This window comes from Labrus mixtus, chromosome 2, assembly GCF_963584025.1.
Source record: "Labrus mixtus chromosome 2, fLabMix1.1, whole genome shotgun sequence".
In the NCBI taxonomy this organism is placed as follows: domain Eukaryota; kingdom Metazoa; phylum Chordata; class Actinopteri; order Labriformes; family Labridae; genus Labrus; species Labrus mixtus.
In genome coordinates, this window is record NC_083613.1 from 24905026 (window position 1) to 25016594 (window position 111569).

General features: G+C 39.8%; 7 protein-coding genes across 9 annotated transcripts; 5 read left to right on the top strand and 2 right to left on the bottom strand.

Annotated features, from left to right (window-relative positions):
• The first annotated feature begins 219 nt into the window (after nt 1–219).
• psip1a (PC4 and SFRS1 interacting protein 1a) lies at nt 220–13791 on the top strand. Of its 2 annotated transcripts, XM_061058047.1 has the most exons (17): nt 220–367; nt 718–807; nt 962–1038; nt 2042–2180; nt 2300–2389; nt 2721–2834; nt 4057–4116; nt 4219–4279; nt 4559–4652; nt 5131–5311; nt 5442–5515; nt 5806–5861; nt 6687–6757; nt 7679–7780; nt 7894–8095; nt 11531–11627; nt 13109–13791. In XM_061058047.1, exons 2-17 carry the CDS (start codon nt 736–738, stop codon nt 13137–13139), a joined length of 1521 nt encoding a protein of 506 aa, XP_060914030.1. In that variant the 5' UTR covers nt 220–367; nt 718–735; the 3' UTR covers nt 13140–13791. The 2 variants fall into 2 exon arrangements, with proteins under 2 accessions (XP_060914030.1, XP_060914038.1); XM_061058055.1 differs by lacking the exon at nt 2721–2834.
• A 981-nt stretch (nt 13792–14772) lies between these two features.
• snapc3 (small nuclear RNA activating complex, polypeptide 3) lies at nt 14773–20596 on the bottom strand. Its single transcript, XM_061058066.1, has 9 exons — nt 20338–20596; nt 19418–19501; nt 19222–19300; nt 19036–19140; nt 18774–18923; nt 18563–18645; nt 16523–16681; nt 15209–15316; nt 14773–15125 (listed from the first exon to the last, which is right to left on the bottom strand). Exons 1-9 carry the CDS (start codon nt 20568–20570, stop codon nt 14978–14980), a joined length of 1149 nt encoding a protein of 382 aa, XP_060914049.1. The 5' UTR covers nt 20571–20596; the 3' UTR covers nt 14773–14977.
• Nucleotides 20597–24249: 3653 nt separating this feature from the next.
• Nucleotides 24250–30543, top strand: LOC132990047 (tetratricopeptide repeat protein 39B-like). The gene is made up of 18 exons (XM_061058080.1): nt 24250–24407; nt 25110–25141; nt 25634–25738; nt 25886–26017; nt 26181–26257; nt 26717–26846; nt 26943–27048; nt 27165–27230; nt 27354–27462; nt 27593–27660; nt 27762–27821; nt 27905–28066; nt 28158–28249; nt 28344–28464; nt 28540–28651; nt 28740–28857; nt 29412–29528; nt 29850–30543. Exons 1-18 carry the CDS (start codon nt 24378–24380, stop codon nt 29962–29964), a joined length of 1752 nt encoding a protein of 583 aa, XP_060914063.1. The 5' UTR covers nt 24250–24377; the 3' UTR covers nt 29965–30543.
• A 4773-nt stretch (nt 30544–35316) lies between these two features.
• dnajb14 (DnaJ heat shock protein family (Hsp40) member B14) lies at nt 35317–43448 on the top strand. The gene is made up of 8 exons (XM_061058092.1): nt 35317–35508; nt 38909–39083; nt 40799–40944; nt 41120–41308; nt 41681–41766; nt 41917–42026; nt 42290–42462; nt 42556–43448. Exons 1-8 carry the CDS (start codon nt 35376–35378, stop codon nt 42678–42680), a joined length of 1137 nt encoding a protein of 378 aa, XP_060914075.1. The 5' UTR covers nt 35317–35375; the 3' UTR covers nt 42681–43448.
• Nucleotides 43449–44984: 1536 nt separating this feature from the next.
• On the top strand, nt 44985–50065 carry pla2g12a (phospholipase A2, group XIIA). The gene is made up of 4 exons (XM_061058138.1): nt 44985–45306; nt 45630–45706; nt 48014–48179; nt 49106–50065. Exons 1-4 carry the CDS (start codon nt 45087–45089, stop codon nt 49222–49224), a joined length of 582 nt encoding a protein of 193 aa, XP_060914121.1. The 5' UTR covers nt 44985–45086; the 3' UTR covers nt 49225–50065.
• Nucleotides 50066–51731: 1666 nt separating this feature from the next.
• LOC132990076 (caspase-6-like) lies at nt 51732–56546 on the top strand. Its single transcript, XM_061058125.1, has 8 exons — nt 51732–51884; nt 52215–52256; nt 53102–53144; nt 53248–53397; nt 53541–53617; nt 53770–53945; nt 54045–54195; nt 54652–56546. Exons 1-8 carry the CDS (start codon nt 51779–51781, stop codon nt 54888–54890), a joined length of 984 nt encoding a protein of 327 aa, XP_060914108.1. The 5' UTR covers nt 51732–51778; the 3' UTR covers nt 54891–56546.
• A 429-nt stretch (nt 56547–56975) lies between these two features.
• LOC132990064 (calcium uniporter protein, mitochondrial-like) lies at nt 56976–72913 on the bottom strand. 2 transcript variants are annotated; one of them, XM_061058112.1, is made up of 8 exons: nt 72599–72913; nt 60755–60824; nt 60448–60615; nt 59325–59429; nt 59006–59166; nt 58703–58912; nt 57936–58046; nt 56976–57263 (listed from the first exon to the last, which is right to left on the bottom strand). In XM_061058112.1, exons 1-8 carry the CDS (start codon nt 72704–72706, stop codon nt 57186–57188), a joined length of 1011 nt encoding a protein of 336 aa, XP_060914095.1. In that variant the 5' UTR covers nt 72707–72913; the 3' UTR covers nt 56976–57185. The 2 variants fall into 2 exon arrangements, with proteins under 2 accessions (XP_060914095.1, XP_060914086.1); XM_061058103.1 differs by having other exon boundaries at nt 57936–58052; nt 58709–58912; nt 72599–72912.
• Between the last annotated feature and the right edge of the window lie 38656 nt (nt 72914–111569).

Below are 111569 nucleotides of genomic sequence, written 5' to 3' on the forward strand. Positions count from 1 at the left end.
ACGATCTTTGTAGCATTAAGTTACTCGGCAGGGACACTTTCCAAAAATAGCTCTATCGAAAAAAAATGATAAACCCACTTCAATTCCAAAAGCAACCCGCATTTAATTCAATTTTTTATGAAAGCTTTCCAATCTGTTCCTGATAATAATAATAAAAACAAAATCAACATATTTACCGACATGTAAGCAGGACCGACTCCCCCGTCCTGGCATGTAATGGTACAGTCCGTCGACGTCCTGCGCGGGAGCGGAAAACGTGCTTGTGACTGTGTTTTCCTGGTTAAAAAAAAAAATTGTTGTTCATCATCTCTTTACTGGGATACAACGAAAACATTGGCCTTTTAAAACACGTCTGAACTAATTAGAGGTCAGTAAAGCAAACGTAGTTGTAGTTTCGTTCGCGTTCAGCGGCTACACGGAAGCTAACATGAGTATTAGTTGAAGAGGCGTGCTGCTCTGCTTACATCTTGTGCACGCTTGTTAACTTCGCTTTGAGGGGGTGCCAAGTGTGTGTTAGATTTGCAAGAGTATAGTCTGTGTTTATGTGTTGCAAAGGATTATTTTTGTCGAATTGTAAGTAACTGTCATGTCAGAATAAACCGTAAACCTTAAAGCTTGTTGGTAGTGGGAGGGGCACTGAATGAACGTGTACAAAAAGTTGTACATTTCTCGTAGAAAACGTGCACGATACTTTATGTCATTGTGTTCTTTTTACAGCTTGGTTAAACATTCAGCATGGCTAGAGATTGGAAACCCGGTGATCTGATCTTTGCCAAGATGAAGGGATATCCACATTGGCCTGCGAGAGTAAGTTTAGGCCCATTTTTCACTACACTTAAATGTAGGCTGCTTCACATTGACATGCAAACACCAAAACCTCCCAAGTAGTTTCTCCTTTGTGGTGACATTTTCAACTCAAAGTTAATGTCTTTTTTTTCTTTTTTCTTTACTGGTCTACCAGATCGATGAAGTCCCTGATGGAGCTGTGAAACCATCCAATATCAAGTTGCCCATCTTCTTCTTTGGCACCCATGAAACGTGAGTAACCAACTGTGTTAATCTTGATTTGTAACACTTAGGAAGTATCTGCCTTTTAATGATTCTTTAATGAGTAGTTCAGGGGATGCAGGGAAACTTGTATCCATTGTTATACGGTATGGTAGAAATGATTAAGAGGTGATATGCTGAAGTTTAAAAAAAATGGTGTGAAAAACAACAACAACATTGCACTGAATTTAAGTTGTTCACACACACGTTATAAGACACCTGCCCTCCATAATAAAGGACCAATCTGTAAGATATCTACTGATATCAAATCTTAAAATGACCTTACTATATGATCAGACATTAAGGAAACATGCTATGTTGAAGTGCTGGCTTCTCTGTCAACAATGCAGCAGTCAGTATGTCCTCCTGAGTTTAGATTCAGGTCTGCATTTGATTTCACCGTAGAAGGTAGGCGGTTTGAAGGCACCCCCACACAGCTGTTTTGGACGGTCCTCGGTTTGCCAGGGTAATGGCAAATAAACATTTGTTGCAGTGATGGAAGCGGAAAAGCAAAATAATTCAGATATAACTGATTCTACCCGACCTAAAAAGCCTGGGCATTTTTCTAATAAGCTCCACGACCAGAAACGTGTTAAAGTCTAGAAGATGCTATTGAAAAATGGAGAGTGGTTAGTCGGCAGAAAGGTGCCAAGACGGATGCAGAGCTGGCTAAACACTGAAGCTTCTGTGAAGTTACATAGTGTTCCTTTAAAGTATAGCTAGTGATGTTAAATGTCTTCAGGGGAATTACTTTGAAGTGCTTCTTTACAGGTTTTAAGAGCTTATAAAGTAAAATACAAAATTCCATCTACCCCATTTAAATACTTTAGCTGGCCTTGTTTGCTATTTCAAGTGTTTCTTTCCACATGTGAATATTTGATGTTCAGATGTGTCAAGTTTCTTTTCTGTTTTGTCTGCATTTCTCACAGTGAAAACAAACTGCATTTTTAATGCTTCAGAAAGTATTCAGTGTTTATTTATTTTTTCCACACAGAGCATTTCTTGGCCCAAAAGATATCTTTCCATACCTGCCAAACAAAGAGAAGTATGCCAAGCCCAACAAGAGGAAAGGCTTCAATGAAGGATTGTGGGAGATTGAAAACAACCCAAAGGTTGAGCTCACTGCTCCCAAGGTACAGCTTCATCCCCTTTGCGTCCGCTGAAGACATTTTCACGGTATCATTGGAGCTTCCTGGATATTGTGTTTTTGGTACAGTCTGTTTCTTTTAATCAATGAATTGTTTATTTGAAGCCTGTCCCTCCTGAGTCTTTCACTGGAAAGGATTCGGACAGCAACCCGGAGGGAGAAGAGGAAGCAGACGAAAAGGGGATCAAATCCAAAGTAGGTTTCCAATCTAAATCTCTCTTTTACAAGTTACTGAGAGCCGCTTCACTGCATTGACGTGCTTCTGGTTTGTTGCTGTGTTGTCAGCTTTTTTCTCTTTTTTTTTTGCTACTCTTCCTCAAATTCTTCTCTAAATTGTGTCTCCTACATATACTTTTATATTGATGGTAGTTTACAGAATGTTTGTGTTATTGAGCTTTAATAGATTAGAAATCTTGTTTGCTAAGAGTAGAGTGTGACACAGAAGGATACTCGCTAACTTTTCTCCCTCATGAGACCCGTTGACAACACCCCACTGCGTCCTATGCTGTGTCTTGGGTGAATTCAGGTTCCAGGAAGTGAGGCTGAGCAGGAGAATGAGAATGATGATGATGATGAGGAGGAGGAGGAGGAGGAGGAGGAAGGGTCTCTGAAAACTGAGCAGGGTCCTCAGAACCAGGATGTACGTACTTTTGGTACTTTTGCATGTTGGGATTCCTTTAAGCAGCGGAGGTCACCTCAGCCTCTTCCCGTGGGAACGCATGTGACACTTGGTGTTTTTTGTTTTTTTATCCGGTGGTTTGTTTCTGTTTGACGCTTCTGTTGACGGCACAACCTTGTGATGTTGGTGCTTGTTGGGCCTAGTCTGGGTTTGCTGTGTTAAAGCCACTACGGGGATCCCTTCTTTACCAAACAGTCCCTGTGTTGCCATTTGAGGTGGATTTAATGATATTGTGGGTGCACAGCTTTCTCTAGTTTTGGAAATGAACTAAAATAAACTGGAAAGTGTGTTTTTTCTGTTTCGCGTTTTCACCTCTGACTACTTGTGTTTGTGATTTCTACTTCCTGCATTTTTCCTTTCCACATTTTCACAAAACTACTGTTTTCGGTCCGTTGATTACATGTTATTTTTGCATGGCTTTCTGTGTGCTTTGGAGAAAGGTAAGTCATGGTGACTCGGTGTAAGTATTTTTCTAATGTTGACATTTCCCCTGCTGCCTCTTGCTTTATTTAACAAGCGACGCAAATATAGGTATACTGTATACAATACTGTGGGCCAGTTCACACATATTTATTCTGCAGTGCAATGAATAAAACGGCTGCGAATAGCTGCTGCAGATTTAAAATGAATAAACAAAAAATAATCAATTTAAATTGCATTCAAAAATGAGTGTGATGACTAATCATGGCCAACATCATTTCTGTCCAATTAAAGCCATTTTAGAACAAAGTAATATAAACATTATAGGGTGTATACAGTGTGTATTTAGTAATGATTAAGTTAGGACTCAGCCTTTTTTCCTACACAAACTGTAATGTCACAATAATTCAATAGATGGTGCCTTCAAAAAGAAGGGTAAAAATGAACCAAAGTCGTCAAAGGGCTGCTTATATACTATTTAGTCCACGTCACATTCAATTCAAACCTTTATTTATTCTCGAAAGCACACTGAGATTTCCCTCATTTCCAAAGCCACAGTAAAACAAGCAAAAGCCACAACAGACACTTCAAATCAATTGCAAAAAGCACCGAGATCCATTCAAAACAATCTGAAACAAAGTGGCTAGAAATCAAATTCCTAAACTCTGCAATAGAGGGAAGAACTCTGATCCTTGAATAACTGTCTGAGCGTATTTTTTTCTGTTGTATGTTTGAAAATTAATAAAAGGTGTCACATTTTTAGGGCTCGGCACAGAAAGAATCCACAGATGTTCCTAAACCCAAGAGAGGAAGAAAGAAAAAGGTTGGTTCCATGTTGATGACTTTTTGTTTGACCGCCAGTGAGTCTATGATCCTAAATGAAATTAAAAAAGTTTATTTGAACATACTGAATGTTGTTTTTCAGAGTGAAGCTGACCAAGAGACGGAAAAAGAAGATGCTCCTGCAAGTCCTGGTAGTCCCTCAGGTAAGGCAGTGTTCCCTGTGAAGTAAGCCTTCAACATGATGTTAATGGCTTTATGTCTTTTAAGAAGTGAAATAGTAGAAAGCTCAACCCTATACCGAACAAGTTATATTTTATATGCAGGGCAACTGAAGACAAGCACAGATAAACCTGGATTGATATAAACATGCAGTGCATCATTTCTAAGTGTTTTTTTTTCAGCTTGTTCTCTTCCTGCACTTTGTGTTTTTATTGTGTTTTTTTTTTTTTTTGTATGGTGTGTTTTTGCGTCCATGTGAACAGGTGGAGAAGCCCCTAAAAAGAGAGGCAGGAAGCCCAAGAGCGAGAAGATGCTTTTACTCCAGCAGCAGGAGCAGCAAGGCTCAGGAAGTGAAATGTAACTTCAACAAACATGCAACAACATACACGCACAAAAAAAATCATCAATGCAGAAATCTCACAGAAGTCTCTTTCCTTTCCTAAGTGTTTGCCACAGACTCATTCAAAAGTTCATCAAAAGTTTACATTCTTCCAATCTGATCACAAGTTTGCCAAATTGCAACGCACAGAACGCAGACAGTAATTGAATTGCTGCGGGTCAAACAGATGTTGAAACCAAAGAAAAGTTGATCTAAATGTGGGATTGACTTGTGGGTGCTTGCAGCTATCGTTGCAACATTACATAAAGGAGCTGAATGTACTTAGTCTTTCAGAGTAACTTCATTTCATCTATTTAGTTTCACTTTTGTGTGGGGTTTTTATATTTCATGGTTTCCTGGTTTTGTTGATCCGTCACACCACTTTAAATATTTTTTGTTTTTGTTGCTATATAAATAAAGTTTATTTAATTAAAGCATTTGTTTCCTGCGATGAAGGGATACTGCTGAGTCCGACAGAAAGAGGAAGAGGGCGACAGAGGACAAGTCCAAGAGTGGAGAGGAGGAGAAGAAGAAGAAGGAGGAGAGCAAAGTAAAGGACGCAGAGGGGAAGGAGCCTGAAGCCAAGAAGAAGAAGCAGTCCAAGGATGAAGGCTCAACTGGCTCAGACGATGATGAGGCATGTTTCTATAACATTCAAATATCTCTACAGATAGGATCTATCTTTGTTAAACACCAACATTGGTTCTGTTAGTGACCTTAGCAGTCAGTTTGATGCTTTGATTAAATTTGGTTTCTTATGATTTCAGAAAAACAAAGGCAGAAAGAAAAACTCAGAAATGGACAAAGATGTGCGGCGGCGGAAAGCAGATGAACTGAGAGAGTATGTATTCAGACAAAGTCCAAAAGTAGTGACATGAACCCCAAATAATGTTTCCACAATGCTTATTATTCTGGGCTGACCACTAGGCTACAATCACAGGCTGTTTATTGTGAAGTGACTTGAAATAGAAGGCTAACATCTGACAGTGATAACCAGAACACGAAGTATCAAAGGTGTTTTAACTCAGTAAATGTCTTGAATATAAAATAAACAGACAGAATAAGCTCAGTTTCATCAAGTGGACAAATGAAAAGAAGTCTGAAGTGGTGCGTATTTTTCCTTTTTTGCAGGCCAAGTAAAGATGACGGAAAGAAAACGGACGACAAGACAGGAGTCAAGAAAAAGGGTCAGTGCTACAGTTCAAATATTAACATCGAACCGATTTTAAAGGTTTATTTTTGTACTTTTTAGTCCTTTATTTTGGAGACAGGACAGTGAATAGAGTCAGAAATCAGGGAGACAGAGAGAGAGAAAATAGCCACAGGTTGGATTCAAACCCGGGCCGTCAGCTTGGAGGACTATGCCTACGTACAAAATGATGGTCTTAAGACAAAATGTTTTTATCATTTTAATATTAAATAAATGCTTTTCCATTATAATTCATATAAAAGAAATGGCTAAGATGAAGTATGTGTTTTATTGTCCTTATATCACACTGGATTTCACAATGAAATCTGGATGAAAGAAATCGAGTCCGTCCGTTTGACATCTTCTAGAACTACTGTATGTTTGTAGTTCCAGGCAGATAGAAATTCTTCAGGTGACAATTAATCTGATCTCTGTGATTATTAAGAGATGTCATATGTGCAACCTCTCGACCTTGAGTGAACCAATTCAACTAGCTCCATCTCTTAACTGGAACTGATCTGTTTCATAGCAACCCAAATATTCTCCTGCACTCTTGCAGTTTTCTTTGTGTCCATGGTTACCACAGACAAGCTGCTTATTTTATGAACATTTGTTTGTATGTTTGCATTTAATGCATACAGTGAGTGAGTGAACTCAGAACGACTGGCTTAGGTTTAGTAAGGAAAAGTCCCTGTGATGTAATCTTTATCATCACTCGTGGAATGCCTCTCGTCCAATCAGAATACTCGGTCAGAACTACCTGTTGTATAATTAGTTAAACAGTATGAAGTTGTATATTGTATAACATATTTCTTTTCTACAGAGATATCGACTGACTCCAAACTCCAGAGACTGCACAGTGACATCAAGATTTCACTGAAAATTGACAACCCTGTAAGTTCTAAGTGCACCAATGTGTCATAACTTTTTCTGTTACACCATCATCAGGAAAGCTTGACGTAAGCCCAAACAGGGCACTGTAAGAATGTCACTTTCTTAGGAAAGCTTTGTTGTTCCTCAAAGAGTATGTGACCAGGTGCATGATTACCACATCACCTCCCAGAAGATGATCCTCAGTCCTCAGAATTTACCCTTCATTCATCACCTATCAGTTAAAGGAGGGATATGTTTTTAAATATGCTTTATTAAGTTAATTGATTGACCCTACTTAAGTCCTGCTGCCCTGCTTAATGTTTGTAGGTCAGAAAAGCTTTTACGAAAAGATCCATCTTAACAGCAGTTTGATTCAGCTGTTAGCCTCAGTGTGAATTATGTTTAGTCAATGTGGGTCAGGTTAAACCGCTTTATGAAAAACACAGCTAGGAGTACAGCATGTAAAGAAATGTTGTATTTATAATATTAACTTTTAGGAACAATCCATTAAGCAGTAATCAAGGCAAAGACAGTACAGCTTAGACCAGGAGAGAGCCGAACATTCATTGTGTGACATAATGATAAAGACACACGATGACAGGACTATCAGTCAAACCTGCTCCTGCAGTGCCTGGTTTAAGACCCCTTCTTACTCAGACTGCAGTCCTTCAATCCATATTGCCAACACTGTAACATACGCCCCAACAAAACTGACATCCTATTTTTTCGTTTCTTTTGGAGTAAACCCAACACGTTTCACACAGTCAATGTGAATGTTATCAGAGAATGTGTCTGGTACTGATCTTCCTCATTGAAATTCTAGTTAAAAGGGGCGGGACTTGACATGCATCAATTTATCTCATATCTAAGAATTGCTCTGCGATTATTGTTTTTTTTCCGCCTCATCTTTTACCCCCCCTCCCCCTTTCCTCCCACATTTAGGATGTGAAGAAGTGCATGGATGCTTTAGATGAGATCAGCGCACTTCAAGTCACAACCCAGCACCTGCAGAAACACAGTGAACTTATCGCCACGCTCAAGAAGGTGGACCCAATCACTCCAAATCCATTAAACCAAACTGTCTCTCAAAATGAACAGTGAAATGTGATGCTAAGCCTTTTGATGTGTGAAGCCTTTTTTTTTTCTTCTTCTGCTAGATCCGCAGGTTTAAGGCCAGCCAGGACATCATGGACAAGGCCACCATGCTGTATAACAAGTTTAAGACGATGTTCCTGGTCGGAGAGGGCGACTGTGTGCTCAGCCAGGTGCTCAACAAGTCTATAGCCGAACAACGGCAGCATGAGGAGGCCAAGAAAGGAGCACTGAAGAAAGTAGAACAAGCCAAGGAAAATAACCCAGGTACAAATACGATTTGTTCATATTATTTTTTTGATGAAGTGTCTGACACATCGGCTTTTGAATTTCATTTTTTTACAACAACATAGTTTTCATTTAAGTCTTTGCAATAAGAATGACAGTAGGTGCTTGTGATAAATAATTGTTATTATTATATGGCATTCCATGACTAAACTGTATCAACTTTCTAAGAGCTCTGACCATGGCACATATACATAAGGTGATTATATAATCGTCTGGAGCTCATCAATTATCGTCAGATGTTCCAGCAGTTATTCTCTAGCTGTTCAGCTCTTAGTATTTGGGTTTGATTTTCTGTCATTTAAGGTTGCCCTCTTTCTGTTTCACTGGAGCTACTTGTTTAAACTTTGATGTTTTGTACACATGGCTTCATGGTTCATCATAAGAGTTTATTTCACAGATTTGTTGAACCTTCATTCATCAACCTATTTCTATCAACTTTTGTTTAGTAATAGCAGCCGGCTTCTGTGAATAACAGACGGCTTCTCAGGAAACTGTTGTGATTTGAGAGTCAAAGGAGCAATTGTAATCATTTCAATCCACAGACAGAAGTTTTGAAACTGTAACGTCACTCCGTTCTTACAAAGAAGTCCGCCTGCGGAAACTGGCAGAAAAGGGGAGAGAGGTGAAGCTTAGATAAGGCCCAAAAAAATCCACGTTCTCTCTGAGCCCAGCATGTCTATAACTGTATTTATGGGCCCGAGCCCGACAGATTTTATAGTTTGTTTGAATGACAGAAATCAGCAAGGAAGCATTATTATATAATAAAACAGCATATTCATCAGGATAAACCATTTTTACACACTCTCCGCTCGTCTCCTGCACTGTTCTGCGTTTCTAAGCAGTTATCTGTCCGTGTGTGTGAGTGTACTTGTAACGCCTGCTCCAGAGGGTGTCTACCCACTGTCTGGCTTTCCCATCCTCCGCCTGGTTCCGACCTTTCCTCCGCCTTTTTCGGATCATTTGCTAACACAGACTGCTTCCCTGTTAGCGACTCTACGTCCGACTATATGTCCAAATAGCCTTGATCAAGTGGTAACTTTTGTAAACCCTCTCTCGCCTCATCATGGATATGAATGAAGTGATAATCTGAGTTGGAGTTTTTATAAGTAGTCTGCCGAGTTTACTGATAGATCAGAGCGGAATCTGACAGACTTTTTAAATAATAGGAAAATCCGCTGGCATTTTCAGTTTCTGGCTCGTTAACTTATTTTCACACGGCCTCATTCATGTCATAAGCAACACTGTATGGAGTCATGAAGTGGTGAGTCAAATTATTTAGAGCACCTTCATTTTTTATTTTAAAATATCAATATTTGGCAGCAGCATTATTGTATCAAACGGGTCAGGATGATGATATATCACCGTATTGATGTTTTGTCCCTGCCCAAATGATTAAGTTTAGAAATGCTTTCCAAATTAATATAATGTAACATTATTGAATTAATTCATGAAGTGGCCATGAAATAAACAGGATAATGTACAACAAGCAGGTTGTCATAGAAACAGATGAATGCAGAAATCTCTGACTCTTAAGTATTTCAGCATGATTGCTGTGTCAGTCGTCTTTCTGAGTTTTCAGTTGCATTCCTCTCCGCGTGTTTAAGAGTCACTGCATCATGTGTACTATAATAAGAGCCCATGATGTCACTGTAGAGCGAGTGGTTTTCTGCATGACGTGCATTGAAGGCTTGATTAGTCTTGGATGTTTCAGACTATTGAAGAATGTTTGAGGATCAAGTTCGAGGAGACTGACGTCAGTCTGTGCCCTTCAGCTCTTTGATCTGACGTCTTTAATAGACGTGTTTATTCATATGAAGATGACATTAGACACTGTCCTGCTGACATTACATGACATTCTGTCTGTTAAATTGTAGCATTATGGGGGCGCGCGCCCCATGTATGGAGGCTGAGTTCGCATCCCACCTGTGGCTTCTTTCCCGCATGTCGTTCCCCACTCTCTCTCCCTGATTTCCGACCCTATCCACTGTCCTATCTCTCCATTAAAGGCATAAAAAGCCCAAAAATAAATCTTAAAAGTAAATTATAGTATTATGAGGTTTGTTGTTTCCTCATTGGAGGAGTTACTGTGGCAGTGAAGTTGATTGACACACGTGTGAAGTGCAACATGGAGAAAAAAAACACAGCAACGAAATACATGCCATAAAGCTTAGCAGTTATTGGGAAGCTAGCAGTGCAAGTTGTGTTTATTTGCAGTAAAACCAAACAAGAAAAATACTTTACACCATACCTGTATTTGAAACATATCCCTCCTGAATCCTAAAAAAATCACATATTTTTCACCACTGAATTGGCACCGATTAGTCTGAGTGTAGCTGATAGCGAATTTTACATCTGACGGACTAAAGCACGGCCGTTATAGCCGTCGAAACAGCTAAATGTACTCGTGCTGTGTGACAAAAGCATGGCTTATTTACATCTATTTTTCCGTATTTATTGCAACAACAAAAAAAATCAGCCGTGTGTATTCCAAATGCTCACATTGCGAGATAACGATGAAATTGAGATGAATTGTGCAGCAGGACTAAGAAGTTCACCTTATGGACACAGCTGACATCTCGATAAATAGGTCTAATATTTTCTTAAATCATTTGCTCTAGATTCTCAAAGTAGTGCACAGTCCAAGTTATTACCCATAGAGATATTAAGTGGAGTGTGTCTTTATCTAACAGGGTTGGCTGTAGTGTAACACACTCTGTATACCTGTACACCTGTGTCATGGTCATGGAGAGATTTTTTACACATGCACTGGTCCAAGTGTCACTGTGAAGAAGAAAGGCCATGTTATCAAGTTGATCATTATAATTATTGATTCAACGTTCCAGATGTTTGCTGTATTTAGAGTAAGTGTTTAAATTAGGATTGTTACCTTCAAGGTGTTTGGGAGTTTGATTGTGTAACAGCAAAGTCTGAGCAATGAGAGTCTCCATGATCCAGCGACTATGTGACACCATAAAACCTGTCTGCTGATTATTTGTTAATCAATTTGAGCTCAGTCACGACTTGGAAAAAACGAACCTAAGAGTGGAGACTATGAAGCTTTGTGCTTTCACTCGGCTTCTTCGAGTCTTTCCTGGAGCACATCACAGGATCTGTGTGGTTAATATTCTCGGTACGAACACTAACCATAATCAGGTCTTGCATCCACATCCTCGTGCCATTCATTTACTTTATGATGTACATACAGTACTCCCACCCAAAGGAGTATCCCTGTGAAAAGGTCTCTTTCTACAGCAAGGCATGCCGAATGGATGGAAAATCGTGGTTTTTTTCACTTAGGTCTGGAGCTCGACATGTGCCATCACATGCTCCTGTGTGCTCTCCTCTCTGCGGTGCTTTTAGGTTGTGATGCTCCTTCTGACTGAGTCTGTGTGTTTCTTTGTGCACCGCCTAAAGACAAGATGACAAATGGTGATACCAGCCCTGCAGAGAGGAAGCAGGAGACCGAGAAGGAGAGGGAGCTTGAGGACATCCCAGTGGGAGAAAATCACAGGTATTATACCCAGCACATTTGGTTCTAACTATGAATAATTGTTTTTCTACTGATAGACTCAACAAACACTGAAGGACAGCACTGATGTTTATCTGCTTTGTTCTGTTCTTACTTTCTTTTAATGTTCCATCAAGTTGTACCTCACATGACCGCTAAATGTTGTCAGAGGCACTGATCTTCGCTCTTTGGCATTTAAAAAAAGCCCCATAAACTTTATAAACCATTTCCCCTTACTATTGTCTGGAATTCCCTCGAAGCAATATACGACAAAGGTGTTTCAAATACATTATTAAGGCTTCATGCAAGTAAACGCCCCAAGCCCATTGGTTCCTACTAAAGATCGAAATCTTTCTGATGACTCTTTAACTGGTTAGATAAAATCTTTATTTTTCTTTGTTCGTTTTGCCAAGTTCTTTCTCAATTTACATTTTGGAAAACGTCCAAAGAATCAGCTGAGGACTTTGTCTGGAGTTGCCTTTTCACCCATGAAGAACACAAGAGGACATTTTTGTGTTTAACACCTTTTCACCTTCTGGAAATAGTTTCAGTAGTTGAAGAGTGTAAAAGCTCTGTAAAAAGGGCAGGAGGTGGCATACGGAAAAACCAACTTTCTTTCTTTTTTTGCTGTAACACTAATCAATAATATTCTGCACAAATCGGTTAAAAATCGGAGGCTAATAAACATGCAAGCAGAAAAGGGCACAAAGCAGCTGAACTTCTTGCTCCGTCATAAACACACCCGTTCACTCTCATGGAAGTCTGCAGACAATGACCCTCTCTGTTCACACAAACGGACATCAAACACACTTTACAGTAGGGAGCTGACAGGGTCCGATCGGACATTTGCGTTCTCACATGCATCTCCTACAGCTAATGTCAGGATCATTTCATGGTCCCAGTTTATGTGTGAAAACGGTTACAGAACATGACAGCAAAAGAGAGATAGGAAGGGCATAAAAGAGAGGGGATGACATGGAGAAAAGGGCCTGGGGTCCACTGCGGTCACATCGGGTTACAGGCACTACAAGGCGAGCGTATTGAAAGCCCCTAAATCACAGCAAAGGTCAACTTTCTTTTTTCAGTACTGTTTGTTATATACTTAAACAGCTGGTCGTTGTAGTACTCAGCCGGAGCAAAAAATATATACTAGTTGTTTTTAAGGTTTATTTATGGGCTTTTTGTGCCTTTATTGGAGAGACAGGACAGTGGATAGAGTGTGAAATCAGGGAGAGAGAGAGTGGGGAATAATGTGAGGGAAAGAAGCCACAGGTCGATATAGCATCTATACAAGGGGCGCGTACACCAACCATTGCACCACCAGCGCCCTAAAATGAAAGTTGGGACTATTTATGCCATTGAGTAATCACATATAGATACAACATTTTCATAAAACTAAAAGTTCCTACCAGTAAATGAGCTCATTCATGTTTGTTTTTAGATTTGGGACTGTCTAAACGTTTCTCCTCCTCGTTGTGTGTTAGTGCTCCGAAGGCTCAGGAAGAGTCCACTTGAGTGTCCTTCATCCTTGAAGAAAAGAGAAGAAACTTGCTGCTCTACGTTTACAACTCGAGTCCAAACTGGGATCTCCTGCCTGGTTCCATCTGACGATTAATGATTGATCAATGGTTTCCAGTTTTACTGACTGACCGTCTGTACTGCTGCTCGAAGGTTTCAGTACATCAAACCCCTCCACTACCTAAGATTAAGAAAACTGACTGACATATTTTATTTTTTTTACTTTGTGTAATCTTTAACTTTCAGACACCTTATCTTACGTAATATTGTCTTCATTGTTCAGAGACAGAGTTAGCACCTTTTGGTCCTATTGTATAACTGGAGTAGATGGGTTTTGGTTGTAATCAATCATTCCCAATGTCTTTTAGGCCGTTTTTGACTTTGACAGAATCGTTAAACGTAGTTGTAGTTAGATGCACCATTACCGTGACAAGTAATAGTCGTTGCATCAACATATTTTTATTCACTTCAGATGCACAGACTGAAAATTCTGAAGTTTGCCAAAGTTTGTCTTTCCACGTTTCCTCGATCATGTTCACGTGTATTATTTCTTGAAGTTGTTTTTAACATAGATGTAAATAAGAGTATTTTTGTGTCTGTCTCAAGTCATTATCCTGGATCCTATAATAAAGTAGTACATGTAGTATTACATCTTTTGTCTTTCATCATTTTTGACGTTGTTTGCACAGAAATCATGATTGAAAAGAGAAACTCACATTGATATGAACACTTGTCTCTGCAAAGTTTAAAACGTAATCATCTTCTACATCAAGCTAAGTTTAGATTGGCCAAGTGCAGAAATGACTGAACTGTTTCCCAAACAAGACGTGCATCAAGAAGGACCAATCAGGTTCACTCAGTAATCGTACTCTGAAGGACAGGTCTGAAGTGACAACATTTCACATGATATACTTACAATCTTTTTTTGTGCATGCTCTTCCTGGTTGTGTGTATCTATTTGAAAAAGGAAATGCACCAATCCAGATTGCTCTCCTGATTGCTGAACATTGAAAAAAATCTTGGATGAAGATGAATTTGGTACTTATCCGTTGATCTCTATAAAAGACATCCATTGACACTGAAACTAAAATTTTAGTTCTTTTATTTATCAAAGGTGCACTGTGGAGTTTTGATGGTCAAATGTTAAAAGTTGGAGAAGTGTGAAACAATTCTATGCTATCATTTCTGAACTGAATACACAAACTTAACTCGAAGAAATTGGTCCCTTGAACTAAAAAGCTACCAGGAGAGTGACGGTTTCACTCTTGTGGACCCCCCACCATAACTTGGGGGCATTTCTCGTAGCATTTTATCTTCAAAGTGTTCCAGGGGCCACATTTTCCTCTGAGGACAGTTGGTGTATAGAGTTATGAACATATACCACAGAATCTGTACATTTCTCCACCAAAACTACATAGTGCGTCTATTTCATTTTAAAATTCAATCAGTAGAATGCAAATGATTTCAAATCCATAACCTAGAAGTATGAGGATACCATTTATTTAGAAACTAAATGATGAGATTTCTTTTTGTTAAGCTTTTATTTCCATCTTTAATACAAAATAATTACAAATGTATTAATACAAATAAAAGTTTACAAGAAAAAATTCAAAGCCCGGGTAAATAAGACCAGAGTTAATGAACTTTATTTTAAACAACAACAACAAAAAAAGCCTGGTCATATTTTTGTCCTCAAACGGTTTCTCTTTTTAAAAGAAAATACAGACTTCCTAAATGACGATCAACATTTCTTTCTGAAATATGAAACATTTCACTGTATTATACAGCATTACCGGTAAATCAATGATCTGAGCACTTCCCCAAAAAGACAAGCATTAGTTAAACGCGCCACGGTCCACATAAGGATAGGCCAGGAAATCTCCCAGCTTGTTGCCTTGAGCATCATAGTGCAACATCCGGAAGCACTTATCACAGTAGAGGCATGGGTCACTCGGAGAAAACTGGTCATTAGTAGTAAACCACCTGAAAATAAATCAGAATTTTTTAACATGAAGTCAGAGTTTTAAAGGGCCAAAGCTGTTTAAAACATTTTTTTTGTTACACACCTTCCAATAAAGACGTGGCAAACTGCGCACTTCTGGGTAATGAGCCTGTGCTTATGTGTGAGAAGTGGATACAGCTTCTTGTCCAGGCAGTCGTTCATATGTGCCAGTCTGTAAAAAGGGTAGAGAGAGAGAGAATACAGGAGTGTTTTCTGAGGAGTCTGCGGTGACCATAACACAGATTTGTCTCACATTTCTGATATTAAGAGAGGCTTTCATGAGTGGTTACAGTGCGTTAACAATAAGTCAGCTCATAGACGGATCCACTATTACGCATTTCCTGTGTCTCAGTCTTGTGAGAGCGCTCAAAGCCTGTCTGACAATGAGGAGCTTTATTTCAAATCTTGTAGTACTAATTCAACCATTTCGAAAGTGTACAGCATTTCTCATCTTGAGACGAATCCCACTACTAAATATAATAGCCCAAAAGTTGAGCTTGTGACGGTGGAGGATGAGAATCAGAATTAACTGGCTTAATACTCCAGGAACAATAAGTATTCTAAGAAATTCATCAAATTCTTCTGTTTCTTACTCAACTGGACTGAAATGGTGGGCTTAAACAGAGAGAAAGTGCGTCTTGCTTGTAAGATTGTGAGGGGGAAATTCTTCAACAATATTCTTTATGATTTGTAGCAGCTGCTGGAGCCAATAAAAGAAAGTTATTTTTAAAGACAAGTCGAGGTGCGATGGCCTGAGGTGCCTTGTGAAAGATGTTGAATACAAAAAATAAAAACTCAATGTATGGTAAATGGCAGGTGACACCTACCCATTCACACACTGATGGCAGAGGTGACTATGTCAAGTGAAAACCAGAAGTAACTCATCCCATTCACACACATTCATACGACACCGACGATGGAGTTAAGTGTCTTGCCCAAGGACACATCGGACATGTCGCTGCAGGAGCTTGGGATCTAACCCTCAACCGTCTGGTTGAGAGACGTCCGACTCTACCAACTGAGCCACAGCCGCGCCAATGTAAAAACATGACAGGCACCTGAGAATAACTGTAAAGAGTAAAATTCAGACTTAATGTGGACGACGTCAATGCCCCGCCCGCTCGCTCTTGGTTTCTGGTCTAGACTATAACCTGCTGCGTTCACACATCGGCTCACCTCGACCTCACACTGACATTTTACAAGGTCTGCTTAAGAGTCAGAGAACAGATTCGGCACCCTTTGCATTCAGGTGTGCAGTGCGTGTGTAAAAGAGTAACATTCATACTCGTTAGAGCATTAAGTCAGAGATTTGTGTTGTGTAAAAAGTAGCTAGGTGATCGAATCATCCCGCTGCTGATCAATAACACAGCATGCGTACCTGACATCCGTGATGATGACGAGGTGTTCGCAGTCTCCCTGATGACAGTACAGGTACGGGAAGCCCACTTTAACTTTCAGATCGGCAAATCTCGTGTCCTCCATTTTGGCCTGACTGTAAGGTGGGAAGTTGCGCGCCTTTGCCCATTCAATGGTAGTCCTGTATCGAAAACACAAAGTAAGCGCTTCATGAAAATATTATTTCAAAGAGAGTGTTTGTGGAAGTTACATTTTATCTCATCAAACTCATTTCCAGTAACTGGTTACATCCCCGGTTATAATCCAGAAGAACAACAGAATTATTTTTCTCCTGACACACTGAATCATCACATTTATGGATTTTTTTTTTTATTTCTTTGGAAGGGTGATAAACCTCTGAGAGCTGTTTATTGGTAATCTGTCACATAACCTTCACAAAAACACTTTCTCAGAACAAGGTTTTCAGAGTACGAGGGGTCAAGTGAAAATGTTCTTCCATTTTTGGTTTGCTTAATAGCGAGGTTATTACATTCAATGTATCCTGATCCTGTCCTGAACAGGGATCACAAGGAGTCAATTAAAGTCCTCTCAAACCAAGATGTCTTTGTTCACAATGATTAGATAAGGCCTGGTGTCAAAAGGTGTATTGAAAGAATCCTTTTTTATTTTGATATCAATTATGAAGTATTAAAAGATGTGTTCAGAGTAGGATTTAGGGTTAGTGAGGTAACTTAAGGTTTACTCTTGTTGCCTTCTATCCTGATAGTTACTGGAAAATGGCGTCAGCTCTTAAGCAGATCCCATGGAGGTTGGCGCACAGATACTGAGAGGATCCTTTGGGAACACCCGAGAAACCCTGTTTTCTGAGCTGAGATTAGTATATCAATATTCATGGGAAAGTTTTCATAAGAAATAATTCTGCTTCTGTTTTGATACATAAGTGACAATGTTATCTAAGAGTTCTGAGAAGAGTTTTTAACGGGGGAAATAAAAGGTCACTTTCACAGCCGGGACCAGCAGCGTCTTTTGACTCGACAAAGGAGACTTCACTGCGCCTGGGGACAGAAAGGACTTTAACGATGGTCCACTGTTCTTAGTTGGTGGTGTGATTTCCCATAATAGAGAATCTGGTCTTAAAACAAGTGCTGTGCTGCGACTTTGCGACCCTGCCCTGGAGCAGAAAGACAAGCTCAAGGTCTCTGGGAGATGCAACAGGAAAATAGATTATTATGTGAATTATTCATCACATTAGCCTTTTTTTGATAATAATCTTCTAAAGAGCAAAATTATTTAATGAAAACTTTGCCCAGAATTTGAGTTTCAGTTTTTCACCTGTTTGCACCACAATAAGTTGTCATCTCTTTGCCCCTCTGTTGTGGCAGAAACTTATGGTTTATGTATAATGTCTTCCAAAGCAGAAACATTCAATCATTTGGACACACAAAAGCATAGAAATGCTGAAGGAATACAGATGAAAATGTCATACACGTCTTAAAAAAAATGCATCCAAGAAACACATTTACTGAGAGAAATACAAAGATGGACACCCTAATGGCTGCATCTGGAAAACTTAACTCATCATGTGACTGTTAAGTGTGATTGCTGTTGTCAGGCCTGTGTACATTAAAATCATGGCCTACCCGACGGTGTAAGTGTAAACTAGTGTGTTATTTCACACTGGTTGTGTCGAGGGTTCATACTTTAAAGTCTCACTATGTAAAAGAGTTTCAACCTTGTTCTGCTAAAATAATAATAAAAAGTGACTATATTATTAATTCAGTTATTATTCTTTACAAACTCAGAATGTAGTGTAGGAATAGATACATGATAAATGTAGCTTTAGTTTAATTTAAAATAAACAGACAAACATGAGCGGTATGAACTGTTTCATTTGGGGTAAACCAGAAAAAAATGGGGTGGATCAGTGAATTTCTTAAAATAATTTGAACTCAAATTAGCAGGCAGGACTGTCTTTCAGCCAAATAATCTGGAAAGGAGGCTAACTATAAGAAGAGGAGTTTGTTTTAACCAATCATTGGACCAATTGGTGGCAAAGACTCACGTGCTGATGTCCTGACACTCTGGGAATCGCATGTCGTTATAGAAAACTCCTTCAAAGAAAAAGAAAGCCGACTTGAAATGATCCTGAAAACAGAAACCATGACAAAATGTTACCGCTCGCTTTTAGGATGTGTCTTATGCACAAACATGTATGGAATCTGACCTTACAAAAAGTGGTTTGTAATGTCAAAGTCAGCTGTGTGTGAGCTCACTTTGCTGATGAAATCTGGAGCCATGTCCGGCGTGTTACTGAACTCTCCGCACACTTGCAAGTCGCTGACACAGCAGATTGCATCCTTGAGCTCTGCCAGGCTGTGGGTGCCAGTCATCCGCAGAGTCATATGGGGTCGCACGGACCTAAACTGAGGCCGATTATAAAGAAAGAAATGTCAGAATAAGATCCACGGCAGATATGAAAAAGATTGTCAGATTTGGAGGGTTTTCGGAGGCACCCTTAGGAAGGTGACATCACACCTTCTCAAAAACAGCCGGGTAGTAGACATTGATGGTTAGAATGATTTCTCCTTCGGCGATCAGGTCAGTCATCGTTTTTGGTTTTCTTCCAACAGTAATACGCTCCTGGAAATGACAAAGACAAACAAAGCTTAATAATGAGATACCTGAATGATCAGATATGTCTGGTATTCTTAAAAGACCAACCAGTTCGTCTGCGTAGAGGTTGTGTCTGTTCTTGCTTGTTTTCAGAGTAGCTTTGTAATCTTGCCTCTTTTTTCTTTGCCTGTTAAAAAAATGTAAAAAAAAATCACAGCTCATTGAACTCTGTGTTTTCACACTGTTGCTTAATCCATGACACAATACAAGAGGAAATATGTGGGGGGGGAAAAAAGTGTCATACATTAACGTGTTCAGCGTTGCATCTTCAGGTACAATCGTGTCATCAGGCTGCTGATCCGGAGGATGGCAACGCAGCGAATCAAGGCTAGAAACAGGAAGTAAAAAAAAATGTTTGTAAGCAAGGTTCAAGTTGTTAGGCTGTTCATGAGAAGAATAGCTAGTATACAATGAATTATAGCAAAACAATATGAGATATAAAAGCTGTACTAGTCTCAAAGTTAAAGAAGCTTATAATTTAGAGTGTATAATATGAATTGTCTTTTTGAGTCATCTTAAAATTGAAATGTGTTTTATTTCCTGCCTGCATCTACATATGTAAGCTGGCTTAACTAACCAAGTGCTGTTAAGGTTGTATTTTCTTCGGGTCTCAAAGCTAGGGCATTTTCTAAAATGCTTGATAGACATCATGTATGCCTTGTCACATGTAAAGCACCTTGTATTTTACAGATCAATTATTATTGATCATTGATTATGTGATCCATGTTTCCCTGAGATCTTTAAGTGATGTGTTGGCCGTTTTTAAAATGCAACAGCGTAGAGTAAGAAGACATTTTTTAAGATGCACTTCGACACTGAAAACGTCACACCGTAAGTAAGCTGCAGGTGAAAGTGTTAACACACTGGTCCAGTGAAATACACTGAAATCACGAGGACATAAAACCTTCAAATGGTCACACTGAGCACACTGTGATGTCATTAGCCAAGGACTCTTAAGGCATAAAACCTCCTGCTCCCCATTTGCTTGTCAAACACACTTTCGTCAAATTCGTTGTACGTTCACACGTTGTCATTGAATTTTATTCCAATATAATATTGTATTTGTGCAGGCTGGAGAAACATTGAGTTAATTTTCATGAGACACACGTTAGGTTTTTATTTTTAAACTTGGCCTAAACGTAGAGTCCACGTCGGCGTTGATACCTGCAGATGGATTTGAGTTCAGCCATGGTCTCCGGGTCAACCCGCATCTCTCTGGCAAAGTTGGCGTCAAACGTGTCCCCGTCCTCCTCCTTGAAGGACACGTCGCTCGGCTTCAGCCTCTTGAGCCACTCGTTTCTGAAAGCTTCGATATGAAACGGTTTGGTGTTGACATCTGTGTACTCATAATCTGGGATGTCAGTGTTTGCTTCCGACGAGAGCTCGGCCGCCGCCATGTTTCCTGTAACTTCCTCGCAACGAAGGGAATTGTGGGTTATGTAGTTTTGTAAGACTAAGCGGCTCTTGAAAGATTAACGCTGGGGCGAGGAAGCAGAGATTACTTTTGGCCCTTTCTGCTCCCACTTCTACAAAATTATCTTCTGTGCTAGAAAATGTGAAAGAAGCAATTATATTTAAATATTTTTAAACGTAAAAAAAAAAATTGAGGAAGCTATAGTTTAGACTTTTATAGTTAACTTGACATAAATGAGCTTGATGGAACCGTAGAAGTTATGGTTACATACATATTGATTATTAGTGATGGTTACAGTCTGTGTTAGGTGGGGGTTGTTTCCGCTGTATAAATCCAATTTAGAAATCGTGAAACAGACTGTAGATTATAACACCATTTAATCGGCCGAGGTCACACAACTTCACCAAACACGCATGCTTACAAATTGCTGACTGACAAAGTAACAGTGTTCACAGTGCTGCTTATATTCTGTTAAAAGGTGCAACTTCCTTTCTATTTGGGTACATCACTATAAAACAATAAAGATGACCTGACACTGATTTGTATACGTAACAGATGTAGACTCTTTGTCTAGCAAACATTTGTTGACAACATATGGTTGGCTCTTACACAAATAAAGATCTTCTACAATTTAGGTGTTTCACCCATATAAGTTTACAGCTCCAGACACCCAAAAGTAGGAGTGCTAACAGGTGGTAGACAGACTTAAATAATACACTTCACAAAGTTGCCAAGATGAATGAATTTCATGAAATTCATACTAACAGTCTGCCACCTCCCTACTTAAGTACAGTCTTAAGTTAGGCCTACTTGTAGGCTACATGGCTATGATATTCTTCCATCCCAGGAGGACTTGGAAAAGTTGTATAGCCTATTGTACTCCCCTGGCAGCTAAAATTAAGTTATCAATCTTTGCCAAAAAATAAACTAATTCTAAAAAAAACACAATTAAAAGAATATAACAGCAGAACTTAGCTTTTGCTTCCTTTTTTGCTCTGTTACACGTGAATGTGTATCTATTTAAGCGAAACTGTACTTTACTGTGATGATAGGATATCAAAGCTGATTCTGATATTGACATTTCATACCGAATTTATAAAAATCAGAATTTCATGGGTTGAAAATGACTCAACACACCAGCTACTGTTTACAATCAGCCCTGAACTTTACAAGCCCGATGCTACAAGACCACACTGGTCGGGTTGTAGATGTCATGAAATGCAATTCATGTTCCAAAACTAAATGTAATAAAGTTCCATGAGAAACGTATGCCTCACACATTCACACACACAAAGTAAGCATTTATTCAACTAATGCAGTTGGTTTAGAGCTGATGAAGTAACACACACTTTCACCTTCTCTTACAAACTCAAATTAACCTGTTGCTTTGTTTAGGGTGTGCAAAACATACATTTCCAGTGTTGTACGCAGCTGTATGCTTTTGCAAGCGTGCATGTTTTTTGGGAGGTTCTAACCCACAATCCACTGCCTATAAAATGCTTCATCCCAACACTTTGGAGGATGTTTAAATATATTTTTTATGTTTTACTTAAATTAAAAAAAAAGTATATTCTTAATTCCACTCAGAAATCAATGATAAAAACGCAGTTATAAAACAAATACTGAAATGTCAGATGAGGAGAAGAAAAATGAGATAGGATTTCATAAGAAAGAAATAATTTTGAAAGTCTCAGTAAGCTTTAAGTTTTTGCTTATTATTAGTGTTTGTGTTCAGAGTTTTGTTTTGGGGGAAAAAGAAGAAGAGGAGGAAAAACACAAAACCTACTTTTATATTTATTGACATCTCTGTACTTAGTTAGCTTTCACCCTAGTCGATGAAAATGTTTATTTTCCTCCTCCTGTTGTCATTAATAGTTTTAAGCTCTTGCCTTTAGAGTATTGATGTCTAAGAGCATTAATGCATTGTGTGAAAGAAGTCCTCTCTGAATAGATATGAGTGCATTCTGTAGGTCTGGTTGAAGTCCTCTCTGAATAGATATGTGTGCATGCTGTAGGTCTGGTTGAAGTCCTCACTGAATAGATATGTGTGCATGCTGTAGGTCTGGTTGAAGTCCTCACTGAATAGATATGTGTGCATGCTGTAGGTCTGGTTGACGTCCTCACTGAATAGATATGTGTGCATGCTGTAGGTCTGGTTGACGTCCTCACTGAATAGATATGTGTGCATGCTGTAGGTCTGGTTGAAGTCCTCACTGAATAGATATGTGTGCATGCTGTAGGTCTGGTTGAAGTCCTCACTGAATAGATATGTGTGCATGCTGTAGGTCTGGTTGAAGTCCTCACTGAATAGATGTGTGTGCATGTTTTAGGTCTTGTTGAAGTCCTCACTGAATAGATGTGTGTGCATGTTTTAGGTCTGGTTGAAGTCCTCTCTGAATAGATATGTGTGCATGCTGTAGGTCTGGTTGAAGTCCTCTCTGAATAGATGTGTGTGCATTCTGTAGGTCTGGTTGAAGTCCTCTCTGAATAGATGTGTGTGCATGTTTTAGGTCTGGTTGAAGTCCTCTCTGAATAGATGTGTGTGCATGCTGTAGGTCTGGTTGAAGTCCTCTCTGAATAGATGTGTGTGCATGCTGTAGGTCTGGTTGAAGTCCTCACTGAATAGATATGTGTGCATGCTGTAGGTCTGGTTGAAGTCCTCACTGAATAGATATGTGAGCATGCTGTAGGTCTGGTTGAAGTCCTCTCTGAATAGATATGTGTGCATTCTGTATGTCTGGTTGAAGTCCTCACTGAATAGATGTGTGTGCATGCTGTAGGTCTGGTCGAAGTCATCTCTGAATAGATATTTGTGCATGCTGTGGGTCTGGTTGAAAGGAAAACTATTGAGTTGAGTTTTCTGTACTGCTCAGAGAAAATAATATATATATATATATATATAAAACATTATATCATAAAATGCAGATTGTTTCACAAATGCTCATCTTATCTCTCCAGATGCAATCAGAAACATTTAATTCCATCCCCTGCTGTCCCTGGGCCGCCTGTGACCACTTCTGCTCCCTAAACTGTTTGGTATTGTTTGTTCTTTTACACTAGTTATTTGTATTTATTTTATTTTGTATTTACTTATAAGAAATATTAGTGTTATTACCATTTTATAAATGTTTGTCTATAAGTATTTTTTATTTTTTTAAATAAAGACATTCTGTTAAATATAAAGCTGTAAGTGGTCAAACTGTCTGCAATATAAGGGGCAACTGCTGAATTCTTGCCTAGGGCACCAAAATGGCTAGGGCCGGCTCTGTAGTCTCATAATGACAACTTGAATCCGTCTCGTATTTGCAACTGTATTAAATAGACTTTCTAACAAGAAAATAACATTCAAGCTTTTCAGATTTTTTTTTTTTATATACACCTACTAAGTTTATCATCAGTAAATTAGCTACGTGCTTTTTCTAATTTGTTCCATTGGTTTGATGCGCCAATTTTTTAAGAATAATTTTAAAAGGGAAGTTTGTTTTAAAAAAACATGTTATCGCTCAAAGTCTGGACCTTAACGCTTGAGGGGGAAGAGTAGCCTATTTTTAAAAAAAAAAATCCAGGCATAATGCGTCAATGATGAGGAGACAAATCTGTGGGCTGGTCCTGCACTTCACGGCCCCTCCCGGACTCTCACCTTATAAATATCGCGGGAGGTGAAACTACCGTTGTGTCTGCGAGAGCACAGAAAGCTAACGCAACAAGGACTGCGTACATTTTTTTTGCCGAGAAAACCCTAATTTATCTTATTAACTTAATTGTGGTATTATCTCTTATCCAAGAAGAAATGGAGACGAAAGGCAACTCACTTCAATCTGTAAGTATTTTTTCTCCACTTCACTACAACTCTCTACAGGTGTTCAGTGACAAGAAGTTTTGTAACTTTTTGTTACATCAAATCAACCTTCTTTAAACCTCTTTTTGTCTTTATTTTCAGTGTTGTCATTGACGTGTAGTCTAAGATAAGACAGTGAACTAATCTGGCATTTGAAACTGATTCAGCATCACCTAATGTTTACCTGAAAGAAAATGTGTTGTTTTAATTGGACATGTTAGACCCTCGGTGATTTCACTTTATCTGCAGGCTAATTGTTGTGGCCTTAAACAAACGGCCTGATTTATCGGTAACTTTTTTTATTTTATTTTTTTATAGGCTAGTAGCAATGCAATATGTGATGTTTTAAGGCTTCATGAAACACCCCGTTAAATATAAACTAAGCTATGAGCGAGTAGGACACTTGGACAAATACTCATATAAATTAATCTATTAGGCAGCAACCTGTTTCTTTCCTTTTCAGAACTTTAAAGAATTTCTGGAAAGAAGAGAAACAAAAGAGAAACAAGCCAAACTTGTTGATTTCTCTTTAGACATAATTTCTGGTCAATTTCCGTATCTATAGCAAAAAAATGAAACTCAAATAAATTGTATTGAAATGATAATTTCATCCAAGAGGTGTGATGGGTGTCATTTTAAAAACTGACTTTCAAGTAACATTTATTTTCCCTCCTCCCTTTTCAGGTTGACTTAAACCTTCACGCTGAGGAAGTAATGTGAGTGACAAAATTCAAAGTCTTTTATATTTTACAAGTATTTATTTATATAACCTTGTGTACGTAAAACTGAGCATCTCACTGATATGTCCTCATAATCATATTCAAGCAAACGAGACTTCATCTGCTGTTTGTAATGCACTAAACACACACTAGAGGTCAGTAGATATATCTTACTGATGCGCCCTCTTATCCAGTCAGCAAAGTCAGTAAACTGTACAAACATACACATTTAAAAAAAAAGATTCACACACTCAGCTTTTTAATATTCATCTCTGATAAAAAAAACAATATTAGGCATGCAAAGGAAGAGATTTTAAGTGGTTTATTTTGTTGAACCCATTATTACAGTTTAAAAGTACATTAAAATGAAAGCCTGAAGTTTCTTCCTCTGCCACGAGGTTCTTGTGCATGACTTTATGGCAGGTTTGTGTTTGTGATTTTGTGCATATTGGTAAGTAGAAGCCTAGAAATGTGCAATCTCTTCTGCAGGTCATCTAAAATGGATTTAGAGACTTCATTGAAGGAATGCTCTGCTGCCCTTGAACTTTTCCTGGACAATAGGTTCTCTGATGCTTTGGCTCTCTTAAAACCCTGGTAAGTCACAGACGATCTTGATAATTCGTCACTCTTGCAGTGCACAGCCTCTAATTGTGCTTTAATTTGCCCCTATCGGTGTTTGATTACTATTTCTTAAATGACATGCTTGGAATAAGCATATTGTTTTGCGTTTGTCCCCTTCAGGAAGGCTCAAAGCATGTACCACGCAATGGGCTACAGCAGCATCTTGGTGATGCAGGCAGGCATGACCTTTGAACCAAAGGACATGGATGCTGCCATGACGTCGCTGAGAGAAGCCCTGCAGACATGCCAGAGGTATGATGCAATATGTGGAAAAAACGTAATGACAGTTTTATAACGCTAAAAGATTATTTGGTTCAAAATGTATCCATATACTTTAATGATGTAAATGTTCAAAAACAGTGGACTGAAAGTCTCTGTTAAATTGTGACCATATACTTTGTGCTCCTTAAATAAGTTTTAGGAAGAAAACTGGAATAGTGGAGACTCTGACCAGTCTGTGGTACAGACAAACAGCTGACAACCTTACAGAGGGTGAGTGCAGAGTTCTACTATCTCCACAGGATACAAATTAGTGAGAGTAATTACTTGATCACATCACAAATCACATGATGACAATAATGACATACAGGGGAATTACATTCATAGTTAAGTTGGTAGTTTAAGCAACAGTGTACCCATTTGAAATGACAAACAAATGACCAGAATGGACTTAAATCTTGATAAATGTCATTGATTGAGTTCGAGTCACAGCACAAAATGCCAGTGCGGTTACTGATAGGGCTGCACAGAAGTCTTCTGTCTGGTTCTATTTAAACATAAAAGAGTTTTCCAAAAAACGATCCTGTGAAATATCAGATTAATTATTTGTTTTCCTACAAATGTTAACATGTGTGACTGTTGTCCCATTGACACTGTGAGCAAGTGCCGATTACTGTAGCCCACGAATGAGAATGTCAATCCGAATTATTTTTGCTTATTTCTTGTAAACAGAAGAGATGCATGCAGAGCTGTGCTATGCTGAAGTTCTGCTGCAGAAGGCTGCCCTCACATTCCTGGATGAGAGTATCATCGGCTTTATCAAAGGAGGGATGAGAATCCGAAATAGTTATCAGATTTTCAAGTAAGAGTGCCGAAGAGGGTCTTTTTGTGGGGGCATAAAAACCAAAAAGTTAAAATTGAGGTATATTCTGAAGTAACTTGTTGATTCTCCTTTCAGGGAATGCCAAACTATGGCAAGCGTCACAAAAGACATGGACGAAAGGAAAAGCACACATGTTCACTTCAGGGGCGGCATCAGCATGGGCATTGGATCTTTTAATCTGGTAAATGTTGCTTTTCAGTCGTCCTGTAGGCCCATATTTATGGATGCATGTCAAATCTTTTAGTGGTAAATTGTATTATAATTGAACACCTTTTTTTAACGCCCATTTTCCCTCAGATGCTGTCTCTGCTCCCGTCCAGAGTCCTCCGAGTGATGGAGTTTTTGGGCTTTTCAGGAGACCGGGTAGGTCCCGTCACATAGAACCCATATATTTCTAATTTTGTAAAGTTCCCTGTCAATATAATCAAAGTGATTTGATAGTGGAGGTTTTTCTAATGTCAAACGACATCTATCATTATGTTACAGGAAGTAGGTTTGTCAGAGCTAAGACAGGGAGCAGGCAGCAACAGCCTGCGCTCCATCCTCAGCGCTCTGACTCTGCTGATGTATCACCTCTACATTACAGTCATTCTAGGTGAGACACTGTGTTACGGGACCACTGCATCATTTCTTACAGGCATTCAATTTCCTCATTCTTTCTTTAATTTGTAAATAAAAACAATATTTAGCTTACAATGAAATAATCTCTCATGTTCCTCCATCAGGAACTGGTGATGGAAACCTTACTGAGGCTGAAGCTCTGCTGGTGCCCTACACTCAAAAGTTTCCAAATGTGAGCAGTTTGAAAAAAAAAAAAAAAAAAACACTTGTTGCAGATGTCACTATTTCAAAATGTCAGCATATTGAATGCGATCATTTGTACCTTGTCCACAGGGAGCTCTCATCCTTTTTTATACTGCAAGAATCGCTTTGCTCAAGGGGAACTTCACATTTGTAAGTATTGCCCTCGTTTGTTTTAAAAATGCAATCTCAGCTCCATGTGGTTGTAGTTATGATACATCTGGGATTCTCTGCAGGCCCAGGAGAAGTTCCTGGCATGCATTGCAGCGCAGGAAGAGTGGCGTCAGATCCACCACTTGTGTTACTGGGAGCTGATGTGGGCCTACTCCTTTGAACAAAATTGGAAGGAGGCATATAAATATGCTGAACTGCTCTGCAAAGAAAGCAAGTGGTCACAGGTAATTAACGACGTCACATTTTCTACACTTTGCACTTGCAATACTTTTTTTCATCTCTCATGAGGAGCTGTTTTTTTTCCTTCTTTTGCAGGCTGTTTACGTCTTCCAGAAAGCTTCTATCTTGAGCATGCTACCTGAGGAGGAGGTGAAGAAGCTTGGAGAAAATGTGGAGGATTTATTCAGGTAGATAAAAACAGAACCATTATTCATGCACAAAGTGTGGATGCATGTTCAACATTTCAATTGTCCTACAGTAACTGTTATTTGTTGTTTGTAGGCAGGTGGATAGTCTCAGACTGAGGATTGCTGGTAAGTCGATTCCAACGGAGAAGTTTGCAGCAAAGAAGGCCCAGAGATACTCTTCTTCTTGCCCTGTGAAACTGGTCGTACCTGCTCTGGTGAGAAAACGACAACATATTGCCCAATCACTGCTATCAACCCAGTGCTTGTTTCTAAAACATTGTTTTCTGCAGGAGATGATGTACGTATGGAATGGTTTCACTGTCGTTGGGAAAAGACCTGAGCTGACAGAGAGCATCTTGAAAACGTTAGAGAAAGCGGAGGAGGAGCTCAGAGACGATCCCAGTGAGTAAAAAGGAAGAATAACAAAAGCACTGACTAATTTGTTGTACGACCACTCTGAAACAAAAAGCTGTTTTTCTTTCATTTCTAGACCCATCTGAGTATCACCTGGATGACCAGTGTGTTGTTCAGCTACTGAAGGGCCTGTGCTTGAGACAGCTAGGGCGTCTGGTCCAGGCTGAGCTCTGCTTCAATCACGTCATTTCCAGGTATGCTCGTCTTTACACCACTGCAACACAAACACAGCTTCAGCAATCATCTGGCATCAAAAATGACAATGGTGACACTTAATAGTACAGTTGATTTTTAAAGTCCTCTTTATATACAAAGGTTCAGTTTAAGCTAACTAGTTTGTGCTAAAGCATCAAGATGTGTCATCATCTCAAATCAGTGACTCCCTGCTCATAGTGGGTATGAGAATTATTGACATTGAGCCATGTAATTATGTAGTTAAATACTTCATTGATGAATATCTCTTTAAATAAATGTCTCCGTTGAATGACTCTAAGATATGATATTGGCTTTCATTTTTTTTTTCTTTTACCTACGTAATTGGCATTCCTCTTACTTGATGATCACTTGTGATATTTGCAAACTATAATGTACGGTAATTTAAGTTTTACATTTACCTTGTCCTCTGCCCAGATAAACGCACTGTGAAGGACATTTAGTGTGCTGACTCTCACCTCATGATGCATAACGTACATAGATTCTACCCCTTTGTGTGATGACGCTTTTTTTTCTTCCTTTTACTTTTTTACAGAGAAAATGATATCAAGCATGACAACTACCTGGTGCCTTTTACCATGTATGAGTTGGGCCTGTTGCACAAGCAGAAGGGTGACATCCCAACCGCCATTACAGTGATAGAAAACGCAATGTAAGTATTTTCAGCCCATCCATGCCAGGGACGGGTTTGGTTCCACTTTGTGTTTATAACAAACAAACAAACAAACAACCAAAAATCTAAAAGCAACTCTTCCAGGATTGCCTTGATGAAATACAGTCCAACAACAGAAAAGGCATTGAGTCTTATGATAGCATTTCTTTTATTGGTTGTGAGGGTCTTAAGATTGATCCTCATTTGATCACTTTGTTCTTGTAATGAACAAACTTTCTCTGAAAGGAGAGATGTGCAAACATGTTAGTTCATGTAACACCAGTGTATAAAACAAAGGTTTAATAAATGTTTTATTTGTAGGACGAACTACAAAGACTACAACATGGAGTCAAGGCTACACTTCCGCATCCATGCAGCACTCAACACCATGGGCTCTTTTGCAGCCAAACTTCCTCCTTCACGTACTCCGGCTTAGATGACCCCGTGGTAGGAAGGTTGACGCAACTCGCAACCCTGTTTACTTCCTTGAATTCTGTGGCTGTACTTGAAATGATCAGGATTGGCATCTTGTTGTCAGTCCCTTGATAATGGTGTGTACATCCAAACTTAACTTTGTAGGTTGTTGCAGAGCAGTGCTCTGAATTTCAGCCCAGTATGCTCCTTTAATGATTCAGAAATGTGTTTTATCTGTATGTTGGTGTGTATCTGAAAGTGCATCTTATGAAAGAAAAGTGTAATGTATGTGTTGGTGTATGAATATTTTTAAGATGTTGGGTTATTTTCCATTGAAATATATCACAGCTTTTGTTTTAGCTTGAAGCTCCTTTTATCACAAGTTCTGCTTTGAGATGTTCATGAGGTTAAACTAGGTTTAATATTTAAAAATGTTTGTCAAAAAAGAAATTGAATAATATAAACTCTTATGTATTTAACTACATGCTGGTACAGTTCAACATTGTTCTAAAGATCTTGTAAATAACTTTTTAATTCCCCCTGTGTTTTATGAGTCAATATGCTGTGTTTAGTATTCACTGAATAAATATTGTGAATATAATGACAATGTCTCTTAAATGGTTACACAATGAATGTATGAGGTCAGATGATTATTGAACTTTCTAAAAACTTCCCTTGACACCTTTTTTTTAAAAAGACGACTATGCATGATCAATTAATTTTGAATTAGTTTTACCCGAGGCTCGATTGAAAATCAATCCTGCATTCAAGGAGCACTTCCCTTTTTCTGTATAACTGGATTAAGGGAAAAGCCTGGAGCAAATCTTTTAACTCCAGTCCATCTTTTAGAGGGATCCAGATTTTTCTCTGCACAGCTTTTGAGATCATAAAAAATAATAAATGAATTTACGTATATAGCACCTTAAGAAAAGTGTTACAACAAAAGCAAGTCTAAACAAAATGGGTCTTAAGCTGCTTTTTAAAAGAGTCAATAGTGCCTGCCAATCTTAAACCCAAAGGCAAAGTTTTCCAAAGTGTCGGATCTACGAACTCAAACGCACAGTCTACCTTTGCCTTAAGTCTGGAGTGTAGAACAACTAAAATACACTGAACCGACGACCTAAGATCTGCTGGGAGTGGAAAAGTGTAAAAGTTCTGAGAGGTAGGCAAGTGCCTGTCCAAGCAGGGCTTTAAAAGTAAGAACAAGAATCTTGAATTGTATTCTAAAGATCATGGCATGCCAGTGTAGAGACAACAGAATTAATGTTATATGTGACATTTTGGAGGCTTTGGTTAATAGTCTGGCTGCAGCATTTTGTACTAATTGTAAACAGTTCTGGGATGTTTCTCTGAGAAAAGTGAAAAGTGAGTCACGATAATCCAAACGGGATGAAATGTATGTATGATCATATCCATCTGAGCTGTGGGAATAATGGGCCTTAGTTTGGCCATATTTCTCAGATGGGGAAAAAAATCTTAATGGGGACGCTCTGTGTTCAGCGGCTACAGTTCTCAAGGAGGGTGGCCTGGGTTCGAATCCAACCTCCGTTCTCCTTTCTCTCATGTCATTCCTCACTCTCCTTGATTTCTGACTCTATCCACTGTCGTACCTCTAAAGGCATAAAAATCCCACAAATAAACAAAAAAAATAAATCAGAGTGAACCAGACAGTGAACATGACAGCCAAGGCACAGAGACTGACCAAAAGAAACATCTAATAAACCTGGAACTGGCCCACGAGTCTGGTGACAGTCGTAAAGAAAACAACAGCTGTAGCATTAATTCAATGTGAGAGCTACAGTATGTGGGCCTAGCAAGCTGCCATGAGACTATAACTTTAAACCACTGAGACAGAATGACCTACATATTAGGGATACATATTATTGTTCATACAACACATTCATTTGACATCTTCAGTCCCAATTTACTTTAAGATTAAGATTATGACTTTTGACATTCCTGTTGTCGACAATGTTTAAAGTTCCTCAAAACAGAAATGTCTCCCTCTGAATGTTTCAAATGGTTAAAATAGAACAAGCTCTGACCTGAAAACTAGGAAAGGTTCCAGTCAGCTTAGGTGAGTGAAGCGAAACTTGCCTCGAGTTGAGATTGATAGTGGGTTGTTGTCAGGCTTTGTTTGGGCTGAGCACTTAAGGTTCATTCTCTGAGCATCAACAGGAGAGGTCAGCTCACATTCTGTTGATCGCAAGCTGAAAGTCAAGCAGGGGGTGGGTTAAGCCATGTGAAATTAAGAAAAGGAATTTCAGCTGCAGGTTATTTCTGGTATTTAAGCACACAAGGTCACTGAAGTGTCAGCCCCTTGAGTGTCAGGCCTCATTGAGACCGAATTTGGTAAAGAACAGCGAGTCTACCTGCGCGAGTCCACTGAGCCAGGACATCTGTGACTACTGCCTTTGCCTGTATTTCCTCTGGTTGCCTGCCTAATCCATCATGCTAGAGCCCCTTCTACCCACCCTTCATTTAGTTTTAGTTTTTGGACCCGCCAATCTGTTGTGAATAAAACAGAATGTATCCCAGCACTAGAAAAACTTGCAGACATTCATGCACTTGCTCTCTGAAACATGGATATGTCCAGAAAACATGATCACACCATCTGCTCTCTGTTGACACCGAGTTCTCACACATTTCCCTCGCTGTTGGACATTGAGGTGGAACAGGTAACCTCATTTCCATAACCTGGAAATTCAACAATTTCCTCCCAGTGAGCAACAGCTACTCATTTGAATGTTTTGCGATCATGGATACTGCTCGTAAAAACCATCCCCTAATCAAGGGCTCACTGAGGTCATCAGAGAGCAAAGGTAAGGGCTCAGAGCAGCAGAGAGAAAATGGCAAAAATCCAAAGAGTCCTCTGAACCCAGCGACTTTTAGCATAGATTTGCTTCATTCTCCTCCAGTCTAAAAGCAGGTGACTCATATTATCAGAACAAGATCTGCAATGTCAAAGATGCAGGAAAAATGTTTTCTGCTTTTAACTCACTGCTCCACCCATCTCCTCCTCCACTATCTGCTCACACCAGATATGTTTGCCTCATATTCTACTGAAAAGGTTTCTACCATCAGTAACCAGTTTTTTGAGCCTGACCACAGTTTTGACAGTTAACCATCAAATCCTCCTATCCACTCTCTCTGAACTTGACATCTCAGAATCTGCCCTTTGCTGTTTCTATCCTACCTCTCAGGGAGATCTTTTAGAGTGTCTTGGAAGGGAGAAGTGTCCGAAGCGCACAACCTATCCAAACGGCTGCCTTAAGGCTCAGTTCTCGGTCCCCTTCTCTTCTCCATATACATCACCTCACTTAGTGCAATAATCTGCTTTCATGGCTTCTCATACCACGACTATGCTGCAATACCTACTTCCTCCCGTCATTCCAGCTAGATGACATTACAGTCTCAGCAAGAATTTCATCATGCCTCGCTGACGGCTCTTAATGGATAAATGAACGCGACCTTCAGCTCAACTTGTCATCCCAGCCAGTCCCTCTATGCAACCACAGATCAAGCTTGGTAAAACCAAACTCATGCCCAAGTCTGCCCGGAACCTACCGGTAGGTGTCATGATTGATGACCAACTAACATTTAAGCTACAAGTGGCCTAAGAGTCTAGCTAGAGTCCTATCGTCTGTCGCCCCCTCTAGTCCAGGGGTTCACAAACTTTTCAGGTCGTGACAGACAAAATGAGGGTGACAGAAACTGGGGAACCCCCCACTGTTCTTTAAGGTGGTTAGTTAGGTATATAATGTAGCCACAGCCACGCACACACTAATAAACCTATCCAAAAACTAGGAACACAAAATAATACAACAGCCTAAAAACAATACAAAAATGTACACATTAATTTCACTTAATGATACTGTCTTATATGACATTGGACTACTTTCTGTATATTTACAAAAATGGGTAAAAATATATATTTATGCACTTTTAAATGATTTTTAATTTTTTATAGAAAGCATCTCGCGACCCCCGTCTTGGTGGCTGGCGACCCCCCTGGGGGTCCCGACCCCCACTTTGGGAACCACTGCTCTAGTCCATTCGATCTGCACAATACCTTTGCAACTTTAAGAAAAAGCTAAAGACCCAGCTCTTTCATGAACACCTACGCACTTAATAATATTGAGAGATGATGATGACGATGATGACGATATTAAGGATGGTTTTGAAGCTGGTAAGAACTGTCAAGAGCAGCTGTAAATGTTGTTGTTGATGACTATGTAATGACTTTAATTATCTAAAAAATAAAAAAAAGTGCTCTGCCTCTGTACACCGCCTGTCAGCACCTGTGTGTTTGATCGGACTCAAAGCTGTTTGCTTGCACAGTAGAAGACCACTTTGGCTGAACATGGAGGCATCAGGATAAGATAAGATAAGATATACATACAAACACACAACACAACACATATATACATACATATCCCACCCATACAAAAAACATGAGCCCACAATACATAGACAGGATAAAAAAGTGGTATGGATGGTCCATGTGCATAAGTAGCTGTTACTCATAGATAACAGTACAAAATACTAGCTCTGCCAGTGCATAGTATGATAGATAAATAAAGAATTATTATTAAAAAAAGCAGTCAAGTGTGCAGGTGCAAATGCAGTTTGATATATGCAGCTCAGGCTAAAGTTTAAATGGACATGAGCTTATATAGTGCTTTTCTAGTCTTCCAACTCAGAGTGCTTTTACACCACATGTTACACCCACCCACTCACACCCTTTCACACACTGATGGTAGTGATCACTATGTAGTATCATCCATCAGAAGTAACTAATCCCATTCATACACCACCACTGAAGCAGCGGGAGCCATTTGGGGTCAAGTGTCTTGTGTGGACATCGGACATTTGGCCAGCTGGGGAACGAACCCTCGACCTTCTGGTTGAGAGGCAACGACTCTACCAATTGAGCCAATGTCTTCTGTCCTTACTTAAAGGGGAGTCGTTATAAAGTGCAATTGCAGTAGGTAAATATAATATAATATAATTGAAATATATAATTAATTAATTAATTATAATATATAATATAATATAATTGAAATATATAATTATTATAAATAGAATTGAATTTTAGTCACAAGTGGAACAGAACTGTACTTTTGACACTTTATTATGTAAAGTATATTTGAAGATTTAAAATAAAGGTAATACTTTATTTTTCCCACTTGTTAATAAGAAAATAATCTGAGAATTTGCCATCAATATGCATCTCTTTCTATTTTAGATATTTAGTCTATGCATGTACATCAACAAGTAAATGAGACATAGTGCCAAGGATTTGAATGATGGTCCCACAGTAGGCTGGTTAGAGGGGGTTTTAATATGCACCAGTCAGTGAGCCGTCAGCACTGGTTACCACATGGTCTGTGGTGATCAGCTGACTCTGGCGGAGGAGGAAGAGGAGTAAAGATGGAGGGGAACAGGGACGAAGCAGAAAGATGTATAGATATAGCGACGAGGGCGCTCGAAGCCGGCGATAGAGAGAAAGCGTTGAGATACCTGAACAAAGCAGAGAAGCTGTATCCCACTGTCAGAGCCAAAGGTAAACCCGTTCATGATTGTCACGTTAAGCTAACCAAGCCAAGCAACATTAGTGATGTTTAGTGGTAGCTAGATGAACGCTGACGTTTGTTAACGTCACTCCACACAATGTCCCCCACTTGGTAATGGTGTGTTGCATTTAATTGTTGGAAGATGGTAATTTAAATGGCCAAAAAGACAGGAAATTAAGGAACGCATAACCAATTTAGTCAGCCTTAGCCAAGTTGTCGGCCTAGCCTTGTGTTAGCTCGCAGGCTAACGTACACATCGCCTCGCTGTGACGTTCATGGACCTTTTAGTAAATCGGGATTATGCAGGATGAAATACAGTGATCAAGCATAAGCCTCTAGTTGTGGCAGCTTTGTACTAGAATACCATATACGAACACAAGTTAGTTAGCCACTCCAGACACGTCCATCTATAACCAGCCTTCAATTCATGCTAACCAGGTTTCACTTATTGCAACAGCTTGAAAAAGCCTTTTTTGTCATCTGCAGTTTTACTAAAGTATACACGATGACGTCAACAATAAATGCTAATTTTTTTTTCTGACTTGCAAAACAAGCAAGCAGCATTGAGATGGGTGTAGTTTGTTGTCGCTAGGACTTGATGGTATCCAGCCACCTGCCAATCCTTTAATTGAATGACCCAGAGAGAGACTGGAAGTGTGGGCTAATCCGGCACACACATCTGCCTTAAAGATAACAGAATGTAGGATTGACTTGAGTCAGTAAATGGTTCCTCAATATACGGTGTAGTGAGCGACTGTGGGATAAATGAACTGAATTGAATTGATGATCTATAGATCCTCCAGGGTCTGAGATCAAGTGTATTCATAACCTGCAACTATGGCAGCTAACAAAATGTTTATCCCTTTTTTTTTTTGGTCTGCCTCTTCTCAAATGTGTGCAATAGAATATAATTACTTTATTGATCCCAAACTGGGAAATTGTGGCATTACAGCAGCAGGTTATCCAACACACAATATGAGTAAAAAACACAATATTAGCAAATCTAAACACAATATAATATTAACTACAAAGTAAATAAGTACTAAAAGATATCAAAAATAAGAATGTGAATATATACAACCAGGATATGGCAGGCAAAATGTGCAAAAACAGAGTCGTAGATGGCAAGTCTTAAAGGCTCAAAGGTGGACAACACTCAGTGACATCTGATAGTAGAAATATGGACTAATGTGTTGACTGTCTATTCTTAACAAAAAAAAATGTTTAAATGATATATATATATATATATATATATATATATATAATTTTAAAAGTCCATTTGCACGCACTACATTAAAACAAATGTGTATCTCAGTAAATGGAGTTAAATTATGGAATTCTCTCGATAATCATTTAAAATGCTGCCCAAGTATCATTCAATTTAAAATAATGTATAAAGAAAAGGTTCTGGGAAATTATGAATGTATTGAGTTGATCTAACTGATTGTATTTGATTGTTTCTATATTTTTTTTAATCTATTTTTTTGTTTTGTGAAAGAAAGAGAAAACAACAGGTTAGCCATCTTATTTTGTTAAACAGTATCTTGTGTTATTAGGAAAGGGGGCAGGTATTACACGTTTTCTTCTTCCTGCTCCTGTTTGCTCATGAACAGTGTTTCAGCATTATGAGAAAATATTTTTTGTTGTGTATTATGGCGTTGAAACCATACACTGAATTGAGCAAATAAATGAAATATGAAATGAAATATATCTATTAAGAGAAAAGGTGGCAGGAGACCTGAATTCTCTGCTTGCCATAACCCAACATGAACCTTGTATTTGACTGGTGCCAGTTTAATTCCTTCAGCTCCTCAGCTGTTAAACTGTAACTTGTTAGTTGAAATGTAATAGTTAGATGTCCATCCTTTGTCTGCATAATGATGTGCTTGCACCATCAGGTTAAGCTGTTCAGGCTGCTAACAGGAAGCAAGTACCCAACCGTCCCTCCAAGGAAGGGCCTTAAATACAGGGGAGGGGTAACTGCTCATACCTTGCTAACAGACTGGTGTAATTACTAAAAAACGTATCTCACCCATACTGATGTAGGAAAGAAAGTGAAAGCTTTCCATGGTCTGATATTTCCATCTTGTATTTAACAAACAAATAAGCAGAGAAAAAACAACATAAAACAATAACTGAATATTAATAGCAGGTTTTTCAGTACCTGATGTGAGGAGATGGTCATGTTGCAGTGAGTTTACATTTAATCAGGTCTCTCATTGACTGACTATAATGTGTATTAGTACTCAAAACCCTGGTGATACTGTCAAGAGCGTCATACACAAAAATGGTCGGCAAAAGATGGCAGGCAAGGCAGAACCTTTTACAACATCCTCTTTTTGGTAAATTGCAACACAATTCTATATTTTCCTGCTGTCATTGAGTTATCTGGTGTCAGTGCGCAGGTTATTATCATCTGGCTCAGCTTCCAGTCTGCTGTGAATGTGTTTTCAGTTGTCAGTATAATAATATAAAATATATATTATATAGGGGAAAAAAGAGATAATGGAAGAAAGTTTATGTTTCAAACTATTTTATCACTATGCAAACAAGGCTGCTGTTGCTGTAAATATCTATGGCTCTGTGTGTGAAAGCTGTAAAATACAAGTACAAACTGTACAGAACTAAAGGGGCATTCATGTTAAGTTCCCTTAAGTGCTATAGAAAAGATGGATTGTGGCAGTCCAAGACACAATAATTGTGTGCTTATGTTATATGAGAACAGGCCATATAACAATGAATAATACATTCAAATAAAACATGGACAACATAACAGTTGAAAGCATTTCTACTACAGAAGCAGAGATGATAAGCTAGCTCTATGCTGTTGCTTTGCCATCTTATCTTTCCCTAATGCACCTTACACCTGATCACTATTGTTAAGTTATTAATGTAACTGTACATCAGAGAGCTGCTCTTTTATCTGTGCTTGGGTAGTGACACAGTTTCTTCATTTTAGAGTTTTTGTTGGTGTGAGGGAAGCTTTTACCTTACTGGGTTATAGGCTGAATAAGATTATTATAATACTTTTATACTTTCTGAAAGTAGCTGTCTGCGTTCTCCGATGTGCGGACACGGACTTGACAGGGCGTCCCTTTTATTATTTTAAATTTTTTGTGTGCGCCTGTCTTGTTAGCACACTCCATAATAGCATTAAGCCATTCATGTATTATGTACAAGAGGTAACCATGCTCAGGCCCGGTTAGTCCTGGGGCAGTGTGAGTGCAGGCCAGCGAGGGAATGGGGAGCGGGAGCAATCATGCTTAAGCACGTTACGGGACAACTTTGCCTAGTGTGAGTGTGTCTTAAAAGCTTGGGCAGTTGTAGGATACTAAAGGCACTAAATGCCATTTTTAACTGTAATCTTTTTCTTCTTCCATACTTCCTCAGCTTTGTTGGATGCATTACAGAAGAATGGCAGCTCAGCGGGTAATGGTGCATATCGTCGGCGGCCAACAGAAAGCTCAGAAAGCACAGATTCCCAGTCAGAAAGGAAAAATCAAGAGTCTGGAGGAAGTGACTTGGCTAAAGGTTTCACCAAAGAGCAGGTCGAGGGAGTGCAAAGGTGAGGATTTTAAGATTCTCCAGGTCCTCCTGGTCATGCTGTATTTGTTGTTGTTTGCTTGTTGGTACTGTGATATGTCCCTCTCCATTTTGGTGCGTTCCAAAAAATTGTAACATCAGTACTGTTTCTATCAGACCTGATTAGTCCGTTCATCTGTGGCTGCAGTGTTGTGCAAACAGCTATTGCCATGGGAACCTCTTCAGCTTAGTGTCATGCCCATTAGGGGAGAAAGAGAGAGACATTTAGCAGCATGATCTAGATACCGGATAACCACTGCATGGTCTTATTTTAGACCACAAGATATGGAGGAAGATGTAGGCAGTCGAAGATTTCATCCAAAAATGTCCGCTTCAAGATGCCTCACAGAAAGACTGATGCTAATAGCCGCTGGAGTTTATTTATAGGATGAAAACACTGCTCGTTATTATGTAATCCTACAAGTCTATTGCACTTAAATGTGAGCTCTCTATTCCCTTGTGCTCTTTAACTAAAACCTCAGGGAACCTCCTGTGGGTTTAAAATTGCATCATATCTTCTGAGCGAAAGTAAGGCTTTTAATGCTACATGTTTACCCTTTCCCCTCTTCACAGACTCTAAGAATGTTTCAAGAATACCACAGTCAATTGATCATATTTTTAAAGGAACGGTGCATAGGATTTTGTAGTTTTTAGCTCTGTGGTTTTAGGATGCAAACAACTATTAACGCTCTTACTCTCCCCTATCAAGCATGTACGATGGCTTCAAAAGACCCTTTCTTTAGCCAGGTGTTGGTATTTCTTTTTGTGCAACTGTAGAAACATGGAGATGTTAAAATGGTGCGCTACATAGAAGAGGACCCACACCCTCTGTTAATACAGACATACACACAATAGTACTTTTTAGGTGATTATTTTCTTACAAAACAAACATTTAATCAGTATAATACTAATACTAGTACTAATACTCTGTATTAGATTAGTATATCTGGGAAATAGAATAATATATACAATATAATGATATCAGTAGAAATCAAACTATATCAGAAATAAATAGTTTAGATGCTTGTTTTCCTTCTTTCCTACTTCACCTTTTTTCTTTATATAAAACAAGAGCTGTCATTCCTCTGGAAGACACCCACATGGTATACAGATATACTGTGTATTTTGTTGAATAATATCAAGTGTTTGAAATTGAGTACAGTGAATACACTCTTAAAATCGCTGTAAAGGAAAACCACACCATTTATGGTGGTGGAAAAATCTTTAAATGTGTGAAAAGACTGAGAACTGTGTTTGACTGAGTTATGGATTTTTAGACTGTTTAAAAGGTTTTTCACAAGATGAAGTTTCAGGTTTGCAGGACCACATGGGGGGGGGGCTCAATGACACACTTGGGTTCCTTAGCATAATCCTGCACAAGTTGTATCTTGCTGATACTGTAAGTAGAACGTATACATGGCAAACTCCATTTCAAAATGATCTGAGGCATCTGTGTGAGTACAGAAAATCCAGATTCTTAAACCACTGGGGTAATGTAGAAAGAACAGTGCTTGAATATTAACTCAGTTGTGTGACTTGAGCTATGATCATCAGCAAGTAACTTATCAAATGCATGTGTCTGCTGCTGTTCTGAGGGTGACGGGGAAAGAGACTGTTACATTAAACCAAGAGTAGCATCTTCTGCTGAAATAAAACTGATCCACTTGATTGTTTACAACTGCTTTCCTGTCTTTTCAGAATAAAACGGTGTAAAGACTACTATGAAGTTCTGGGGGTCAATAAAGAGGTCAATGAGGAGGAGTTAAAGAAAGCCTACAGGAAACTAGCACTCAAGTTCCATCCAGACAAAAACCACGCACCAGGAGCAACAGAGGCCTTTAAAAGTAACTCCATTATGATTTCTATCTGATCTGTTCCGAGCTTTTAGAAGAGTAGCTCCCCCGTGACTGATGCATGTTTAATAATATGTAATTTAGGAGTATTTATGCATTGACTTTTAGCATGTAGAAAATGAAAGGATTTATGCCTCTTTTACACATGATGTGTGATCCACTTTAGAGATCGGTAATGCTTACGCAGTGCTGAGTAACCCAGACAAAAGGCGACAGTACGACCTGACGGGAGGGGATGAGCCGAGCAGCCCGGGTCACTCGCACGGAGGAGGCTTCGACTTCCACAGGGGCTTTGAGGCCGACATCACTCCTGAAGACCTCTTCAACATGTTCTTTGGAGGAGGCTTTCCCTCCTGTAAGTACCTGTACATTTTTCATGTCAGTGACTTTTATTTAATATATTCCTGTTATTTAGGTTTTATCTATTTAGAATACATAGTCTTGTCTTTGACTTTGGATGGATTGTTTAAGTACAAGACTGAACATTGTTATTTAGATCTTTTGGTGAAGCTTGAGAGCCTCAGATAGAAGTTTTAAACAGTGAATTTTACAAGTCATCTGGAAAGAAAAAGTGATAATAAGCACTCCAGAAGTAAAGATGGGTGGTTGCGTTCTCTTTTTAGACGTATATGCTATCTTATGTAGAAACAACTGAACATAAAGTTTTTTAAATTCTGACCATTGTCTTTGTATCTGTACACCTCTGACATATCCTTTTTATCTACAGCAACTGCACACACCTTCACCAACGGCAGAACTAGCTTCAGCCATCAGGCGGATTACAGACAAGAGAGAACAGAAGAAAGAGGAGATGTATGTAGACACGTTCAGATTTTTTACATTTCTTTTGTATTTGTGTGTGTGTGTGTTTGCAAAAGTTAAATGAGCAGTTTGGTGTGCACCTTTTGAAAAGACATGCTGTGATTGTACAAAATCTTCTCATTGCACTGTGTTTCCCTTTAGGGTGGCTTCTCAATGTTTATCCAGCTGATGCCCATCGTGGTTCTGATAGTAGTGTCAATACTGAGCCAGATGATGGTGTCCCCTCCACCCTACAGTCTCTACTCCAGACCGTACGTACTAAGTTTTAAAGTTTGCATTCATATTGTTTTTGTATTAATAAAACGTCGGCACAAACAGCTTTTCATGGTGTCAACTAAACCCTAGAGAAATGCATTTGAGGGCTTTAGTATTCCATCCTTAATTAATTTTTTTCTGTCTTCCTTTTTTTTTTTTTTTTGCACAGTTCTTTTTTTTAATGGGATCTACTATTTAAGGAACAATCGACTCTAGGGTCAGAATTTTTCAAAAGGCTTGTACTCCCTCTGTGTTTCAGATCCACGGGTCAGACAGTGAAACGGCAGACAGAAAACTTGCGCGTTGACTACTACGTCACAAGAGATTTTAAGTCGGAGTTCAAGGGCTCTGCGATGCAGCAAATTGAGAAAAATGTGGAGGAGGACTATGTATCTAATGTTAGAAATAACTGTTGGAAGGAGAGACAGCAAAGTGAGTAACAAACGTATTAATACACCTTTTAAAGCTTTTGCTTTACACTTTTTCCCCCTGCACTCACATTGTGTTTCTGCTCTTCTCATCCAGAAACAGACCTGCTGTATGCTGCTAAGGTATACAGGGATGACCGAATGCGCAAGAAGGCAGAACTTATGACCATGGATAACTGCAGGGAGCTGGACAGACTAAACAACCTATTCAGAGGAGGATGAGTTAGACCCTTTTAGATCAAGTTATTGTACAGAATAGATGTGTATGTTCATGTTTTTTTTAAAGAAAGAGTCTTAACTCTAGGAGCAAAAACTTAAAGAAATAAGTTCAAAGTTAAAAAATGTCCATTCTCTCATATCCCCCTTCCAACTCTCTTTCCTCACTCCAGCCTGACCCCAGGAATCGCCTTGTTACTTCACAATGAAACAATCTACTCACACTGTAGAACGCCCCAGGCTTTCTCGTTTTTTTTACTCTCCTTTTCTTGTGTTTTCCTAGAAACAAGGACACTTGATTGTAAAGGCATGTACTTTTGAGTAATAAGAACCCCAGAGACATTCTTCACAATTAATTCACTGTCAGCTTTCAGCATCATCTGCTTGAGGTAAATATAAGATGGGACACTTTGTAGGTTTGTCTGGTGGGGTTGACCTCCAGCCAAATCCATTTCTTGAAGGACACAGGAACAAATGAAGAAGAAAAAAAAAAGCATCTTTTATCCTTCCACTCTGTTCCAAATGTGAGCAAAGATCAGTAGATCATCAATAAATACCTGTGATTTTGCTACAAGAGAATATTTTATGATTACTTCAACATTTGAAGTTGGTTGGGGCTTAACATGGAAGGACGTTTAAGCTGTTCATAAATGGTTGTACATTTTAATTTTTGAATGTTTTGAAATTTATGCAGTTATTTAAGAAACTATAGAGGAAAGAAATTTTTCTTCAGTGCTCGCCTAATCATTTAAATAAAGTCAAATTATTACAATAGACTGATTTTTTTTCTTTTTTTTCTGTCAGTTTGGGTCCTTTGCCAAAATTACAGGTACAAAAAACATCACATTTTGCCTTCATTCGTTTTTGCTGCCACACCTACACACATTTACATTGGAGATGAAACGAAAGTGACCAGGGCTCGTTCATAGTTCTTTTCTTGAGACTTTCAGGCTTGTGGATAATCTTGAATAGCTAGCACACGGCACTGTGCTAAGAGATGGAATGTAACCAAGTAGGTCATTGTTGTTTTTCCATAGATTATAATCAGTCCAAGCAATTTCAGTTTAGGTCCAGCCAGTGTGGCTGTCATTCAGTCAACCTCTACATTTATAGTGCTTTTATCCAACAGTGAAAAAACAAGCAGCCTATAGGTGTTAATGCAACATCAGGTAATTTATATCTTTCATATGGCTCCGCCAAGCACAACTAGATCCAGGATTTTACAAGAACTGGACTGTAGCCAGCCAGGCTCTCTTACTTAGTGTGTCCACATGTTTCAGCAGAATTGCTACTTTTATTACGCACATTTATCAACATGTTTCCTTTTTTATGCCACCAATGAAATAGGGGTTTGTTGGCAGTTGTTTTGGTGCATGTGTGATTCTAAGGTACAAGCTGGATCCATCTAAACATTGACTGTCTGCTGTAAAAAAAAAAAAAAAAAAAAAAAAAAACTAAAAACATGTTTATTATTACATTTCCTTTAATATTTTATAATACAAAAATGTTTTTTGTATTATTTGGAACTGCTGAGGTCAAAACTATAGAAGTGTATGTATTCCTAAAACGTATATCATCGCTATTCTTCAAGAGATGTATGATGAGAAACATAGTGGCTGAAGCATCATGTCCAGGCAAGGAGGGATTCCTGATGGAACTTCAATAAAGAAACAGGAACTGCAGTGTCATCAGACTGCATCGTTTCATAAAACCTACCTACGACCATGTATATATATATTAACCTTTAAAATGATATGCCTCTATGTCTGCCTATACCTAATTCTTTTAATTGAGATATGCAGGCATACATTGTCTGCCCAATAAGTGGCTCTATTTGCAACCACCCTTTGACTTCATGCATATTAACTTAATTTGTTTTTTTTTCTAATTTATTTACCAATTGTTGATATATTCTTATTTACATATCTTATTTTATTTTTTTTGTATACGTTTTTATTATTTTCCCTCATACTAAGTTTACTTGTGTCAGGTAAAGTCGGGAGACTAACAGTTATATTTGTTTGTTTGTATATGTTGTGATATTTCCTGAAAAGAAATATAAAGTTTTAAAAAATAAAGAGAGGGTGATTTGCAAAGAGGGTAAAGACTTTAGACTTAAAACTAATATCTGGCATTTAAAGATTGTGAAAATGATTAATTACTTTCCGAATGAAGACGTTTACGACATCGGAGCATGATTGGTTTCCCAGTGGTCACATGACAGCGTCAAAAACCCGGAAATGAAATCCACTGCCGCGTCAGGTAGGCTAGCACCTCATTATTATGTCAGGTATCGTGAGTGAAATCAAAACAACCCTGAAGTGAAACTTGAGATGCCGTCAGGTGAACACATAAAGGAATAGAATCCGTGCCAGGAAACGCTGGTGTTTGGGCTTTGACGTGAACTGGACTATGCATTATCACAGCTTTGTTTGTGTCGTTCTGTTGGGTTTGTACTCTTGTGGATGTCTTCGAAGTGTGTCTGCCTGCAAAAATGAGCCAGAGACTCCAGACTGGAGGCTGACTCTGAAAACGATCCGTAACGGGATTCACAAGATCGACACGTACCTGAACGCAGCACTGGACTTGTTTGGTGGAGATGACGGACTGTGTCATTACAGGTGCGGTGATGGTGAGCTAGTGTTTGATCTTCTTTCAAAAACATTTGTCTATTAACATGTGTCTTTGTTGTGCTTCACTTAGCCATAGAGCCGTGTGTCATTCTGGTTTAACATCAATATTATTATTCATAACTGAGCTTTACACTGTTATGTCAAGAATAAAAGCAGCAGAGTTGATGCAACACTTTACAAACCAGAACATATACATCATGTTCCCTTTAGTGGCAAGGTAAGCCATTACGTGGATACTGATGTGTTTATCTCTTACAGAAAGATAGCTGGCTGTGACTGAACAAGAAACCTTTTCACCTTTGCTCCTCTCTCTCTCTCACAGGCTACACGCCGGTACCTCGTCCTGGATACAAACAGCCACCGCCCAACGGATGTGGATCCCCGCTGTTTGGATTTCAGGTTAGTTTGACACAGGTTGGATGTTTCCTCCATCTCTGGAACAAGCAGGGGAAGAAGTCATTTAAGGATACCTTTTTTTTCCGATAGAAAAAGGACATCTGTCATTAAAAGTAACACATGAACACCAAGATTCCTTCAAGTGTTTGTGTCGTCGTGTCGCCGTGTCGGCTTGCCCCCCCCCCCCCCACGCTGTAAACCTAGGGGAAACACTGCACACATGTTCTTGAGCATTTACAATAGAATAGAAGTTTATTTATGAAGCACATTTCATTACAGGTAAGCTCAATGTGCTTTACATTGAAGATTAAAATAAAAACATAGGAATAGAAGAGACAAAAAAGCTGTCTCAACAATCATGAATATGATACAAAAAATCAGATTAGGGACAAAACAGTAATAAAAACAAAACAAAAAAAAAAACACTTACACATATACACACAGAGTAATTATTTGTATGCTTGAGGGAATAGATAGGTTTTGAGTTTGGCTTTGAAGGTAGAGACAGTTGTGATGGATCTCAGGTCAGCAGGGAGTTTGTTCCAGAGAGAAGGGCCACAGTAACTAAAGGCCCCTCTCCGAACTTTGATTTGATTCTTGGAATGACTAACCAATGGAGTGTTTTTAGGACCGGGGTGATATGATCAAATTTTCTTGTGTGTGTCAGGACTCTGGCTGCTGAATTTTGAATAAGTTGGAGTCGTCTGATAGATTGTTTGGGTAACCCGGCATACAGGGCATTACAGTGATCTAACCTGGTGGAGATGAATGCATGGACTCATTTTTCTGCATCTGTTTGGGATATGAAGAATCAGAGTTTTTATATGTTCTTTAAATGGTAAAATGCTGTTCTGGTAATGTTGGAGATATGATTTTCAAAGCTAAAGGGGTCTAAAATAATTCCATGATTTCTGGCCTGCTCACTGTATTTAATGGAATTTGATGTGAGGTGTATATGGATGTGTTGTCTCTGAGTTTTTGGACCAAAAATGAGTAATTCAGTCTTGTCTGTGTTGAGTTTTAAAAAGTTTCTGAACATCCAGGAGTTGATATCTTTTATACAGTCTGTAAGTTTATCAATAGGGCAATGACCCAAGGACTGATCCTTGTGGAACCCCAGAGAGGACCTTTCTTTCTTTAGATTTAAAATTTCCTAGAGAGATGTGAAATTTCCTGTCTTTTAAAAAGGTCGAGAACAGGGCCTGATAGGCCAACTAAATAGTGAAGTCTTTGAATCAATATATCATGATCAACAGTATCAAATGCAGCTGACAGATGAAGTAACACTAAAATTGTAGCTTTTTGACAGTCACTATTTATCCTGATGTCATTAAAAACTTTAACAAGGGCAGTTTCGGTACTTTGATTTGCCCTAAAGCGAGATTGTTATGTATCGTATATGTTGTGTGAGTTGAAAGGTATTTGTCCAGTTGAATGTAAACAACTTTTTCCAGTATTTTGCTAATGAAAGGAAGATTTGAGATTGGTCTGTAGTTATTGATTACTGATGAGTCAAATTCCTCACATTTGGCCTGAGAGAGGGGCTCAGAAGGGATAGATTTTCAAGGGTTAATCAATTTGTCAACTGAGGAGAATAAATATGACGGATCATTTTGATTACTGTTCATCAAATGAGAGATGCTTCCTTTATGTCCTTTTTTTTTGTACTGATAAAGCATGTGCCCAAGCTCTCTACAAAATGTTCTGTCCATATCTCAGCAAGTCATGTCTAATCTTGCAACTGGAAATGTCACTACTCACATACTAAATAAAACATTTTTTGAGGTAGTTCAGTAACACTAACACATTTAATTAATTGTACATTCAAGTTCTTTGGAATTTCTTTTTTCAAAAATAGGATATAGAAGAAAAAAATGAATCCTTAACAAAAATGCTTAATTTTAACTTGTGGAAAAATGTGGAACAGGTAAATATATCTTATCCTTTCTAACTCTTATACATTGTTATTGGTCTGGTGTCATTCTTAATTCCTTGGAATAAAACAACAAATCAGTGTGAAATACAGCTGAAATGGCTTTTTGTGCATTACAGAATGTTCCCTTTAGAATATTTTTGCAGTGGACCATTATCATATGTGTGTGGACAGATTTTGAGAACTAGTATACATGCTAAAACACTTAAACATACATGTGGTTCGTCCAATGTAACTGTGATGTCCATGTCAAATAAAGTCAGTCTATATCTCCTGCTTTCATGCTGTCTACAGGCAGCTTTATTCATCATTTAGTTTAATTTAGATTCATTTTAATTCAACAATAGTTCTAAAGAGTGACTATGTGTTTTTCCCAGTTTGATATAGGTATACCATCCATGACCAAATGTTGTAACCAACACGACCGCTGCTATGATACCTGTGGCCAAGAGAAGCACGACTGCGATGAACAGTTCCAGGACTGTCTCGAGACCATCTGCAGGAATGTTCAAAGGACTCTTGGATTGGCCAAGAGTGTCCAAGGTAATTGGCCAAAACCTTGTGTTTAAATAAAAGCCAGTAGGAGATGTGGTAACACCCTGCAGGAGATGATTGTAGATTGCCCTGCTCAGTGTCACACATCTGATTAAACACACAAAAAACTTTAGAGAAACCCCAGTGTAATTAATAATAATGGCTGAATTCCAACAATCTGCTTCTGTTTCAGCTCCAAAAACTGTTGGATAGCAGCCATGTTTCAGTTTTATGAAATATTTTAGTTTTGATTTTTAACACTTATAAAAAAGAAATCTCTGCCGTAGCTCAGATATCACAAGAAAGTTAAATGGGGCGTCAGTTCAGCTCAGTTGTTAAGGCTTGCACCCCATGTGCTGAAGCTCTAGTCCTGGTTGTAGCTGCCATGGGTTTGAATCTGACCATGGCCTCTTCCTGCATGTCATCCCCAGCTCTCTCCTCCCAACATGTTCTGCCATTTTTGGGGTTTTCTTTCCAACGAAAGGCAAAAATGGCCCAACAATAACTTGAAAGTCACACACTGTACTTGTGCAAGAAAGTCCATGTAAAACACAGTGTCCAGAAGGGGGTGACATAGAGCTAATTTTTAAAAACAGAAATCCTTCATGTGGATCAGGATGACTGACATACAGTGTGATCCTTCTTAAAGAGATCGATAAAAAAAAACAGTATTTCTGATCACAACCACAACATCAAACTCATTGTCCCTGTCATATTTGAAATTAAATGCTGTGATTGTGAATAGTAACTTTATAAAGTGTTATTCTTAAAACAAACACAACAAATAGATGGGATTTTTTTATGCAGAAGAAAAACAGTATTTGTACACTATTGTAATGTCTTTATTTTACTCACAGTTCTTAACTGGCATGTTCCAGTTTTAAACCATTTTGCACTGCTCAGTTTTTACTTGTTCTTTCTTTCCTTCCTTGCAGCCTGTGAGTCTGCAGTGACTCTGCTGTTTGACGCTGTTATGCACATGGGATGTAAGCCGTATCTGGACAGCCAGAGAGATTCTTGCGTGTGTCAGTATGAAATGAACAGGGAACTGTGATACTGACACAGGACGCACAAGACTGATCGAGATGCGAAACACGGAGAGAAGGATGCCAGCATTAAACTCTTCTTTCAGACTCGTAGATTTTTCTCAGGGATCGAGTGTCATTTGCCTGCACTGACTTGCATCTATTGCCTCCCATGAGTCATAAAAATCTTAACATTTGCTGTGTCAAAATACCTAGCTGAGAGTGGTACATTAGTAATGCAGTTTATAATTTATTTGTGTCAGGTTGCACTATTGTCTTCCTCCTCTGGCTGCCATACACTACAATTTACTTTTGTCTTACTAATTCCTAGAAATCACTGAATAAGCGTTTCAGACGTGTAATGTTCCTCTGCTTGTCAGTAAGAGAGACTGTGAAACATGTCCAGATGTTTTATTCCAGTTACATGCTTTACTACCAACAGCAGGATTGTTATCTCTTATTTATTTAGTACACTGCCGGTTTAATGAAGATTTAAAAAAATGGTTTTCCAATGGCAGGCTAAACAACTCACAAGACAAAAGGAAGATGAGGGTAAAACAACTGTCTTACTGCAGAACATTTCTTTATGTTCCATGTTATTATAATAAGTTGTAAGAAAATAAACCTTACTGCACAGCACACCCTCCTATTAGCCTATAGGAACATTTTTTAAGTGAGTCAACAATGTCTATGTCTACAGCATATAATGCGTTTGTGTGTTTACCTTTATGAAATCTATATAAATGTCCAATTTGAGGGGAAAGCACATGCTAATCAAAATGTATAGATAATTAAAATAGAATAATTATATTTTGGAGAAAATGTGTCATAAACTGCAATAAAAAATAAAAGAAATGCTGTTATTGATTATTACATGTAGCCATGTTGTCATTGTACACATGTAGAATTATTTTACATAACTTTCAAGAGCGGTGTCTGGAAACTGAGGTCTCCCATATATTGATATTGTAGGAAGAGGACAATCAAAAAGGTCTGAGTAAGAAGGTAAGCTTTCCCCATAACGGCTTATCCAAACCCTAATCTAACATGCCCGTTAATGATGTATTTTATTCTTGTCATTGAATGTTTTTATGAGTCATTTTTGCCCCCTGGGGAGGGGCTAGACCGCAAGTGATTCTCACATCCTATTAATTGGTGAAAATGAGATTCACCACTTTGCTTAGAACACTTTTCCGGCTGACTGGTTGATCAGACAAGTGTTAAATGGTCTGCATAATTTTTCTCACTCTTGCTAGTTTTAGCGTAATATGGTAGGTAAAACCATAGACTTACCATTTTTAGTGTTTGATGAAGAGCCATCTTGCTGAGTACCCATAGCTTATTAACCAATGACCATGAACATTTGCTAAAAGAAAACCCCATTGAGGATTGAGTATACACTTGTTTCTGAGCTCTTGTTCGACTGAATCAATTCAAAGAGAAAAGTGACGTTTTAACCTTTACGAAGGTGGGATTTATTGAATAACTGAGTTAAGTGTAACCAGCAAACTGATGTTTTAACAGAAATGTGTCACATAAGCAAACTGGACCTACCAATTATCCCATAGCCTGAACTGCTGCCTTTTCATAAAACCTAAACATCTTTAGGTTGGGTGTCACTTTAGTCCTTTGTTCTGTCAGCAGCCTTTACGATCTTTCTCCACCTGTCAACCAGCCATTGAAGTCCATTGGGACTCTAAGCTGATGTAACAATGGCTGCTTGACCCCAAACCAGCTGCAGTGGGTCACGTACCTGAAGCTGGGCTGCTTAACAAAGATGCCAAAAACCTAAAAACAGTCAATTCTCCTAATTTTGTTTAAATCTTTTTTTTTGGAGTATTAAGCACATGCACAATCATAAATAACATTTAGATGACTGTGTATTCTGTAGTTATAATCCTTGTCTTTTAACTTTTTTTTTTCCTGAAAAGTATTCAACATTAATTATGTCATAATATAGTAACTTCTGGTGAATTTAACAAACAGCTGATTCATCTCAAAAGTAATATTTACAGTCTATGGTCTCAGCAGCTGCAGAGGCGGACTATTCAGACTTTAGAAGTTCTAATTAAATCAGCTACACAAACTTGTTAAATTACAATCTCACAGCTGTGTGTGTCTTTTCCCTGTAATTAGTAAACACTATAGGCTATATAATCCTTTACATAAAATGTTTAAGAAATCATTTGTGAATAATGAGCATTAGATAGGCCTACAAGATAGAAGAAAAGAACTGCCCATTTCTTCCTTTTACTCCTGAGCATCTTTCATTGGGATCCCACTGACCCCTCATACAAAGATAAAATATAGTTCTCCCTTTATCATATAGTCATCATCTTGATATTTTAATTGGAAAAAAAAAGTCTGGATTTAACTTTCCTAATCGTCGACTGTATCAATCTCACTTTTACTAACTATATGCAATTAAACCTCTGTAGGCTACTTCATCGTTTTATGGGTGGCTCTTCCAATGCGACACATACGGAAGTCCTGGTTGAGGATCTGACTGACAACCATGAGAGCCAATCTTTTCCGCCGGTTGCCACACTCAGCCATTGAGGGGGAGGGGCTTAATCATCTTTTATGTGTGTTGTTGGCTTGACGAAGCAAAGTCATTTGTTCCAGTGGTATCAGTCGGAGAGAAGACAGTCTGTGAACTCATCTAACATGGCAGAAGACAGAGTCAGAGGTAAAACACAACATATATCTTTTCAGCTAAGAGTAGGCACGAGTTAAGAATTCCTGCGTAGCCTGTGGTGTTTTAAAAGTGGGTAAATCTACATTCAGTATCTGTTGACTTCCGATCTAACTCAAGCTAAGTGTACTCATTCAGCTGTGTACTATCACAAACTATTACATAAGTTTACGTAGATGCTTTCACGCCTCTTCTGTTTTTAAATTCTTGTTTGTCTTCATTCAGTTTTGAAGTTTCTCAGTCAAACAAAGCAGGTTTTTAAATGTCATTTTACCTTTTATTTTCAATGTCAAGACTTAATTGCTCTTGTTCTCACCTTTCTAGAACGTGTTGCTAAGGACAGCAGAACAGCAACCGACAGACCCGGTAAGTGCTTTTACCTTAGGAAACACATTCTTATTAAAGCTTTGTGTAGTAGTACACAAGGTGCTGTGAAAGGAAAGGTGTGCATTTATCGAATCAAAAGTGAAACAAACAAGTTAAACATTTAAAGGTAGGCTAGGGGAGCCAAAGTCCCTCTAAAGGCCAACATTAAATATCAACCAGATCTGCCTGTATTATAACTTTGTTCAGAACCACCCTGCCATTAATGATACGGTGAAAAGCCAAGACACCACTTATTGTAAAATGATGTCATGGTCCTGTTCAGTCTAAGTCTGAAAGAGTTCAATCTTCAAGTATATTTCATTATAGTTGGACTGTTGAATATAAGAAATAGCTCAGTTTACAGGGTCCAAATGACCATCGCAATGAACTAAACTTTTGCCTTGATTACATTTGGATGAAGACCAGACTGCCGAATAAGCCCAATAAACTTAGAGTATAAAAGTACAGCACCCAACAATCAAACATAATTATTTACTTATCAAACAGCCCTGAGTTGCCGCTTCAGCACTAGATATCTAACCTAAATATCAGTAGGGTGTGGTATGGAGGTGTTACCTCTGTTCTTTTAGCAGCCTTTGCAATCTTTCTCCACCTGTCAACCTGCCATTGAAGCCCCTGAGGACTCTAAGCTGATGTAACAATAGCTGCTTGACCCCAAACCAGCTGCAGCGGAGCAATTCATGCACCTTCATTCATGGACAAAGAAACCTGAAAAACCAAATTCTCCCATGTTTGTGGCAACTTGAATCCTTTCAAAGCTGTAAATCCAGACCTGCGTGATTGTCAAGTAGTGGGATAATTCATGCGTGTGTTGTTTTCCACAGCGTGCACTGAAAACCTGACAGAGACGGATGCTTTCATCAATAGGTAAACTGTTTCTTATTTGTGTGTCAGCTGGAAATTCAAATTTCCCTCTGGCCCAGTACTCATGTTTCTCTGTGCTCTTCTTAATAAAAACAATGCAAAACAGCTCCTTAGGTTTGGATCCCACGGAGGAGTACAAGATGAACAACAAAAGAAGAGGTCTTGCACTCATCTTTAACCAGGAGCGCTTCTTTTGGCGCCTGGGCTTAAGTGACAGGCATGGAACAAACGCTGACCGCTACATCTTAGAGAAAAGGTACAACTTCTGAGCGAGAGGGAACAGTATACTTTATGAGTGTGCTCAAGAACTTGTCTGTACTTGTTTACATACGACTTTGTAAAATACCTCTGGTAATACATGCCCTGTGCACTTAAGCAAATGTTGACTTCTCTCTTTAGGCTGCAGGATCTAAACTTTGAAGTGAAAACTTATGAAAACTACAAACAGGAAGAAGTGTTGGAAAGAATCAATGAAGGTAAGCGCATTCATTACCAGCGTCACATCATTATTACTGAATTCTGCAAGTGTCCTTTTTGCCATCTATATTTTAAACACACACAGAATGTGGCTGTATTGCTCCTGTTTTTTTTTACTTGCACATTCAACAAATAGCTGATGTCTCAACAGCTGCAGAGGCCGACCACTCAGACGTCGACTGTTTTTTACTTGTTTTCCTGAGCCATGGTGAAAACGATCATGTGTACACCTACGATGGCAAGATCAGCATTCAGGACATCACATCCCTTTTCAAAGGAGACAGGTGCAGGAGCCTCGTAGGAAAGCCAAAGATCTTTATCTTACAGGTACGAGCAACATAAAGCTAAAACCTGTTGACATTCAACTGCCTCTTACAGTTGAACCTGTTTTAAGGCAGCATATGGGACTCTGTCTTTCTTCACTAGGCATGCCGCGGGGACAAGCATGATGATCCAGTGACTGCCTGTGACGCAGTGGACAGCGAGTTAAAGACAAACGAGGTGGTAGTGGACGCCAGCGCTGTGCACACCCTCCCTGCTGGGGCTGATTTCATCATGTGCTACTCTGTGGCTGAAGGTGAGCATGGCAGGATTGATTGACCTTGCAACTTCAATTTATTCATTCATTTCGGCTCTCTGGGCTTCTGCCTGTTAGAAAATCAATTAAGATCCATGCAGGCAAGCTCAGTTACAGCTAGCAGGTTAACTTTACCTGGCTTGCTCACTAATACTATTGCTAGAAAAATACTCCCTAGGTAGGTGTGTTCGTTGTCTAACTTGCCGAGTTACTACACCAACCTACAGCATCTATTATATTTATGGGTAGAAAAAAATGCTTGGCGATGTAAGATGGTGCTACTAATTTGGCCCAGGAGTGTTGTGGGTGTGAGAAACAGACCGCCAAAAAGATTTACAAATACAGATAAAAAAAAAAACCAAGATCAAATGATTTGAAACATGCAAGTCTCTCTAAACGTTTGCTGTTTGTAGGAAACAACTTCCCAATTCAGTTTTGCTGTGTTTTTCTTTTTAGGTTACTATTCCCACAGGGAGACCATCAACGGCTCCTGGTATGTCCAGGATCTGTGTGAGCTGCTTCAGAAGTACGGGGAGTCTCTTGAATTCACAGAGTTGCTCACGCTGGTCAACAGGAAAGTATCAATGAGGAGCGTTGGGAGTAGTAGTGACAAAACTTCCATCGGGAAGAAACAAGTGCCTTGCTTTGCGTCAATGCTGACCAAGAAACTCTACTTTCGGCCAAAAAAGGAGTAGTTAAACCTTTGAAAGGAAAAATAATATCCTAAAACGAGCTGTTTTATGATCATTATTGGTAAATTTTAAGAAATGATGATTTTTCTATCTAGTCCTTTCATGTGTTTTTGCTTATGAACAATACTATTCACATATGCATTGAACAATCAGGTAACTGGTAGCCGTAGTAATTACAGAGGTTATAAAATAACAGGAACAACTTAATACCCATGCACCCAAGAAATATGAATAATCCCACTCTTACACTATTAATTTAATCCTGAAACTTCAAGTCTTGTGAAATCATGGTTTCAGTTCTTAAGTAAAGCTTCTTATGGAGATAACCAGATTCCCTGGCTGTGATCAAAAACTGGACCATGGCATGACCTGGCTGATGCATCTGCTTTTTGCATTGTCAGCACAGAGAATGAACACAGGGAACGTTTCTGTGGCTGATATAAGGTGGAGGGTAGAGGTAGAGGAAAAACTAGAAAAACTAGTAAAACATCATACATGATCAGATTTACTGGTTTGACACGCTTATGTAGTTTCTTGTGATAATGCAAATATCAAGTAGCCCTAATATAATCCAGTACATTAACAGCTGTGTAGTACAGGCGGGCTAAGAACAAAACTAAAACACCTACCTTACCAAACAAAACCCTAACTCTTTAAGGGAGAGGGTTAGAAAACAGTTGCCCGTATGTACTATCATTCTTTTATTCCTCTAATAACCAATTGGCACCAGAAGTCAAAGTGTGTCTGGATGACTTTGTATTCAAACTGGAAAAGGCTTAAATGTGAATTCTGCTAATTTGTGTTGACTCAAATCAAGACTAATTATTGAGCCCATCATTTATATATTTTTTTGTATCAGATTGCATTATGATTTAAGAAGTTCCTCTTATTTTATTACTGTTTTCAGATCCTGTAGAGCCATACACATTTAGCGTTCTTAAAAACTCTACACTGCGCGATAATTAGGGATCACACTCTGAAATTCTCTCATCTGTTTTTTTTTCACATTTTTGCTTGCTTCCACTTTAAACTACTTTGATGCCAAACCTGCCCGATACTGTTGCTGACTTGTTTCTTAAGAAGCCAAGTAAACTGTAGAAATGGACATCTCCAGCTTTCCACATGATGTTCATTATCTCTGAGGTTTGTGGAATTATCAAGTACTGTAAATCTAGTTTTTTGGAATGTAATGTAATTTGCAGGAACATCTGAAATCCAGACATTTACATTCCTACTAAATGTTTCTTGTGAGGCAGAAGGCAACTACATAGAAGGGTCCAATATCTCTTTAAGTGTTCATGATCAAGTCATCATTAAAGATTATCCAGGCACTAAAGACATGCTGTTTGTCTTAAAGCTAACTCCACCAAAAGGGAATTCATGTTTGTGCTGTTCTTTGTGTCTCAGCCACAACACATGAATATGATAAATGCATATTTGCACCAAAAATGGCAACAAAAACCCGAGTGTGGAAAGTACCTCAGGGAGGAGGCGGGGTGTTTGTGAGCTGTACTCTGGACCTAAAACACTTCTAGCTTCGTCACGTGATCTATGACTCAGGAAAAACCAAGATACCAGCATACATTGATGATCCTGTATTTGTGTGGTCTATGCTGTTGTGACTTTTCAAAATAAAAAGTGTCCTTTTATATACTGTAATCATGTGATGTCTTTATTTCACCTGCAAAGGTGCACTATGTAGATTTGGTAGTGAAATTTGAAAGTTGGAGAAGTGAAACAATTCTATGCTCTATCTTCTGAACTAAATACACAAACTTTATTCAAAGGAAAAAACGGGTCCCTGGAGCACTGTTTGGAGCTAAAAAGCTACCAGGAGAGTGACGGTTTCACTGTAGTGGACCCACCACCATAACTTCTAGTGTAGCATTTTATCTTCAAACAGTGTTCCAGAGACCAAATGTTCCTCTGAGGACAGTTTATGTATAGAGTTAAGAACATAGACCACAGAATTTGTAACATTTCTCCAACTTTCACATTTCTCTACCAAAACTCCATAGTGCACTTTTAAGGGTGTTTACAAATATCCGTCACATAAAATAACGAAATAATAAGACATCAGGCAGGCGATTCTCTCCATGTATGGGGAATACTTTTAATTCAATAATCCTCTGTGACATAATTAGCATCATTATCAAGACTGTAAAATAAACAAAAGAATGATATGGATTCCTGGTAAAAAGGTGTCTATCAAAATAAAGAAGGAAATTACCCCCCCCCCCCCACCCCCCACCCGGAGTGTATAAGTTTTAGTGATCAGTAATCATGGCTTGGCTTTGTTTATGGCTTTGGCTGGATCAGTTCAAGTGGTAGCTGGAGTTGAGTTGGTTCCCTCAGACGTTTCAGGTCCTCCTCCACCTGACACAGAAAACACAGAGCATTCATTATTAAACATTTATTCTGGATGTTTCCTAGAATGAACTGAATCACAAGTATTTAAGGGTCTTGAAACAAGACTCTTTGTATGCCACCCTCTGGATACTTCACCATTGCCACTATGATGTCAAAATGTGTATTTGTCCAGTGATGTGGTTCATGACTAAATAAATAATGACAATCCAATCATTCTCAGCTGTAATTAGTGTTAGCGCTATCAGCAAATGCTTACACTCTTAACTATGATGATAACCATGTCAAAAAGAATCCCCACTGAGCACAAGGTGGCACACTGAAAATTAGAATCTCACTGAAATCACTGCTGTTGTAAGTGAAGTTAAATCCTAAAAGAGCTGTTAGCCCTTCTGTAAAATCGTACTCCATTACATAGCTTGTATCTTGAAACATCAAAACCGTAAAAATAATATCTTTGTGTGATTTGACTTTGATGCAGGAAAGTGAGTGACTGAGATTTTGAGACATTCCATCTTTCACTTTTGCTCAGACGCTTAGAATACAGAAACATTTTTGTGTGTGCGGTTTAGTTTAGCTTTCAGGATAAGAAATGCAGTAGATTGTGACTTTTAAGTGTCTCCCCCTGAGGCAAAGGAAGAAGCTAATTTAAGAAAGTAAAAGGTGAATCAATCAACCAACCTGAGCCAGTTCATCCTTCAGTTCGTTGTATTTGTTCACGTTGAATTTGTTCTTGCTAGCCCCCTTATAAAAGTATTGCAGGAACTTTCTGTCTTTAACCTCTGGGTAGATGTAATCCTGAGGGAAAGAGAAAAAGGGATTGCTATTAATGTGGTACGCAAAAATTTAAAAAAACTGCACACACGTGAATGACTTTGTACAACTGAGCACCAGGTTCATATTACTGTTACAGGAATAGTTTGAAATGTTTGTAAATACAATAGTTTTGTCATAAGAGTTGGACACACAGATTTAAAACTGCTGTCACATCTGTCTGTTAAATATGCAAAAAAAAAGATCCAGCAGCTACCTAGCTGATAGCTGAGTAATAAACCTGGAAACAGAAGTTATCTGTGCCTGACGGTTACATAATCCACCTACCAAGAACTCCTTATTAACAACTAATGTCTAATTTGTTCAATCCACACAAAACCAAAAACTTCAACTTGTCGTTGTATGTTCGGCACGTTTATGTCTCGGCCTAATGCACTGACTTTCTTATGTATTGTTTTATCAGGCTAGCGCTTTCAAGTGTTTATGCTAAGGTTACTTCTGCAGGCTGCCGTTCTCTATTTAGTAAGAGTAGTATTGATCGTCTCATCCTACTATCTGCAAAAAGCTAATGAGTGTGTTTGACCAACATATCACACTGTTTAGTGTATATTTAATCAGTTAGGGTACACATCTGGAAACCAACAGCTCAGAAGTGTCTGTGCTTTGTCCCTTAGACTTGCCTGTTTGGTGAGGACATAATAGGCAAAGGCTCCCATGCTGGTGCCGTATGTGATGAAGTACGTCACAGGCTCCATGACATCCCATGAATAGACCCACCATGTGAGCCACGCCAGAGCACCACCCTGCACAGACAACACGGCCAGGCCGGTCCAGACGACCCTGGAGCTGTGGAACTCTGCCGAACGGGACAGCTGTGCCTTCATCTGTCAGGAAACCAATACAAGGAGGGACGGGTTAAGAGCCAACTTGTAGGCGCCTGTTCATAAAACCACCTGCATTTAAACGTTATAAAATACCTTCTCCATCGGGGACAGCTCCTGTTTTAGGTTGTCGAGTCTCTCCAGCAGCTGCCTCTCTTTCAGCAGGTGGTGTTCAGGCAGGTGGAGAGCCGTGTGCAGTAGATGCACAACGTGCTTCATGTCCTCCAGTCCCATGCTGTGCTCACTGGACGTACACACTGCAGCTGTGAGTAACAACAAGGTGGAGGAGGAAAAAACTGAGATGAGTCATGGCTGGAGAAACAACTTGTTCTTTTACTCAAGCAGGGCTTAGTTATCAGTTAGCTCAGTAGACAAAATGAGAACCATTGATGACTGAAAAGAAATGCGTTCGTACCCTTTTCAGGACAGCAGACATTAAAAACAGTATCATTGATGACCAGCTTGAAGTCTTTGTCCAGCAAGGCGTCTATCAGAGTTGTGTTGGCTACATGCTCTTCATCTGTTGGAATAGGAAAGATGTCCAACTCAGTCCTTTTACTGCAATCACATAACTCAAGAATGTTTCTGACAGAATGCCCAAATAAACACGAGGTAGTCAATCATTTGCAGCCTAAACAAAGTTTCTCACGAGACACATCAGGAAATTACGAAGGGATTCAAAATTGTATAATAAAACATGTGTGTATCTCAGTGCTGATATGGAGTTCTATTTCCTGAAATGATAGAAATCTACCTGACAACCTGCTTGTTTGTGCAGCTCTGGCTGATGTAGATGGACTGAGCGATTTCTACAGAAGCAGATTTTTCCGGTGGGGGTGATGTGAGTCACATATTAATTACATTGCACTGCAGGGCTGTTGCATTATGGGTCATTGGGGAGATCGCGAATGCCTTGGAGGTAACAACAACATCACGTTATGTGATTTACAATTGGACCGTAAATGACATGAAGGAAACAATCTCAGAGAGAAGAGTTTGTTCCATTTTCAAACTGGTGGTCGTCAGCCCTAGATGACAATCATTCAAGCTGTGAGGCAATTTTCCAAACTGCACACGGCTCCCTCCAGAGCCACAAAAAGCTTTACAGAACTTTTCTTCCAGCTATGAGGCATTACAGACTCTGATGTACAATAATGGAGTTCCCTTTAGAGCCATAACCTGTGTGAAAGTTCACACTGCGCTGTACGTTACTGGGTAGCAGATCACAATGACTCATAAACATTGACCTTTGTATTACAGAAGAAATATTTGGAGATTCCAACCCGACTTTAATGAATTACAACTCTCTCTCTCTCTATTCCAAGCTAACAAATCTTTGAAACTTTAGGGGGAATGTTATAATAATACAGCTGGTGATAATGAGTTAACCATTTGTTTTCCTTTTTTTCCAGCTTTCAGTAGCAGCAAACAACCTGCCATACCAGGTGGAGACAAAAAACGGTTAAACCTGAAAAACCGAAGCTGAAGAATGTTGACAAGCTGGTGCCTGCATATTTGGCACGTGTGTCATGTCCCACCCTTGGATAAGACGGCGGCAGTGACTCCGGGGTCCTCTCTCTGCAGATCTGTGATCAGGTCTCCTACACTCATCAGCATGGGCCGCAGGTAGAACAGACAATTCTCATTCCTGGAGGGCAGCGGGACCTCCAGAACCAAGCGGCCATATTTATAACTCAAGGAAACATCTGCAACACAGAAAGTTGGAAATCGATTTTTGTATGGTTGAGATTGTGTGCATGTGTTAAGAGCTTTGTGTACATCATGTCAGGCTTATTATTATTATTATTATTTTGATATATTGTGGCTGTAGTGCATGTAAATTACCACAGGAGGGCGGGAGTGTACTGTAGAAAAGAGCTCGGCAACTTCCAAGGGAAGGCAGCCTCTGCTGAACCTTAAAAAGGAAAATATGAAAGAAAATAGAAAGACCAAAAGGAGGAGAGAGAGAGAGAGAGAGAGAGAGAGAAAGAAAGAGAATAAAGAAGATGAGTACTGGCAGAGTAATGCGTTTGTAATCCATTCTTCAAAGTTCATCCTGCCCTTTGTAAACTGTCATGTCAGCTGACACTGGACTGTAAACAGATCAGAAGCATCCTGAAAAGAAAAAAAAAACCCACACAGACACACACACAGACTGTCAACAAGCTACATAACTTGAATCTGGCCATTGGCTCTGCTCCGAGATTGCTTTCACCCTATAATAAATCTCTGTGGCATTTTTGGCATTTGAACCCTTATTTCATTTCATTTGTAAGTGCTGTTGTGTAGAAACCCAACCAGCTGTTAGTACAGATTGTTCTGATGAAACCATCTCTCCTTTCACCAGAGGTTAGGTTAATTACATTTTGGTCTGCAGCCATTTCTTAACGCCTAATGAAACGTCAATGAGTCTCTCAATAAAATGTATGATCACTCTGCAAGTCTTCCCAACACTGTTCTGATAATAGAGCGGACAACTTAAGGGATAGCACATTATTGTTCTAGTCAATCGGAAAACTCAATTTTCTCTGAACTAGATTTAATCTTTGGTAATTTAGTTAACATGCAAACTCACATTTCTTATTCATTTTTATGCCACATGAACGTGCAAACAAAACAGCAATTCTAGCACAAAGTCACAACCAGAACAAGGTTTTCTGTCAGCTTAGGGTTAGGGTTGTAACCGCTGTAACCTCAATAACCACATGGTGATATCTAAATGTCCAGTGATCTTTAATGAAGTCATATCAACACACGAGCTAAAACAGATTCCTTGATAGAATTCCCTGTTAATCTGACATTCAGAAGGGTCCCGCCCCACTTGAATACATTTTCCTCTGACCGACATCTAGGGGATGTGGCAGCAACTCTCAGCCTCCCCCCTGTTGGTCACCTGGGAGTTTGCTCAATCAATATCACATTAAAGAGCAGGACCAAAGGAGCTGTCAAGATTCATGGGCTGGGAAAGCAAGCGAACCTCGAGGCATGGTGATGGAGCTGAGGTCCATCACACTCACACACCGGTCAGGAGGCAGAGCTTTAACAGGAAAACCAAAATTCGCATGGAGCGTCCCCCATGACCTGCAGCTTTTGTGTGAGGCACTGTAAACCACAAAGACAACAGCGCAGAACAGATAACAGCTGCTAGAGCCAGGAGGTGAAGCAGATGCATCACAAGGGCAGCTTGTTTTCATACAAGTTTGAACTAAAAGTGTTTGTCATATTGCTGATGAAGTAGAGCACCTTACTGCAAAGGAAAATGAGCTTTTAGAAATACTCTTGGCTTAAAGCAAAATGTAATCCCAATGAGTCAACCTTTAGCTGTTCAGCCTCTGTGAGATCTCAAGTGATATTAAATGGTTAAAAATGTTTTGAAAGCACTGTATGTGGTGATACGTATAGAGCAGTAAGGAGTGGGCGGTATGGATGGGAGCCTCTACAGCTGTGGATGCTTTGCTTTAAATTTCGATTAGGGAAATCTTCCGGGAAAACCAATTTTAAAAAGCTGTTGGATGGATTCTGTATAAATACCTGACAGTCAAGTTACCCCATCATCACAATAATTCACAAAATCGCCAAACAAACAAACAAAGATGCTGCAGAAAAGCTTTTATGATTTGCAGAATATAGGCTACAATAATGTCAAACAGTAGTTCCTAACATGAGGGTTGGAACTACAGGAAGTACTATTAACTTAAAACCCCTTCATCTATTTCACCACCTTCAGCCGCAGCGAAAAGTTCGCAAGCACTCTGCTTCATTTTCTGTTCTTTTCTGTATTAAGATGATCTACTTTTTTTGTTTTTTATTGTAGATGATGGCAAAAGAGAGACAGTTAATATGGGGAGGGAATTGTTGGGATGTCTCTGTTATTGGGCACGTAAATCTATTGACTGATCTATACCTAGACCCTAAAATAGATTCATTCTAAGGGTTCACAAGGCCAACAAAGGTACAACCTGATAAATAAAGGAACATCTTTCGTCAATTGTTGTATCTTACAGTCTTCATATTACACATCCATAGAAAAGCTGCAAATGCGTATGATGCTGTTTCTGAGACCTGATAAGAAGAGTAATAATTCTCACAGTTAACCTCAGACAGCAAACACATTACCATTCTGCTAAACAGCCTGGAGCAGCATTTATAGGCCACCCACTGCTCTAACTATAGTGGGTCATTAAGCTGAGTGCCATCACATACAGCAGGTGCATGGGAATAAAATGAAAATGTACACAATGCCGCTCCTTAGCACACCCTTAAAGTCACAACAGTTTAAAAAGGATTGAGTGGAGAAACATCTGAGCTCTCACTGCACTTTGGGGCTATACGCTAATGTCAAAATGCTGAACCTCAAGGGTGAGGCTGGACTATTTGTCTCCTCTGTGTGAGGTTATTGACCGGAGTCAATTCAACAGCTGAGTGACCCCCGGACCGTTTCTGTGCCGTGTGCACACAAACCATTCCCTCTCTCAATCAACCGAATGTGGCCGCTGTGGCATGTAATGCCTCTCGAGAACTGTGTGATGAGTGACCGGCCCATTTCCAAAGCCATGCTCCTCGCCCCTACGCCCTTCGATATTACTGTCTGCAGCACACTGGACTACAACAGCTGAACGTTTTGGCTCTGCTGCCTACAGTGACAGTTACAAATGCACAGACAAAAACACACAATTACAAAGCAGAACATTCGCATTACAGAAAAAATGTGATGATCTATACCTGAAGCGAATACAATCCATACACATTTTAGAATGTAAGTGTCAGATGACCACTCAACAACACGACTACAAGCTGTGAAAGAGCCCTCTGGTTTCATCACACTTAATGGCCAACACATGAGTTAAAGGTGCAATAATGTTTTTTTATGTGCCTTCTGGGACTCATGCTGCCCTAATTGCATTAGATGCGACAGAGTCATTCGCTATTAACAAGAGTGTACACAGCCATGCTAGCAGCTTTGCAAAGTTGTATTCACAAATTAAAAAGGAGAAAAACAAATTCAGACCTAAAGATGGTGCTAATTTTCAAAGCAAGATGATCACCAAAGTCAGTCATCCTCTGGGAACATGAATAACGTTTTTGTCGTACATGTTATAGTATGTTGAGATATTTCATACAACAACAGAAATATCAAACACACAGGGATACAAATGGAAAAGTCAGGGGATCACAAAACTTATTTGGCCTAACCCTCTGGGGACCATGAATGCCTCTTCAAAATGTCATGTTAATCCAATCAATGTTTATGGAACTATGTCAGCTGGACTACAGTAATGGACAGACCAAGAGCACTGTGGCTAACATGAAAGGAAGTATGATAAAACAGAAACGTTGTTTGTTATCTATCTCTTTCTATAAGTGATTTATTTTGCATTGGTGAATGGAACAAGTGGAACAGGGGCTAACAAAGATAAGCGTCAATGAAATTTACTAAAATAATTTAAAGATTAGGGGGTTGAGGAACTTTGCAATATGGAAGAGTCTGAAAAGGAAATATTAAGTCAGTTGTTAAGCACTGTAACAGGACTCAAGTCAATTGTCTTTAAGATAAATTCATGTCAATATACTGGATGAAATGTCATACAATCTGAGCAGTGTCTGTATTGCAAATCAAATGGTCTAACCTCAGCACTTTATATGATCCTTTCATTGGGGAAACACCCATGAAGAGAGGACACACCCATAGATTATTAAAACACAACAAAGGATTGTAAAGAAGAAAAAAAACTCAAGGTTAAAGACGACATGCCTGAACGGGCCCACACACAGCACACAGTAATCACACCCATACAGCCTGCAGAAAAGAGTGGGGTGTATTTCTCAACGTGATCACAAACTAAACCATTGGCTCCTCTATTGCTAATTGTGCTCTTATCAAAAAAAAAGAAAGTAAAATAAGACACTGCACAGCTGCTCGTCTACATTGAATTATTTTGCCCTGTTCTTCCTCAAAACAATCAGCTGAGGGTATATTTACGCCTTCAGCTATGTGCCTCTTTTATTTATGCCATGGAGCGATGGACGACGTGGCATGAAAAAAAAAAAAACAGCAATGCGATGACTAACTGCTATGTCCCTCCTCTGCAATGAAGCATACTGGGGCTTCCTGCTCAAGCAGAAGCAATGAACAGGGTTATCATGGTGACAGACAGCCTCGTTTCCCCTGTAGGCTCTCAGCTGGGCGTTCAATTATGAATCCTGTCAAAACTGAGCTATGGCCTGTTGAATCCCTGCTTCCTAAAGGTATGTGCTCCCACTCTTCTCAAGGGTTGGATACCACTAAACGGGGGGGCAAGGGATGTTTCCACAGACACACACACTTTGATAATGTGGTGACTTACGCTATCTCGCAGGCATGACTTGAGGAAGAAGGAAAGGAATATGTGTGAGCGGTGAACAGCCTTAAAGCCAGGGTGACAAATGCAGGCTGCCAAGAGGAGAAATTGAAATGACTCCCCTTTGCCATTGTGACATAGAACAGCAAGCACTGTACCATAAAACATGATTTGCATTGAAGCATTTGTCTTACTTTCATCAGTTAGTGATCCATCAAATTAGGAGAGAAAAAAATACAGTGACAGCAAAGGGAAAGACAAGGTCTCCGTTTGCATGGCACCAACCTTACCTAAAGACAGTTTGTGAAAAAGCCACAACATGTAATCCAAAAGATTGCTTTCTTACATTGGTATGAATTATTTCATAACGTTAACGCTGCCTTCAGTGCTATCTTCTGCCAAGCTCTTTCTCTGTTGACACAGCTGTTTTTGTTTCTTGTTCATAGTCAATGACTAAATCATTTAACCAAAACAAAATGATCCCCGTCCCAGACCTTGTTAAGTAGTTTTGCTGCCTGAACTTAATCGGAAATGCTTCAACTTCTTGGTAAAGTTTAGACCATGCCTTTTGGTCTCATATGTTCCCTGGTCTGTTGGGTTCAAGTCATGTGTTGTTTGTTTAACCCGCCCAATGGAGCCGGCAGGAAACAATTTCATAGAGCTCGAGAACCATTCTTTATCTTCTAGGTTCCCAGGCACAAATATGTGATAACAGTGACCGAGCAAGAGAGAGAGAGAAATCAAGCGCACTAATGTCACTGTACAACACTGAAACTTGGATTAACCCAGGTAGCCAGACAACTTGTCAACAATGGCCAGCTTAATATTAGGAGCAATGTACTGTATAGCAATAAAGCTATTCCAGAGAAACGTGAAGCACAAGTCGGTATTAAGCTTGACACGAGCCTGCTACGTGTTTAATTTGAGTCAGACGCCCTTTAGCTCATCAACTGTAACGCTGGTGTCACCTGGAGAAGCTGAGGAAACACATACTGTGGATGTTTGATGCTGTGTGGGGACCATATCAGAATCTTCATGGGCTTGAAAAACAGTTACTGATGGGGATATCTGTGATCTTAGATTGCTACCTGACTTTAACATGGACTAGCTGCGATCTAGAGAGTAAATTAAAACTGCAGACAGTGCTTCACCCTGCACTCTAGCACCGCACGACAGCGGAATACTTAAAAGACAGAAGACAAAAAGGCGAGATTTAGAAATTCCTGATTAAGGAATTCCTGTGGTATCTGTAAAGGTCCGGATTTAAAGGGACAATTTTAAACGGAGCAAAAACACATTTTTTCTGAAGTAAAAACTGAACTTCCCCTTCTAAAGAAATGCAAAAACTGCCACAAAACCTTTGCCAACTTGAGTGACTCATGTTTTCCCTGTGGTCACTCACAGCCCAGCAGTGCATCATCACACCAGCAGTACTAAAACCACACTTTATAAATAGTTTGTTGGAATAAAAAGTATTTTTAATTTACTTGCAAAAATTCTGGAGAAAGCACAATATCAGGTCTAACGCAGTGAAAAGCTCCACTGTGTTATTTCACTGTCAAAGAAACACTTTGCATTCTGTACATTTTAAAATGCATTGTGCAGCTATGAATTTTATCATGTTTGTTTATGGACTTCACCACCAATAAGTGGTCACCGCCCATTCTTTCCAAGTGTTTGCAAAAAGGCTTCAGTCCTTATGCAAATATCATAAACTCACATTGTTGTAACTGATACGGTTACATTTGAAGGTTTCAATGACGTCTTCTTCCAACAAGTGCTGTTGGCAAGGCACTGTAACTCAACAAACAACGTGAAGTGACTTATTTCAAGCATCTATTTTTTTTTTACCTCAAGGGTAATAATACACTCAGTTTTCTGCAAGTAAACGTAAATCAATAATGACTTGGCACAGGCATAGTGCAAGTGTAAACTTTAGTGACTGTGCCAGGACATTCATGATTTTGAAAAAAATGTAATTGTATATTAAAAAACATAATAGTTTAAAGGCTTAATATGCGATTTTTCACACTTAAATGTAATAGAAATCAAGTATATCCTCTGAAAATAACTCTGTGAGTCATGACTGTCTACAATGGGTGTAACACCGAGTCCCACTGTCTGTGATGCGTTCCGAGTTTCCCGAGTCCTATCTTCACTTTGTTTACATCGCCCGGACAACCGGCCGGCTCATAAAAGTTGTTTAATTGAGGGACTAGAGAAAAGAAGAATAACATACCGTAGTCACTGCTTAATTGAATGTCACGTAAGCGTTTCTAGATCACGCTCATTTCGGATAAATTTACATGCAGTGTGAAGATACGAGCATAATAAAGGTCGCTAGCATTAGCATGCTAACACAACAATGCAGCGCGAGTTGTTTTGGTTTCATGCTGGTGCTCAAGGGCGACACATGCTGGATCAAAAAATCGCATATAAATCCTTTAAGGAAAAAGTATTTAGAATCAATAGCTAATAAATACCACATGTGCTGTTATCTGTTTGGTCCTAAATGACTTTAAAGACAGAAAATGTAACTATTGTATCCAATGTTTTCATCATGCTCTAATCAACAGTGTATCTTTGGTTCTAGTTTCCATACTGTAATTAGAAACAGCATTTACATCTCTGTCCTGATTGTGATTTTTACTTTTACTTTAATTTGACCTCTAAAAGAAAGTTGTGTTTTGGTGATGTTTGCAGGTCCGTAGGTTGTAGTTTAGCATAGAGAGCATGCTATTCAACCCTGGACCACCACCATGGATCAAGAGACAGGCAATTGAAGCCCTTACGAACAAGCAATAGTGGACACTGTAAGTCTCACAAACAAGCAACCAGACAAAGCACAACTGAAGATAAACACTCCACTAAAGGGAAAGGACTGTTGGCCTCTGCAGGTGTGTGTGCTCTCTGAGTGCCCTTCTATTTTCAAAAGGCAATTTGCAGGTTGACTTGCGGATCGAAATATGCAAACTAGAGAGGTGGGCGGGTTGATGGGATCCTAGGTCAAGAGAAGCATTGTTAGTGTACCGACGTGTTTTCATTGGCCGGGGTAGAGTATGCCTTCAGTGCTTTTCCAGCGCTGCTTGACAGGAGAGCCATGCTGAGTTAGATTAAGAATGTGGTTTATTGATTGAACTACCTGGCTGGTATCTGATTACATTGCAGACCCCTCCAGACCTGTTCTGTCTGATAGTTCTCAAACTGCACTGAGTTCTGCATGCACAAAGACAGTGTATCGTCGCACATTTTCTTTAATCCAGCAGAGACATAAAGATCACACATTTGTTCTCATCTTTGCTGAACAGCTGATAGAAGAGAGGCCGAAGGGAAACAAGGGAGTAAAAAAATGTCGGTATAGTGCATGCAGGATGCCTTTTATCCACTAGTCCATCAGATGTCCCAGATAACATGTTAAACAAGGTGTAAATGGAGTCTACAACCCTGCTATAGCATTCTCTCACTACAGCTCTTTCGAGGTTTTTTCCATTCAGAGTACTGGTATCAAGTGAAAGACCTAGATATCAATTAACAGGAGCTGTCAAACAAATATTATTTTTTATCATGATAAATTGCTGAATTTCAACATTCAATCGCGATTCATCCCATTTAATTGTCCGTAAAAGTGCTTCTTCTGTGAAATATAGTCTGATTCATTTAATTTTTTGAAATGTTAACACTGATACACATTGAGAAATATGCAGGAGTGCATGTCTGACTCACTGACGTCCAATGATCTCCGGAGTTCCAGTTAAGTTGCATGTGTAAGTAACTCAGTTAAGGTTAAGAATTAAGCTTTTCTTTGTTCTGCTTTTAAAGGAAGAATGCTCGACTTTTTGATCCAGTTAGATGTGACCATTGAGCACCAGCATGAAACCAAAACAAACTGCTGTTTCAAGGTCAAGGTCAAGGTAAACTTTATTATCTCCGAGGGGAAGCCCTACTAATACTACTAATAAGTAAAGCGTAGGTCTGACAGAGCGACTATACAGGTGATGTCCACATCCTTTTTTTTCCAGGAGTTCAGTCTTGTTCTATTTCTGTTGATGCTGTGCTAATATGGAACATCCCATACGCCTGGCATGAAACAGGCAGTCTGGCTTGCTGAAGTAAAATTGCTCTCCAGGTAAGAGAATAATGCCAGTCCAGATGTTGAAATGTGTCAACAGACAGGGCCAGCTGTCAGACAAAAATGTCAACCCTTTCGATAACGACCTCATGTCTGTTTCAGCTGCCTTGACATTTTGGGAGTTTATGGATCGTATGAAATAGCAGAAACATATCTCACAGACACAAATGTCCTCATCATTTTCAGCACTTATAAAGTACAACCTATAAATATGACTGTATGGTGATAACAACAGCACTGTTGCCTCTGGATTTGTCCCTGCATGCTGTGGAAACCTTGTGCACGATTTGTTTTCACAATGTGCAGTGTTGATGTCACACAGTGCTGAAATGAGCAGAGTCAAAATGAGGGGGGAAAGCTGGGTTGCATTCTCTAAATGGTCTATATCAATCATCGTTGAGCATTCAGTGTTGAATAGAGATGAGATACAGTGCCAAAAAAAAAACTTATGACTATGCTAGGAGCCCTGTTTTTTTTTTTTCCACACTTCTGATGGACATATGCTTATTGTTTCCTATTCTTCTTCCTGTTTAGCATAGAGATGGTTCTGATATGAGCTCTTTTATGACTCAGGAAAACATTCGCAAACGAGTGTGTTTCTGCCAAAATGTCATCTTCATTTGTCATCCTGTGGATAAATGTAACTAACTACTGCTGCGGAAAACAAACTTGCTTATTTGCAGTAAGCAGAATGTGTATTCTATACTATACTGTAATTTAAAATGTTCTCAGCACTCATGCCCTCTTAGCAGTATTTCAAACTGCATCATATTCTGTGTCCCTTCATATCGTTCAGTGTTGACGGAGGAAGAGAAACAAATGATCTCAAATCAAATCACTTGGTGGCATAAAAGCGAAACACCTTGCAGCTTTGCATAAAAGGGAAAGTGCCAGCCTTCATAAGGCTTTTCTCTGCAGCAAACTTTTGCTGAAGGGCAGAACAAAAGTAACAGCAGATGTTTAGTGTTGTTAGGGGGTTTATCTCCTGGGGGCTCTAGGGAATGAAGTGCTTATTTTTTTTTACAATGATTAAAATGAAATGTGACAAAAAAAAATAATACTCTTCCTGACTACCCACTGAAGAACATACCTCAGGTTATGAACAGTGCACGCTGTTGCTTGCTGACACAGCTTTATATTCGGTTCACATCTGCGCGCATACTCAATGCTACGCAGGGGAACAGAACAAGTTGGTTAAGAAAGATTTGCTAAATCGAAGTGTGAGGTACTCCATTTTTCTTTTCCAATTAAAAACCTCCGAAGTGATCCCTGTCTATTACCTCTGTCAACACTGCGTTCCTGGTGATCTGAATTACTTCTCTGTGCCATTCATCGGACTTGTATAACAGCTTACAACTTGTTTTCTTAATTCCTGAAACTGGTTTAGTATGCAGCACGATTCTCTGTCTTGTCAAAGTCTCTTATTGTACCCGCCTATTTATAACAAGCTGTATTTAAGCCACACCTTTTAAAACAACACTTCATCACATCATATTGTCCAAAATATAGGGCCTGTGGAAAAACAATACAAAACTTGTGCTGTTTAGGACTATTCAGGACTCAAAGACACAAGATGTGTAGTAACTTTGTCAAACATGTGTAACAAAAGGAACACAGAACTCAAGTTATTGCTTAGAATCTAAGCAATAACTTGATATTGAAATGAGCATCTAAGCCTTAGATGCTCATTTCAATATCACACAACATGTCATCACAATGTAGAAAAATGGTTTCACACATTACAGATATTCCTCAAATAGTCCAGATCTACTGTTTATAGAAAGCTGACCATGTTATTTCGGGGACCCACGTTGAGAGTACATTAGAACAGACAACACATGGCATCTGCCGGATCCTCAAAGCTTCGAAGAGGGCCACAGACCAACATTAAGTAGTGAGACTGTCCACATTAACATGCTAAGCATACTGAAAGGTAAGATGTGATCTGGTTTAGAGGCAGTCGGTGAAGCATGAGCCGGCTGGGCACGGGTCTGCCCGAGAGGCCTGAAGCTCCTCCAAGACAATTATGGATTATGGCATGGCTGAATGCAGTATGTCTCTGCCCTCAGAGGTCTCAATGCTGATTGCTGGAGGGCATTTTTCATACAGTTTGTCCTCTGAGATGAGGAAAACTTCAGCTCCGATATTATATATGATCCTGGCTAAAAATAGAACCCATCTTAGTCATTCTTGCATGCAGGAGTGACTCATGACAGCTTGCCCATTTTACAGACATAATGGCTTTCTCCTCAACCCCACAAAGTGTCAATATTCACTAAGTATGGAGATGGCATTCAGCAGTTTCCCTGTTCTTCCTGTTGCTGGCCAAGATTGTCCACTTGGGATAGGCTACCTCACCATTTAGCTGACCTGTGCATATTCTAGCATCAGAGTATAAAATAGAAAATGAAAGATAAGTGATTCAACTGTGAACTGTTGTCAACTATTGTTGTGAGTTCAGTTCCACCATCAAATTCTCTTGGTGGTGCTCTTGTGTTATTTACATGTGTGCAGCATTACCCAGCTGAACTACAACCAAAAATTGCATCCATTCAAAGCCTTGTGCAGAAATACATTTACCCTTTGTCTGAAAATCAGACATGGTAATTAGCGTTGGCAACGTCAAATGTCTCTTGGGATTTTCCAGGGAAAGTCAAGTCCATGCTTACAGAGTTAAGAAGTACAGTATGTTTTAGCAGTCTGATCACGGACCCTTGCTTCGGATGAGTGCCCGAATGGTTTTCTCAGAGGAGTAATTGAATGAGCCTTGCTTTAGAGATGAGATAATGGACGGTAATGTGCAAAAAGGTCACAGTTTTCAAGGCTTTATCTGTTATACACACACAGTTATGGACTATCTAAACCCCCCGAAGAGCAATGTAATGTAGCCTACTTGAATTATGTATGCTGTTCTGTCAGTAGTGATTACAAAAGGACACATACCAAGGGTGATCACAGACAATCTTATTCAAGCACCTCTGTAGCGGATATGTTGTCTTTTTCCATGTTATATGTGATGGGAAAATCCCAATTTCAAGTAAGTGAAGTTAGCGTTTCAATACCTGCACAGGAGCCTACGTGAATGTTAATGGTTGGGTTCAAAAAAACAGGAAACCAGTTCAACTTTACTTTGTTAAATGTCGGTAGACGTAGTTGGTCGGCAGCGTAGCAAACCGACACCGAATTGAATTATTAAAAAAAAAAGCTTAAAGACGTATTTACCTGTTGGAGAAATGTAACTGGACGTGCAGCGTTGACACCGTAATAAACAGGCGGAATACTTCCGAAAATTCTCGCCGTAACTTTGCTGACAATCCGAACCGAAGCCATGTCCAGCTGTTTACCGTGTTACTAGCTGTTCCTTTGGGGCATACTTAGCGGGGAAAACACTCCCCTAAAATGTGTCTTAGCAGCCGGTTAGTCAGATGAAAACAGGATGTCCTCGGTGTAAATAACAGCGGATGATCTGTATGCTACGGGACAGAGGGAGGAACAGCCCACATCGAGCTGCATACCATTTCCTCTGACAACATGCGCCGCGGTCTGTGACAGACTCCACTCCCTGCCCCCTCACCCCCCCCCCCCTCCCCCCCCCCGCTTGTCGGTCAGCCAGCAGGGAAGCTTGGGCTCCTGCTCCCCCAACCAAAGTGAAGGTAAGTTAACCATGCATCCCAAACATCAAAATCCAACCTCAAGTGGCTAAAGGAGGGATGGTCACAGCAAGGAGCCACATTCATTTCATTCTCACTGCCAGAGGGGCCAAATTGTAGTTTACAAAAAAAAACGGTTACAGTCAATTTTGTCTCCAATTTAACTCAACATACGCCAGTGATCAAATATTATTATGGACATACTTCTGGTTTTCATGATTTCATGGCAGATTTAGTCATGTTTTCTTCATGTTCAAGATTAATTGAGGTGTAAAAATTGACCCGAGGGCCACGTTGAGGGTTGATGGGGGCCGCATGTGGCCCCCGGGCCGCCAGTTGCCCACCACTGGGCTAAAGCAAGGTGAGTAGTTTTCAAAATAGCAAGTGTGTGGGTTTTTTCCCCCTCTGGTATCCAAATTAACTTGCTTATTAGCTTGTGAATAAAAGTAGCTGATGATCGCTATCAGATATCACCAACCTGTTGTTATTGTCACCCTCTATCTGCTGGCTAGCTTTTAAATGTGGCAGGTTTTCTATCTTATGTATGAAATCTAAAAGAATAAATGTCCCATCACCTCAGCGCCTGCACAGGAATAATAGCCAAACACCCAAATATTGTTATCGGTTAGCATAAATCTTTAGACTATAATAGGCTTTGAAGCACCAGCCATAGCATGGAGCTGCACTCCAATTAGCCGGGTAACAGTTGTCGACCATCTTTAACTTTCATCACTTCATCAACATCAAGGTAAGTAGCCGAGCACTTCTTTGACCTTCTAGCATCTACTTGAATTTTTTATCAAATTTGCTGAGAAGTTAACCTGTCTCATTTAGCACTTTCAGTATTGGTTACCAAACTTTATTGGAATGTAAGCATTACTTGAAAAATGTAACTACCAGTATTTACTATTAAATCATTTATAACAATGACTAGCTATTAATTGACAGCTTCGGTGTTGGGCTCAGTGTAACAGTTAATTTGGCTATTAGTTAGTTTTATTTTTTATCTTCAATACTTTATTGACGAGAGGGACTGAGGAAGACAAGGAAGCTTATTGTTCAGATGGGAACGTGACTTAGCAGCCAGAGAGTAACATTGAAGTTCCAGTAGCTGTGAGATTTAAAGCCAGTCTAGGATGAGAGAGCTGAGCTGGGGGGTTCTGTTGGGGTATTCAAACATCATGTAATTGAAGCTGTCAATCCAGGTTCAAAGAATCGTGCTGCCGTAATGGTGTTGACAGTGACCAATCATGGATGGTCCACTTCCACTCAAGGTCTCCGTCCCCAAAGTGTCAGAAATCGGGTTGATTTGCGCAACCAGATTTCAACTTTCGAGAGTCGAGCTACTCTGCGCAAGTGTTTTTACCCACATGTTGAGGGGCTGCTTTGTGTGCCTGAGGTTGCCTGGAATACCTCTCAGGTGGGTTACTGTGTCGGCAAGAACATATTATTTTTGTTAATATTTGTCTGCCTTCAATAATATAATACGCTTGTTATCATGGTTTCTCTCTCTCTTAAGATTTGATGTTCAAATGACAACTACAACAGCCTTCATTTTCTCCTACTTCAAACCACAAGATATAACTACACACCCCTAGAAGACCTTTGCTGCTTTCTGGACCATGTTGAGAACAAGACTAACATTGACAGTTAATATAACTGTGTATATAACTAGGATTAAAGAAGTTGAAAATGAAGTTCTATTGGAAAGGAAAACATTTGTTAAATAGGATACAGGATTTTTGCATGTTTAATTATTTGCAAAAAAGTCATGGTCTTGACATGACTAACATTGATTCGGCTTCTCCGTATGGACTTATTGGTTCTTTGCCTCCAAACTAATTAGTTAACAGCTGTGTGATCGATACAGAAGTAATTTCCCCATAGCTCTTATATCAAAAGCCATGCTGAACAGAATGCCAGTCCAGTAAAAAACTAACCCAAAAAAACAATAACATTGATTCTGGTCACTGCAGCATTTTATTGACCTATTCACTCTTGAAGCTGAACCTGGTCAATAAGATCTGTAAAAACCCCCAAATAAATCTTATTTTCTTATAATAGTGACACCCAAGCCCAGCCAAACTATACCATGCTCTGAGCTTCCTTTTGAATTTTCCCTTTCAGGGCTGCAACTAACCATCATTTCAGATTACATTGTGTTTTCCATCGTTCAATATTTTTGTCTATAAAACTTCAGAAAATTGTGATTCCAGAGGTCCAAAGTACTGTTTACTTGTCAGTTAGTCGTGTAATGTTTGCAGCTCTATACTCATTGTCATAACATCGTTGAATAAACAGAGAACATTTGAGTAGCTTGTCATCTTAAATCCTACAATATTTGATGTTGTTTGTGTAAATGAGTTTTAACAAAAAAAAATGGAAACAAGAGACTTATAGCCAAGATAAAACAATTCTCTATACAAAGGATATAGATTTAAAGGAGAGAACATTTTTTCACAAAATAAGTATTTCAAACCTTCCTTCCTGATGGTATACCACACAGACCAGTGAACTGAATGGCACTAGTCATTACTCTCTTATAGAAGATGGAGAGGGATGACAGAAAATCTGCAATCAATATGCTTTTGGCAATGAGGTTTGTTTTTCATCTTTAGAGTAACCTTTCATCATTCTTTTCAGATAAACTGCCAAAGAAATGAACTTAACATCAGCATATTAACGGTTTTATTGAGTCAGTCATCATGTCCAGTCTTTCAGACACTAATGAAATTGTGTATGTAACTGTTTGCCCAGTTACTGTTCTTTTTTCAGTGAAGTCATTACCTATCAGCCAGCTGATAGATTTATCCTTTTATTTTGCCGACAAGTTGACTGAGTAAGACTGCATTCAGCACTCCTGCTGAATAGAGCGTTTTATGGGAAGTGTGCCAAGTCATTTTTTCTAATAAGATGGCTGGCTTCTTCTAGGCCATTAAGAGATGCTGCTCTTAAATAACAAAACCTGCATAGTCAGCATTTTGGTTGCAAGGTATTATTGAATCGCAAAGTGACGCATGCAGTAATTTGATATTTTTCAAGCTAAAATATGTCACCACACTTTGTGTCTTGTAGAAAAAAGCTGTTTTTTAAGGCCTTATGTAGATTGTAAATAGTACATCACACCACTGTATTGAATTGTTTACACTTTAATATGGCTTTTACAGTATATTATTTGTTTCTCTGGTCAGTATTGCAGGTTTGATGGCTCTTTACAGAAGCATTTTTTTCTCTGAAAACCTGCACACCTACATTTTTGATGGAACTGAGGGAAATAAAAGCAGAATTACTAAGTACAAGTTTTTTTTTTTTTTTTACAATAGCTTAGGAATGGTCTTATAGACAGAGACTGCCACCTTGTGTACTTGGGGTAGAATTGCAACTTTACACAGTAATTCAACTGTACAGCTACTACTTATGAACTCTTTTGAGGTGTGTTCAAATTAGTGGAAAGGTTAAAGACTACAGTTCTCTTTATAATGACAAACATTCTCTCAGGTGGTATCAAACAGTCCTACTATTTAAATATGTTGTATGTTTGTTTGAACTGTGAATCAAATCAAAAATATATTTTTATTTCAAACTGATAAAATTTACTGTTGAAAAATGTATTCCTGCCGTACTTTCTGCATTTCTCATTAAATCCAAACTTCTTTGATCAGAGAAAAGTGCACACAGAGGCTAAGAGAAAAGATGAACAGAGAGTGGCACAGTTAATCAAAACTTTCACTCCGTTAACTGTTAATCCGTTAACAAACAGCTTGACTATTGACTATTTTGTTAATATTTAACAGAAGTTTAAGCTACCGTTAATGTTAACACAACAAAAACACCAGCTTTTTGCAATGTCAATAGATTGTAGTTCTTAGTACACCATGATGACTTAGAAAATTCTTAATTACATGTGTGTGTTGAAAATACTCTTGTCATATACCACCTCCACTGACGGCCCAACCGCTAGCAGACTGTAAGGTGTGTTAAGCAGGTCAAAAAAGCATGCAGGACGCTTAGGAACAACTCGCAGGGCCTCAAAAATGGAGACCAGAAACAGGCATCGTCCATACCCAGGACGGGGGACCGGAAACAGGCCAACGCAGGACCTCTAATAGGGAACCAGGAGATCATCGAGGGGGAACCAGGAGTGGACAGGACAGCCGAGGGGGGAAGTAGGAGTTGTCCGGACCATGGAGTGAGAACCAGGAGTTGGCCAGACTGCCGAGGGGGAACCAGGGTGGACCCCCAATACTGGATCTTTACCCAGCATGGCTCAGCCAGGACAGGAGGCAGATGGCGCTCTGCTGGGAGAGGATGCAAAAGACAATCTGCTGTGACAGGGGGCAGATGTAACTGCCAGGATAGGGGGTAGATGGCGCTGCTGGGACATGGGGCAGATGGTGCTCTGCCAGATCTGGGGTACTGGGAGGCTGAGGCTCTGGCACTGTGAACATAAGGCTCTGGGGCACTGAGGACTGAGTCACAGGGAAGCACCAAGGCTGGGTCACTTGGAGGTAAAAACGTACCTTGTTTCCACTGAGAGTAAGCTGGCCTGGTCGTTCGTAAGACATATTTAAATCCAATTCCCTCATCTTGTAATGATGCTGGCAAGTGTCATACCCCTTGGTGGGGCAGTTGGTGGTGGTGGGTGCAGAGTATGGTGGTCACAGTCAACCCCCTGTTGGTCTGGGAAACCCCTATCCATTAACCAAGTGGAGTGACCTTTCACAAGTTTCTAGGGAACTTCGACGACTCATGTTCTGACGAAGAGACCTTTCAGTTTGGTTGTCCATCTGTCTCAGACATAATAGTATATATAAGTGTAGTCGGTCAGGATTACACCTAATTTCCGCTTGTTGCTGGATATTTTGGTGTGCAGTTGGTGATGGAATGACATAGCTTATCCAGCATCTTTGTCTATAGATGAGACATTAGTTTTGATACCTTTGATCGACTCCTTCATGGCCTTGCTTGACCTCGTTTGAGCTTGCGTTAGCATGCAGGCTTTTTGCCGGCAATGTCTTTCAGTATAATATATCTGATCTGTATTATTATGTGTGTGTGTGTGTGTGTGTGTGTGTGTGTGTGTGTGTGAAAGCTGGCTGAACATAAGCATTAGAAAATGTAGCTTGTCAAAGGCAGAGGGACCGGCTGTTGTTTGAAGTGCCATGGAACGCGTAGTTGAGATAATTGTGTTTGATGGGCAGTGATAATGATGAGGCACGGATCAGATCAGCTGCAGGTCCCACTCCTCCAACCTCCCGCTGCTCTTCATTTCCCCCTTCTTTCCTAATTGACCCGACTGCGCCTCCCTGAAGCCCCTTTGTTATTATTTATTAATAATTAATTGCTAAATAATTCACACCCCTGGACCCACAGTGTTAATTGATTCGGGTGGGTTGGCAGTTGTGATGCTTTTGTTCATATGTTTGTGCTGGGAGGGGTGACACTGAATGTGGGCCTTCCACAAGTTGTAGGGAAACGTAAACGGGAAGGTTTGTTTTGGTGTCTGTAGAGATGGGGGTGGGGGATGTGGATGTACTGTATGTGTATGTCTGGGAGTGAAAGAGGGAAACATTTAAACTATTTATAGTAAGGTCTGGAAAGTACTTGCATCTTCAATCTTCATAGCTCATCAATAACACTAGGATCCTTCGTCTTTGCCATCTGTGTAAATGAAGGAAAGAGAGGTAAATTAAACATTTTTAATATTTAACTGACATACATTTCAGTGTAAAGCTCAAGTGCCTGAGTTTTCATCACCTCATACATAAATACTTACTACGATAATACTATAATTTTGGCTTTACTGGAAAGTCAGACTGAAAGAATTAGCCATTTTTGAACATTTTACATGGAAAAAAGCAACTGTTGGTCATTTTTTAAATCATTGAAGTAATCTTGGGCTATCAAAATATTAGGTAATTTAAGTTTTGTCAGACTTGAAGAGCTGTAATTGTTATCAGAATTATTTCTGGGTGATTATGTGACTGTTGAAAGAAGCTCGTCAATTGGACAGGAGAAACTGGTGGATATTAGATATTTGGTTCTGTCTTTATCAGACAAAATGATAACCTGATTATCAGGGAAAATAACCTGTATGTAAATCAGTAATGAAAAGAGTTGTTTGTTGCAGCCCTACTCAAAACCTATGATGAGTTATTAGAGACTTTTAAGACAAGTTAAAAATGTGATTATTAAGCAGAGCCACATGCAAGTACTCTTTGCAGATTTATCTTGTAGGTGTGGTCTTGAAAATAATCAGAACAACATGTTAGAGGTTATGTGCTGTAAAATGTGGACACATCTTGGTAAGACTTATGTGATAAAAAGTTATCATCATTTGATCACACAAACTATCTCAAACTAAGATGGTAATGACTTCAAATGTACAGGATTTGTTTTGTAGCGGTGCCTGGAATAATATGTAGTCAGCCTGCTAACACTCATTCAGCTCTCCAGTAGAGGTCAGCATCATATCACCAGACTATCTCCCCCACACTACACCGGAACAGATTCATGTGTTTGCAGAGCTGCAGTCAATTTGGAATCACATTCTTTGTTTATGTTAAATTATTCATGCAACCTTTCATTAACACCATAAACAAATACAAATTGCACGGCATAGAGGGAATCATAGCAGTCACACTGTGCCAAGGAATGTTTTCTTAAGAAAATGCCTGCTTGCTGATTTGAAAATCCACTCCCTGTATATTATTTCAGTGAATCGCACATCCTCTTAAAAAACACCGACCAGTTCTCTTTTGCTCTTTCTGCTTGCTAGCTAGTTTGTGATTAAAATACATAAAATTGTTCGACTTGAGAATTTGTGTTGCCTCCGGCTGAATAGCTCATCACACTGAATCCAGTGTTTAAAATGTAAGATTAATTGAAATTTGAAAATGTCTTTCATACCAACCTTTAAAATCATGCGCTATCTTTCTTCCTCCTTTCTCTTTCACTCAGTCAGTTCCTCACACTCACTGTCACTGTGTTGAGTCTCATGGGCAATGTTGCTCTTCAGGGCTTTGCCTAGTTGATAAATCTCTTTAAGAAGAGCAGTACGTAATAAAAATCAAAGCAACTGGGAACCTAGTCTTTTAAAAGTTTTTTAAAAGATTGTTGGGGGAAATCTCTGGGTTGGGGGGGGGGGGGGGGGGGGGGGGGGGGGGGGGGGGGGGGGGGGGGGGGGGGGGGGGGACAAGCTTGTGAGAAAAATAAAATCTCCCCAGTTTGTGTTTCTTTGGGGAATGCTTCATCTGAAGCTGTCGACAAGGTCCACACAAGTCTCCTGCTACCACAGAGCACACATACCGTCTTTCATGCTGCAGCGGTTTGGGACCAGAGAGGAAGGGCCAGCGTCTAGCTGAGCTCAGTGCACACTGTGCATGTATTTTTGTAGAAATCTGCGTAGACTTCACTTAATCTAAGAGTACATCAAAGCATCCTCTGCTACTCTTCTTCAGCTAAATCCTTCTCTGGTCCTTATTACCAAAGTGCTCATAAATGCCTTTGGGGAGTTGAGAAGGGAAAAAAACAAAAACAAAAAACAAACATGTTTGCTTTTATCTTTCAAATAACTATTTATGCTCTTACAAATGAGCATTCGGAGAAAGGTTCATACCGTATCATTGTGGGTAATGATGTAAAGATTCATGCTGACTAGAAAGAACAAAAGGAAGATGTAGTACAGAGTAATTTGTTTTTGTGACGTTGGCCAGAATGTCATCACTGCTGGTTGATGTAAGCAAGCTGCCAATCTCGAAATGAAGCTCTTTTGATTATGCGAGTGGTTTCCAAAAGTGCCAGTGAACATGAGATTAACAAATGGCTTGGACCAGTCTGTTTTTGATTTCTTTTCGATGGCTCTGATGTGAGCATGGAAGTGAAGGGACTGGTTGTACACTACAGCAGCGGAGGAATGGGGCTGGGTGTCCGGGAGTAAACAGGCTCTCAGCGGCGCAGAAGTCTTTCCGTCAGGATAGAGTGTAACCCCATGGAGATACTAGAGAGTTCTGAAGCCAGAGATGGTGAATAATAGAACAAAGTGAGGATGAGTCTTCTGAGGTTCCACTGCTCTTCAACATTTCTACATCGCAGGGAGAAGGGTTGTGTGAGTATCTGTGTTGGTGTGTGAGAGCAGCACTGATAGTTGCAACTTTTCCGTCCATCCTCACTAAACTATGTAGAAAACTTAAGGAACCTGACATGTTTTTCCGCACTTTATAGCCAGAACTTTGTCCAGAAAACAGCTCTTATTGTAATGTGTGACAATGCCAACTAATGACATATGACAGCATTCAAGCCTAATCTCATGGGACTCTAGGCCTCTTCTTTTTTTTCTTTTTTTTTCACTAATGAAAAATTCACCACAGCCACCCCCCCTATGTCTCTCTTCTGCGCCTCTCCAACACACAGAACTGACATGCGGTAAACGGAGCGATATTCAAAGGCAGGCCCGACTGCCTGCCTCCCACAGGGTCTCCTTTTTTACCCCCCTCGCCACTGCTGAGAAATCAAAACTCTTTGGACGTCACACAGGCCGATTGAAGTTCACTGCCTGCTCTGGAGCGGTCCCTTGCCCGATGATGGCAGGCTTCATTAGAGCTGTCAGTCAGGCCCTGGCGATGGGGCAGCGCCGCAGGGCACCCTCAGGGCCCAATCAATGTTGGGGTCCCCAGGAAAGGGCCATCAAACGACCCTGTAAGACGATGCTGTAACCCTGCATCATCGAGCTTTGCGCTCATCCCCCGTTGATCACATGATTAATAGCACAGCGCCACACTTTCAGCCCTTTGTTTTTGAACTCTGATGCAAAGCTGTGGTCTTGTATTTTTAATCATTGACTTCCCATCGGCCCGGGTATGGAAATGTGCACCCTGGAAGTCTATACAGGAACAGGCTAATGATGAAGGAGAATGAAACTTCTCCCACAAACACCACCCCAGTAGCAGCAGTGGGAAACAGGAGTCAGTTGTTATTTTTTTTTGCATCATTTCAGACTTGCTTTTTTCCTAGTGTGTTGCAATTACAATGAGTCACATGATGAAATGAAAATAAATGAGCCAGTGGGTGCTTCTCTGTCCAACAATCTCAAATCCTGGAACAATGAGATATCCACGAAATCACGGTACACAATTCAAATACAGGAGCAAACAAAACCCAAACAAAACAAAGCAAGTATCTTTGAAGAGCCAAAAACTCAGACTGCCGAGGTTCCTTTCAACAATATACAGAGCGCAATATTCTCAGTACCAGTATGTTATTCATAGCGTTCCTCCAAATATTTGGAGAGAAGGAGGGGAGATGAAACAGGGGTTGAACAATGGGACTTTGGCTGTGTTATGGCGTTCGTGCACCTCGCCCCGCCAGCCCTTTGTAGTGTTTGCTGTGTGGTGTCCCCAGTTGGACCCCCGCTTGTTCTGAGTCCAGGTGGGGTCTCTGCACCCCCCCCCCCCCCATTCACTTATCTACCCATCTCACACACACCTGCTCCATCACACACATACACACACACACACACACACACACACACACACACACACACACACACACACACACACACACACACACACACGACAAATACCAAACACTACAGGGTCAGTATTGACTGCTCTGCTGCGTTATTTAATCGATTAAGCATTTTTTTAATTTTGAATTTGATCTGAAATATTTCCTGGATCAGGATTGGCGACTGTAATCCGAATCTGACTTTGCCCATAAAATAATTTACCCCTCCAATGTTAATGACACTGCAAGACATTCTGTTTGATCTGTTCAGTTTAATTCAGAAAGCTGTGAGAAGGTATTTTGAGGATAAAAAGTATCTTTACAAAGAAAAATTAATAAATAACAGAATATATAAAAATAGAGCTGTATTTAATATATACATACTCTACACACATATTAAAGTACATCATGTATTATTGATTAAGGAAAGATCACTGCTGTCAAGAGCTGTGGATAGATGAAGAAGGATAAAGGATGTTTCTAACTAATTCAGGCCCTCTCCTTTAATAGAAATGGGTAAAACAATTCTCACTGGACTACAACAGTGAACTACTCTACAAAGTTGGGCAGAATCTTTTCTTCATCTCCAACGCATTTTATACAAAGTTCGCCTTCAACTGCCCATAAGCAAGACATTTGAAAGTGGTGAGATGTCAGTTTCATTTTATCTCGCATCAAATTTACAAGATAAACCCTTCGCTGCTAGTTTGACCCTCTTTCCCCCCTACAGGATTGCAGTTCCAAAACAGGCCGCTGGGTGATGCTGCGGTTTGTGCTTCAAGAAAATTTAGTGTCAAATAAAGAAAAAAAGTAACGATTTCTCTGACAGATATTTGGCTTTGGCTACAGAGATTAGCTTGTATTCTTAGTAAAGAGAGATCATTAGTGAACAACCGGGACTAGAAACCTTTTATACAGGAACCAAAGGGAAATAACAAAAATTAGGTCTGACCTATATTCACTCTGCAGCAACATCCCAAAGGAGCAACAGGTACCCTGGCATCATGGGCCCTTATATTCATACAATAACTTCCTAACAGAGTGTGAAGAGTGCATGTAAATATAACACATACATTAAAATAGAATCATTTCTGCTTCTTCAAAAATGATGTATAAAGAGGAATCGCTTCCTAAATATGATCAATTTATCTAATCATTCAATATAAAATAAAAACCTGGCTCCCTCCCTTTCTCTCTGTTCCAATGGGGGTGTTGAGGGGGTTTCTATGGTCAAGGTGTAGAGGCTGTGTCTGGCGAAGGTAATCCTTGGTGATCTGCCCTAATCTGTCACAGATACACAGCTGAAGTGCGGAGAAGCTGTGAGAAAAGAGCAGAGAGGGGGGGTAGATGAGAGTCAGAAGGGGGGGGGGGGGGGGGGGGGGGGGGGCTGGATTATAGCAATACGTCTGCATTAACTCACTGGCCTTATCTCTTAAATGCTCTGCAAAAACAGCTTTACCTTGTACACAGGGAATGGTGCACAGTACGAGCCCAGATTTATATGTGTGTGTGAGTGTGTGTGTGTCATGTGAGCTGAGCTTATTTCATGCCAGCCATACAGGCCTGAGAAGTGTCCCTATTGTAGAGTGGAGCACATCCAGTGCCACCTTATGTTACTTTATATAAAAGCCTCGCCTGCTCCCTGCAAGTTTGACAGCCATTCCTAAGTATCCATATAATGAAACCATTATCATATTCAACATTGGATACTGTGTAAAACGTGGAATTGGTATCTGTATATTGGTCAATGCACTGATTTGATCCATAACTACGGAATCCCCAAAGGCTCAGTCAAGAAGAAAAATAAAAGGCTTTAGTACATCCGCTCCCACTGATTACAATTCTGTGTGCACTGTTCCATCCTTAATGATTTGCAATCTCAAGATCTCTATTGGTTTCCATTCTGAATGTGTGCGATAACCTTTTGGCTTCTTAGAATACGGATTCTTGATGGCTACTGTAGTTATTAAAAGACATGAAGACTAAGTCCCCACACAAGAAGTTGCTCCAAATAACATTTAATGAAAATGATCACCACATGTGACATTTCTGGCTATTGTCCTTCATGAGACACATACTGTAGACTTATTAAATTTATTTTTGCCACCATATCTGAGAAATGTGCACTTTCCACATTTTTTCCTTATGTTTTTTTTTTTTTTTCTTATGTTTTTTCCCAATGATGGCATATAAGGGTATTTTGGAAAAATAACTTATTGTAGTTTGTTGCGAATAAAATGATCTTTCACGAAAAATCAGGCCCAGCAGCACAGGAACACACACATCCTTTATACAAATACACTCCCCACCTACCCACAAGAAAAAAATTCTAAAATCACCCTCACAAACAACTGTAATAAAACTAATGAGATGATTGATGCAGTTGGTGCAATTCTCACCAACACAAACAGACAAGACATCCGCGAGCACGCACAGTCCTGCACTCGTGCGGTCTCTCATCTCCTGTCATGGGAGGGTCACCCGCCTTGGCCCTGATAGAGACAGTGTGGATGCTCCCATGTTTATGTTTGGAAGATTAGCAATGATGAAAGAATGCCTTTTCAAGTCTGGGCTAGAGGGGCCTCTGTTCAATGCCCCACCCTTTCACCATTGCACACACACACACACTCCCTTTCACCAAACGCACATCTGCACACATGTTTTCTTACATACATTGGCATATAGACTCAAAGAGACATGTGTAATTTCGTCATCGATCCCCACACATTGTTCTCTTTAGCCGCCATGTGTTCACCACATCCAAAGATTTGCAAGATTGCAGAAACATTGCCTCCAAATCCACACCTGACATTGATTCAGTCATGTCTCTAGGGACACGAATCTTAGACACACTGTACATGGAAGCTGCACTGAAACAGTTCTCTCATTTATTGCCCCTCTCATTTCACTATTAAAAAAGAACAATCTAGACAAGTCAATAATGAACAATTATAGGCCTATATCAAATCTTGCTTTTTTAAGTAAAATAATTGAAAAAGCTGTTTTTCAAAAGTTAAATGACTTCTTGACATTGAGTGACTGTTTCGATGTCTTCCAGTCAGGTTTTAGACAAAATCATAGCACTGAGACAGCCCTGGTTAAGGTGTTTGATGACATCCGTTTAAACACAGACAGTGGCAGAATCTCAGTCTTAGTTTTACTTGATCTCAGTGCTGCGTTCGACACAGTTGACCACAATATATTACTCGACCGACTGGAAAACTTGGTGGGAGTTTCTGGCACAGCACTAAACTGGTTTGAATCCTACTTAAAGGACAGGGACTTCTTCGTGTCTATAGGTAACTTCAAATCTGAGCAAACAAAATTTACTTGTGGAGTTCCCCAAGGTTCCATCCTGGGGCCTCTTCTGTTTAACGTCTACATGCTCCCACTAGCTCAGATTATAAAAAACAATAAAATAGGTTATCATAACTACGCAGACGACACACAAATATATATTACAATGTCGCCAGGCAACCATGGTCCCATAAAAGCACTGGGTAAATGCATAGAACAAATCAATGAGTGGATGTGCAAAAATTTTCTCCAGCTAAACAAAGACAAAACTGAGGTTGTTATTTTTGGAGCAAAGGAGGAGCGACTAAGAGTCAGCACGCAGCTTCAGTCAGTAAGACTGAAAACCACAGACCAGGCAAGAAATCTGGGCGTAGTGATGGACTCAGACCTCAATTTTAAAAGCCACATTAAGACAGTTACAAAATCAACCTACTATCACCTGAAGAACATATCAAGAATTAGAGGACTTATGTCCCAGCAGGAGCTGGAAAAACTTGTCCATGCTTTTATCTTCAGTCGTCTTGATTACTTTAACAGTGTCTTTACAGGTCTGCCTAAATCAGTCAGACAACTGCAGCTGATCCAGAACGCTGCTGCTAGAGTCCTCACCAAAACCAAGAAAATGGATCACATCAGTCCAGTTCTGAGGTCTATACACTGGCTCCCAGTCTGTCAGAGAATAGATTTTAAAATCCTGCTGCTGGTTTATAAAGTGCTTAATGATTTAGGGCCAAAATACATTAGTGACCTCCTGATTAATTATAAACCATCCAGACCACTCAGGTCATCTGGAACAGGTCTGCTCTCTGTCCCCAGAGTCAGAACCAAACACGAAGAAGCAGCGTTCAGTTTCTATGCTCCCTATATCTGGAACAAACTCCCAGAAAACTGCAGGTCTGCTGAAACTCTCAGCTCTTTTAAATCGAGCTTGAAGACACACCTGTTTACAGCTGCCTTTGATTAAACAATTTTAATAAGATTTTAAACTTTAACTCTGCACTGTAACTTTTAACTTTTTTTTATATTTTTACTTTATTTATTTAAATTAATTTCATTTGAATTATTTTTATTTGAACATATTTTCAGATTTAATAATTTCAGTGATTTTTTAATTTTCTATTTTAATGTTTCTTTTCTTTCCTTTGTCATGATGCTTTTGATGTCTTGTGTGAAGCACTTTGAATTGCCTTGTTGTTGAAATGTGCTATATAAATAAACTTGCCTTGCCTTGCCTTTACCCTCTTGATTCTCATCTTCCATTCATCATCAAACCTCTATGAAATAACTTCATTCTTCTCTGTCTGTGGTTTCTTATTATTTTTGCTCAGATTTTTTAATTGTAGCCCTTGCTTTTCTCTTGCAGCCATTGTTCTGGTCCCTGTTTCTTCTCCTCATCCTCCTATGGTGTCATGGATAATATGGTGAAAAATTACTTTTATTGTGGGTACACATGCTCATGCCAGGATAATATATATATTGTACTACCTGCCTGCCAAACCAAACAGTAGACGTTAGGAGCTGTCTGTCGCTGTCCTGTTGTATTGGTTAGGGAATTCCTCAGTTTGAGGGGACAACCTGCTCATACAATTTGTTTTACATTAGAGATAATATAAAGCAGAGTTTTCCAAACAAAACCTGGTTACCACTGGGCGAAGCACTTACCGCATCCAGGCCTCTCCCAGAGAGCGATCTAAAGACTATCTGGTTGCAGTCCCATGATTCTATTCACTCCTGAACTGTTTCATTGTCTGAAAGACATCAATTACAGGTTTGTTTGACCAGGTATTACAAGCTCTATTGTGTAACTTTTCCACTCTTATGAAAAGCAGATTCTGTTTTCCTTGGCTTGTTGACAAGGCCCCACATGACAGTTTCACTCACTGTAGAGATTCGTGCTTGGGGAACAGCTCATACTTTTACACCAGAGTTCATGCTTGTCTTTAAACTGACTAAACACTTTGATATTCTCTGGGTTTATTACCCTGCTTGGTGACTGTATCCAGCTACCGCCTTTGTTGTCTCAGCAAGTAAACCATTCATTCATCAAAAGGTTGGAGCCACAGATGTAATTGAAGTTTTTTTAGTGCTATCCCTGATTCTGGGGGGCCCTGGTTGTCAAGAGGCAAAGTCCCTCAGGTCTTACCTACCAAACAGTGGAAAGCACCTTTTCAGGTGAAGTCATCAGAGGGATGTTTCGTGGTGGAAGATTGAGCTTTAGGGAAACAGAGGTGTGCTTTTAAAACACACTGGAAACTACTTAACTAAGCATGGATCTGGATGATAGTCATTATCTTCTGATTGGTTTGATGCTGTGTTAGCACCAGGAGCCAACTTCCTGTTGAGAGAGCAATAGAGAATAAGAGAAAAAGAAAGATAGACAAATCAAGGAGGTATTTTAAAAAGAAAAGTTGTTGTGAAAAAGCCACCTTAGAGAGCATTAAACCTGGAGGCAATGGCCTGTATGCCTGTGTGCAACATGATACAGCCTCCATGACAGCTGCTGACTCTGCTTGATGTGTTGAGGTTGTTGAACCAGTTGAGGACTATGAGAGTGTCAAATAGTGCATCTCTGTTTTCTAAGTGTGGGGTCCGGGTTGGCATGCTTAGTCAAAAAAAAAAGCCGCGAGGCTAATGATACACCATCCTTCATTTTTAGAATTGTTACTTGCAGATTGGGTTGCATTCCCTCATGCCAGTCGCTCAAAGAATGAGCGGTCTTGTGTGTTGTGCCGGCTGTCAATCACTGTTGCGGCATTCGCAGTTTAGCAACACACAAGAATGTGATGTCACATGGAGCTGACCTATATCAGCACATTGTTAACACTGAATACACCAGGAAGCCTGCTGGCAGCTGCCTATTGCAAAATAACAGTCCTCCATGATTTGTCACAGGCACAAAGAAGGGAACAAACATATTGTCTCAATCAACAGTGTCCTCAAACGAAAATGAGCAGTAACGTAAACATCCTGGATGTATTTCACAGTATATGACCCAATATAAAGCCTATAGAGCGATCAAATCTGCAGTCTGAGAAGCTGGTCCATATACAAGATTGGACATGTGTTTGGACAGCAAGGTTGTTTGTTGATTTGGATGTACAGTATTTGTTGTACATGGGGAGCAGATGGCACTACCATTGACCCCTCTGTGTGTCTTCCTGTCCTCTAGCTGAACCACAGGGTGAGGGGGCCCTTATCTGGTCAAACTGGGCGGTGGGGAGGGGAAGGCTTTGAAGGCACGCTTGTGTGGCGATGCAATCAGGCAGACTGCTGTAGGGCCACAACCCCCCACCCATCCCTCCTGTCCAATATCCCCTATTGCCCTTCCTTTGGTGCTCCAAACTGTAGAAAGAGTGCGTGGAGTCTCCGTAGGTGTTGTTTGGGCAGCAGAAGCTCCTGCCCAAGGGAATTATTCTGGTGGTATCATGTAGAGTCCTTCCCATTGCAAAATCACAAGTACCATCAAGTGATAACAAACTCGTTGAAACCCGGGAGATTTGTTGCAAATTTTCCACCCTGGACAGAAAAATAAATAAAGATAATCTATAGAGACAATATGATCCCAGTGGTCCCACAGTGCTCAAGCCCCAGCTTCGAGGAAAGAGATAAAGACTTTTGGATATTGACCACCTCATCATGTGCGCAACCCAAGTCCCTTTCTTGTTATTTAAACTATGAATCCTCTTAAGTGTGTGAGGTAGAATACAACATCAGAAGGTGTTGTTACTGTATGTATTTTTGCTGTGAAGCAGAGAGCTGTGTTGCACCCCAGAACACTCTGTCAAGATCCACTGTATTTCTGGATCTTTCTAATCCATCCTTGAGCTACAGCGTTTTTGAAACACTTCAACATTCAAAATCACTCCTTCGCTAGCAAGAATAAAAATGTCGGACCTGCGCAAAGGTTTTGCTCTAGGATGAGGGTTGGAGTCCGTGGGTGGAGATACCAGGGGTGGGGAGGGTTTTTTTTTTTTTTTTGCCAGAATCCCACAAGGAGAGCAAATTTGAAACAGAGCATTTTGTTGTGTTGTAAGACTTATGCAGACCACAAACAAAGGACTGGATGGGTTTATTTCACATGTTGTGGGTCGGTAGACACTCAGCTTAGCCAAATATATGTTCAAAAACAGTCAAAGTGGATTTGTCATAATATGTCCCCTTTAATGCAAGTATTCAAGTCGAGCAATTAAAATGCAAATAAACTAAATTCAAAATCAGTTTCTGTTGACATAAATTTCTGCCCATGGTAATCCCCCATATTTATCAATTGCTTTATAGATCAGTTCTTGAGAAAAGTAGAATAGAGTTAATGTATTAAATAATTACACTAAACTTTTATTATTTAGCACTTAATTCTTTTGACTGACTTGGAGCAAAAATGATAGACTCCTTTATCCGTAATGCCTCCTTCAGACTTAGCAATGTTCGCATTCTTATTAGTTAATTGCAAGTCACACTGTGCATACGTTATTGTTAGCACACTTTGGACAGCTCTGATGCCTGTGTGGTCACGCTGATTAGTGTGTCATTTTATGCTGCAATTCTATTGGTTGGGAGTTGACCTAGATCATAGAAGCAGTCACATTGTGAGATGATCTCCCTAAATATCTGACTGTCAGATATTTATTGCAGCTTTTCTTTGGTCGCACGATCATGAGATAGGTCATTTGTGCGACGTAGGACCGCCCTTTTTGAGCCACGACGACAGATATTGCCACGATTGATCGTCTTTTTTCGTCTGGGACGGCCACAAATCTTACAGTCTGTGCCCGACATGTTTGCATGTTTATCTAGAGTCTTTAAAGAGAAGACTTGCAATTATTTTTGCCATCTTCATACGCTCCAGCAATTTCTTTAGGGAAAAAAAGTCCTCTGTGGTCTACCAAAAGAGTTATATCATTGTAATAGAGTTGCAGCTTCCTAACAATAAATGTGAAAATGAGTGTTTGTTTACAACGTCAAGTGATGTCACTGATGTAATCGCTTATAATGTCCGTTTCGATATGGCCGACTAAGTGGCAAGTCAGTCTACTCTCAGCTGTCTGTCAGTTCTCATTGAAACTGTGCTTGTCACAACTGTCACCCAAGCCAAAAAAAACCATAATGCTTCCACTTAACATGTGGACAGTGGTATAAAAATGTTTTTGCATGTAAACAAAAATGTTTTGCATCTCTCTCAGGTTTTCCCAATTATTTTTAGTGATATAAAAGACATAATTTAATCTAGCTAACCACTTTGATGCTGTCATCTTCTAATATACTGCACACTAGCATTGTAACACAACACTCCCCCACTCAGATTTCGATTTGGGTAAGGCTCTGTCATGTTCAGGGATTGCGTAAATGAGGCTTCTTCTTCTTTTTTTTCCCCTTTCTCCCCTTACTCATTTTCGTTCCCCCTCTCACTGTCACATCTCCATGCTGCCTCCTCACAGGCCCTTTGATGTGCCTGCTCTAATTTGGAGCTTAATGGAATCTGTGGCACTGCTGTGCCTATCGGTGGCAGGATCACAGATCCCAGGGTTCATTGCTCCATGCCTTCATTCTGGTGAGTGGGTGTCAAGATAGCCGTGAAGCAATGGAGGAGGGCCTTTAGCCCTAGGAGAAGAACTGCATTTCCCATGCAGATCCCAGAGTATCGGAAGCCCGTGTAAAGTCATTGCCAATGTGCTTTTCTGGAGGAAATACAATCTGTAGCTCTGTACAACAAACAGCTGTTGAGTTAACAAAGACAAACAAAAAATACAGCCATTTCATTGATAGAACATGATGTATTGGAGTCCCATGTAAGAAGAAACTGGGCAGAATGAGAATTGCAATTTGAATTAATTGTTAATGAAAAGAGAATGAAAACATTAGGGCAGGGATCGGCAACCCTCATCAAAAGAGCCATTTTCTGCCAGGAGCTTCCCCCCAAAAATCTGTCTGAGCCGCAAAACATATTGAACCTTGCAAAGAAGTTTATGCCTCTCTGAGCCCATTCACATTACTACAAGATCTAAATGAACAGTCCTTGCTATCTTTTTCCACATTACATGCAAATACTGTGGGTGATTTTCCTACATCACATGTCTGTCTGTATAGGCCACAGGAATGCAGAGGGATCAGATGCGTATTGGCCAGCTTATTAAACGACAGGGTCAACAATCTCAAAGAGAAATGAACACCATATTATTAAACCATCTTTAATGAGAAGTCGCTGCAGAGGCTAACTTGGAGGCTAACTGTTGTTTTTATCTTAGAGCTCCTCCTGTACCTGTCGGCTCACCTGTTGTTATGAGGGTCGGGCGGAGCAAAGTGCATCATTGGTCGGGTGACTGAGAGAGAGGGTAATGGGATCGTAGCAGAATAAAGATGTTGACTATCTGACAGTAGACCTATGCTTATATTTAACATCATTTACTGTAAGTGGCTACAATCCAAACTTTCAGGGTTCAAGGCAGCACCATCCAGATCTGTGCACTCACTCTCAGCGTATCTCAGTTTTGTCTTTTAGGTCTGAGTTCCGATGCTCTAATATTTTATTAAACGTTCTCGCAGCCTGTGAACAGATTCCTTTGCCTTAAGATTTACTGAGCTGCCACAAAAATTGCAGCAGTAGTGGAGTTTAATGGAGAATGAATCAGTTTCTGAAAATAAACCTTGCTCTTCTTATAGCGGTGCAGAAATCCCTCTTTTTCTCTTTCTAAGACAGATCATTTTCACAAAATGCAGTGTACTTGTTGAAACGCCTGCAAACATTGCTTTATGTTGTTTTCACATTTCTGGCAACAATTTGCCTACCGGTAAAACTGGAAAGGAGCATTGCAAACAGCGCCGCTGAGGCAGGATATGACACACACTTCCAATTAAGAAATATTGAAAAAAAATAGTAGCCTAATAATATAATGAAGGGCCACCTAGTTTTACAGTTAGAGAATGTAAAACGCTTGGAAACATCAACAATGAATATGCTGAAGACTGAAAACATTCTGAATAGATAGGGTTATTTAATTTCAATTCACTGTCAGTAGAAATGTAAAATATCTTATTTCTTTCAGAATTAATATATTTAAAACTTTTACATTTTTAGGATGTATAATAACAAAGAAAAAAATAAATGCTTATTTGTACTTTTATTTATACAAATGAAACTTTTGTTGGTAACAAAATGATTTTAAGAAAACTCCTAAAAAACAAAAACATTTATAACACAAATGGGAATGGGTCACAGACACGGTAAGAAGTCTTAACCTACTACTTGTCTTAAAGTTTATATTTAAAGGAGTCTTGACAGTTGGACTGCGTCTGTTTGAACAACTCAGCAGTGGTTGTCTCAGGGATATATGCTCTGGATGTATAATATAATACATGTATGCTTATATGTAAGCCTCTATGGCTGATACAGATACATTATGTTCCCTCAGATGGTGAATTGATATCCCTGGGTGGTACTCTTCATATTTCTCTTTTTTTTAAGGAAAAACGCTAACACCATTCTTTACATTATGTGGATCAAATATTATATTCAATTCTCACTACTTTTCTCCATTGTCTATTTTGTCTTTTCTTTTTAGTTTTCCATATTCAAGTATAAATCCTAATTCAGACCATCAGGCTCACAATTTGGACTTGCCAGATCCCAGAAGTGTGACTGAACCTAGAGGAGATGTCAGGGACTTCACACACCACAGTCCAGACTATACCTTTGAATCCATAGGGGTTATAAATCAAAGCAGGTGGTTTCCTCCCCAAAAGTCCTCTCCACAGGATACAGTGCTTGGGGGCAGCGGGTTATGAGTGAGCGATGATAAAAGTATGGCCATAAATCAATTCTACATCCTTATCAAAGGCATATTTCAATCTCTGTATGTAGCGTTTAACTAGCATGCTAGTAAAAAAAAAAAAAAAAAAAAGACAGCAAAGGAACTCCCATCTGTGTGGAAAGAAGACAGGATCTGGGATCTGAGGCCCGATGAGAATCCGCCCTCAGCCATGCATTTGTACAATATTCAAAGACACTGGCAGTCATGTTCAGACAGTATGCTAGAAGGGGGAAATCCCCCATCGTAGGGGTCTTTATCTCTCCTCACATACTCAGCCTAATGAACTCTGCTGCATGTAACAGCACATACAGGAGCTGTGTTGGAGGTGCTTTGCCTTCTTCTTTCATCAATGTTTGCATTTGATGTGTGGCTGCCAGATCATTATATTGCAGGGAGAGTTGTTTATGGATTTGATGGATGTGTTGCGCCCTTCTTTTATGTAGTATAATTACAGTAAATATACATCACTGTGGGGTCAGATTTTGCAGTAACACTCCATAAAGAATATTTGAACTATGTTGAGGCCTATACAGAAATCAATAGAATCATATAAAGCCTGCAACTAGTAATAAAGCTTTGTTGTTTTCTACTTAAAAAAGAGTGTCCATTCAGGATTTGAGAGTGTGTGGAAAAACAGCTTTGATCAACAAGACATTTGAAATTCAGCACCACAGCTTACTCGGAAGAAAAAAAGAAAAAGACATGAATGCACACAATTTGTAAGATGTTAATGCAATCTCATTTTGGGTGCATCGACAAATTGAAATTGTAAATAAATGCACCAAAGTGAAATTAACCGGTCTTTCTCTAAATGAGTTTTCTTGTGCACAGAAATGAGATCGTGCCAAACAGTTGAGATACCGCACCCGTGCACATTTCAAATTTCAAACGAGCGTTGGTCAAGAAATTAAATATTTTTATATCAGTCAAAGCAATTAATTCTGTGAAACTGACTCCAATCCTGTGGGGTTCAGATTCAAACTTTCTACTGAAGCTGATTCGAAAAAAAAAAAAAATGTATTATTACTAGCTCCTGCATTTATTTGATGTCTGACAACTCCTCATACAAAGACATATATTACACTTGACTTCAATGCAGTTCAAAGTAAACCATGTTTTTTTTCTTTCTCGCTTACAGTGGTTTGAATACTCCTCATGCAGATCAAAGAAGAAAAGTTAAATCTTAACTTTGGTCAAACTGAAATTCCAATACGGCTGCAGGCATGTAAACATTTGCTTTGTTTGTGTAATGTACCTTGTGCTACATCGAGTTAGAAACCTGCTACTCTCTGGACAAACCGCTGTTGCTATAGTGATCTGTAGCTTCCTGTCATCCCTCTCATGTCTCTGTGAATGAACTCAGGCATATTTGAGAACCTTGAAGATAAAGGAACATGGGAAAATTGCTAATACCATAGAGCAGTTTACTAGCTGTTGGAGCATGCTCTCTCAGGGCTTTGATGTACCGACATACAAACCTTTATTGCTGCTGGTGGACACACCATCTCTGCCAACCCATGCTTCGGGACTCCACGCTGAACTGTTTGCGCTCCTGCTCGTAAATCGATGTGTGTAACTAACCCGACAATGAAGCAGCTTTAGCCGGGATGTCCAAGCTGTCTGTTCCATTCAAATTTGACAGATGAGGAGGTTGTGGAGCTCTGGCCCTGTTTCTCTTGGCCCTACCTGTGCAGGAGAACCCTCTCTCTGATGTCTGTCTGTAAATTGACTTGCCTTTTCAGGCTTTGACCCTGATGTCTGATGTAAGACCCAGACACCCACACATCAAAGGGAACTGGAGGGGTGGGAGAATGGATTTCTATTTTGGAAGAAATATTGACTTAAGGCACTAAAGTGATGAGGCATCCAGCTTTTCTGTCCTATGTGATATTACAGAATCTTAAAATTGATTTTTTTCCCCCCATTTAAAACATTCATTATTGGTAAGGTTCTATTGTGTTTGTTGCCAAAATTTGATTCGTATCTGCTTTGCATTGTTTGGCGATTTCTTTATAGATGTCTTTTAGACTGAGTCAAATAGGCTTATCTCGGTTTTTACATGTTTTATGTGAAACAAATGATCACGTTGAAAGATGCAATCTATTTTGTCCGGCCAATGGTCTAAACCCAATCTTTTTATTCCAAATGTTTGAAAACCAAGAAAGGTCAAAATATCAAAAAAAAATAAAAAAAAGAAGTTGAAAAAGTCTTACATCCTTTACCGTTATAATAGAAGCAACCATGTAAGATAACTATGGAGCTACTCCAAAGCACTTCACAATGGACAAGGTATCAAACTCACTGCCAACCCAGGTGAAATGTGCCCTGTCTCCTTGGCAGCAGTTACAGGACAGCATTAAAAATGAATATACAGGACTAGTAAGTCTTTTCGCTGATGGTGTCTTTTGTCTTTGTTGGTAATCATCATTATTCATTTTAATCTATTTCTCTAACCAGTTAGGAAAAACCTGACGAGGGCTTAAAATGTAGGGATTTTTTTTTTTTTTTGAGCAGCTGGAATGAATGTGGACAATTACTGAGCAGGCCTTTCCTCCTCCTTCAGTCCCAGCATCAACAAGCGGGTCCCAGCTGTTGTAACTAAAGACAGAGGAGCCACCTGCTGCTTTATCCTGCAGGCCCATTCTGCCGCAGCATAAACATACCTGCACGCCTTTGGGAGAAGCTGGAAACAGACACATAGACAGACACACACACAGGATCGGTTCTATAGGTGTTCATTTCAATGAAAGCTTATAGGTCAGAACAGGGATTGGCTTTGCTGGATTCCAGTAAAGAGTTGGGTGAGAGGCACTGTGATGAGTCACACATTCTGCCAGGAAGGGCTGAACTGGCAACCCAGCAAGTTTACTCCTTTTCATATGTAGTTAGGGAAAACATTATTGAAGTCATGGTCAGAAAATGTACTTATGCATTTTTTTTGTATATGGACATTTTAATGACAATAAGCAGGCGATGTTTGAAGTAATAATTTACAAAAAAAACAACAGCTATTTACATTGCAGTAAAGTGTTTTTTATTTTTTCTGAAAGTCTGGTGAATCACCTCAACAAGTTTATGGAGCAATTAAAAGTGGAGGTGGGACTGCACAGACGCACACACAGTGAACAAGCACAGCTCGATTTGTAGACGACTTAAAAAAAAAAAGCTCTTGATGACAAGCCTTTACTCTCTCTCACACACACACACAGAGAAAAACACGCTCACACATCACACGCAAATATCTAATGGCTCTGGGAAATCTCCACATGATCTTTCTTTGTGAAAAGTTAGCGGAGACTCTAGAGCCATCTTCAAGGTTCAGTCAGCCGCCATGCTCAGAGAGGAGTTTGCAGGCTGGAAAAAGCATTTAAGCTGGATTCACAGTGGGGATCTCCAGAAAGCACGCTCAGAAGACGGCAAAACCAAGAATTATGCAGCTTACTTTGAAGAGTGGGAAATACCAGTTGTTATGTTTCCCCAAAATAAGCAGAGCAGCACACTGTGGGTTTGTACCTTCAATTTTTCTCCTTGTTCAAATAAAACTAAACATGAGGGGAAACGCAAACACACACCGCCATGCATGAGCACACAGGAAAACTCTTAAAGAATCAGGGCCATGCTGTATATACAAAAAAGCCTAAGTGATTTACTATACTTGTACACACAGCACACACACATGGCAAACCACTTCCTAACCCTTTACCACTAACTAGAGAGCAGTGAGTCTGAGAGTTATGTCCCTCCTCTTGCTGCTCTTCTCGTAATCGACGGCCGACTGCAGCCTCAGCCGCCGCTCTGCCTTGCTCAGGAGCCTCAGGGACAACAGGGCCAGCCAGCCAAGCCACCTGTGAGGTAGGCTGGCTGGCGTGCTGCCAGAACAGAAAACAGATATGAAAGATAGTACCTGTGAAGGCGTCACACTCTACTGCAAACCGTACACACCACAGCTCGCACACACACACAAAAGGAAGGATAATTCCCTCGGCCACATGAAAGCGAGAGGCGGTGGGCAGAATGCCAGGCAGCGCTACCTGGAGACAAAGGAGCAGCACCTCTGGGGGGGGGGGGGGGGGGTCTGGTTTGATGTTCATCTGGGATTCAACATGCTGATGGATCCTGCCTGTGAGGGGGTAGAGAGAGACTTGGTTTGTGTGTGTGTGTGTGTGTGTGTGTGTGTGTGTATACGCAGATGAATCTATTCAAGCCTGCAAGCGGTGTGCGCTCCCAGCATGTTGCAGCTCCGTAGTCTGCAATTAATCTCTCCGACATCATGCCTTACCCCAGAGGGAGGGGGGAAGGGGTGGGGGGGGGGGGGGTGGGGTGGGGTGGATTTCTCCTGCTGTTACTGATCTACGCCGCACAGCGGGCCCGGGGGGCTTGTGGGCGGTCAGAGAGCTCACCCAGTCTACTCAGGCAGGAGGGGATCCACCTAAGATATGAGCAGTGGCACGTTTCACCTGGGTTGGCTGTGGACATGGTGTGACGTAAGATTAATTGTGATAGACAGATTACTAAGTGTAAGAAAGCACTTTAATTAATGCCATGACATACGTATTATTTCTCCACTCATATGGCCTCTGTCATTTTAACTGTCTTGCTTTTTATTGACCTCCTTTTGAAAATAAGTCTTAAATAAATTGTCATGTGAAAACTCCATATAATGACCTTCTTTTGGAATCTAATTCAAACAGTGTAGTCTTTACTTTGATGACAATGCAGTTTGACATTATCTGATGAAATTTAAAAAGTCTTTTATGAGCCCCATCAGAGTATGATGGCATCTTAACTCTGAGCTTTGTGAATTATCTGACAACCTCGGGATCACCAGGACGGGAGGCACAAAGTTTTCAAACACAAGGAAGGAAATATATAAGTGAGCATGAATAGACGGGTGTTCATTTCATTGATGAATAATACGACGATAAATGGTTATCAACTCTCTTTTTTTTTTCCACAACAAGACTACGACTAGCTAAAAAAATATCTTGATAAAAAAAAAAAAAAAAAAGCTCTGATGACACATGGGTTTTGTTTTAGTTATCGAGACAAGATGGGACTCAAATCTTAGTGGTGGTATGTCAAACTCAAATCCATGATATATCCCCACTGTGCATCTAATCCGTCCGTCAAAATACAAGCAGGAGAGAGGATAGTATGTGGCAATGCCAGGCAGAGAGTGTGTGTGTGTGAGCAAAGCAACAGAAAGAGCTCAAGCTGACACGATGACAAGAGTCAATGAGCTTACAATAGCCGGCCCAAGCAGTGAGTGATTTAAGATCTGTATGGTATCACAATGTAAGTCATCTTATACCGCTAAGGCTTCCTCTTATGTATAAAAAGGCTGTTTAGAAGGTGAAATCTGAAGCTCCTCTGTGCTATGTCAGACAGGGTTAGTGCAGTAGAAAAAATACACTTACCACACTTTGAAAGTTCTCCACTCCAAGTCAAAGTCCTGCTTTCCATATCACTGTTGGTGTGATGTTTAAGTACTAAAAGTATTGATAGTGCCGTAACATGTTCCCTGTGAGTGTTTTATTATTAAAGGCTTTTCATGTTACAGCAGCATTAATATGTATGTGTAATTCTATTGCTTTAGGGGTTTAAGGTTTTTCATGTTTTTTATGAGCTACCAGTAGTAGGCTAATTGAATCAAAAGTTACGACGTTACTTTTTATGGACAAAAATGTTTTAAATTGCCATCAATTAAAATTAATAAACTACAAGCGGTAAAAATGACTTAAATGTGACTAACACTAAAGACACCCAATTAAAGAAAACTCAGGAATATAGTGATGATGCATTGATTTGTCCTGTACAAGCTGTGTATTCAATTTTGAGCATAACACACGCGTGTGTATTTGACATCGCTTTAGAATCAAATGAATCACAGTTAATCTTATATCAGGGCTGCAACCAACATTTAATATCAGTGTTGATAATCTGTTGTCTGAGTTGTGAGATTCATGAAATCTGGGAAGTAGAGAAAAAGTTTAACGATATTTCATAGAGCACACTGTCCTGTCCACTACTCAAAGAGGTCTAGTTTAGTGTCATAGAGGTGTACAGACATGAGAAAATATTCACATTTAAGGAGCTGCAATCCGAGAATTCTGACTATTTCTGTAAAAGTACGACTCAAGCTAATTAATTGATTTGAGTAGTTTCTCAGTATTTGATTAATTGTTACCGTTCTAATACATTAAGTTTATGCGGAAATATTTGTTCCTTAAATTAACTTAACAAAAAATAGATACATTTTTCCCTCATTAAGAGCTGCAAAAAAAATTATTATCCTTTACTTTTATAGAAGACGAAAAAAAGCTGAAAATGTTCACATTCAGAAAGTGACAAATGGATTGATTTGAATTGATGTTTTTTATTGAAAACTTTTTGGCTGTGGTCTCGTTTATATTGAATTATACAGCGAGCAGCTAGACCTAAATAAGAGCACACACACACACACACACACACACACACACACACACACACACACACACACACACACACACACACACACACACACCAGTCTAAATTCAAGCAATCTGACAATCTCATCCCCTCTTTATGTGACATGCATTGTAGCATTGATGAGCTTTAACCTCTGCAGAGTTACATAATATGTGTGAATGTGAATCTTTTTTTAAAGGTATGTTTTGGGTAAATGATTGCATCTTTCTGCTTCCAAACGGTTTGGTTCTGTTGTACTGTAACGCACAGCTGACTGCTATAGATGACGTGATGCGTCTGTTCTGCTGGTGCTGGATTATCCTGTGTGTATGTTTGCATGTTTGTTCTGAAACATGCACAGTGTTGCTCCCCATCAGCACAAATGACATGTGATGGGAGGATTAGCACTTTGAAGCCACGCCGTGCTTTTGGTTTCATGCGGTGGGACGAAGGTTGGCTGCGGCGCTCCACCAGCCCCTGCACCGTCCTAATGATGTTGTCTGAGCACCGAGGGGTGGGGATGTAAGGAGGGTGGGGGGGAGGGGGGGAGGGGAGGGGGATGTTACTTATCTCCACAGCTCGGCAGCATTTCTCTTAATTAAAACTCCTATCTGTGTCTTTGAAGTTCGTAATGAGTCAGTTTGGTTACGCGGAGTAACAGGGAGAAAATAAGGCCAGGGCTGATATTTATGCTGTTATTTCTCCACCTCTGATTTCTCCTGCTATTATGTGACACCATACTGAACGTATGTTTCTGCGTGTTCTGCAGGGGAATGAGTATTGTTGCAACAGGGAGTCTCCTGCTTAGTTATTTACAGGAAAATATCCTAGAGGAGTGACGATGTAAGAAAAACGAGGTCGATAAAAAAAGGAGTGAGTGCAGCTGATTTTTTTTTTATTATAGGATATGAATGGATTTAATCTTATCACTGGCTGCTCCTCACAGCTTGTGCTGATCTCTCTCTCTCTCTCTCTCTCTCTCTCTCTCTGTCTCTCTCATTGCTTTCACAGGCCTTTCAGATTACAGTCAAATATTACAGCCCGTGACCAATCTCCAATTAACCAAATGTTGTAGGGGTATAGTATCACCCTTGGCTCCCTTCATGCTCCTTTAACGCCTTTTCAACGGGCTTGAATATTTTTTTTTCACTTCTGCACTATGAAGTATCGTTCTGTTAAAGCCTTCTTACTCTTTTCGCATGGCACCAATGGAAGCTTAACCTAAATAAATCACTCTTGCTGTAATGTATTCCAAATCAGCTCGGAATTAATTGAACCTCAAAATTGTATTCCAATCAAGTAAATTACCACAGCATCCCAGTTTATTTGAAAGGCTGACCAAGGAATTTTAGTGTCTCTAATTTCAACACAAACTACCAGGCGGGCATAATCAGGCGTTAAATGAGCTGATCTTCTGCTGACAACATGGTCTACATGCGTTTTGCTGGTTTACATGCATGTCCTTTGTGCGCGCTTTGACGTTCTTTGGCAGTGGTATCACAGTGACGTTTCTTTATCTTTTCTTTCTGGTGCTTTAGCTGCATTTTCAAGTCCATGTGCTGCCAGTGTTTTGTGGCAGATAATTAGAGGCTAGAGCTGAGCATTATGGGAAAAATAAATCACAGAGAAATAAAACCAAGGTGAAAAATGCTCTTCAAACATTTGTGTTTCAAACACAACATGTGTTTTCTGGAGTGCTTCTATTTGCGTGTTTTGCTTTGATGAACCTCAGAAATATTCCGAAAATTGTCTTTATTCTTTTCTCGCTTCACTCATGTACCCCATTTGTAATAAGTTGGCATCTTCTTTTTTTTTTTCTTTTCCTAGCAAGGAAAAAACATGGAACCTTCATGTCCAGAAAACGCTGGATGAAAAACTCCAGATAGCTAGTTATTTATTTTCTCTCCTTCTTTTTTTTGGGGGGGGGGGGGGGGGGGACTTCAAAAGAAAACCCTGATAGTGTGAAGCACGTTTGATGTCACCAGGGACAAATATTGCAGCTGAGAGTGATGTAAAGTTTGGAGATGATGAGGTGAAAGGCTCAACATGCAAAGAGAAGAGATACTGTATATGTCACAGGCGGCAAAATTGTGTCTTTGTGTCGTGAAATGAGTTTAGATTCAATTTATGGTACCTCCAGATTGACCTTTGAAATAAGCTTTTCAAGGCTTTTTTTTTTTCAGTCACTGGTCCTACTTCTATTACGTTGTCAAGCAAATAGGCCAACATTAGAAATATGAATCCAGCATTAAATAAAATCTTTAAGAAGTGGATTTTTGTGGGGGACAAATAATGCGACTGAGACTGATGTTAAGTTAAGAGCAGATGAGGTGAAGCTCAACATGAGAGAAAAAAAGACATACTGTATGTTACATGTGACCAAATAGATCGTTTGTGCTTTGAAATTAGTATAAATTTAATGACTACATATCCAAATAGACCTTTAAAATAAGCTTTTTCTGTATTTTGGGGTTCTAGTTATTTGCTGTTTAATAGTCAAGACACTATGTAATAACTATTAAAGGTGTCTTTCAAACGTAAAAGTGTAGTGCTTCAGAAATTGTTGTTACAGGCTATACTTTTCACATGGCTATAATTTGCTAGTTTAAAGTGTCTCCATTGCTTTCTCTATTAAATACAGGCAAGAAGAGACAAATTCATTTCAGTGTATTAAAGCTGTTATTTCGTTGATTTTCTTTTTCAAATCTACCATTTCTTTGTTTGTCCTTAATTAACTGATATAACCCTATGAATTTATTATGAGGGTAATTCATTATACATCTTATCTTTTTTTCTTCTTTATAATTAAAATCTTCTTAAAATTAAATTCTTAAGAACGTGCAGAACCAGTCGAGAAGAAAAGTTACTCAGAAAAGATGCCTCTGTCGCAGAAAGACAAATGCAAAGCTCTATCGAGCTGAGGGGATGACGATACTTGTTCTATTTGTAACAATACCTGACACTTTTAACCTTGCACATAATCAATTCAACCAATAGTGTGGTAAAAGGGTTGATTGGCTGCTGTGAAACTTCAACTTGAAGATCAAAATGAATGTAAAAATGTTTGGAGAAGAAGAAAGTTTGAATGTTTATCATTGGTATCTCAAAGGCCAGAGCTCCAGCCGAGACCGGATATTCCATCACCTCTATTACTGACACACACACACACAGCCGAGGGCCTGGAAATTGCCTTTTTGTGTCCAGAGGCAGAATTCACCACAACATCTTGAGAAAATGCATCTGCAAGGCCACAGAAAGTCCTCTTCTGGTCCAAACCTTTGATCCTTAAGAGACCCCCACCTTCCTTATACCCCTCAGGTACAGGCATCAGTGTAATTGAAGATCATTACCAACCCACAATGCAACCCTCTCAGCGAGTGTCTCCATAATGGAAATGAATTGTGCGACGCAGAGCCGCTCACAACGGCAGAAAATGGAAGCCAAGAGGTAGAAGGAGCGAGGGATGTATTCCAAATTGAAATGAAGTGGAAATATCCCGTCCGCGGTGCCATTGGTTAGCCAAGGAGCCGAAACGAGCAAGATTACTGGCTTACATTTGTAGCTCCTCAGTGTTTTTGTTTTGTTTCGCTGAAGTAGGGTGGTAAAGAGGGGGGCTGTGTGTGTGCACTTCAAAAGAATTTGCAACAAACCTAATTCATCTGAAGCGTAGGATGAGCTGGTAAGAAAGATGAAAGATGAAAGTGAGTTGGCATGGAAACAGAAAGCACATCAGTGCTCGCTGGCACACAAAAGGGCTGCCTGTGTTGCATGTTGCATTTCTGCGGGAAAGGATCCAGAGAGGCTTCAAGTGCTATCGTGACCTTACACACAAAATTAGCCAATTATGACTAACTAGGGTGCTCAATTTCCACTTTTTTGTGAGACCGTGCTTATCATGTTTTTCTCTATTTTTACATAGGACTATAATCTGGAGCATAGAATCAACATTTTTGTTACACACCTTCCAGTGTATTTCCTCCACACTTGTTATGCTGATCTACTTGAGAGCACATTCAAGACTTTCCAAAACACCTACAAAGCTCATTCCAGCGCCGTTTCACACTTTGTTTCAACCTCTGGCTGTCCCCAGCTCGGTCCTTATCACTTTTTCTTATCTGAGACGCAGGTGAAGTATTAATTGGAAAGCAGTGAGCGTCCATATATCTTTTTTTTTTTTGATCTCAGTTAGGGGAATTCCACAAGTTGCTACTGCACGGACCTCCAGAGCTGCTTACGCAAGTACTCACTCTTACACACAGATAAATGCGTGCTCGGCACAATAAAACACTTCTTTTAAAGTTAGCAGAGCACAAAGAAAGTTTTTTTTTTTTTTCTGCAAACAACAGCAGCATTGAAGGAACAAGAACACCTTAAGTTAGGAAAAAAAAGAAAACATAAAAGCCGACAATCACTTCCAGAACAGCAAATGTCCAACAGTGTTGCCCCTAAACATTTGTGGTCAAAACATTTGGAACAAAGAGGGCGTGTAAACAGGTAAACCGCCAGGACACTGTGTTTACCACTTCATGTTCTCTCTGAGTGCGGAGCAGTTTGATCTTTCCCTCCTGTATATCCCACAGTGTCACAAACACAATACTGTGTCTCGCAGCTTCAAAGGCCCGGCGGTGACAGGTTGGGGAGGAAAAGATCAAATATTCATTTCTAAGACACAGAATGGAAATTTAAATGAAATACAGTGAAAATAGGGAAAATAACTGCTTGTGTCACTCCTGACAGGGCTCTCGCTCCAGAGGAAAAACCTTTTGGGCTTTCCTTTGTGTTTATTATTTTTTTTTTTTAGGGTTTTACGTTTAAATAAATGTTCAGTGTGGTGAAAATCAGAGAGTTTTTCCGAAATGTGCTTGCAAAGAGTTTTAAACTTTAAATTATTGTGGTTTTTTTTGTTTGTCACTAAGAGGAATAGAAAGACCTGCAGAGAGTCTGATTGTAATTAGTCCCTCAATCTAAAACCCTTTCATGAAACTTTGGGCTCTCTCACCTTTGCTATAGCCAACTAAGAGCCAAGCCTTCTTTTCCCTTTAATTAAAACTTTTTGTTGTTGCTTGTTATGGCACCAAATGTTCTCATCATATCGTCATATGAACCGGCAAGGCTCTCTCTGCTCCCTGTTTTTTTTTGCATCAACAAAATATCCCTCTGGGCCTCGATGGCACGCCCAGCACAGATCTAATTGAATTAAACTGCATAAATATGGCACCCTGTATATCCTTCCAACCAAAGAACATCACTCTCTATTGCCCTCATGTTTATGATTATTTGCTATATTGATTCCAGCACTTAAAAGAGATGTGCGTTTTATCATATCTTCCAAACAGCTCTCTCATGGCTGCTTGTTTACAGCAAAATCCGCTAAAATCGTAAACACAGATAGCAAACACATGCGTGCAAAAATTCCCACAGCAATTTGAATACCAATCCTCGGCAAACATCCTTTTTTCTTTCTTTCTATGCACTCCGGGAGGGGGCAACTTAATCCTTCCCCTCTTGGAGGTTAGCGGAGCCGTCAGATGGAATATGGGCGGGCTGCGAAGTCGTCGCTAGCCGAGCTGTTTCATCAATCTAACAACGATAACAACAGGGCTGACCTCGAGAAGCCTCCAAATCCAAACTTCACAGAGGGGGGAGGAGCCTCCCTCCACTTCTGTTAAGTGTGTGAAGAGGTGGAGGGCTTTAGTGGATTATTGTGATCCCTGCCTGGCTGTCACACGCATGGGAGTGTCTGGTCTCAAAGTCGAGATATTAGGAGGATCTGTCGCTGCCATCATTGTTTTCCAGGTGTCACTTTGCTTGAATTTAAATGTGAGTAACGCGACCCAAAGTGAGCAGCAGAACTTAATACTTATCTTATTGAATTCTACAACCTCAAAAACAGTACAAAACAAACTCCAGAACAGCAAGGATCAAATGACCTCCTCTTTTCTCCTTTCCCCCCCCCATTCTGCTCTCCCTTTTCCCCTTACATTTCGTTTATGTGTGGCTGCAGCTGAAATGTGGGAGACTGCTCCAGCAGAGGGGAAAGCGGAAAGGAGACCAGCCGGCACATGTTGAAAGGCATGGCTGCTCTTTAATGTGGCTCCAGCTCGGGAGTCCTGGGCCCTAATGAGGTGCTGTGAAGCTCTGCTGCTCTATCTCCCTTCGCCTACACACCAGCAGCCCCAACATATACTGCCACTGTGCGCAATCCACCATCATTAAGGAGATGCTCCCAAATTCCTCCAGGGACCCCTGAAAGAAAAGACTAAAGAGGAAAAAAAAAAAAGGCAATCAAGATGGGCTCACAGGAGTCTGGGAGAGAAGCATGCTCCAGTTGCCAGCAGCCACACCCTACATCCAGTGTACACACTTACAGTATTCACTCATAGCAGACTTCTCCTTGACCAGCCAAATCAGCTCCAACATCAGTCTGAGATGAGAGAATCGCAGCCCTGAATCACAAAAGTTTGACCGAACAGCAGCGGAGACAGAATCAGGTGTGGTTAAGATTTGATAAACTCTACTATATGCAGCCATAATAAATAAAACAACATTGACAAGACCAGCTGACTGTTTGCCTTAACATTCACTGTTTTTACATGTCCAACATGCTTATTTAAGATGATTCTGGAGTGTTTGAATGTTAATTAACATGAGGTTAGTAGATTTAGACCAACAAATGGTCGAAAGTCTAACCAAGAAAAAGCAAATCAGCTTACTGACACATAATATAAATACATTTAAAAAAAACACGTTTCAACATAATGACATGTTGAAACTGAAGAATATTTGATGACCACAACAATTTGCTTATGAGCTAAACAACGAACAGTAGAGTCCGCAAGCACTTATTTTTGTCAAGGGATTACATTTGCTTTACCTTCACTTTAGCCTTTCTACACTTTTGAGCCGACAGTGCTGTAGATCCAAAGTTTGCTATTAGCAACTAAGAAGCATGCACAATAACAAATCCCTACTTCTAAGTAGTTGCTGTTAGCTGAAGATAACCAGATGCATCTTTGAGTCAAAATGTTGTGTTTAAATACTATACCATCCATATTTCTACAGACCAGACACAGATTAATAGTCCATCTGTGCGTCCAAAATTGAAATTGAGGTCACTTGAACAAACACAAGTTCATTATTAACATTGTTTTAGGATTTATGCTCTTACATTGTCACACAAAAAAAAAAAATGTTACAAAAAAGATAGTGAAAGCCGAACTTCACTTTTCTGCATTAGAGGTGCTAAACACAGTCTGTGATATCAGCATCTTGACATGCAAAGAACCATTAACGCTGCTGAACTTTAAAGTGTCTCGATAACAACAGCAGTTCTGACATCAAAGAGTCCAAATGGAAAAAGTAGAAATTCCTGAGTAGGGAAATAATGGTGCAGATATTTTACAAGTGTGCCTGTATGTCTGTCGATGCATGTGATGCTGCTGCTGTGTGACAGTGGTGTACGGCCCAACGAACAGGATGAATAATCCCCAACACCATCAAAGGATCCTCAACTAGGGAGCTCAGGCCATGACAGCGGCACATACAGCCAGTCTGCCTGCCTGTCTCATACCCCCTGGGGACAGCAGAGGCCGAGGAGAAAGAGGACAGAAATAGAGGAATGGGGAAAATGACGGGAGAAGAAGAAGGGGAAAGAGCTAAGAAGGGGAAATTGGAATTGGAGAGAAAAGTGGAGTAAAAATAAATGTCGGTGGTTGAGTGGAAGAGATAATGTGTGCAGCAATAAGTTAGAGAGCATTTAGGAGATGTTCCTTTGGGTGATGAAAACAAAGGGCGCACTCACTGTGGCCTAGTTGCCACATACTGTGCCGAAGCACAATTGTCCCCCTTCCCCAGTCGCTCACTGGCACATTGCTCCAGACCCAAACTAGTCTGAGCACTGTAACCTCTTGTACATACATCATCACCATCAGGTAGCTGCCGGAGCACACTTCTTCTCCAAGTTAGGATATAGAGTATTTGAAGTTTCCGTAATCCAGTTGAAATTCTTTTACACTTTTTTGAGTGCGTCATGATCTGACCATCACTAAAATGTATGTCATGCAAGAGAGATGATAAAAACAAGCACAACGTTCAGTTATCATTTCGACATTTAAGGTGGCTTGATTGATTCACGATTAACTCATGAATTGAGTAACATGGAAGAAAAGACTCCACCTTAAAATCATATTACTTAAAACAATATTTTGAGTCGTTTTGATCACATACAGCCCTCTAACACTCAGAGATTTCTCGACTATGCAAGGCGGGGATCAATTAAATGTCATGTCCACATTGTGAACTGTGCTTGTGCTCGTGCATGAGCAAGCTTGCGGTGTCTCACCTCTTCCAAACCGTGCCAGGGCCAAGGAAGTGTACAGAGCACTAACACTAACTGGTCAATCGAACTGGACTTTGAGGGTCAAACGTGCTTGGGCACGGTACAGATAGTGTGAGTGCGCTCAAAGAATAGCAGAAGTTGCGGCTGCGGCTCAGTTGGTAGAGTCGTCCTCTCTCAACCGGAAGGCCGACGTTCGATCTCCAGCTCCTGCAGCAACATGTCCGATGTGTCCTTGGACACTTAACCCCGAATTGCTCCCGCTACTTCGTCAGCGGTGTATGCGGAGTAAAAGCGACCTTGAGTAGTCAGAAGACTAGAAAAACGCTATACAAGCTGACGTCCATTTACCGTTTAGAATGTGTAAGGTCAGCTTATCCTGGTAGGAATTTATTCTTGGCTATTAGTCGCATGTCATCCTCTCCCTTTCCCCAACTTCTCCTGTCGCTTTTTGGTTATTTAAGCGTCAAATAGAAGAGGATAGATTGCCCATTGCTTTCAGGATCGCATTATGGCTGATACGTTCTGCCCCTTTTGCTCTTCATAGGACAGTTTACCTGCTGAAACACTAGGGGACAATGCTGCTCTGACTACAAACGAAAACCAGAAAGCTTCAGGTACCATTGCCTGGTGGACCCCACCTGCAGGTTCTGCACTCTAATGCAGTATATATATATATATAAAAAAATGGGTATACTTGTTTGGATCAAAGTTGGGGATTATTAACTTTTTTGGGGGGCATGTAGTAATTGTGCTGTCTTGCCTTATTTCATAGAAAATGTTTTACAGCAAACAAGGGAAAGACAGTTTTTAACACAACACTACATGTTTTGCTGTCATCCTCGCCTCTTTTATCCTCTCTTCTCGGCATCATTGCATCTCTGGCCCATCTGAGAGTGAAATACAGTAGATCACAGCTGGCTCGGTGCCCACAGATAAAGTGGCTCCCCAGCGTCCTCACACCACTCCCTCAGATCCCGGGCCAATTCTCTTGCCCCTCCTCGCAGGTCAACCTTGGCTGCTCTCGACACCCTCACACTTCGTCCCATGAGCTGATGCCTAGCCCACCACCGCTGGCACAGACAATCCTGCCTTTTCCTGCCAGATTTTTACACAAACTAAAGAGGATACAATGCAGCGTTTTTGTTAAGAGATGGACAAGTGATTAACCTTGGACCATGGGTGTTTATACTCTGTGTCAAGATCGGTGAAGAGCTAGCTAAGGCAGGTTAGCAAACAGTTGGAGCTGTTAGATAAGTGTGAGGAAGGCTAAATTAATGCAAAAGCCGTCCATTAACCTTTGTGGCTCACTGGCTGCTCACTCAGCCTGGCATCAGTACGGCTCACAGCAACGGTCTGCTGATACCATGTTGATACTCAGACCTGCTACAATAAGGCAAGTAAATCAGCAACTATTCTGTTAACTCATCAATCATGCAAGTCCAAATATCATCTTCATTAAAGAGAGTTTGCACAGGCATGACCCTTTTCAAATTTTGAAGATGGAGCAAACCATTATGTCTGACTTCCTGCTGGGCTCATTTGCTCTTTGCGGCTTGGCATGACCACACAGTGGCTTCTCAAAGGCTTCTAAAACATGTTATAATGAAATTGAGTGGATTCTAAAGCCACAATCATTCCTGGTCGTTGTGATGCAGGTGCCCATTTGGGGAATTGCAGAAGTAATTAAGACCTAGAGCACTTTGACTTCTGATGGGCATAAAAAGGCAACTAAGAAAGGAGGTCAAGAGGGTCGAAAGAGTCAACAAAACATCAGACATGCAAATGACTTTTTAGGTTTTAGGTATCACTGTTTTTGTTTCCAGTCGGCAATCAATGTTTGTTTCTTTGACACTTGGTACTGAGGATGATCCCAAACCTCTTCACCACAGAGTGCAATCTTCTCACTGATTTTGTTCTTTTTTATTTTTTTTAAATGTGCAAAACTTTATATTTGCCTCATTGTAAATGAACCAATAATTGCCAAGACTTAAAAAAAAAAAAAGGTTTGAATTGATTGAAAATAATGTGAACAAGGCAACTCTAACAAAGCAGTACTTGTAGTAGCGGTTACCCAAATTTTGATGTGTCCCTGCATGACCCTGAGAAAATTGTTGATGTGCCCAAAGCTGACCAAAATGAGGTTCAGTTTTTTTAAATGATTTAGGAACTTGTAATTTAGTACTTGTCTTATCAATGACCATTTGACACCATATTTATTTGGGTTGTAATGGTACCATATTTTTAAGCGTAAATACAATACAAGTAAAAATCAAGCAATATCAATTCCTGTTTCGATACCATGGCAACAAACTTTAGCAATGTTAGTGTACTGAAACGTTGCCAATGTATTTGTGCAATTTAGATGATCTCAATACCTGTTTCGATACCATGGCTACAAACGTTTGCAATGATTCAGTACCAAAACGTTGCCAACATATTTGTGATGGTGCTCTCACCCTTTTTCTCATAGCAGATTTTTGATTAAAATTTGACGACAGTTCTGATAACATGCTCCTCTAAGCTGTCCCCTCCCCCTATCTTCCAGCTCTGTGACATTGTTCATCAGCAATTACATAAAGCCCTCGTTGCCTGTGCCGATGTTGGGCAGCATCTATTCACATGCAGATGTTACCAAATCCTCGTCGTGTTGTTGTTTTTTTCGAGGCTGGCTCATTTTGTCTTGGCTTCCCCCTCCCACGGCCTTTCTCCTTGCATGTGTTTGTGTGTGTCTTCTTTGTGTTTACTGCCAAAAAAAGGGGTTAAGCCCAGAAAGTGGATGGTACAGAAATGTTAATTGATTGGATGGTCTATATAATCAACCCCTGCACACTCTGGGTAAGTTTATGCATGATGATGATGAATATATCATTGCAGGATTGAATCTCTACATACAGAATCCCCCCCCCCCCCCAATCAACTCTGTATTGCCTCTTTTTTCTTGAAAGTCTCAGTCTCCCTCTTTCCCTTCTCATTCTCTGTCATACCACCTTAAAAAAGAGGCTCACAGATACCCCATCAGCAGGGGCTCCCTTTCATCATATGCTGAAAACATTTCTCGCCATTTTTTTCTTTTTTCATCCCCCTCACAATGGGTCAGGAATCACGGCGGCATTACGCAATGGGCTGTAACACTATTACCTCATTGTCACATT

Bases quoted from the DNA above. Each gene is read 5' to 3' on its own strand.
- psip1a (XM_061058047.1), top strand. From the start codon at position 736: ATGGCTAGAGATTGGAAACCCGGTGATCTGATCTTTGCCAAGATGAAG. The intron at 2,390-2,720 runs GTAGGTTTCCAA...GGGTGAATTCAG, and splicing joins AAAAGGGGATCAAATCCAAA to GTTCCAGGAAGTGAGGCTGA. The intron at 5,862-6,686 runs GTCAGTGCTACA...TCTTTTCTACAG, and splicing joins GACAGGAGTCAAGAAAAAGG to AGATATCGACTGACTCCAAA.
- snapc3 (XM_061058066.1), bottom strand. From the start codon at position 20,570: ATGGCGGCGGCCGAGCTCTCGTCGGAAGCAAACACTGACATCCCAGAT. The intron at 19,502-20,337 runs GTATCAACGCCG...TCCTGTTTCTAG, and splicing joins GAACTCAAATCCATCTGCAG to CCTTGATTCGCTGCGTTGCC. The intron at 16,682-18,562 runs GTGAGTCTTTGC...TTTTCGATACAG, and splicing joins GAGTGTCAGGACATCAGCAC to GACTACCATTGAATGGGCAA.
- LOC132990047 (XM_061058080.1), top strand. From the start codon at position 24,378: ATGGAGACGAAAGGCAACTCACTTCAATCT. The intron at 27,661-27,761 runs GTGAGCAGTTTG...CCTTGTCCACAG, and splicing joins ACACTCAAAAGTTTCCAAAT to GGAGCTCTCATCCTTTTTTA. The intron at 28,067-28,157 runs GTAATTAACGAC...CTTCTTTTGCAG, and splicing joins AAGAAAGCAAGTGGTCACAG to GCTGTTTACGTCTTCCAGAA.
- dnajb14 (XM_061058092.1), top strand. From the start codon at position 35,376: ATGGAGGGGAACAGGGACGAAGCAGAAAGATGTATAGATATAGCGACG. The intron at 35,509-38,908 runs GTAAACCCGTTC...ATACTTCCTCAG, and splicing joins TCCCACTGTCAGAGCCAAAG to CTTTGTTGGATGCATTACAG. The intron at 39,084-40,798 runs GTGAGGATTTTA...CTGTCTTTTCAG, and splicing joins CAGGTCGAGGGAGTGCAAAG to AATAAAACGGTGTAAAGACT.
- pla2g12a (XM_061058138.1), top strand. From the start codon at position 45,087: ATGCATTATCACAGCTTTGTTTGTGTCGTTCTGTTGGGTTTGTACTCT. The intron at 45,707-48,013 runs GTTAGTTTGACA...TGTTTTTCCCAG, and splicing joins CCCCGCTGTTTGGATTTCAG to TTTGATATAGGTATACCATC. The intron at 48,180-49,105 runs GTAATTGGCCAA...CCTTCCTTGCAG, and splicing joins ATTGGCCAAGAGTGTCCAAG to CCTGTGAGTCTGCAGTGACT.
- LOC132990076 (XM_061058125.1), top strand. From the start codon at position 51,779: ATGTGTGTTGTTGGCTTGACGAAGCAAAGTCATTTGTTCCAGTGGTAT. The intron at 52,257-53,101 runs GTAAGTGCTTTT...TGTTTTCCACAG, and splicing joins AACAGCAACCGACAGACCCG to CGTGCACTGAAAACCTGACA. The intron at 53,145-53,247 runs GTAAACTGTTTC...AATGCAAAACAG, and splicing joins ACGGATGCTTTCATCAATAG to CTCCTTAGGTTTGGATCCCA.
- LOC132990064 (XM_061058112.1), bottom strand. From the start codon at position 72,706: ATGGCTTCGGTTCGGATTGTCAGCAAAGTTACGGCGAGAATTTTCGGA. The intron at 60,616-60,754 runs GTAATTTACATG...TCTGTGTTGCAG, and splicing joins TACACTCCCGCCCTCCTGTG to ATGTTTCCTTGAGTTATAAA. The intron at 58,047-58,702 runs CTAAGGGACAAA...CCTCAGGATTAC, and splicing joins TCCTCACCAAACAGGCAAGT to ATCTACCCAGAGGTTAAAGA.